The sequence below is a fragment of the Anas platyrhynchos genome, chromosome Z, assembly GCF_047663525.1.
Source record: "Anas platyrhynchos isolate ZD024472 breed Pekin duck chromosome Z, IASCAAS_PekinDuck_T2T, whole genome shotgun sequence".
Taxonomy (NCBI): domain Eukaryota; kingdom Metazoa; phylum Chordata; class Aves; order Anseriformes; family Anatidae; genus Anas; species Anas platyrhynchos.
In genome coordinates this window covers 25,940,808-26,084,986 of record NC_092621.1, presented here as the reverse complement: position 1 = coordinate 26,084,986, position 144,179 = coordinate 25,940,808, and the positions used below count along the sequence as shown (strand labels likewise).

The window sequence follows — 144,179 nt, the reverse complement described above, 5'->3', positions numbered from 1 at the left end:
TACTGATGAGATTCAACTTCCTAAGAGACTTCACCATCTTTATCACAAATTCTCAAAAAATGTCTAAATATTCTTTTCCTTACCAATTCTCATGGATTTCCTGTCATCCATATGTCTGTGTATTCTGCCTGGTGTAATGTGCCTTTATATCAAATCTTTCATGTAAGTGGCATTTATCTCTAAACAACATTTTTCTTGAACAGCCACAGTAAGTTAGTGGGGTTCCTCCAGATTAAAAAAAAAAAAAAAAAAAGACTTAAGAAGCACCTGATCTTGGGCTAAGGAGTACTTGAGTTTCAAAAAATTCACTGCAGGGTAGGCACAATCTATAAGTCAAAGTGCTGGAAGTGTTACTGTATGGATTTCTCTGAGATACTGTGCCAGAGGTAGGCATAAGAATGCAAGTGTAAAACTAAAGAAAAATCATACAATGCAATATAGAATTTACCTATGCCTATGCTAATTTTGCATTCAAGAGTAAATTTTCTCTCTGCTTTCTGAGAAGATGTTAAATTATGTCCTAATGAAGGTGCTAAACACATTAGTTAAAAGCGAAATCCACAGGGAAGTTCTAAAGTCCATATTCTGAAAATATAATCCACATTCAGGCAGACACCTTCAGTACAAAGAGCCAAGCTTCCTAAGCTAGCAAGCTTCAACAAAGTATTGGGCTATTTAGATAGAAGATACAGTCTGCCTCTCTTTACTCCTTTGTGAGATTAAAAGAAATGATGCACCTTTCCTCAGAAATATCTAACTGTGTATCATTCAAACAAACAAACAAAAAAATGTCTGATCAATCTGTAGGAAACCTGGCTTAGTTAGTTCAAGATGTAAAACATGAATACCATTCTCTCACTGATGGATAATTTTCTGCTATTGGTAAACAGCACACAAACTTTGATTCAATCAGTTATTCCTGAGCTTATTCTTATAACATGCCCAAGGGAGATGGAGGATTTCCTGTGGAATAGACTGCTTAATGTTCTTAATGCAGAGATGCATTCATTGTGCTGAAAAACTGTATCTCCCTTACCTCTGGAGCCCCATAAGGATTAATTTGCTCCCTGGCCCTATTAAACATTCATATACACAAAAAATACTGATTCAGCACGATAGAGTGTGCATTTGCATGCTACTTTCTGTCTTGCATAACACAGATGATACCACTTCACCAATATACCTCAATACTATGCCAAGAAAAAAAGGAGGGTCAAAAAAGACTATCAGAGTTTATTTTGGCCACAGGATTCTCCCTTCAAACTAGAAAGCCATGATCACATGATCAGCGTCTTGGTTTCCTGCTTACCAATCAACATTGTTCTGCTGACCTTAGTGTAGCATGACCTGTAAATAGTGAGTGGACTGCATCCTATCTTGAAAAATGACTAGTTAAATGATACATATAATTTTACTATTTCCTAGCTAAATTTTAGTAATATAGTAGAAAGTTCAAGGCCAGGTTGTATGCTTTGAGCAACCTCATCTAGTGGGAGGTGTCCCTGCCCATGGCAGGGGAGTTGGAATTAGATGATCTTTAAGGTCCCTTCCAACTCAAGCCATTCAGTGATTCTATGATTTTAAAGTTACCAGACCTTGTGACATGCACAGCAATAATTTCATTTTAACAGCTGCAGCATATCATATCTGACCTATGTTTTCCATGCTGATTCTTCACAGTATAATGAGAAATCACTTTAATGTTAAGTAAAAGCTTGTCCTTACCATTAAGACACTCCTTTATCTATTCTTTTGTGATATGTAGATTAGTAGGGTAATGAAGTGACAGAAATTGCTCTCCTTAGACATAATGGGATGGGCATCAGTATAGATAATGTCCCTGCATACAGAAATAGGAAAGTCTTCAGTGAGAATGTAGGAATGATTACAAAGATTTGCCTGCTCTTGCCTGAAGTATAAGCTGTTGTGCAGATGTGCAGCAAGCAAGAGAAACTATGAAAAGTTAGCAAAAGTTATCATTGGAAAATTTCTTATATCCTTGATCCTCACAATGCATTGTAACAAAAGGAAGAATTCTTCTCTATGCCATGGTGTATCTCTTGGGTATGTCAGCAGACAGTAATCTGAAAATCTTCCAGTCATCTATGCCACACTGCAGATAATGTTGGAATGGCATGTAAATACTGTGGTGGTCAGTGCATCCTAAAGAAATACTAGCCAAATGCTATTTGATTATTAGGGTATGCACAGTGAAGTTCAGGAAGCCACTGCTTCAAAAGACAGAGCCTTCCAGAAGCTGGAATTGGTTTACTTTGAAACCATTGATGCTCTATTTCTTGTGTAGTTTTGGTGGGCCTGATTTCTGGTGTGTCTGTGGCTTATCCTAGTGTATGCATCAGTTTTTATGTTAAATGAGGCAATTAAAGGATAATGGCAGAATGTGCTGAAGGAAGATTGAAAGCAAGGTGCAGATCTCTGATCAGTAATACCAGTTCAGTGACAAATTAGCAATTATAATCCCCGTCTGCTGTATTTTGCATAACATATATAAAACTAATTCATTTTCTGCTAACATGCTGTATTTTCAGACAAAAGCCAGGAAACTGGCTTTTTATTTTGATATTGATATTCATGAACAAGTAGAAAAAGCACAAGAACCTGAAAATGGAAAAGAGGATTAAAAAGGCCTCATAAATTTGTACATTCCTTAAATGTTGATTTTATTAAATACATATATATATATACATATATACATATATGAGTTCCATGAAGTTTGAGTTAGTCACTAGGAGAAAGAAGGTAATGGAGACATAGGCCATATCCTTGTGATTCATTGTGTTAACTTATTAAGTTTTCAGAGAGTTTTGGCAGACATAATGTCAAACTTTAGTAATCACAATAGGAATAAAATTAAGTTTCTGAAGAGGTACACTTCAGATTTCACTTAAGATTTGCTGCAGTCACTTATTTCTCAACATGTTGCTGATTACAGTCCTCTAATTCAGAGAGGACTTTTAGGTTTGGAAGACCTATGAACTCTGTTTCCATGGGAATTTTCCACGGTAAATGGGAAAAAAAAAAAAAAGTGATAAACAGGATGATGCACATTTTTTCCTTATTTTGAGTGTATGGAGAGAACATTTTTCCCAGCCCCCACAGGGGCTGTTTTTTAGATTAACATATTTATTATATATTTATGATGATTAAACCAAATCCGTGCAAAATCTAAGCTTTTTGAATGTGTATAAGAGAGATGTTGAAGGATTAATGCTAATAAAATAGGTACTGCCAATTTCAAACAGTGAATAGAATGCAGAATGTTGATTATATTTATAAATGTATTCTCTAATTAAAAAAAAAAAAGAAAGATAAAATACAGGTGATAACTAGAAAGTTAGTGAAAAATACCTTTTATTTGAAGGTATTACTGAAGCAATTTTTGCATTCATCATCAGACAGATATACTCTAAACCACTGGAGGAAGAGAATTTGGAATTAATTCCTTTTGCATTTTTTACAGCACTTGAATAGCTTGTGAAATAGCTCTGAAAAGATTAAATGTTTCTTGCGAGTAAACTCTAGCTATTTACATATATCATTGCTTTTTCTATTACCAAGCATCTACATAAAGGAGCAACTGGCAAAGATATAATGAAGCTAATTTCAATTTTGCTTTGTGCATGCTTGTTCAGAAAAGCACACTGGAAAATTCAATTTAGATTTTTTATTATATTCTTCTCAAAAATTCAAAGGTAGGGCAACAGTAGGGAAGTATAATGTCTCCTTCATTGTGACTTTCTTGGTTTTCCAACTCTGCTGTATTGGTATTAGCAACAAGACCTCCAGAGCTATGGTGATGAAGTAAATCATAATGACATACTGTAATATGCAATTGGGATGGAATGATCTTAGGAGCTATTCCCCACTTCCAGGTCTATACCCTCTTGCCTCCTGATGGAACACTGGGAGGAGACCTGGATGGGAGATGCCCTGTGCCTGCCTGATGTTTTCCACGGAAAAGCCTCAGACAAAGAACTTTTCTATGCTCAGACAGTACCTTCATTGTCTACCTCGGGGCCAGCAATGCTAAACGTAATTGCCTCACAATTTTCTCTTAACTTCATTTTTTTGTTGTTTTGTTTGTTTGTTTGGTTGTTTTTTATTAGCAATAAATGATGCAGCAGACAAGTGATAGCATTACTATCATTATTATTATTAATAATACTTACGTTGCCTGGCAACTTTAGTCAAGGATTAAGCAAGAATGCATTAGTAAGTATTTTGAGTCTTATTTTGAGATGTAGGGGATGAAGAACTTGATGTGTAAAACGTGAACTCTATTTGAAAGAGTGGGCTAATCTGACATAGGAGAAAAATCCAGGTAAACTGTCTTAAATAAATGGAAAACCAAAAAGAAAAGAAAAAAGAAAAAAAGCAAGTAGGGAAAAAACAAATAGGAGCTACAGTGAACAATGGCAGGTGGTAGGGGTAGTGGTATTCTTGTTTTCCGTAATGTGATAAGTCTTAGGATTATTAATGATAAAGTGAAATTTTGTGCTAAGATGGGTGTGATGACATTATGAGGAAGGAAAAAGTCAAAATATGAGTCGGAAAGTAATGCTGTTTTCTGTGTAAGTCCTTCCTGCATGCATGACACATATAAGTGCCTCTTTACAGTGCCACAAGAATTCCCAGTATGACCTCTTCTTCAAAAAACAGTTGGACAGATTTGAGAAGGAAACATCTCTCAAAGCAACCATCCGCAAAAAGGCAAAAAGGCAACCTCTAATTCAAGATGCCTAAACCACAGCTGGCTTAGAGTGGGAATTATCTTTAAAAAGGACATATAACCATACTTTTGTATATTGCTCCCCCACAGAATCACAGAATGGTTGAGGTCGGAAGGGACCTCTGGAGATCATCTGATCTAACCCCACTGCCCAAGCAGGGATACCCAGAGCAGGTTGCCCATAATCACATCCAGGTGGCTTTTGAAGTTCTCCAAGGAGTAAGACTCCACATCATCTCTGGGAAACCTATTCCCATACTCAGTCACCACACAATTTTTACTTAAAAAAATAAACAAAATTTCTAAAGTTCCCAAGAGTCCACTTCTAACCACTGCCCAAATTAGTGGGTTTAGATGCATCTTTGGTCTGACAATTACATATTCTGCTTTGTTATGTTTTGTGATAGATTTTTTCTTTGCAGTGTAAAGAAAAAATACAACGTGTTCAAAGAAAAAAAGAAATCTCTACAGAGTCTTCTAATCAAAGCTCTTCAGTACTCTAAAATTGATCCTCTTTTTCTCATACATCATGCTGCCCCCTAATCTTGAATGTCTCTGTGATATACTGTGTCCACCTTTTCTCTCTTGCGTGCGATTTACAGATCAAATACAGAACTGTTTGTTTGTTTATTTATTTATTTATTTATTTCAAACTCACTATTAGCTTATCAGAAATCACATTTTAGAGCAGCTTTTTGGAATAATATCAAATTGTGTTTAATACTGCAATAATCTGATACTGTGGAAAAAAATTGTCTAGACCAATAAAGCTGCAACTTCCATGTATAAATTGTGCATACAGTTATACGTACATAGAATATTGAGTTACTGTATCTGTGATAACTATGTAATACAATTTCACCAGTTAAAACTGATAAAAGAGGCTACAATTTCCTTTAGCTTCCTATAATCTTTTTCTCATAAATTATCATGACTGTAAACAAAACTATCAAATGCATGAATATAGCTTCAGTTTAATACTTCAATAAATCACAGTTCTAATAGTTCTCCAATGACATAAATGATAGTTCTGTTGTAAGCAAGTAGCAAGTTAGGAAGGTCTCTTAAGTGACCTACATCTTAGAGTTCAGAAACCAGCTTTTCTTCCTTATATTTCCAGCACTAACCCTCCCCACTTTGACAGTAAAAGATCATTAGCAAGTATGAATTTTTTCAGTTTCTGTCATTGTAGAAACCAATCAAAATTCTGTTCTTCACGACTCTAATCAGTGCTTACAGTTTAATAGTAAATACATGTGGCACTCTCTGATGGATAGCAACCCCATTTAATCAGTGCTCTTGTAATACTTTGGGTTAATGCGTTGTGACAGTACTGCCGTTGCCTAACACTTAAAAGCATAAAATCCAATTGAAGAGTGACTATGCAGAGTTGGCAGCTTCTTAGATCATCTAATCTGCCCCTTCTGTATATTCTGAGTTATAACTTCAGGCTTTAAATATTAAGATGTGTGTTCTTTCCTTTTTTTAACCCACTGAAAAGAACATAAATAACATCATTGGGCTTTGCATGGTTTTAGGTCTATCAAGAACATTAATGAAAGGCAAAAGAAGAGCAACTGTGTTGTGTAGCTGTGAATATTTCTGATGATGATAATACTGCTAGTGGGAAGACTACAATCTGCCTCAAGGGTTCAATATTTTTATAGCCAGCATTGTCTATGTATTATCTAGGCCTTTTTGTTTGATTCATAGAACATTTATTAAGGGCAATTAGAGGGATGCAAGAATGACCCCTTTGGTTTTTGATTATTGTACTGTTTTTGAAAGCCTGGTAAATTTCAAGTATACTGCAAAATTATTGCATGTTAAATGCAGGGCCCAGCAATAGTGTTTATACTCTAGTTCTGAAAGTCCAATGTCAATGACTTTTAGTGATTTCCCTAGAGTGCTTCACAGTACATCAGACTTCATTATAAATTTAAAAAGATCATGCTAAATGTTCTTTTCTGAGTTCTGCATCATTGTTATAATTATCATTCCTCTGCTTATGTATTACATTATATTATTTTTATTTTACTTCAGAATTATATTATTTCTTCCAGTATTTGTAATCTGGCATGGTGTTAGAGGTAAATACATTTTCACAATTACATAAAATATTTTTTAAAGCTGAATTGTTACAAAGTTTAAACTCTTTTTGTATGTGCTTCTGCAAGTGTTTATGCAAGTAACCTTTCTGGCCATAATGTTCTAGAAAGCAGCAAATATTAAGCAAATATTAGAAACTATTGGCAAAATGGTAATTCTGATTGTACGAATTCAGAAACCTTTACAGAAACACAACCCAGTGTACTTCAAGTCAGAAAACAGAAGTTTGTTGTGGTGCTTCCTCCCTGCATTTTGATTCGTGTTTTAAATGTCAGCTATAGGAAAATACTGGCAAAAAAAAAATTAAAATCAGCATTACTGGGAAATATTTGGGCATATCAGTGTAATTTCAAGTACTAGAAGGGAATGATAAGCTCAGTGCAGAATTCCTGCAGACAAAGAAAGACTTTAAACTGGGAAATTAGATTCATTGAAATCACTTTACCTATTTGTAAAACTAGTTGACCAGACCACAGCTTTAGGGCTTATACAAAATTGGTTTAAATATGTATAAATAAAAATATTTATGCATTTACATGTATATATGGGTATATTTGTATGAATTATAGAAATACAAGACACAAAGAACAACATCAAATTACATGTAATTAAAAGCAATATATTTGTAGCTACATCAAAACATGTCATTCTGAACCCAACACCTCATTTGTTCTTAGCCTTTCTCTAAGTTATATTTACCTAATTTTCTAGTTACTTTTGTATAGCATACCAGCTTGGGATGTATTTTAAGCAGATTTATTGTTTAATGGTAGGATAGTGAAGCCCTCCAGTAGCTTTTGTGGACAGTATGAGGGTCAATGATGGTCTTTATGAATAAAGTAGAATTAAGTGGATATTTCACTAATGAGATAGGTACAATTGATTCTGATCTATGGTAGGCAAGACTCTTGAGGATGCTTTCAGACCTCCTTTTCTAGATTTCCGAACTACTTTTTGAGTAAGCAACTCATCTCTGCTATCTCTGAGAAAAAGATTACGTTTCTATTTGTATTTAGTAACTTTGGTTCATTCAACAAATAAATAAATGACATTAAAAGACTATCAAAATGGGAGCTGTTAGACTCAGAAAATGTTATTTGTTGCAGAAAAAATAGTTTTTATGATTAGTTTATCATGAGCAACATTGACTGCTGTCTTCTGGAAAGCAGTATCAAATTTATTCAACTTTTAGTGAGAGCAAAATGAAGTGTGATGAAAATTTATCCTTGTAGTGTTCCTCAGCACACTGAAATTTCATATCAAAGAAAGTGCCATTGAAGCAGGCATGGGGGAGAACATGAAGTTTACTTCATTCTCAGTCTGTTCTAGCAGTTGTTAACCAAATTAAATGAATGTCACCTTGATTGTCTCTATATTTAGGCTCTTAAAATGCTTCCAGTGATTCTGCCCATTTTGAAAGTAAAAAACAAAACAAAACCCCAAAAAATAACAGTAATGTTTTATTGTTATATTCATATTAAGTAATGATATTATGTCAGTATCTTTCTGCTCTTCATTATGAGGAGCCTTAAAATGAACATACTCACTAAAGTTCCTACTAAAGCTACTTCTACTTCAAAGTATGGATGACAAGGTTTTTGAAATGTTTAATGATTTGGTTATGTCGATATTTTAACATTCAGCACTTTCTAAACACTGGTCCTATTTATGGTATTTCAATACACAGATATTTATACTCAGTATGTGGTAACTCTTTTGAATGCCATTATGTTCATCAAAGATGTTTTATGACAGGACAGAAACTTGGTGGTTACATGCAGTCATGTAAACATAAGCAGATTACCTTCAGCAAAGATTGAAGAACATGTACACACACCTGTTATATGTGTGCTCAGTGCTTGCAAAAAAAAAAAAAAAAAAATCTTAGACTGAGGAACATGATATTGATGACCTGGAAAAGTTGATGGAAACTTAATGGTTTCCTGCTAAGCCAATTTAAAAATATGATCTATAATTTTAATTGTTGTAGAATTATTATTTTCCAGACAGTCTGCAAATAATACATTGACATTTAAAATGTATGGCATTATTTTTACTGTTTTATTTTCTTTATAAATTTATGTTATTCAGAACCTTTTAGAAGACGTTCAAGGTGGGCAACGCTAGTTATGCTGATTCTGATTTTACAAAGAAGTCTCACTGCTTATTTTACAGTGGTTCACTATGTTTTCTTGAGAACAACAGTGTTACTGCATTCTTTTTGTTGTTTGTTTATTTTTGTTTGTTTCCAAGAGTGTGAGTATTTCTAATATTTTGGGACCAAACTTCACTTCAACTTAATGCATTAGACTGAGTTTCTGGAGGGCAAGAATTTGAAAAAGTATTGTGACAGTACTTTGATATGAACAATTCTATGCAAAAAACAGTGAATGATCATTGAAGGAATACCATAATGTTAAATTAGAGTGTGTTGATTTATTCTTGGTGTCATCTCAGGTATCTATCAGCTTCTAAGACAGACCAAATAAGTTATTGATATCTTTAGGAAAAGACGCCTACAGAATGAGCTTAATAAATTATGAAGAGCTGTTACACTTGTAATTAAGTTGTAATTAAGAGTCAAGTTACCAAGACCTTAGTAGTCCACAATGAACACATCTGTTTTGACCTAGTTGCCTGGTGACACAAAAATTTAACTACAGTTAAATCGAGATAACGTATACCTTGAATATCCAATGATGCTTGAGTTATGTAGATGATTCTGAGGAGATGAACACAGCATGTGTCTGGGCATAGGTAAGCTCACTGTTTTATAGTAGAATTACATTTTTTTATTTTTTATTTTTTAATGGATTTATAAATGTTCTGTTCTCCAGACATAAACATATTTAAATTATAGTATTTTCCATTGATGTACATGTAAGTATAGGTGTGCCCATTCTCCCATACACCACTTACTCTATATCCACAAACTCTGCAGCTTTTCTTTATGGATTTTACTAGATTGCTTTTACTGCAATAGATTATTTTTTTTTCTACAGATATGTATAAATATATAATATATATGTTGTATATATTTATATATATGCATATATATATATAAATATAAATATCTTTGTAAACATTACATAACATATTCAGTAGTTAATGTTTCTTTAAGAGTACCTCTGGATGATATGTTAATAGCTATTAAATCTGAGTAAATTTAGAAAAAAAAAAGTTTGTTATTCCAGCAAAAGTGTAAATTGGAAGGTGGGTTAATTTCTCTGCTGTGAAAAGTGCATGATCTTACCAAAAATAGGGTGAAGTATGAAAGATCCTCGGTCTATATTTGGCTTCATTTTTTTCTCAAAAAATTTTTCAATATTTTTTGTTCATAAATGTAAGGCATATGAAAATAGCAGTCTTCAGCATTACATAAGAATAAAAGATAAAGCTGCCAATAATACAAAAAATATGATTTTTTTTTTTTTCTCAGTACGGTGTCTCTAAATATTCCAAAATGAGAATAGGAGTTGACTATGCCTTTTATAATCCATCAAACATTGTTTCTTTCTGTGATGAAGGCACATACTTTGCATGTCCAAAGCTAGTAGATTTGTTAAAGCTGTACAAAACCATTAGAATCTGGTCTCGTATCTTCTGTCTTATACAGCTCATATTTTGTGGTATATGGGTGTCTCAGTCATTACAGCACCTATGCTTTTTCAAGTCTCTATTCTGGAGGCACAGAGTAGATAGGAAGACTTGTCAGGTACCACAGAGAATTTGTGGACAGGGTGATTTTTATTGTGTTTCTGAAACTGGATGACAAACCTCAATTCTGTAATCCATTCTTTTGCAGTGCCCCCAGGTCTCATCTCTTCCTTTTCCTTCTGCTGAAATCCTTCTCAAAGAAATGTTACTTCACATCCTGGTATTTGGGTTTCTCAGGGGTTTGCATGTATCCTTTCCACTAACTTACAATGGTCAGCTTCAAGGCTACTAACATTAAGATCTGAGTTAATGGAAAAAAAATTTCCCTTGGCTATCATAACCACTGTCCATCTGGCAAACGGTAAACAACAGAGACAGACACCACTGAGGCTGGAGAAATATAATTTAAAAAGATGTTTAGAAACATCAGAAATTCAGACAATTTACACATGTGAGACCTTACTGGCTATCTGTGAAACTGTGTGTGGTTGAATTCAGTGCTCTGAGCAGACATCCAGTTGGCTGTGTTTTTCTAAATTCTTCAAGAGACACTTTATGTTATTCTATTTTTAGTCTAGAAAACATGCTTGATGCCTTTTGTTATAAATAACATCTTTCACAGCCACTTCCAAGTCTTAGCCTTTGTCTTTCTTTCTTTGATTTCAACTTCATGAAGTTGAAAATGGCAGAAAAAAAATGTAACCAAAATTAAATTTTAATACGAGAGATTCTTTAAATACACATATTCATTTTAATTACATGTATTTCTGTCTGTCAAACTTTTGAATTCTATAACAGTTTGAAAGCCATTAGTAATGCTTTATTCTGTTTTTGTTTCTTCTTTCCAGTTTCTAAACAGAGTATGTTTAGGGAGAAAAGATCACTGTCACAAAGCAAATAGTTGTGATATTTTTGTCCGTGTTGAGCTAATGTTGTACTTACAATTATAACATGCCTACTCTTCTACAATGCCTTACTAATTACACTTAAAGGATAGCTTTCCTCTTTTCTGATGGTATATTGATCATTTCTTCACAACTCTATAGTTTTATGCCAGTACTGCCAGATGCTCCTTTAAGCTTCTACTTGCAAAGAACTCATATTTTCTGTGAAATGTCAAGAAATGCAATTAACCTTGCTTTGACCTTTCCTCCTGCTTAAGGATACTGCTTTGGATTCCATGTATAACAAAGGGTTGACTTCACACTGTAAAAACATTTAACAACTTTAAATATTGAGAATAAACCTCAACACAAATATGTGAGTTTACGGATGGATATGTATGTGCATGTATACATGTATGTGTACAGGTCTGAAAGTGCAACATATAAAAACATATATATTTATGTATTTATATTCATGTATATGTAATACATGTATAATGAACATAAAGATGATATCTATCACAGTTATAAAAACTGACAATATATTCTTAGTGTCTCTTACTAGAGGTAAGTGTGCTTCTGAAATGTCTTCCTAAATTGTCCATGTCTGTTGCTGTACACATCTTTTTTTTCACTCAAATGCATATCCTACAGTGATAAGGCCAGTAGATCATAAGTGTATTGGCAAGAGTTTAGTAGCAGGGGAGCTTCAGGGGTGGCCTCTGTGAGCAGAGCCCAGCAGCTGCCCCATGTCAGATCAGAGCCAGATCCAGACGCCTCCAAAAGGGACCCACTGCTGGCCAGAGCCGAGCCAGGGAGTGACGCTGGTTGGGCCTGTGGGAGAATTTAAGAAAAAGGAAAAAAATGTGCAACAGCAGCTGGGAGAGGGGAGTGAGCACCAGCCCTGCAGCCCCCAGGCCATTGCAGCAGGAGGGCAGGAGGTGCTGCAGGCAGGCAGCAGCAATTCCCCTGCGGGCTGTGCAGGCAGAGGCCCCTGGTGGAGCAGGCTGCCCCCCTGCAGCCCATGGGTCCCCCATGGAGCAGATCTCCACGCTGCAGCCCCCCCATGGGTGGAGGAGCCCCCGGTGGAGCAGGTGGATGTGGCCTGGAGGAGGCTGCAGCCCGTGGAGAGGAGCCCCCGCAGGAGCAGGGGGTCTGGGGGGAGCTGCCCCCACCCGTGGGGGACCCGTGCTGGAGCAGTTTGCTCCTGGGGGATGGATGGACCCCATGGTATGGAGCTATGTGGGAGCAGTGCTTGAAGAGCTGCTGCCTGTGGGCAGCCCCCACAGGTCAGTTTGTGAAGGACGGCATCCGTTGAAGCATTAGGGACTGACTGCGGCCCCTTCAGTTTCTCACTGTTGTAGCCTGCTTGTGATAGGCAATAAATGTTACTATTTCCCCTGTGCTGAGTCTGTTTTGCCCCTGAGAGTAACTTCTCAGTGATCTCCCTGTCCTTATCTCAACCCTCGAGCCCTTTCCATCATATTTTTTGCTGCTTTTCTTTCAAGGAGGGGGAGTGACGGAGTGGTTGTGATGGAGTTTGTCTGCCCAGCAGGGCAGCCTTACATTATAAAAGATGAAGGAATACACCGCGTGCGGTAGGTTACTATAAATCCCACTTTCCTGATATAGAAATTAGGTGCTAGGGACCTGAACACACCCTTCCTTCTGCAGGGCTTGGCTGCTTGGGCTCAGGGACAACTTTGATCATGCTGCTGCCTGGCCCTGCATCAGGAATCTGTATGGAAATTGCTATGTAAGAGAAAAGCTCTGAAAAGTGAGACTTGGACCCCAGAGTTTGGGAACTACTTTCAAGCTCAGGCTTCATCTCTGCTGTATCTACTGTGGAACTGTGCCCAAGCCTATCAGTGCCTTCCTGACCCCAGACCTGACCTGCTGACCTGTCTTCATCTCAGACCTGCTTATCTCTGTGGGCTTGTCTGGTTGTCACTGGGCTGTGGCTGATCTTGTTTTCTGTCTCCAAGTCTGGTCCTGCCACTGACTTGCTGACTCAGCTTCCTGGCTTGACCTTGGACCAGCATTATGGCTGTGGACTTATTTGAGTATTGGGACTCTTGGCTGAGCCTCATTACAATCAAAGAACCTGTTCTGCTCGCCTTGTTTTAGTGCTGTGTGCCTGTCCTGCTTGTCAGTGAGATCACTGCCCTTGCCTGCAATGCTGTGACACTTAGCTTCCTCACTAATCAGCCTGCTTCTGCTGGTTCCCCGGGAAGTAATAATTCATTATTATTATTATTATTATTATTATTGTTATTGTTATTGTTATTGTTATTATTACCATTATATCTGGAACTATACACAGACATAATTGACCTTAATTTGGATTTGTGGGTGCTTAGTCTGATGATCAGATTTCTGTAAGCATTTCAGTTTGGGTATCCAAACATGGGAAATCCCATTTAGACCAAGTTCTAGCCTTTAATATATCTGAAGACATATGTACTCAAACTTCTCAGATAAATTCATAGCAGGATATAAATCAGGTAGTTAGAGGCATCCTTTTATCTGTTAGTCATTTCATCCTCCTTTTCCACATTTTCCACATTTTCTTACAGTGGCAGTCTCTGCATACTCATGCAATGAGCTCTTGAACCCGTTCACAACATGTCTGCCAACATGCCCAATGTTGGTCAAAAGTCCCTTCACCTTTAAGTCTTAAAATTTTGAATGGAAACACAGAGGTGCTCTCTTTAGTACCTTGGGAATCAACATCTGGCATTAACTAAATACCGGTATTTTCTATCACTCTCTTCTCTGACATCATCCTATTTCCAGATAGGTTACTGGAAGATAACAACCTTTTGAATGATATTTCTGTGGGTTTTCTGGAATAAATTGTTGGCTTAGAAATATATGAGGGCAAAACTAGTACTGAGTACATGACTTGTAATAAATACATGTAGTAATAAGAAGATGGAGCTCTAGTAAATGAGGCAGCTAGGAGAATAGTTTGTACGCTGTTCCTAGCAACCCAATACTCAATTTGGAGGCTGTAATCATTACATGTATTCCGTAGAATATCATTAGGTGAAGAAACAAATCCTTTCATCTTATAAAAAGCAATGGAGAAGGACTCTTTACTCAGGTAGATAATGATAGGACACAGGGTGATAATCTTAAGGTAAAAGAGGATAGATATAGACCATCAAGAGGAAATTTTTCACTGTAAGGGTGGTGAGGCACTGGAACATGTTGCCCAGAGAAGCTGTGGATGCCCCAACACTGGAGGTGTTCAAGGCCAGGCCTTGGCCAACCTGATCTAGTGGGTGGCATCCCTGCCTATGGCAGGGGGTTTGGAGATAGATTAACTTTAAGGTCCATTCCAACCTGAGCCTCTCTATGATTCTGTAATTCCACTTGTTGCTCCTAACAACGCTGGAAGGCATGTCCTGTGAGCAGAAGCTGAGGACACTTGCGCTTTCTAGTCTAGAGAAAAGGAGGCTGAGAGGCAACCTCACTGCTCTCTGCAACTTCTTGAGGAGGAGACGTGGAGAGGGAGGTGCTGGTCTCTCCTCTCCGGTCTCCAATGATAGGACATGTGGGAACAGCATAAGTTTGCACCAGTGGAGATTCATACTGGATATTACGAAAAAATTCTTTACCATGAGGATGGTCAAACACTGTAACAGGCTTCCTAGACTAGCAGTTGATGCCCCATGCCTGTCAGTACTCAACAGGCATTTGGACAATCCCCTCAGCAATGCGCTTTAAATTTTGGTTAGCCCTGACAAGGTCAGATAGTTGGACTAGATGATCTTTGTAGGTTCCTTACAACTGAGCTGTTCTAACCTAATTTGATCTAATCTAAGCTAGTCTAGTCTAGTCTAGTCTAGTCCAGTCCAGTCCAATCCAATCCAACACAAATTTCTTCTTTACATCTCTTCCCTTGTATTCTGCTATATTTTATATATTTGATATAAGGCAAAATTAAAATTAGATCAATAACGTTTAAATTGGTAAGTAGAAGATAAGATGAAATACAGCTACAGTTCTTTGTAGAAACAGTGATTAATTTATATGAAAATATTTAATCACTTATACAACAGTGGAAGTCAGAAATCTTTCAGGAGAACATTTCCTATATGTCTATTTCTGTCCAAATTTTTATTATTTTGCACAAGTATTTTGATGTACTTTTTAAAAATAGAGACATCTGTAAAATTCTAGTGCTCCATTACAAGTTGATTAGTTTTGGTTCTTAAAGCTATGTCACCCTAATGGTAAAATAAATGTGGTTTCTGGCAGGTTTTTTATGCATGTTGTCTCATTCTGGGAACTAAGTATTCTTAATATTAAAAATAATATCAGAGAAAGAAAATGAATTGAAGACCTGGAAAGGACAATTGGAAAAAAATATTCAAAACAAACATAAAAGAAATGATATTGCCCAGAGAAGAGAATAATCTTTATGCACTTATTGTGAATATTGTGATAAAGTTAACAAACTGACATTGGAAAAGGTTTGCAGAGCATTTTTAGATTTGTTTTGCAAATTATTTGACTGGATATAGTTTTATAATATAGATACAACCAGACATCAGGCAGAATGAAAAACAAACATCCTTTGGAAAGCCTGTGTGAAGTATCTAGTCATGTTGGTGAGCTGTTAGTCATGTGAATATTTAATTACAGCCCCTTATGTGAATAACCAATCATTGGGAGGAACTGGGTGTTTTAAGTCTGGCCTTCAAAGATTACATGATAATTGTGGGCTTGTGAGTGTTTATAAATCACCAAGATAATATCCCTTTGTGCGTAGGTGTTAGGTATAGTTAATTCAAATACTAGGATAGGTGGGAAAAAAGCCAGAGTTAGACTTATGCCTTCTCCAGCTGTGGCCACATTTGCTTCATAACAGAGGTTATTTGAATGTTTTGGATTTATATTGGTGACTCATCTAGAATTTTGGATAAACCACTAGATCCCACCTTTTTCTATGAATCATAAGTAGCTTAATGGATGGACACTACAGGCACTTAGAACCTTACTCAATTTTGAAATGTTTAATAAGATTATATATTTTAAATAAGACAGTTTTTTGGAACATGTTATTTGCATACACAGCCATCCATACACTTTAGTAGATTTACAGCTCAAATCTATGCCTGCCAAAATGCAAAATCTCTGCTAGTTTCAGTGAAATCAAGATTTGGCTCCCTATCCTTAAGTATAAAGCAGCTCAAGGGTTGCTCTCCATTACACATAGCCTGCTCATAATTTAACAGCAAACTGATGTGCCCTTCTGGCTTGCTATAAAGTAGCTGGAGCAGGAGCTCATGACTGCACTTTGGATGTTTACAAAGTGGCTATAACATACCAAGTAAGAAGGATAGCACAAAATCTCCTACTGGGAAGGATGAAAATTGGATGCGATGACCCTTGCTTACAGCTTCATTGTGATTTCAGCCTTTACTTATATGCATAAACATTCATTGATAATTTGGCTGCTAGACTTGCATTAATTGCACTATTGTGTGCATTTTTTTTTAACTTCCTTTTGTACTGAGAAAATAAGAATGATTAAGGTCTATAAATACTGTCAGTTACAATGCAGAGTTAAATGTCTGTTTTAAGTAGTCACCTTAATCTTATATCTGGAGATCCTTAACAAAATCTTCCATTCTTTTCTGTATCTTTTGACTACTACAGTTTGTTCAAGTATTGCCATTAATTTCAGTGTGAAGAGCCATAAGATCTTAGCCTTCATGAAATTGCCTCCAGTTCCAGATGATAAATAGGTCTAAGGAGACCAAGTGATTTTTAGTTCTTTGGACGAAATGAAGAAAACCTTTTTTACAAAAGCAGTGTTCAAAGAAGATACAGTCCACTGCAGACACACTGATCCTAGTTTCTCCTTTGTGGACCAGTGTGAATCGGCTATTCCTCTGGTATCAATGGAGATACTCCAGAGGAAATTTAACTTAAATTTTTAAGAGCAAAAGATTTTCTGTGGTCCGTTGAGTGACCAGATGGCCCAGTCACAACATACTTGTGATACTCACTAACCTCATGAACTCTATTTTTGTTTTGTTGTTTCATAGAGTATCTTTTATTTTAAGTGTTAATGTTTTTAAGCTTATGAACAAGTAGAATATGTTCTCTTTATCAGTACTGTTTCTGACTCTTAAAAACATTGCAATATAATATATGCTTTCTCAGTGTTAGCCTTTGGTAAGAACAGAAGAGAGAAGAGGGAGAAGAGATTATTAATTCTTAAAGCATCAAATAATCATGAAATGATTTGCTTTCTGATTCACATTAGGTTGCCCTAATGAAAATACTTCCCAGAAGGAAGTAATATAAATAAGTAAGTAGATAAATAAATAAATAAACACACAAACAAATAAATGAAAATATCCAGGAACTACAATCTAGAACTTCGCTTCACTGAAGAAATAAAATAATAATAATAATAAAAAAGTACTAAAAAGACTTTATATATGATTTCTTGAAGGTTCAGAAAACATCCAGCTGGTGCTGGAGGTAGAAAATGAGCTGGGCTGTATTTTGAATTTTTTTATGCTTGGTGTTGAAAAATCAAGGAAAGTCTCCTAGAGTTTCTGAGGTGATTACAACAATTCCAGAAAGCAAACAAACAACAACAACAACAACAACAAAACATGTTCTTTAAATTAACTTAAGCCAGAATGAGAAATGCCTGTGTGAAGCATATTTGGCATATTTTCTGATTTTTTTTTCTTCCTTTACTTATAAAAAACCTTTATTGTATTCCACAGTTAGTCACCTACTTGCACTAATGTGTTTTTTAGTTCAGACCTACCTGTTAACACTCATTAGTTGGTGGAATCCCTTGGGAGGCGGTTCTGAAGGGCAGAGGGGTCCAGGAAGGCTGGGCGCTCTTCAAGAGGGAAATCCTAATGGCGCAGGAGCGGTCTGTTCCCATGTGCCCAAAGATGAGCCAGCGGGGAAGAAGACCAGCCTGGCTGAACAGAGAACTGTGGCTTGAGCTTAGGAGAAAAAAGAGGGCTTATAATCTTTGGAAAAGTGGGCAGGCCACTAGGGAGGACTATAAGGATGTAGCGAGACTGTGCAGGGACAAAATTAGGAAGGCCAAAGCTCATCTGGAGCTCAATCTGGCTACTGCCGTTAAAGATAACAAAAAACGCTTTTATAAATACATCAACACAAAAAGGAGGACAAAGGAGAATCTCCATCCTTTACTGGATGCGGGGGGAAACTTAGTTACAAGAGATGAGGAAAAGGCAGAGGTGCTCAATGCCTTCTTTGCCTCAGTCTTTAGCGGCAATACCGGTTGTTCTCTGGATACCCAGTACCCTGAGCTGCTGGAAGGGGATGGGGAGCAGGATGTGGCCCTCACCATCCACGAAGAACTGGTTGGTGACCTGCTACGGCACTTGGATGTGCACAAGTCGATGGGGCCGGATGGGATCCACCCAAGGGTACTGAGAGAACTGGCAGAGGTGCTGGCCAAACCACTATCCATCATTTATCAGCAGTCCTGGCTATCGGGGGAGGTCCCAGCTGACTGGCGGCTAGCGAATGTGACGCCCATCTACAAGAAGGGCCGGAGGGCTGACCCGGGGAACTACAGGCCTGTCAGTTTGACCTCAGTGCCAGGGAAGCTCATGGAGCAGATCCTCTTGGGAGTCATCACGCGGCACTTGAAGGGCAAGCAGGCGATCAGGCCCAGTCAGCATGGGTTTATGGAAGGCAGATCCTGCTTGATGAACCTGATCTCCTTCTATGACAAAGTGACGCGCTGGGTGGACGAGGGAAAGGCTGTGGATGTGGTCTACCTTGACTTCAGCAAGGCTTTTGACACCGTCTCCCACAGCATTCTCCTCAAGAATCTGGCTGCTCTTGGCTTGGACTGGCGCACGCTTCGTTGGGTTAAAAACTGGCTGGATAGCCGGGCCCAAAGAGTCGTGGTAAATGGAGTCAAGTCCAGTTGGAGGCCAGTCACTAGTGGCGTCCCCCAGGGCTCGGTGCTGGGGCCGGTCCTCTTCAACATCTTCATCGATGATCTGGACGAGGGCATTAAGTTTGCAGATGACACCAAGTTAGGTGCGTGTGTCGATCTGCTCGAGGGTAGGAAGGCTCTGCAGGAGGATCTGGATAGGCTACACCGATGGGCTGAGGTCAACCGCATGAAGTTTAACAAGGCCAAGTGCCGGGTCCTGCACCTGGGGCGCAATAACCCCAAGCAGAGCTACAGGCTGGGAGATGAGTGGTTGGAGAGCTGCCAGGCAGAGAAGGACCTGGGAGTGATGGTGGACAGTCGGCTGAATATGAGCCAGCAGTGTGCTCAGGTGGCCAAGAAGGCCAACGGCATCCTGGCTTGTATCAGAAACAGCGTGACCAGCAGGGCTAGGGAGGTGATCGTCCCCCTGTACTCGGCTCTGGTGAGGCCGCACCTCGAGTACTGTGTTCAGTTTTGGGCCCCTCGCTACAAGAAGGACATCGAGGTGCTTGAGCGGGTCCAAAGAAGGGTGACGAAGCTGGTGAGGGGCCTGGAGAACAAGTCCTACGAGGAGCGGCTGAGGGAGCTGGGCTTGTTCAGCCTGGAGAAGAGGAGGCTCAGGAGCGACCTTATCGCTCTCTACAGATACCTTAAAGGAGGCTGTAAAGAGGTGGGGGTTGGCCTGTTCTCCCACGTGCCTGGTGACAGGACGAGGGGGAACGGACTAAAGTTGCGCCAGGGGAGTTTTAGGTTGGATCTTAGGAAGAACTTCTTTACTGAAAGGGTTGTGAGGCATTGGAATGGGCTGCCCAGGGAGGTGGTGGAGTCACCATCCCTGGAAGTCTTTAAAAGACGTTTAGATGTAGAGCTTAGGGATATGGTTTAGTGGGGACTGTTAGTGTTAGGTTAGAGGTTGGACTCGATGATCTTGAGGTCTCTTCCAACCTAGAAATTCTGTGATTCTGTGATTCTGTGATTATTATTCTGTCTTCAGAATTTAAGTTTCTTATAGCTTGTTCTGATCCCTGATCAGATTATATACAGCTTCAAAGAATACAATATTTGTAACAAAAAGAACCGCAAAGTCTTCTGTGGAATTTTTATTGTTCTCAGGATTAATTTGTTTTCTTCCAGAAATTTGGTAGGACAAGCACACTTTTACTCTTGCTTGTTTTGAAAGATTTCAGAAAATAAATAATAAATAAACATCACTTCAAATATAACCCATTAAACTGGTTATTGTTCCACAATTCTTTGTGAAAGTAGTGTATCAGCTCACATTTCTTGTGTGATATGTTCCAGCTTTGTACCACAAACTATGCTTGTAAATCTCTTCAGGTGCTCAGACAGGACATAGGAAACTTTCAGTGATTTACAGAGTTTGTCATTATTCCTTCAATATATACACAAAGTTCAACACTCTGGGATATCAAATGTTATGTGGTTGTGATACCTTCAGGAGAGTTCTGATTGCATGACTGAATGATCAATTTATTCAAACAATTAATTTACAGATTTTCAGTTGTAAGAGATACTGCTGAGGATATCTTCATTTAAAAGGTATTCGTGGCATAATTTCATGTCCTTCTGTCATTTATCTAGTCTCAAACAACACACCTCAGAGACTGCAAGTACAAACGTGTAGCTACAGAAATATAGATTTGTTGCACATTCCCTAGACAATTCAGCACTGGCTGTCAGGGAAAAGAAACAGGCATGTTACAATTTTTCTTGAGATGGAAACATGGCATAGTTTACGTGCTATATCATAGCTGAAAGAACAGCTCTAAAACTGGCTTTCACCAGTCAGACATGTCACAACAGAAATTGCTTTGGTTTTGTTTTGTTTTGTTGTTGTTTTGTTTTGTTTTAAGGAAGCAGATATGTGTAAGAAACAAAGCTCTGATGTTCAGAATAGAATACTTAATGTAACATCCTAACAACATAAGTTACATTATAGTAATTATTGCTATTCTGGATCATATCACCATGCTCATAATAGATTATTATCCCAATATACACTAACTTGTATTTATCAACTTTTACACTCATGTGGCTTATTATCAGCCAATAACTGAAAGTTGAGCAATATACTGTATTTTTAACAGCTATCTTTCACTTTTTTGGTTTTGAATAACTCACCCTGCTCTGAATTAAGTCATATTGGAATTCTTTGGTCAGTAAATTTCCTTTCTAGTATCTGCATGTCATCTCCAATACTGGGGACAGTGCATTTCAGTATAGTTTGTACTTTAATATGGTTTGTGCTGTGGGACCCTAATAGAACAATCTTCTCCAAATGACAACATGGCAGCATCAGAAATCAGTTTAATGAGAGTAATCAAACTGATAAGTGATATGATGTTTGAATGAGAAGCAAATTTCAATTATGCTAAATTTGATTAAGAAGTCATCTCAGTATCAATGAACTAGAATATGTACATAAACATACAATGTATATATACATAAATCTATCTGGTTAGTAAAATAGTTTTATTTCTTTGTTGCTGTGAAGAACAATGGAATTTATCTTGTTGTATATTTAAGCCTGGATCCAGTAGAGATTTACAGCACCAGCTGGGACTGTTTTGTCTAAGAAACATTCCCCAGGGCTTCAACTGGAAATAGTGCTTAGTTAAGATCATGTAGTCATCCAGTAGAAATGTTCTTAGTATTAGTTTTAGCAACAGAGATGTATCAACTACAGTTCTAATTATTCATAGAATCATAGAATCATAGAATATCCTGAGTTGGAAGGGACCCTTAAGGATCATCAAGTCCAACTCTTGACACCGCACAGGTCTACCCAAAAGTTCAGACCATGTGACTAAGCGCACAGTCCAATCTCTTCTTAAATTCAGACAGGCTCGGTGCAGTGACCACTTCCCTGGGGAGCCTGTTCCAGTGTGCAACCACTCTCTCTGTGAAGAACCCCCTCCTGATGTCAAACCTAAACTTCCCCTGCCTCAGCTTAACCCCATTCCTGCGGGTCCTGTCGCTGGTGTTAATGGAGAAAAGGTCTCCTGCCTCTCGACACCCCCTTACGAGGAAGTTGTAGACTGCGATGAGGTCTCCCCTCAGCCTCCTCTTCTCCAGGCTGAACAGGCCCAGTGCCCTCAGACGTTCCTCGTACGTCTTCCCCTCCAGGCCTTTCACCATCTTCGTAGCCCTCCTCTGGACACTCTCCAACAGTTTCATGTCCTTTTTATACTGTGGTGCCCAGAACTGCACACAGTACTCGAGGTGAGGCCGCACCAGCGCAGAGTAGAGCGGGACAATCACCTCCCTCGACCTACTAGCGATGCCGTGCTTGATGCACCCCAGGACACGGTTGGCCCTCCTGGCTGCCAGGGCACACTGCTGGCTCATATTCAACTTGCTGTCTACCACGACCCCCAGATCCCTCTCTTCTAGGCTGCTCTCCAGCGTCTCATCACCCAGTCTGTACGTGCAGCCAGGGTTTCCCCGTCCCAGGTGCAGGACCCGGCACTTGCTCTTATTGAACTTCATGCGGTTGGCGATCGCCCAGCTCTCCAACCTATCCAGATCCCTCTGCAAGGCCTTTCCACCCTCATTCGAGTCCACAACTCCTCCAAGTTTGGTGTCATCAGCAAACTTGCTCAAAATACCTTCTATTCCTACATCCAGATCATTTATAAAAATATTGAAAAGTACCGGCCCTAAAATGGAGCCTTGAGGGACCCCACTGGTGACCGCCCGCCAGCCTGACGCAGCGCCATTCACCATAACCCTTTGGGCCCTGCCCGTTAGCCAATTGCTCACCCATCATATGATGTTTTTATTTAGCTGTATGGTGGAGATTTTGTCCAGTAGGATCCTATGGGAAACCGTGTCAAAAGCCTTGCTGAAGTCCAAAAAAATCACATCAGCTGGTTTCCCTTGGTCCACCATACGGGTGATCTTATCATAAAAGGAAATCAGGTTAGTTAGGCAGGACCTACCCTTCACAAACCCATGCTGGCTGGGACCAATGACTGCTTTGTCCCCCAGGTGCGCCTCAATAAGTTCGAGAACCATCTTCTCCATGATTTTACCAGGCACTGACTGTAGAACTATTAGTTCTACATGCTGTGTTACACCATCATTCTTCATGTCTAAGGATTTAACATCTAAGTAAACAAGACAGGCTAAGAAAAATAAAGAAAGCAGTGGCTTTAGGAGATGATCTGTTCAAGCCAATGTAGCAAGTCAGCAGAAGACCCTAAACTAGGATTTAGGAGAGCTGTGTTAAAGGTTTCCTTCTTGTCCAGGAAGCCACTCATTCCTGCCAATCAATTTTTGCAATTTAGACACCAGTGAGACAAAAGAATTCTATGACAAGGAGAGATGATGATGATCATGATGATGATTTTACTGAATCTGTATCATGACCAGAAGGATTCAGGTATTAGTTGTCTTGCTGTTGGTTATCAGCAGATTACGTTGCTCTTACTCACATAATGTGAAGATTTATTTAGTGACTCTTTATCTTTAATTCTAGCAGAGGTAAAAGATCTTTTGATGAATGGCAGCCTTTACCTGTCACAGGTTTTGTTTTATGAGGCCATAGGAAAGCATGGTCTGAGGTATTTTATGTGTATGAGTCAGTACCATACATGCTGATTTAAAAAGGGAGTTTTCATTTGTAAGAAAGAAGTGTCAGATTTTTCCCTTTCAGTGCAATATTCTTTTTATTTGTCTAACACTTCCAATTAGGTGAGGTTAAATATTATTATACACATTCTATAGGGTCAAATTCATAAAAGCATCTTGTGTATATTTGAAGAAAACCTAACTGGAAATAAAGAAAACATTCTTCTTTTTGTCTTTTTTTTTTTTTTTCTTCTTTTCCCTTCCTGTCTCTGTCACCTAAAACTATAGTGAATTCCTTTGGTATACTGAAGTGCAATTTTCCTCCTGTTACTTATCTGAAATGAAGGAGTGCCCAAATGTCTCACTCAGGACTGGGTCCTGCTGTGTTAGATCACTGTGCATGCATGTAGTCTCAACTGTTTATGCACTGCATACAGTAGAATACTGAAATGCTTCAGGGGCTGAAGTAGGCTGATTGCCAAAGCAGTTTGAAGATCCCAGTGGGTTCCTGACCTCTTGCTGAGAATTAGCTCATACAAATGTTAATTTCTATGCATTTTACATATATATTTTCTTCATTTCCCATAACCTGTCACATTTAAGTCAACAAAAATACTTGCAAGATTGATTCCATAATAAAGATAGAACTTGTACAGGAGGAGCACATAATAAAACCTCTATTCTATGAAACTTTTAACTTTGATTCCAAGAGAAATAACATAAATCTTTGCTGGTTGCTATTGTTAGTCATGGTTCAGTAGACATATGCAATTGCATTTGTATCCTGAAACAGAAAAGGTGAAAAAATTAAACTGATGTTTCACTGATGAATATTTAAAGTTCAAGTTAAAACAAAATCCAACCAAAAACAAAACAAAAAACACAACCAAACAACAACTGCAAAACAAAAAAGCAACAACAAAAACACCATCAAAACAAAAACAGACACCATCCTGCAATATTTTTTACAGGTTCACAGGCATTTATTTGCCTTTTACTTTTAAAACTAGAATAGAACAGGTAACTGGAAAGATTATAGGGTCTGCCTTTTTCAGTTCACTTATGAACTAATGTTTCTAATGTTTTGTTTGTTTTCCATCCTCCTAGAAACAATGTCTTTGCTTTGTGTCCAGTAGGCAGAGGAATGTAATGCATACATGGTAATATTCCAGGATCATTTGCTAGCAGAATACCTTGTGTTACTGGGTCTGTGTTAGCTGTAAATGAATCTGTCCAGACGTGTCATGTACTCACTGCAGGAAGCTGACAGAACAGCAGATGTCATGAGCTTAATTGAATATGTAGAAAGAGTAAATATTATGTATGATACAAAAGAGTACTCCTGAGGGCAAATTCAGGAAGCTCTAAGACATCAGATCCAGGAGCAAGGAAGACAGAGACTGTGTGAAATTCTCAGACTTGAGAGTTGTCATTTACATCAGAGATGCCTGAGTGCTGGCCATTAACTCAGGATGTCTTTCACGCTGGTGGGGATGTAGACCTGCTTCCTGCCAACCTGAAATGGGGACACATTGCTGATAGGAATTTTCTACTGTCATACAAAAAAAATACTCCTCATGCATAGAAAATAGACCAAAGAACCACTAAACGTTTTTTCTTAAATGGTGCCTCATGTTCCCACTAAAACCTTGCAAAACTCATCCAGTTATTCCCATACTCATGATGCTGCTTCAGGATCAGCTTAACCTGGTTTGAGACAACTGAATCAGTTACTGGTCCTACTGAAAACCCATCATGCTTTGGTGTACTTTACTTGGATTTCCAGGATTACTCTTGAGTCAGAGCAACTCACCAAGCCATCTTACACTGAAGCCACACAAATAATAAAGGGGATGCTAAGAAAGAGGCAGAGCATGCAGAAAAGTGGAAGAACTATTCCCCTTAATACAGCATCACTTCAGTATAATCCAGTTATGAAACTGCACAATCCATGTGGACAAGGGAATTGAGTGCACCTTCAGAAAGTTTGCAGACAACACCAACCTAGGAGGAAATGTCGATCTGATGGAGGGTAGAAAGACCCTGCAGAGGGACCTGGACAGGTTGGGTCGATGGGCAGAGGCCATTGGGAAGAGGTTCAACATGGCTAAGTGATGGGTTGTGCACTTTGGTCACAACAACCCCACACAGTGCTACAGATTTGGGGTGGAGTGGCTGGAAAGCTGTGCAGAAGAAAAGGATCTGGGGGAGCTGGTCGATGCTCACCTGAGCATGAGCTGGCAGTGTGCCCAGGTGGCCAAGAAGGCCAACGGCATCCTGGCTTGGATCAGGAATAGTGTAGCCAGCAGGAGCAGGGAGGTGATCATCCCTTTGTACTGTGGTGAGGTCACACCTTGAGTACTGTGTTCAGCTTTGGATCCCTCAGTACCAGAAGGACATCAAGGCCCTAGAATGTGTCCAGAGAAGGGCTACGAAGCTGGTGAAGGGTCTCGAATACAAATACTTTGAGGAGCAGCTGTGGGCACTAGGGTCTGGAGGAGACTCAGGGGAAACCTTATTGTTCTCTACAAGTACTTGAAATGAAGTTGTGGGGAGCTGGGGGTCGGCCTCTTCTTGCAGATAACTAGTGATAGGACTAGAGGGAATGGTCTCAAGTTGCACTGGGGGAGGTTCAGATTGGAAATCAGGAGACATTTCTTTTCAGAAAGAGTAGTCAGGCGTTGGAATGGGTTGCCCATGGTGGTGGTGACATCAGCGTCCCTGGGGATATTCAAAAAAAGGTTGGACATGGTGCTGAGGGACATGGTTTAGTGGGTGACATAGGGGTAAGGTGATGGTTGGACCAGATGATCTTGAAGGTCTTTTCCAACCTTAATGATTCTGTGATTCTATGTTCCAAATAAGCCCAGGTCCCTGCTCTTCTGCCTTGGTCATGTCATGACCAAGAGATTTTACTTCTGTAGACAAAAACCTTGTGTTTATTTTTTAGTCTACCAACCTGCCTGTTTCCTATGAAATGCCTCTAAACCTCTCCTGCAAACCTCCCTTTCTCTAATGCAGATGGTAAGGAAGAAGGTGGCTGCTCTAGTAGCTCTTTCTTGGTGGAATCTTAAGGTAAACTTAAAAATGTTCTTGAATCCATCCTTTGTGATTTAATTAAAATGATTTATTTTCTTTAGAATTGTAGTCCATCTGCTCAAAACCTGAATGTGACTGTTTTTTTTTTTTTTTGTTATTTGTTTGTTTTTCAGAATAAATTTGTGTTTTTACTCAAGAACTCACAAGGGACATGTTATCTTTCCTAATCAGTTCATTTCAATAAAATATAGTTGGGATACTTCAATGTGTACTTGTGTAGTGAAATGTTCCTATTTTAATTAGACAGTCAACATTAAATGGATTTTTTTAAAGAGACATTTTGCTATCATTCTTGCCTGGGTTGCACACATAGCCTTTTATTTTGTCATATGATAATTTTTTAATCTTTGTTTTCCATGTGTATTGTACACAGCCAGTTTAGTTTATTAGCAAGAAGGTGCTGTTTTCTAACACAGGATGCAATTTTCTAACACGAGGATTACTGAAAGGGACAGAAAAGTAATAGGTATTTCTTTTCTATTCTTCTGTTTGCGTTTCACACTTGACAGCACTCTATGCATAGTTCATTCTGGTTTTCCCCTGGGTCACTAATCAATAAGTCAGTTTCCCTTGCAGTTTGAATCTTTTACTGAACAACAGAGGAAAATAAAAGCATTTTAGAGTGTAGGAAAACATGTATATAAACTCACAAATATTAACAGGAAGACTTAAATGCAGGCAACCTGTCAGAAATCACTTACAACCCTGCAGAAGCCACACACTAGGCATGTGCAGAGTACAAGGCCAGGGATGGGGGCTGGCTATATCTGCTCGTTACCCCACTTCCTTCTATGCATGGGTAAAGTTTGTAGTTTAATGCATTTTGGAGAGATAAACCCAATTACGTTATTCATTAGTAGAACTGGTGGAATATTTGGTCATTTTGAAAAGTAATTTTAATACAAAGCCCTATCTACTGTCTTCACCTTCTCTCATGCCTTTGCTTTGGTAATACCACTGTATTTGTCACTTTGCACATGAGCTGCCAGTGGAATTGCTTGTAAATGTGTGAAGAAGTCATGAAGGAGGAGCTCTTAATGTTCTTTGTTCATTAGTGGGTATTAGCATCTAGTGCAGCAAAGTAATATCACTTATGGTCTTTGATGCCACAGCGTTAAAAGTGTTGGTGATAACAGTAATAAACATGGTAACCTGCTACTATTCATAGAATCTAAGTCCAAAGAAAGAGTTCAGAAGAATATCTAGTTTATCCATGTCTCCCAAGACAGAGCAATTGTCCTGAAACTGATTTTTTTCTTTTTTCTTAGAAGGAATCAATGCTGGGGATATTGCCATTGCCCAAGGCTGTCTATTCTGATGCTTCGCTGTTCTCATAGCCAGGTATTTTTGCGCTCCTGAAGGTGAGTCCCGCCTGTGAGACCCCCTGCACCCACTGTATTTTTTGCCACCTCGATACATCAACTTGCGGTCTCTGCATGCAGAGCGCACACAGCCTCGCACTGTTTTCGAGAAGTGCTCAGGGCACACGCTACGGGAGGACAGCAAGGAGCAAGGATGCCGTGGTCCTCGGGTGGCCACGGGGCCTGCTGCAACCCTTAAGAAACACACCATTTCGCGCATCCTCCCCTGTTGCCTCTCCCGAAACCCCATCTTCTGGAGCAAAGTGCGTGCGGGGGTGTCACTCCCTCCCTTTCCCCCTTCTACCGGCAAAATGGGGCTCGCCCCTACCTCCCTGCCACCTCGCCCGCGGTGTGGGGGGGATTCCCGTGCCACCCTCTCCCCCGGGCCAGCCTGCTGCCTGCAGGGGGGTCTCCCCCTCCCCGTCTCCCCCACGTCTTCCACCGCCGGCGGAGGCTGCCGCCCGCCGCGCCGCGCCTCCGCGCCGCTCCCCCTGCCGCCGGCACTGCAGCACAGGCTGCGCTGCAGCGCCCAGCTCCATTCCGCCCCTCCTCCGGCCCGTCACGCTCGGCGGCACCTGCGGGAGGCTCCTGGCTCCCCCCCTCCTTCCCTCCTTCCCTCCGTCCCTCCCGCAGCATCACACCGCCAGCGGGAGGCAGGAGGCGGCGGGCAGCGAGAGGAGCCACCGGGAAGAACCGGTGAGTGGTGGTGATGCTCCGGGCAGCGGGACCACTGCAGCTGCCGGGCAACTTTTCCTTCTCTATTTAATTTCATTTATTTTATTTTACTATTATTATTATTATTTTTCTTTTCGCACGCTTGCGGCAGGGGAGGACTTCAACTTTTCCACAGGACGTAAGAGGGGGTTTACTTGCCTGCAAACTGGGACTGGGGGGAGCTCTGCTTTGGGCAGGTCGGGTGTTAAAGGGAGTGCGGGGATTCCTGAGTCTTCCCGGCTGCCGCTCACTTCAGCTGTATCCAGAGCTCGCTTGTTTGTTTTTTTTTTTTTTTTTTTTTTTTTTTTAATTTTTTATTTATTTTTATTTTATTTTATTTTTGCACAGAGACCTGGTCGCACAGATGCGAGGCTGTGTGAGTATCTCATCTCGGCTTTTTGAAGCTGAGTAACATATTAAGGCTAACACAACTTTTACACACTAGGGGAGCAGAAACCAGGGAGGTTTAGGTTTGCAGATACTCCAGATACTTGAAGAAAACAAGCCTGCAAATGTCCTAGTGGTAAGGATGGCAAGAAAAATCAAAGATGCAGGAGGTGAATAGAGATTCCAGCTCCTTTGGAAGCCAACTCTTTCTAAGATGTGTTTAGGAGGGAAGCGGGATGGTTTCAGGCTATGCAACAGAAAGGAAAAAAAAAAAAAAAAGAAAAAAAAAAAGAAAAGAAATAGTTTGAGTGCTTTGGAAAACTATGTTCCTTTTTTTTACTGTAGGCTGCCTGTAAGGGTTGTGATTGACTACGCTGGGAAAACAGTTTAGCACTCAACACCCATAAGGGGAAAGGGGGAGGGCTCCCTTCCTTACAGCTTCAGGAAAGGAGTTTTCCAAAGCATACAAAGTTACTGCTTTTCTACCACTTTGGGGATTTAGATCCTGAGAGGTGTCCAGGCAGTACGCGCAAAAGAAGCATGGAGTTTGTTTCTTGGACAAAATCTATACTGAAGTGCAGGTCCTGGAGTTAGGACGACTGATGGGATAGTGAGGGCTTTTGAGGGGGACTGCAGGGAAGAAGAGCCTGAGAGATACAAACAAAAGAAGAGCTAGTCTGGCAGTCTGAGCAGTGACAGGACACTCCAGGGACCTCAGGGCGAGGAGACACAGGGGTAATTGAGCATGGAGGGCAATGATGAGTCTTAGGTGCCTAAACTTGTGAAGCACTGTGGGTGCACAGTACATGGGGGCGAGAGTGGGAGCTGAGTCATGGGGCTGGGGTGGCCACAGCACATCTGTGCAAAAAGGGGGGGGCGAGAAGAGAAGGAAGAAATGAGGAAGATGCATATAAAATAGGCAGGGAGGAGGAAGATTGTCTCATCAAAAGATGTTGAGATCATCCAGAGTCTCCTCAGTGATTCATAGTATCCTGCTCTCCTTCCCGTAAAGAGTTAGGAGGCTGCTGAGTGTGTATCTCTGATAGGGATGGGGGGATTGCAGAGGTTAGTGCAACACAAGGGAAACCTACACAGACAAACACAATTGATACTGCTGGTACTTGGGCTGCATTGCACTGCAGTGCAGGGAGCTCACAGCAGTTTCTGCCTTAGGAAAGAGGGGGAGAAGCTAAACTGATCTGTAGAGGTGGCACAAACCATGCCAAAGACTATTGAGAGAATTGTGGATAGTATTAGAAGATGAACCATAAGGAGATTTTGGAAGGAAGTTCCTGATGAATTTACAATTAACCACAAAGGATTTCAAGAAAAACAAACAAACAAAACTAAAACCAAATAAAGTTCTCCAGTTAGAAACATTGTGAATGGTATCCTTATGTTGGAAGTGTTTTTCTTATGAGTTCTCTAAGGGAAAGAGCCCTGGTTTACTATGCCATATGTCCTTCTGAATTACTGAAGTTTTACAATGGATTTTCATTTCATGGATTGAGGACCTTGCAGGAAGGAAAACTATCATTATGATGGTTTGTATAATATTCATAATTTTCTCTGTAACTAAGCATTTTTTTCAGTATTTTCATAAAGAAGAAGGAACCATAATAAAGCGGAGACTCCATTCCTTCCCCCTCACCTAGTCATTTTCTGTAATTTTACTGAATGATAGCTTGCCTTAAACCATTTCAGTGATTATTTTGCATGTGTTTTCCTTCCTTCTTTCTTTGCTTTTTTTTTTTTTTTTTTTCTCTTTCTTTGTTTCTTTCTTTAAACATCTGTTTTTGTAATGTGAGAACAGGAAACATTTCTTTTCTAAATTCCACAGGAATGTAGAATTCTCTAAAATATAGTCATAATATGTTCCAAGTGGACTTAAATGCATGTATTTGGAGGAAAGCTTTCCATAGGCCAACTACTGACAAAAAGACAGTCTGTCAATTAGTGTTATTGACATACATGGTGCCTCCAAACATCTTTAAATGATGTTAAAGAAAGAAAGAAAGAAAGAGAGAGAGAGAGAGAGAAAGAAAGAAACCACACACAATGGTTCAATGTCTATATTTCTGAAGCTGTATTCCTATTTTTAATTCAATAAAGATGGCCCTGAATATCAGCGACACAGACAAGACATAGGCTTTCTCTAATGGCAACTCGATGCAAAATCACATGTCATTGCATTCTGGAAGAATAGATTGTTATTTCCCCAAATGAGGTCAAGACAAGTGTTCACTGATTCTATGTTTCAGAACTCTAGTTAATTTTTAATAATAGTAAAAGACTAGTAAAACACAAGAGTGCTCTCTTTTTTTTTTTTTTTTTTTTTTTTTTTTTCTCCTCAGTTCCTAAGAGTATGCAAGAAAGATGTTTGCAACAAAGGAAGATCACATGAAGCATTCAGTTATATGTGTAAAATACAGTGTTATCAGTGTTATCATAGGTGGTAATGTGAAATTTGTAACTGAGATTTTATGTACCTGTTTATTTACATAAGATTGCGTAAGTTGCTTGCACTAATGCATGACGTCAAATTAATTTTTAAAATGATGTGTCCAAAGCACAGAGGACAAATGTTTATCCACAGTAGTCCTGATTCTCCTTGTTAAAATTAGCGTGAATCACGTAGTAGATTTCAGTTGGAAACCGAATGAATCCAGCTATATAATGATATAATATGTGTTGTATGAAAATAGTATTAATGCATTTTACATCCTCAGATATATAAAAGTTGTTTTAGCCTCAGTGACAGATCACCTGGGCTGCATGTTGCTGTGAATCTTTGCAACCCGTATGCGTCACAGGATGCATATCAATGTGTGCTTAAACAAAAGCTCATCAATTAGATTAAATGTGTTTGCAAACCTATGATAGGGAATCCACAGCTGCTGCCACCGCCCTTGTATTATGTAGTGCATAATATTTTCATCTTAGAATAGATCAGCATCTTTTTAAAAGTGATACAGAGGGTTGAAGGGCTGAATTTAGAGCTTGTTTTCTTTTAAATGTTTTTAAGCAGCTAAATGAAAAAAAAATAATTGAAAGTGTGCTCAAAGTATTGACACCAGTAAGAAAACAGATATTTAAATTTCACTTCAAAATTAGCAGTGTTTAAGTCTTGAATTAAATGTGATAGATTCTCTATTATCTGCATTACAAAACATGATTGGCCTTTTTTTTTTTTTTTTCTCATATTCTCATAGCTGCAAAAACAACTGTAACAGGCTTTTAATTTACCCTTGATTTTGTGTATCACTATGTTGTTCTTTCAGAGACATTCCAAACATGCAAAGTAACTATTCTCCTGTAAATACATAGGTTGTCAGCCTGTGATGCGCTAGTCAGGCTTGGTCTCAAAATACCATTTTTGTGTCAGTGAGAGATAAATATGTACACATTTAATACCATCAAAAGCTGATTTCTTTAGTATTATTGAAATGTTCAATTTCTAAAAAAAATTAAAAATTAAAAAAAAAACAGATAGGGTAAAGCAACATAAAACATGTAATTTCCTTTTCTGTGATTTGAACTCTCAGTCAACTTCCCCACCAAGAGAGGCTACTAAATGTTTAAACGCTGCAGGCATAAAAGTTGAGTTCCTTATGGCGTAATACAGTTTACTAATTAAGATATTGTAATACTGTTTCATTCCCAAGACTGGACCCTTACCTTCGTCTGCATTTCAGCAACGCATCTGCTGTCAACGAAGCCTTGATACTGGTCAATAAAACATCAGATTTTCATGATTAGATGGGCATTCCTTCCAACTGAACTAGAAATGCACAATAGCAAAAACATGAATAATACCTTACATATCATGTTGCCATTCTAGTACGCAGGGCATATAGCTCCATATTGATCTGAGATTCATGAAAAATATGGTGTTGCTGCAGCTTCATGTTAGTTTGCCAGAAGCAAGATATTTTTAAAATAAAGCATCATCCCTGTAGCTGGCTATCTCCTTATTAGCAGACTGTTTTTGTGGTCATGGATCTGTGGTCTAGTTAAGTGCTTTGCTCTAGGACAGGAGTCTGTGTCTCATAAGCACATGTAGGTTTTTGACTGAAAATACAAGTTACAATGAATGCAGTTGGTAGTAGCACTAAACCATCCTATACTCTTTTTTCCCCATTAATACCAATACAAGTTGTATGTAGGGAAGAGCTCTGGGAAACACATTGTGGAAGCTGATTATTTAGAAATACAGGTAACCATGAATCCCAGAGGTGACTTTGCTTGCAGCATGTTATATTGCCTCTGGGTCTTTAAGTGGCACCATTTTCATGCCATGTAAAGCTGGAGGACAAACTTTCCTTTCTGTAAGAGTAACAGTGCTCCCAAAGAGCTGTTTTTGGTGACTATATTTCCCCCATGTCAGCCAGACATTGCTGCAGCCTTATAAAATAAGTGGTCCTCCCAGCCACTCCTAAGGCAAAGAAATGGGTGTTTCCTTGGAACAACACTTCAAGCTGGAAGTCGCTGCTTTCTGACGTAGGTTTCTGTTGTTTCTTTTTTATCTAGATGGGTTCTTTTAATCCTGCTTCTTTGTCAACTGACTGTATGTCTCGGATCCCTGTTTGTAAAAACAGGACCAAATTCATATTTATTTTCATTAAGAAACAAGGCACTTGAAAATTCCATCACAAAATATATCCAAGCACTACTAACAATAAAGATAAGATCAACAGTATATTTTTTTGTTTCCTGATCATGTTAAAAGATCCCTGAAGGGCCTTTGTAATCTCTTTTTTGTATAGATGTGAAGGAAACAGATGCTATTTTGATTTTTGCTTTTTAACACTCATCCAAAGTAATTTGTTTGGTACAGATTATAGAAGATCCGATAGCACAGGCTTGTTAGCTCTCTTTGAGGGGATTTATGGATCTCTGAATGATTGGGGTGCTTCTTTGCAAGGCAGACTTTGTTGGTCCTGAAAAGGAAAGGTAAGATGAAGTATTGCAATGGTCTCCTGTGGATATAGAAAATGCATGTACTTTACTTTACAGAGCAAAGTTCTCTCTCTCTCTCTCCATGTTTTTTGTTTTGTTTTGTTTTTTCCCTGTTTTTAACCAACATATTAAATTCTAAATGCAGTGGGTAAATGCACCTAAAGTCAATGTTAAAGTCACATGTCCTGGCCGTCTACTTATCGTATCAGCATATAGATATGCAAGTGATGATGACTTTTGCTTTTGGACAATATCGTGGGTGTCTAGACATCAGCTCTCATGACCTGGACTCACTGTCTTTCTTGAAGTGTAGCTGGTGCACAGGCTGCTGCTAACACCAGATTCACTTATCTTTATAGCATTCATTCTCAGTGCATGAGCAACATCTGATTTTCAAGTAACTTAGCAGTTATTTCCTTTCAGTTTTCTTAAAAAAAAAATAAGCTCTGATGATAGGGAGAGCATCAAAGAAAACTGCACATAATGATGTCAGACAAATGACCAATACTCTCATTACTGGGTCTGGAAATCTTGTAACTGTGATCTGTTCAGGATAAAACAACAACATTAACAAAGAAGGAGTATTAAGGCTTATGAAAGCCTCTGCTATGTATATGGAGCCTGTCTTTCTTTCCATCAGTATGGCTTCTCATCACTGGCTGCAGAATACTATAAATGAAACAAAGATGTTTACAATAGCTGGTTTCTGTTGCAGTCTAGTACATCAGTATGATGCTCTGAATGAATCACAAACATGACTGAGATCATCGTACATTGTGGACTGGGATGCAGGTAGATTACCCTTCATTCAAACCTATTTTAACATTTGCAAGAGATATTCTGCACAGTACTACTACAAACAAACAATGGAGTAATTCACATCTGAAGGGACTCCTTGTGGTCATTTTGTCCAGCCTACTTCTAAAAGCAGCGGCAACTTTTATAGTTAGATAAAGTTTCTCAGGGCATGTCCAGTCAAGTTTGTGTATCTCCTGGAATGAGAAACCCAGAGCTTTCTGTGCAGCTGTTCCAATTCTTTACCACCTTCACTGTGGATTTCATTTCTATTACAAAGTGGCAGTGGTGAGAGAAGCATAATTTTCTGTACTAATATTGATGTAATTTTAAAGCAGAAGGGAATAATTATTGCTGGTGAAGCTGTTGATAATACATCCTGGAGCATTGTTATCCTTCATCACCATAAGGTTCACAATAGCAGTCTAAGTTAAACTCGGGTCCATTTTGTCATAATACCGGCATTGGCAAAGAGAGACCTTTAATTTTTCTTCTAGAAAACATTTTCTCTCTTACAAAGATGTTATTGTGCTTGATTTTTGGAGTGTATTAATCCATGCAAAATATTTTGGGACATAAAATACTGAATGCCTATAAACAGCATGAAGAGAAGTGTGCTAACAAGTGTGTATAAGGGCTCAGTGTCAGTTTCCAAAGATGTCCTCTACAGCTGTTTGCATCTCAGTTGTGAGAGGAGGAAAACAATATGAAGTTATTACAATTCTATGTACATACATTTATTCACTAACTTAAGCCCCGACATACACCTCAGAAATTCCAACAAGCTGAACAAAATGACATTCTGTGTGAGTTTGGCTCAGAATCTGTCAGTATAGAGATTTTGTTGGATAAAAAGAGCTGTATAAATTAGTGATACTTTTTCTCTGGTAATTATTTTCTCTTTGATCCTAAATAATGTCTTAACTACTTTGAGAATTAATCATTTGACCAGAAAATGTATATCCTCCTAATATTCCATACACTAAGAGATACTTAAAACTTGCATTTAAACAGAATTTACATGGTTAGCCATTGCAGATATTGTCATGTTCGTAGTCACAGAAAAACTCAGATGGGTGTGTTTCTCAGTACAATAAATAATAAATAATAAAAAACCACATTGTGTCTATGGGTCTGTATTATAAAAACTTATAAAAGTTATTGCAGCTTTAAAGAGGAAACAATATGCTTTCTATATGTCCCTTTTTATCCTTTTGTATCTGTTTATTACATCTAAAGAATAAAGTTGAAAATGACCAAAAGAAGAATGAACTTTAGAGGAACTAAAAACCTTTTCCTGTATATTTTATTATTTGTGCACTATTCATATATAGCTATTTTCACAGAAATCTTGTAATTTAGAAACATTCTGCATTCACAAAGATCTGAAGTAAATGTAGGAGAAAAGCATTAAAAAAAAAAAGTGATATATTGGCAATCACTTTCAAATGTTTTTAAAAACAGAATCATAGAATCATAGAATATTGTTCCATAGAATCATAGAATATTGTTCTCATGGACGACATACCTTTTGTCCCATTTGCCATGATAGTCTCATGTGGCCTTATTAGAATTTATGAGGTGTTACTCCTTTTGCTTGCATAATATGACTATTTCTAGGTACACTTTTTACACTTTTCCATATAGCATAATCACTACACAGATTGAGTAGTGGAAAGAATAAAAGTTTTGTACCATAACAGTCATTTTTTAAATTTAAGAATACACAATGTAAAGAAGGAATTTCATTTGATTTGTACATTTTTATATGTCGTTACTGTGTAAAAAAAAAAAAAAAAAAAAAAAAAAAAAAGAAAATATCAAGTCAAATCACTCTGACTTAAGAATATGCAGCTTTTGTAAGTGCACAACATTCAAATTTTTAAATGAGTTGAGATATCCACATTTGCATACAAAGGGAATGGTTCCTATGGTTGACAACAAGTGAAACTTATTCATTCATAATACATTCTTTGTGTTCTAAACTATCAAATGAGTTTCTGATTAAGATACCAGTACTTGAACATCTTAAACCAAACGATAGCAAATACACAGAGATTAAAAGACAATTGCATCGGCGTTGTTCTCTGTGTTTGCTCGGATAAAGTACAAGGCCAGAAAAAATAAATATACCAATCATCCAAACATAGTTTAGGAACCAATATAAAATAACATGGGTGTTAATCAGCTAAAATGAGTCCTTGTGAAAGAACATTATTTATCTGGCCCTATGTGGAAACAGAATAAAACATGCTTCTACCTTGAGAAACTTAATCACTAAAATCAAAATCAACAAAGCATAAACATCTCCTACATTATTTGCTGCAGTTACAGCTTGGCTATTGGCTCTCTGGCCATGCAGCTGTCTGTTCATGGAGAAAACCACTGTTCAAGATGTGTTCAATGTGCTATTTAATATTAGACTATAAACAACCCTAACACTAGGGTATTGGACAGCTCACATCTTTCCCTGGTTTTGGCTGGGATAGAGTAAATTTTCTTCCTTGTATCTGTACAACACTGTGCTTAGGATGAGAATAATGCTGCTAACATGCTGATGTTTCAGTTGTTGCTGAGAAGTCAAGGACTTCTCAGCTTCTCATGCCCTGCCAGTGACGAGGCTGGGGATATACAAATTGCTGGGAGGGAGACACAGCCAGGACAGCTGGCCCAAACCATATGGCATCACTCTGTAGCATAAAATAGAGGGAATTGGCTGGGGAGGCTTCTGTTGCTTGCGGACCAGCTGAGCATCGTCAGCTGGTGGTAAGCTGATGGTATTCTGCATCTCTAATTTTTCCTCCCCTTCTTTAAACTGTCTTTATCTCGGAGATTAAAGGATAATGACATGTATCCTTTCTCTTTCTCTTTCTCTTTCCTTTCTTTCTCTTTCTCTTTCTCTTTCTTTTCTCTTTCTCTTTCTCTTCTCTTTCTCTTCTTCTCTTTCTCTTCTCTCTCTCTCTCTTCTCTTCTCTCTTCTCTCTTCTCTCTCTCTCTTCTCTCTTCTCTCTTCTCTCTTCTCTCTTCTCTCTTCTCTCTTCTCTCTTCTCTCTTCTCTCTTCTCTCTTCTCTCTTCTCTCTCTTTTTTTTTTTCTTCTTCAATTCTATCCCCTATCCCACTGCAGGAATGAGGGGTGAGCCTTTGTAGTGCTTAGCTTCTCACTGGGTTAAACCACAATACCCCTTCCAGGAAGTTTTATTTGGAGTGCTGATTTATTTTGGACTGACTAACTTTGTAGAAATAGTGAAACTCCCCAGAAATTCTCTGGTTCACGTTTGTTTAGCATTTAAAATTGCACATTGCACTTTAATTCTGTTGTAAAACAGCGTTATAATCTAGATTAGAAAATGGAAGAACTTTAACAATTTTCTGAGACATCTTTTAAATGAAGTGACTAAGGAGCAATTCAATAATAACCCATGTTGGTGCCTTTTATTGTACTAAAGCCTTTCTTTGGCTTATCAGTCACTTTAGAAAATATTAAGGTAGTCATACCTTTGACTTTTCAGTATTAGTGTAATTTCAGGAAATCTTGCTCAAATCCCTTTCTGGGACTGCAATTCATAAAAAACAACAACAACAACAACAAAAACTCTGAGTAATTGTTATTTCTCATATTTGTTTCTCTATTTTGCTGAATTCTATTCTCTTTATAAGGAGAACTGAATTGCCACTTGTGTGATGCTCCTTTTCTGACATGGAAAACTTTCTATGACTTTGTAATAACTTACAAATGATACATATAGTCTATAAAGTACTTGGACAATCTTACCATCTGAGATACAGTGAAGATTGTTGTAGTGTTACTAACTATCAGTATTACTAACATAAATATGAGTAATACTGATGACAAACTTTGCACCTAGTAGGGTTTCTGTTTAACCTCCACTCCTCCCTCCCTCCCTCCCTCCCTCCCTCCCTCCCTCCCTCCCTGTCTTTCTTTCTTTCTTTCTTTCTTTCTTTCTTTCTTTCTTTCTTTCTTTCTTTCTTTCTTTCTTTCTTTCTTTCTTTCTTTCTTTCTTTCTTTCTTTCTTTCTTTCTTTCTTTCTTTCTTTCTTTCTTTCTTTCTTTCTTTCTTTCTTTCTTTCTTTCTTTCTTTCTTTCTTTCTTTCTTTCTTTCTTTCTTTCTTTCTTTCTTTCTTTCTTTCTTTCTTTCTTTCTTTCTTTCTTTCTTTCTTTCTTTCTTTCTTTCTTTCTTTCTTTCTTTCTTTCTTTCTTTCTTTCTTTCTTTCTTTCTTTCTTTCTTTCTTTCTTTCTTTCTTTCTTTCTTTCTTTCTTTCTTTCTTTCTTTCTTTCTTTCTTTCTTTCTTTCTTTCTTTCTTTCTTTCTTTCTTTCTTTCTTTCTTTCTTTCTTTCTTTCTTTCTTTCTTTCTTTCTTTCTTTCTTTCTTTCTTTCTTTCTTTCTTTCTTTCTTTCTTTCTTTCTTTCTTTCTTTCTTTCTTTCTTTCTTTCTTTCTTTCTTTCTTTCTTTCTTTCTTTCTTTCTTTCTTTCTTTCTTTCTTTCTTTCTTTCTTTCTTTCTTTCTTTCTTTCTTTCTTTCTTTCTTTCTTTCTTTCTTTCTTTCTTTCTTTCTTTCTTTCTTTCTTTCTTTCTTTCTTTCTTTCTTTCCTTTCTTTCTTTCTTTCTTTCTTTCTTTCTTTCTTTCTTTCTTTCTTTCTTTCTTTCTTTCTTTCTTTCTTTCTTTCTTTCTTTCTTTCTTTCTTTCTTTTTCTTTCTTTCTTTCTTTCTTTCTTTCTTTCTTTCTTTCTTTCTTTCTTTCTTTCTTTCTTTCTTTCTTTCTTTCTTTCTTTCTTTCTTTCTTTCTTTCTTTCTTTCTTTCTTTCTTTCTTTCTTTCTTTCTTTCTTTCTTTCTTTCTTTCTTTCTTTCTTTCTTTCTTTCTTTCTTTCTTTCTTTCTTTCTTTCTTTCTTTCTTTCTTTCTTTCTTTCTTTCTTTCTTTCTTTCTTTCTTTCTTTCTTTCTTTCTTTCTTTCTTTCTTTCTTTCTTTCTTTCTTTCTTTCTTTCTTTCTTTCTTTCTTTCTTTCTTTCTTTCTTTCTTTCTTTCTTTCTTTCTTTCTTTCTTTCTTTCTTTCTTTCTTTCTTTCTTTCTTTCTTTCTTTCTTTCTTTCTTTCTTTCTTTCTTTCTTTCTTTCTTTCTTTCTTTCTTTCTTTCTTTCTTTCTTTCTTTCTTTCTTTCTTTCTTTCTTTCTTTCTTTCTTTCTTTCTTTCTTTCTTTCTCATTTATCCTTCATATGTTCTTGCAGCATAATATAGAAATTTCCTTGTTGTGACCAGCTGTACAAAGTAATTAAGTAGAATGGCACTCTGTATAGAGAAACTATTTCTTCCAGGGGAATTAGGCATCTCTGAGAAGAACAAATGCTTGCTAATTTTTGTATTTATAGTAACAAATGGGTTTGGTGAATCCCTGCTCTATAGTCCAGAGGAAGCAAAGCTATTTCCATTATTTGAGAAACTGTTGTACAAAGTCTTTCAAACTGTCAGTGTTGTGACTTCTCTCAAAGTAAATGTTCCTTATAGAAATCACCAAAATAATTTTACTCAGTATATTTGCTGACACATGAATAGCTTAATGGCGTGAGCTGATAAGTATTAATATCCCACTTAATGTTTTAAGGGATATGTGTTATTTTGGTAGGATAGGAATAAAATGTTTGCTGACTGTTCTAGGCTCTTCTAGAGCTTAGTCCATCTTGGTCTTTCAGAAAAGAACTGCAATGTCCACACAATGAAGAAACACGCTGACAGAAACACACATTTGTTTAAGTATGAAACTCAATTTTATTTAATAATCTGAAACAGTTGAACTAAAAAATCTGTGTTGCCATTGATCTTCAATACTTTAGTAATGTGTATTTTTAATTAGGAAACCTTTTAGTTCACTAGAACTTTCCAAGAATTTGTGCGGCATAACTGGAGTATGGTGGATGCAATGGGAACTGTGGATGTACTTCATAACAGCTTTGTAAATATCAAGAATTGTTTTTTTAAAGATCCAGGCAAGTGTCAAAAGCACAATTAAAAAACACTCTTACCTGTTGGTTTAGTAGTTCTGTAACAACACAGAGTGGAAGGGTTATATACTATGGCTGTGAATTTTGCTGTTGAGTGGAGGTCAAGACGTAAAGTGTACATGCAGTGGGCAGAAAAAGTATGTTGATTCAAATTCCTGTAAAATTTTGAATTAAATTAAAAGCTGCCTTTCCTTTACAGGAATGCCCCTTGTTCTCAGGGTGCAAGCACAGAGTATTGACCCAGCATTACTATTTGCATTAGTATATAATTATTTTTTTTCAGTGGAGGCTAATACACATGCATTCAAGGAGCTGAGCACTTAATCAATGTGATGTATATCCTGAGGCCACCGAAATGTGATGCTTTTAAAAGCTAATTGTAGGCTATAATCAAGAACTAATTGGGTGATGAAGCAAGATTTTTTTTTTTTAATTTCTTTGCTTATTAAATTTAAACATTTATGACATATGATTGCTTTTTGTATGTGGTTTATTGTTTTTGTTGTTGCTTTCTGAAAAGGAAAAATTACTTTTAGAGCTTGGTTGCTGCGTTTCAGTGGGACTTAATTTGTTTATTTTGCCTAAATTAAAGTTATGCATCTATACAAACACAGGTGAATTGTTTGTTCTTATACTCTCTACAGAATATTGAGTATATGCTCCTCCAGCCATGGAGTAGGTAAGAGTACTGCTTGCAGCAGGAAACCAATTTCCATTATTAGTCAGCTGGCACTGGTAGTGTATGAAACATTTTCTGTCTTTGAATCCAAAAAATTGATATGAGTCATCTAGGTGCCCTCTTGTGGGTGAGTGAGGGAGTCTTAATGTCTCTTTGGAATACAAAAAGTGATAATAATAGACCAAGCCTGAAAAGAAGAAAGATGGAAATACATTGGTATTAGTAATGTGGAGCATTTAAGTACTTTGCAGCCCAAGTGCTAGAGAAGACATCAGATGAGCCTGCCAAGTGTGACTAGTGGTACTTCAGTGTACTTTGAGAGTGTGTGTAATTGAGGTGTTGATAAGGAGATGGTCCACCTTATCTGTGGCATTCAGGAGACATTATTGATGTGGCACTGTTTCCTTGATTTACTGATACTAGCAATGTCTTTAGTTACACTGAAAGCACAAGTGAGCATGGTACCACTAGGCAGTCCTATATTTGAGTAACAGCTTGAGTCAGTATTGGTTTCATTCAAGGGCAATATCAGTAAAAAGCCGAGGTGCAAAACAGGGATAGCAATTAATTGAGTTGGAGACAGAAACTCAAAGTAAATGTCTTCAGACTGCAGCTCAGCCAGGATGGTGGGTGCTTTACATTTTAGGTGTCAGAGAGCAAGAACATTGTGGCTATAAATCTAGCACAGATAAAAATAACTTGGTGAAAACCTTAGAGAAATTTGGGGAATGCATATGTTTTAGGGATTGAACCACTCTGAGGATGGATTTCAGGAAATTACCAGATAGTTTTTATTTTGTAACATGTATTCTGGGCACATGACAGGCACATTAGGTGCTCAAAATACTACTGATACTCCATTAAAAATAAAAAATAATAAAAAAAATGGAGGTAACATGAAAAAGCAAACAAGCCTGCTGTGTACTCTCTCTCCTAAATGTTTGTTTTATCTAATTATACTGAACCTTGCAGATTAGAAGGGAATCATTAAAATGACTGTCTACATCTCTGTCTACCTAAGGTACTCCAGTGCACATTGCTATAATAATGATTCAACCAATTGAAGATTTATGACATCACCCCTTCCTGCCCTTGCTTTATATGTGATAGAATATCGTATGCTTTGATAATATTTCTAATAAGTTAGTTGAGTGGCAGCACAGGATATCAAACCCATAGTCCCCAAGTGCACCAGCTTCCCAGAGTTATTGTTCATTCAGCCTTCTGTTCTTTCAAGAGTTTCCTTTCAATTATGTTTTTCTCCTTATGTATTCACTTATAATTTAAAAAGGATGAATGTTTACAAATTCATAATCCCAGTTAATATTAAAGGTTATGCAGATTTTTTTTTCTTTTTTTTTTTTTCTTACATGTTTTTAACATGTGCTCCTAGTAAATATTAAAGATATTAGTTCTATAAAAGGCGGTACATACTCTGTATAAATCCCAATGGTTTCATTGAGAGCATTTTAATTAGTTCTAATCCAGTCCCAAATGTTCACCATTATCATTCCTTGCAAACAGCCTTTTCAGACTTGAGGAGTGTGTTGCTGCTTTATGTGGCGGAAGAATGAGATCACAGACAGATAATAGAAGCTTGATGCTAAAACTGGCAGTTTGGCAGCAAAAATTGCAACGTGTGTTCCCCATGTCTCGCCAGAAAGGAGAACTAAGGCAAAGTCTGTTTATAGACTAAATTTGCTACATATGCCAAAAGTGAGCTTTCTACTAGCCGTTCTGATAAGAACTATAATCAGCAATTACTAATGAAAAATATTGTCCTATTATCCAATGTTTGCCTTTATCTAGTTGTTACTGGAGATTTTGTGGATGGTCATTTTGGTCACAAGAAACTTCAGACATCATATATTTGAATATAAATTTCTGTATGTATATGGTACTTTTCAATCTTCTGGGGTTTAGAGAGGCCTACAGATTTTCCCAGGGAGATAGGGAACCCCTTGTTGAGAATTTGTGCCTGGAGGCAGTAGTATTAATACTTGCTCTTAGTGAACTTTGACTGTATAAAGTGTGGTCTGCAAGTCAGGAACATACTCTGAGTCTCTGTGAGGACCCTGAGTGCCCCAGTAGACTTTGTTTGCCCTCCCATGTCTCACCCAGACAGCTCACTGAGGCAACGTCTGCTTAATCATCCCAGAGCTCCATTTAAACTCAGGCTTCAGTGTTTGTGACATCTACCAAGGTGCAGGAACCATGACGCTGCTCCAGGAATAAGGAGGAGGCATAAGCCAGGGGGACCACAGGTCAGGCTGGGCAGCACCATGACTGATGGGATATGGTGCCTGAGCAGGGTGAGGAGAGGTGGTGAGAACAAGTTTCCCATCAACAGGCTGGTGCCTACCAGACAAGGTGAAGTTGTGTTACATCCAAGATCTGCCAAAGATGTCCAGTCTGCAATTCAGGATCAGCAGGGGCAGAAGAAAGGTAACGTCCCCTGTAGCTCAGGCACAGTTGGGGTGCCCAGGTCTGAGATCTCCTGAGCACATGTCAGAGGTTGTGAAATGAGTGTGTGGGGAGTCCCAGGTGAGGCTGTTCAGGGTCACTAAGGCCTATTGGGGCACTCAGGACTCTGCCAATTTATATGACCTAGTCAATTAAAACTCTCAGTCAGAAGAAGGAAAACCAATTACAAAGTAGAGAAACTGCAGGAAGATGGTCAGCTTTAGTTTTGGGTATCGAGTCTTTCAAGAACCAGACTAAGAATTAGGAAAAGAATAAATGAGAATATTGAAGATCTCAGTGATCAGAAGTGCTGCGCATGCCTTTAAAGCACACACAGAAAAATGTCAGGTGTCATTGTGCTTTAAAATGAAATAAAAATGGTTCCACATGGCAAAATTTATTTCTGAGATGCTTCAGCTCACCACGCCTTGTTGTTGTGAGTAGTTAAACACAAGGAACAGAAAATTTTTCAGGTTGGCAACCAGTCTACTTTCCAAATAACCTGAAGGAAACTTAATGAAATTAAAAATATATATATCTACCAGCTCTCCTATCTTTATTTTCTGCCTACTCTATGCTTTAAGTGACAGAGCACTGTGTTTGTTCAGTTGTGCTGTCCACCTCTACATATACCACCCAAGGGGAGAAAGCCACACTGAGGTAGAGTTCTGATTACATAATACACTCTAAGATGCAGATAGATCTTGTTTTAACAGGGGTATAGGTTGCAGAATCTGGAAAGCTAGGGACTACTGCCTTCCCAGTATAGAGTGTGTTCCTCGGTCCTTTATTTTACTCTTCCTGTGCTCACTTCTGGCCCATAATCAAGACTACAAAATAAAGGCTTATGATGTTTAGTGAACCAGGTAGGGATATAAAGTATAAGCTCTAAAATATTAAATCTGCAAGTTAATGGAAGCTATACATCTACAAACAGCTAGATTAACTATTTACTTTAGGACTTAATTTTTCCTGTAGTTGATGAAAAATTGCATGTGCTATATGGCACATGTGTACTGTGCAACTTGCAATAATAGTGTGGTTCAGGTTAACTAACTGAACAGACCTAATTAAACATGTTCTTAGAAGATGATCCATTTTCAATATGGGTAAAATCTGAGTTTATCAGAATCTTTAGGAAGTCTTTATTTTCCACAGTGGACTGCAAAAGTGTAAACAATTTGTATAATTACAAATCAGTGAAGCTTAAAATTATGTGAATAGATTTTTAGTAGCAACACTTTTTTGTCAGCGTTATAGAGAACTTGTTATTTCTTGTCTGAAGGTTAAGACCAGGAAGCCAATGAGTCAGACTTAATTGTAAAAGATTTTCCACCTGAAACTGTTAAATTTTCCCCCAGGGAGAGGTAAAATTTTATGACTGTATGAAATCACTTTTTTTCAATGCAATGGTACTACTACACTATTTAGATAGCACTTTCCATAATCTTTAATGTCTGAGGTACATCTGAAGCATCTCTGATGTACCTTACTGCAATCATGGGCTTTTAATACACAATTTACTGGTTTTCATTAGCTCACAGGCTAAAGGTAACTTTTTGAAAAATGTTCTTTTTGAAAAATGTTCTTTTCATTTTCTTTGATGAAAACGTTCTTTTCATCACAAAGGTTTTCTGATAATGACCTTAGAAAGAAACATCCTAAGTCTCAGTCTGATCTTTGGAAGTATCTTTAAAGGCTTTTTATTTACAATGTTCTGTGTTTACCTTTAAAAATAAAGTGTTGAAGGAACAGGAAGCTAACTGTTGGTTTGCCTGGAGAGGGCTTAATTTACTCAAACAGAAAAACAATGGATGCATCTTCTGCTTTGTGTTGATTTACTTTCATCGGGTTTCCTTTCTTACATATATTTTTTTATGTTTATTACACATATAGTCACTTCCCAGAAAGACTACTGATATGTATTATGCTGTCAATAGTGAGAATTAAACATTTTGGGGAACAATATGATTTCTTGTTAGTTTATGCTTGCAATACTTGTGTCATTTATGGTAATTTACAAATGTTTTCCTACCACAGCAATTAAATCCTTTATGCAGAGATTTGCTGACAGTACAAGTAATACAGACAGTTTGCAGACATTGGAATCAAATTTTAAAATGACTGATGCTTTTATATTTTACTTTACATTATGAAACAAACTAATCACATACGGTAATGTTGCCATTATTTGTCTTGAATTGTAGCATTTGCTTTGGGAATAATATTGTTAACTCCTTCCAGTCAGTCTGCTGGTTAATTTCTTTCTGTGTTTGTTTGACATACATCAATGATATTTTCTGTGTCATTTTTTATTTTTTGCCATTTGAATATCAGCTTAAGATGTTACAGTAAAAACAGTGCATATGACAGAGTAGCCAGCTGAAATACAGGAAACAGTCCTAGGAAAACCCTGAAATGAACAAGATGAAATATGAGAGGTTACTGTACATTATTTAGAATATGTACAGTTTAGGTTTTTCAACCAAAGAATTTACAAAGTATCTTATTATTTAAAAGAAACAGAGGAAAACTAAGGTGGGTGTGAAACCAAATTACTTTGCAGAAGAAATTTAGCAGTCTTGCTTGTACTTGCAAAAAAATGTTTGGGAAGAACTTAGGCATGCAAGCTATTTTTAAAATAAAATAATCTGTTCAGTAACCTCCTTCCTTTCTTTCAGGTATATTTGCTGTTTTAGACCTAAGAGTCTAGCAAGTAAGATAACAATCTGTAATGCTCCCATCAACATGTTAGAATTACTATTAGAAATGGTATGAAAATGATGAATAAGATGACATTTTAAGACATTATCAACTTTTAATTATTTCAGATTTTAAATCAAGTTAAAAGTATACAAGCTTTGAAATTGAATTCATACTGAAATATACAGGAAAAAAAAAATGCTATTTACAAATGTATTTTTAAAGCACTAAAAATGCATTTTGCCAAGGTACCTGTTAGCTGTATATTATCAGACTTTTTTTTTTGTTCATTGCAATCCTCTATGAATGTTCTTCATGTCATTCCTGATCATAGCTGATTTCCCATATTGATGAATCACCATGTCACAGGCTCTGAAAGTCATTGTTACTTTTTATGTGCAAGTACACTTCTTACCAACTGTGCTTTTTTTTTTTTTTTTTTTCATAATGATCTGTGCCTGATGTTTTCAGATTTTTCCTCCATAGGTAGGTAGTTTACTGTTTTAATTTTGATTTGGAATTGTATGCCATCAGCAAGTGTGCAGAATAACACAAAGAAGAAATAATCTACTATTCAAAGAGAAATGGGGGACACTACCAGATATTCATTTTAAGACATTTTGATACCCACCCATGTCAAGTAGAGCAAGTGACCCAACTTTTCTGTCTCTTCTCTCAGTTTTCACTACTTCAAAGCAAGAAAGAGAAAATAAATGATTAAATATTCTGTATTTGATTAATTAGTTTGTCTAAGGTATTCATCTAAAAGTAAATTCTTTTGTTTCTTAACATTTATAGTCTAAAGCATTTGTTACATACTATATACCATATTGTATATCCTAATCCATTTTCAACAGCTATGCTTACTAGCTAGCTTACTAGAGGCTATATGCCATCTAATTTTGCTTTTGGAAACAGAGCTAAAGTAGTAGGTATGTTCAACCAAACTGAAATCACCAGAGATCAATCTTTTGAACTACAGCAAAATCATAATAATGTTGCTAGTCAAAGGCATGTGGCAGGGGAGTAGCAAATACCTGATACATATTTAATTACTCTTCAGATCTGATATCATTTCCAAATGCTTCTCCAAGACCAAATTAGTATAAAAACTGAAGATTGTTTTCATTTTCTTATAAAGACAATGATTGTTTAAGCAGTTTTAGCTAATCCTTTAGGCTTTGTGACCTCTTGGTATGTATGTGCTACCTACACATAATATATATATAATATGTATTTATTCAGAGAAATATACATATCTATACATATGTATGTATGAAGGCTTTTTTTTTTTTTTTTTCCCCTAGATTCACTGTAGCATTTCATTCTCTCCATCCAGGCTCATTTAATTTTACTATACAGCGGGAAATCTTCCTCTTTTTCCCTCTCATTATTTAGGTCAAATTGATGAATGCTCAGTTTCTCCTCAGATTCCCACAGCTGAAGCAGTAAAGCAGTATCCCACCAGAAAAGCATAGTATTTCATTCTTGCTTTTATTACTGGTCTGTTTTTAAGAGATATTTTGGCAAGAATACTGGATGAATACCAATAAAGAAATGGGCTTTCAATCACAGAAAACTATATAGAGAGCTTATCACTTTTTAAAAAAATACTATTATTATTATTTTCCCAGGCAGAGACAATGCAAACACCTTTCATTCAAGGAGGAGCAGGTTAATGTGCACAGCCAGGACTCTGGGGTTCGTTGGACCCAATGATCTTTCAAGGTCCCTTCCAACCCCTACAGTTCTGTGATTCTGTGATCAGTCTGAAGTTGAGCTTGGGAAAGAGAAATAAAATTAAAGTAGTGAGTTCAGTAACTTCCATGATGAAAATATGGCAAAATAAAATGTTCAAGAAATGAGAATTATGAAATCATAAAAAGGATTTTACATGTATTTCCCAACTTTTTATATTCTTTTACAAACTATAAAAAGTAACATACAATAATAAAGATGAAAAAGAATATGCACATTGAGAGAGTTGCAAAATATCTGGAAGGGTTAGAAAAACAAGGTGTTAAAATATTAATTAACATTATGCCAAGGATGCATTACCCTCTTATTATGGTGTAGTGGCAGCAACAGCTGATTCCCAAGGAGGACAATATGAGGGCAAGCAACAGAGATGGATGGAACTGACAGATAGTGTTAACTCAGAAGTGAGGGCAGTCTGGGAGCTCAGATGTGTCCATCTCAGGGGCTATGCGCCCCTGCAGAGGGACACACAAGGCTAAGTCTTTTCAAAATGTTTTTCGCAGTGGAACTGAGACTGTGACCTTGTATTTTCTCCTGAAATGTAAAGAACTGTTCCAGGGCCAATCCCAGAACTCAGTTGGTATACTAGCTTTCTGCTATTTCCTCTCCATTCTCTACTGAAATGCAGGGTGATTGTTTTCACTTAGTTCTGACACCTGAAAATGACAAAAATTATGGCTTGTGCATGCACTAATTAAGAAAATGAGTTTTCAAGAGAGGTATGAGGAGGAAGATAACTCTTGGCTCAAATAGGAAATACAATTTTCTTTAACTGCAGAAGTCTGAGAAGTGCAAAATTATATTTAAATATGCTTGGTTAAAATAAAAAGTTTGAAAATAGTGAAACACCACTTTTCCCTAGGTTTGAATAATCATTTCAAGTACTATGGTACAATGTGCAACTTCATCACTGAAGAAACTTGGTGAACTGAACTAATTGTTTTAAGGAGTTAAATGGCTTGGTATTACAATGAAAGAGCAGATAAAATATTCCTTTGCTGTCAATAATGAAGAAAATAGTTCTATGTGAAAAGTGAGAACAAAAACAGCTTAATGAGTGAGGGTGGACCATAGATGAATCCTAAATCCACCCTCTTACCTTAGATGGAAATGTTGAGCAGAGGGGATTAGAAGCCTGAGTATATTTAATGACAGCCAGCTGAATTACACATAGTTATATTATTTCTTTAAATGATGATGATGCTCATAAAAACTGTTTTCCACATTCTGTCATTGTTCAGGATATTCTCTGAAACATGTTTAGAACATTGAAATAATGTAGGGAGGAGTACTCAGAGCAAGTATAAAATGAAGAGTGAGCCACCTCCTAAACTGGTCCCAGCTTTTGATATTGGATGTAGCACAATAAGTACCAACTGGTAACCATACCACTTAATCAATATAATAGAATGAAAATAGAATGAAAAAAAAAATAGAGCAACCAAATAATTTGTTTTGTTTGTATATGTATCTTTGAATGTTTTGAAAAAAAAATATTTGCTAGTATTACTTGAAACCACTGTTTTCCTAAGAAACATTATCATTATTATTAGAATTAAAGGAATTGAATTGGAATGTTGTCTTCAGTTAAACCATGCTGGCTTTTTAGGTAAGATAGTGCATACTAACAAGACTGTCTAGGCTCTCAGATATGCTTTAGCTGCTTAATGCTATCAGATAGTTGTTAATCCTCACTCTTTCAGACTTTCCAGATGCTTATTTGTAATCAATCAGTCTGACATAATTAAAAGGGTGGGGAGCTATCATGCACGATCTATAAATAATTTCTCTATATACTTCTCACCCTTAGGACAGGGATTTCAGTTCATTGAGAAAGCGAAGTTCTTTAAAAGAGCAGTGTTCCAACAAGATATGCTGCTTGGAAAGTTGGAACGATAAAATAGAAATTTTGATTTTTACACTCAGTCTGTCTTTTCTGTCTGGCTAGGTAGAAATTTGACTTAGTCTATGTATAGATTTTTTTAGCTGGCAGAGTTAGGCTGTTAATGAGTTTGAACAGGTATAAATTCTTATTGACATACCTGCTCAATTGTAAACTACAGAATAAGCTCAATTACTTTTGAAGATTTGTGTTTTCAGAGTGTAGTCTGCTGAACTCATGAGGTCGGTGTACTGTACAAGCGCAATCACTGTTTTGCCAGTTTTGGCATTTGCACTTTACTTCTATTGTAAACTTAAACTGTTTTACCTCCATAGACAGACTCTACGGTAAAATTGAATTTGACAATATCAATATCAGCTGAAAATCTTTAAAAGAAGGCTGTAACTGCTGAAAAAATAAAAATCTAAGAATCAGAGTTGTTCAGAGTTTACGTTAAATATACTACACCTGTACAACCTAAAATAATCTAAAATGACCAAAAATAATCCAAAATAACCAAAACAATCTAGTAACACTTTGTAATCATTCACACTCAGAAGAATACCTATTAGGAACTCATTAAATTCTTGGTGGTATCTGTGGGAGTCTACAGTAGACTCAGTGAATGTTTTTATGCATTGAATGTTCAATAACACCTAGTAGATACTGCAGTCCACACATAGGATGAGATGTCTAATTCAATACTGACTGTGACATCTGAGGAGCACCTTGAAAACTGAAAAGCTGCAATTAGAGAAATTGCCTTAGCATAGACAATTCAGTGAGATGACCTACTTAGAAGGATCATCATGTACCTAAAAGCAGGCTACAGTTTTCAGTTGTGAATATTACATAGTGTTTTTTTCTTTAAGGCTGCATTTCTTTCCCAGTAAATGTTCCAGTTTGCTTTGAAAAATTGAATAGTACCACCACACCTGATTTCTTTGACAAACATTCAGGCTGTTTGAAATTAATCTAGAGGAAGAAACTGAAAAGAAAAACATTATCTAATATAGATGAATTTCTACAGTCATTGTTAAACAAACAAGCAATCAAAAAAGCTAGGGAAATATCTTCTGGCTTCTTAAAATATGTTACCTGCATGTTTGTGTGATGTTTCAGTTTGGTTTTCTTCTAACAAAAGGACACCACACTCTTAGTTTATGTGATGCAGTATGTAATTCTGATCTCTCAAAACAATATTAGTCTGAAAACTGATGTCTGAAATATACTTCTGGGGACAATGTTTTCAACTGAATGAAAGCTTCTCAAGGCTCCCATGGAGCTCACAGGACAGATCCACAATACCTCAGGAGGAACAGGATTTTCTTCAGAAATCTGCAGCCATTTATTCTTACTCCTGTTTTACATCCCACTGCCTATTTACTATTACAACTGCATCTTTTTCTGAGGTTATGTTGGAAAATGGATCATTAAAATTATCATAGTTAAAAATAACCCCTTCACCAAGCTGGAACCAGACAATGTTTTTCTGGAACCACTGATACAGAAATTTATGCCTGCTTTTTCCCAGAGGTGAGGCTTCTGCAGCCCTGTTGCAGTGCCCAGATTCATCCTCCCCTTCCCTCAAACACATGAATAATGGTACAGTTCTGTAATCAATTTCAGCTGTTCTAACTATGGACCTTTGCCAAAGAAGGAGTCTGTATTTCTTTCGTACCTCTGCTTGCACACTGCCACTATTTCTTTCTACTACCCTTAGCAATTGTGCAGTCCCCTAGTGATTGTACAGATGTGTGATGAGCCAAATTGCCTTGCTGATATGCCTGAGGTCTGAGCAGAAAAAAGGAAATGGTTATGTCTTCAGTCAAGTAAGGAGGATGCTTCTGTAGCTGCAGGATCACAAATGCTGACACAGAGGAAGAGATGGAAAGCTACAGCGGGGGAGCAGGAAGGGTGGCCAGGATGAAACATCCCGGTGCTTTCACACGGGTAGATTGGCATGAGCTCATACTGGACTAACACTGTTGGGTGTATTAGCTGAGGATATACATGTATAATTGCTCCAAACTGCCTCTCACTATGGACACGGGAGAGTGGGATGTATCAGCCATGATTTAGGGACTGGAAATTGCCGAAGTGTGAAAAAGCCAACACTTAAATGTACCTATCTCCTTGTATCTCCCTTACTGTAGTGTGAGGTTATACCAATAACATTGTTAAGTATTGCTCAGTGTAATGTATTAGCCACGTTCAATCAACTTTGGGATGCTGGGTGTATTTCTGAGACTTAATAGCAACTCACTGAGAGAAAAGATGATATTTTTAGCCTTTTATTATATAGCAGTGAGCTCAAATGAAGAAGAACAGTGGAGACAGAGTCAATGTGAAGTATGGCTCGTGAAATTGCTTGTTTTCATTCAGGACAAAACCCAGTGTCCACTGAAAAACTAAAATGTAATAAATCTTATTCTGAAAACATGTAGGTATGTTAGATTTTTCTTTAGAGTATCTTCCTTGTAACATGGTATATTTGTATGTTTTTGTACTATGTTTTTGTATGGTTTTGTACTGAAGTATGGTGTCCAGTGTGAGAAGAAAATGAAAAGAGGCTAAGTATAAACTTTTTTTCTTTTTTGTCTCATATTTTTCAGGTTGTATATTACAGCTTCACATTTTCTGCTGATGTCCAGTGCACAATAGATTTTCTGAACAGTGTTTGACAGGTGCTTCTCCAGTAGAACAGCAGTCTTTCTTTGAGACAAGATGGAGGAATCATACAAAGATAGGACTTCTTTAGTGAAAGGGGCAAAAGATATTGCTAAAGAGGTGAAGAGGCAAGCAGTGAAAAAAATGAATAAAGCTGTTGACAAAGCTCAGGACGGCTACACACAGAGGTCATACAACCGATTCCAGGACGAGGAAGATGATGATGATTATTATGTTCAAGGAGGAAATTATGGCACAGAAGCTAATGATGATGAAGGGTCAAGTGAAGCAACCGAAGGGCATGATGAAGATGATGAAATTTATGAAGGGGAATATCAAGGAATCCCCAATATGGGGCAGGGCAAGGATGGCATGGTGGCCTTAGGGCAGTCTATGCATGATGAATATAAGGATCGTCGTGAACTGGAAACAGAGAGGAAAGCTGATGAAGAAGAGCTAGCACAGCAGTATGAACTGATAATACAAGAATGTGGCCATGGTCGATTTCAGTGGGCACTCTTCTTTGTTTTGGGAATGGCCCTAATGGCTGATGGGGTCGAAGTTTTTGTGGTTGGATTTGTGTTACCCAGTGCTGAAACAGACATGTGCATACCCAATTCTGGATCAGGATGGCTTGGTGAGTGAAACCTTTGCTCTGTGTTTGTGCTATTAAAACTGTCACTTACAGTATGCCTAAATATGAATTATATTAATGTAAATGCTTATATACAGATATTTTGTATTGAATATAAATCAGTATATCACATTAATAGCTAATACAGATAATATGAAGCTTATAATTTTATTTTTTAAACAGTCATTTTCTTCTTCAGTAAGTACATATAAATAAATCAATGAGGCAGAAGACTGCACAATAAAATTTAAGAGCAGAAGGGTGTGGTATTTTTTTTCTTGTTTACAAGAGTAGTTATCCAGATGTATTATATTAAAAACAAAACAAAACAGAAAACACAAACTGTGAATTACTAGAGTTCTTCAAGATTTGTGCAGGTGTAATAGAGAATAGATTACACACAACTGTGTGGGAGCGTTCCCAATGGTGAGGTGGTATACAATATAGGGAATGCAGGAAATCCAAGGAAAATGCTGTCTAGATTTTTTTCTCCCTTTTGTCTCATTTTTTTTTTCCTTTTCTCCTAATGACTGTCCTCTAGCCCTCCAAAAAGTATAAGATTTATTTTGAATCATGGAGACAGAAGCCAGAGGGACGAATGGCTGAAGCTGCACATAGGTTATGCATTTTGTGTCTGGTTGGTTGGTGGGGAAGGGCTGCATCTCACCCTGTTGCCTCTTCCCCTCGGGAGGCATAATGAAGAAGCAAGCTGATCCAGCCTTGTGGACCTTGGTGAGAGCAACAGCAATGCAAGTCAGTCTCTACTTGTGCTTCCTGATTATGCCTCAGTACAGCAGATAAAGCTAAGTTTTCATAGGGCAGAGCACTGAAGAGACAAAGTAGAAGTGTTTACCCTAGGAAAATGGGAGGTAATACCGTAGGGGTTGTGACATGGCAGAAAATAAAATATATGTATCATACAAGGGATTTGGATCTGAAAAGGCCCAGGCTATTGCAGAACAGATGATCTTCATCTAAAATTTTTAAGAACCTTTGTCTTATAGCAGGTATACTGTTCATTTCTGGTAGTTTTACAGTTCATGGTTCTTTCACAACACTGTCATTTTAACTTAAGCTTCACTTTTCTCCTCTTGGCTCACAATCAATTGTAAGGACCCTAAGATGTCAACTGTGAAAAAAAGCAGATTCGGAACTTTAAATAACACAAACTGGCAGAAACGTTCCTGGTAGGCAATTAAGCCCATGTCAGATTGGACTCCTGACATATTTGCAATTTGGTCCTATCGGTTTAAATAAAGTTGATTGTATTAGAATCATAGAATAGTTTGGGTTGGAAAGGACCTTAAAGATCATCTAAATCCATCTAATAACCCCTCTGCTGTGGGCAGGTACACCTCCCACTACACCAGGTTGCTCAAATCCTCATCTGCTAAAGTCATTATAAATTATCCCTGGAGCCTTCTCTTCTCCAGGTTGAATAACTCCAACTCCTTCAGTCTGTCTTCCTAGGAGTAGTGCTCTACCCGCTTGACCATTTTCATGGCCCTCCTCTAGACTCATTCTAATACATCCATGTCCTTCTTGTGCTGTGGGTCCCAGAGCTGGGTGCAGGACTCTAGGTCAGGTCTCATGAGAGCAGAGGGTGAGAATCACCTCCCTCACCCTGCTGGCCATACTTCTTTTGATTCAGCCCAGGATACCATTGGCTTTCTAGGCTGCAAGTGCACATTGCTGGCTCATGATGAGCTTCTCACCCACCAGTACCCCCATGTCCTTCTCCTCAGGGCAGCTCTCAATCCATTTGATTGAGATGCTTGATTGACATTCTCCACCCAGCCTGTATTGGTGCTTGGAATTACCCTGGCCCAGATGCAGGAGCTTGCACTTGGCCATGTTGAACCTCATGAGGTTTGCAGTGGCCAACCTCTCAGGCCTGTCCATATCCCTCCGGATGGTATCCCTTCCCTCCAGCATGTTGACACAGCTTGATATCATTGGCAAACTTGCTGAGGGTGCACTCGGTTTCACTGTCCACATCACCAACAAAGATGTTAAACAGTGCTGGTCCCAAAACAAACCCTCGAGGAACACCACTCATTACTGATTTCCACCTGGACATTGAACCATTGACCACAACTCTTTGAGTTTGGCCATCCAGCAAATTTCTCAGCCACTGATTGATTCATCTTTTTTATCTATGTCTCTGCAACTTAGAGACAAGGATATCATGGGGGACAGTATCAAGTGCTTTGCACAAGTCCAGGTAGATGATGTCAGTTGCTCTCCCCATATCCACCAATGCTGTAGCCCCATTGTAGAAGGCCACCAGATTTGTTAGGCATGATATGCTCTTAGTGAAGCCATGCTGGCTGTCGCCAATCACCTCCTTTTTTTCCATGTGCCTTAGCACACTTTCCAGGAGGATCTGCTCCATGATTTTGCTGGGCACAGAGGTGAGACTGACTGGCCTGTAGTTCTCCGGTCTTCCTTCTTTCCCTTTTTAAAAATGGGGGTACTGTTTCTCCTCTTCCAGTCAGTGGAAAAAATTACTCGTCATTTATATTTCTAAAACCTCCTCCATGTCAGAAGGTCATGAGTGGAAATAAGTGCTGAGTTCTCACCTGTCTGGATGCTTCAAGAAATTCCTTGCCGTTTGATAATTTCTTGTTAAAAACAAACTGTTCCAGTTATCTGTACAATGCAGTGATTGAAATTCCACTAAAAGAAATTAAATTATCTAAGTTGTTATGGCTAAAGAGGCTGCATGCAAATAATTTGTTTGGTACTGCTTGTTTACACAAACTCATAAACATTACATTTGTCATGCTTGGACCTGTGGGTTTTCAGATCTACTTTTTACAGAAAGAAGGTGCATAAGCTTGTCTATTTACATATATATATTATATATAATATATATTATATACATATATATTTATATATATATATATATATATATTTTTTTTTTTTTTTTGAGCTCTATAAACAATTCAAAGAGAGAAAGAAGAGAAATGAAAACAAACCAAAAAAGTAATTACAGATAAATGTTACTCTGTCGGTGCAGATTATAACACAGAATACAGAATATGGTGGGAGAAACATTTTCTAAAAATTGCATTTTATTTAAACAGTTGCTGTAAGAATGGTGAGATGTCTGTGACTGAGAATGGTGAGTATTGTCCCATGAGTAGCAGGTAGCCATGAGGGTTTTCCGATGTTTGTTAAGATGTGACTTAAGAGTAGAGGATTCCAAAATCACTAGACTTCTTATGATGTTGTCTTGAAACATATTGGAATGAATTCACCAGTGATTAAATGAAATTCAGTACAGAAGCTGTTAAATCCCTCATGTTATATATATGTATATGCAAATATTTTACTTGCTGACGAAATTAAGGAAACAACTCTGGAAGCCTTAGGTATGCAAGCAATGTCTCCTCATAACTGAAATATGGAAACTGTGATAGTTATCCCCATTTCTTATTTTTATAATAGCAGAACACTAGCCTCTGTGTTAGGATATTAACAAAGATATAATTCTACAATAAAAGATTAAAATACAAAACTAGGAAAAAAACAGAGCTAATCAGTCTTTTTTTTCCGATAGTGTATTGAAGGCATGAAAAAATGGTCGTTTTATCAACAGTTTAACAAAAATGATATTATTTGCCCATTGCTGATAGAAACTATAATTTGAAATCCTTCTGTACGGTGATGACTATAATACTTATAACTAATATAGATATGTAGCCCTTGCAGATACATAACCATAATTCCAGTGATACAAAATATTCATCAGGATGGTGAATGTTTATTGAAAGCATTTTAATATGATCATAACTAGGTCCACACAGTCATGCATTTCAATTACTTTGCTGTTGTGATTTCACATCATAATTACATCCTGACTGGGGTCTTCTAGACAGGCATATTTTTTTCATTATTATAATTCCATGATCTAGAGGGCTTTAATGTTGTTAAAATACAAAAATCATGAGACCAGTGCTAGGATTTATAAGGTGGAATTGGTACACATATGTAATATTTATTTTTAAGGTATTTTTCTAGACTATTAAGAAACAACCTAAAAGCACCCTAATTTGTCATTGATAAAGAACTCACTGGCTCAACAATTAATTGTAAAAAATTATTTCCCATACCTCATGCCACAATGGCTTTACAGGAAATATGAGCTGATTAAAAGCATGTGGCAATATCCATAAAACCACCTTGTTGCATTTTTTTTTGTTTGTTTTAACATGCAACATGGCAATTTTCCAAATTCCCTCCATATCAATCGTTGTATGAGCTTGAGATTTCGATTCGTTGATCGTTGTCAGCACTTCACAGCCTGTAAGATTACACGACGGAAGTTCTGACCAGAATCATGATTCATTTTCTTGATGTCTTTGGTCTAACTGCTTTTTTTTTTTTTTTTTTTTTTTTTTTTTTTTTTTTTTTTTGTGGTTGTTCTTCAAATAGATGTTTCCTTAAAAACAAGAATGTGGACTTGCTTAAACTCTTGCAAGATTATAGTGACTTGTCATTAAGTGTGAGAATATGTTTCCAAATATGTATCTTTGTGTCTTGTATATATCTTTGAGTATGTATCTTTGGCCCAGAACTGAATACAGTATTCCAGGTATGGCCTCACCAGTACTGAGTAGACACTGCTGACTCACGCTCAAATTAATGTCCACCAGGACTCACAGTCTCTTTTCTGCAAAGCTGCTTTTCAGCTGGGTGTACGGGATAGCACAGTAACAAAAACAGAAATAATCTTTATTTGTAAAACGTGTTTTTAGTCGGTTAACCATACAGACATGGTTTCCGCTATCCAAAAAACTCAAGTATCATGTTATGTCACTGGGCTGATATTTCAGGTATTTTGAATATGAATAGCAATAGACAACTTACTTTAGGATTCAAAGGATTTCCTGACAGTCTACATGTTTAGTGTCATTTATTGCCTAGATGTATTTTTTTCGCAGATATTGTCATAATGTAATAATTATATTATGAATAATATTTGCAGGAAGAAGGGCGTCAGAGGTTTTAACTCAGTGTACTGAAGTAGTTTTCAGTTTAGGACAACAGGCATGTACCTAACACTTCTGCATTGATTACCAGTTTGCATATTAGGCAGTTTGGAGAAATGTTTTATGCCTCCTGTATATCTACTAAAACCTACTCAACATAATCTAACACTGTTTCAGACAGTTATTCCTCTTACATGGGAGGAAGTGCCCCCAGAGCGCTCAGTAGTTGGTGTGAAGTGCTTATAAGCTTTGTTAAACAATACTAGATTATTATTGAAAATTGTTTCCTCATAATTTAAGAGTATTGGTCTTGCTAAGTCTTTGCTACTTAGTAATACACTCTAATTTCATTGTCTGATTTTTGTTTTTGTTTTTGTTTTCACTTCTCTTTTGGAACAACTTATATATACATATATGTATATATATTCACCAACAAATACATTCTCTAGAATTTATTAATGGCAAATACAAGTCCTACACCTCAGACAGAATGACCCAGTGACTGGTACTGACATGCTAGGTACCTCTAAAGAAAAGGGGCTTTTCCTAGCAGAAAACAAATGGGACATGAATCAGCAGTGCCTTGCAGTGATGAAGGCTAACTGCCTTCTGGACTGCATTGGCAAGACTGTAGAAGAGGTAATAAAGGGAAATGGTTTTCTCTTCCCAACACTGACGAGACTTCACATGGGTACTGTGTCCAGCTGTGGGACAGCTTCTACCACCTGGTAGAAGAGAAAAACACATGTAAAGCAAGTAGAGTAATGCACCACTAGGGTGTTTAGAGGGCTTGAATACATAGCGTAAAAGAAGCAGCTAAGGTAACTGGTCTTGCCTAGCTCAGAGAAGAGAGGTCTAAGAGGCAAACTGACTGGAGTATTCAGTTATGTAATGGAGGGAGGGCATAGAGAAGGTGGAGTCAAACTTTCCTTGGGAGAAACACAGGTCACAAGTTGCAACCAGGAAACTTCTGATCATATATAATAAAGAAAGTTCATGTGTGGTCAACCCCTGGGAGAAATTGCCCAGGGAAGCTGCAGGATCTACTAGAGATTTTCAAAGAATTGACTGTAAATGGCCCTGAGCAATGTAATCTAGATATGGAGGTAGCCCTGATTTTGGCAGAAGTGTGGACTAGAGACCTTCAAAGGTCCCTTTCAACCTAATTTTTTTATGATTCTAAAAAACATAACTGCCTGTAAATGCATCATTACTTACAACACTTTTATCTGTCTATAATAAAAGAGATATTGCAGTTGTTACATTTGACTAAAAAATTAAAGGGAAGGTGGTTCTGAATTCACGGGTTGTGCACAGACTTGCTAGTTTATACGAAAAGTAGAGCCTAAGTTCATTTGGACAAGACCATATACCTTGAGAAAATTATTTTCTTGCTGAGCCTGTATGGGTTTTCTCTGGTTTTGGCAGAAATCTGAAGTGTACAACTGTGAATCATAAATAAAGGCCTGCAGGAGCCGGGTCTGAAAGGACCATTTTCTAAATATTCATGCATCTACATGCCAGGTGGATTTCTCCAAAGTGTCTAGGCATCTCACTAAATCCATTGACACCCTGTAAATATCCTTAGAAGAATAAATACATGTATATGTACAGATCTGGAATGGTATAGTTATTCTCAGACTGTAGTTATTCTCAGACTGTAGTTACTCTTTAAAAGGTTTGGGTAGCTTTTCTTCATGTAACTTGTTGCTGAATGAGCAAGCCTCTGTTTTACAGATGTTTCTCGTGCTGTGGAGATTAGACTAAAATGCACTTAAACAGAAATTTACATCGAGTATTCTTTGATCTTCAGTGCTCGTGGTATTCTTTTGTCTTCCCAATCTGTAGTAGCAGCTACATACACCCTGTGTTGGCCAGATACCTGGTGACATTGTGATTTGTAATTTAGTATGGAAACTAAAAATATTGACTTTGCTAGATGACAGTTAAGTAAGCGTTTTATCACAAGATTTTTCTTTTTTGTCAATTATACATAAATAATTTTTAAAGCTTGAAAAAAAAAAAAGTGCATGAAAATTGAATGTATTGATCTTAGTGATCTGATATTACTCCTGTCTGTTAATTCATTAAAACTGTTTTTACCAGCCTTGTTTATTCTAGGTTATGTTACATGTGTTACTTAACTGAAATTCTGTCTTCAGGGCCAAGTCCAGAATTCAATGACCAAACATTATGGAAGTGTAATACTGATTACCTGATTTTGTGTTTTCCATTTCTTAAAATTCAGACATACGGTTTTTCTGGCTGAATATGAGAGGACAAATCTTTACTGTGAGGGTGACAGATCACTGAAGGAGGTTGCCCAGAAAGATTGTGGAGTCTCCTTCCCTGGAGATGTTCAAATCCCTGTTGAATGCCATCCTGCACAATGTGCTCTAGATGATCCTGCTCAGCAGAGAGGTTGGACCAGATGATCTCCAGAGGTCCCTTCCAACCTTGGCAGTTGAGGTTGCCAGAGGTCCCTTCTGTGATTCTTGGGATTCTTGGCCATCCAGTGATTCTGTGATAACGATATATTTCAAAAAACATCTTCTTCAAGTATCATGGTTTTCTCTTGTCTACTCAGTTCTATTCCAGTGCCAGTTTTGACAACATTATTTCTCCATGTGAAAGACAGGAAGGCTCATTTGATGTTTATTTATTAAAGAGCCTGGATTTTCCTTACAGAGCAGTTAGTAAAATTCATTCCTGCTGCTCTAAGTAGGAAACTGCATATAGTACTGTTCTCTCTTATTGTTAAATATTGTTATAGGTTAGTATATACAGGTGAGAGTTATTTTGTGTTCCTGCACAGAACACAGTAGGAGAAGGTAAGTGAGCATCTTCTGGTTATGTATAAGTTTGTAGCAGGTTATTATTGATATAATACCAGATGATATAACAGACTGCAAGTGATGTAAAGGAAAACCAGGCTCTGCTACTCTATATTTTACTGTTGTGTGCAGGTACTAGATATGTTCCTATTTAGTTGAAACTTACAGGGGAATTCATTTAGTTTTATTATGGAGAACATGTTAAAAATATTGTTATAATTTAAAAAATAATAATTTTTAGGCTTCAGGGATAAAGGAAGAGATTCAGTTCTATGATTATTGTTATTATTATTATTACTACTTACTGTGGACTCTTTGCCATGGTATAAATTTTACTGAAGGTCACACTGGTGTCAAAATCTTAGGTATTTATAAGTGGTTCCAAAAATTGCTGCACTCACAAGAAATGCATCTAGGTTAAGAATAGTTATTGTAACCATTGTAGATCTTTGAGCATGAGAAATCTCATTGAAATAACAGCGAGAGTCCATTGCACTTACAGTTAATAGTAGTGATAAATCTTTACAGCAATATAAATATTTGAAAATAGACCTGCAGTCATTGAAATGTGCACTAAATATTCCAGAGGAAGGCAAAAACTGGCTTGTAGGATTAATGCCTTATTTCTTCAGAAGAAGATGTGAGAAATACAAATGCCATCATGCATGTTGTTCACATGCAAGTTCAGTTCCCTTACAATGTCATTGTTGAAGTACTCCTATTGCCACACTTATTCTGCTTGCCTTCCAAACACAATTGTTTGAGGGTGGAAAATTAAGAGACTCATTCTTATCTGTTATAACCAGCTATACTATTTGGACTACTGTAGATGGTGTTTCTGTATGTTTTGCTTTTCTGAGCAGAAGGCAGTTACAGTGGAAAGTATGCTGTGTGATTTTTGTCTGTTAGGTACTAGGCTAAATGCATATTAAATGGAATATCACGAGCTGGTCACAAGACAGGCGAGGGAATGCAGGTTTGAAACATTAATGAAATGCAGCATATTCGGTTCTTAGAGTGGTTGCAGGCTCCTGCTACACACCAGCAATTTAAGTGGGTCACAGCTGCCCTCCTTTTCTGAGTGTGATTATCTCATCCCCAGACCACCCTGTTGAAGACCATGCTAACAGGGAGAACAGCACCATGTCAGCCATTTTTAAAACTGCATGCAGATTTACCAAGGACTACAAACTGCTGGATAACATCAATTTACATGTGCACTCTTAGCTTTTAAGAGGTTCTCCATTTAGGAGGGGGTTAAATGCATTATATTATTGGCTCAATAGTCAGTTTCAGTTATGCAGATTCAACTTGAGCAACAAATCCAATAAAAGCAAACTTAAAATTACTGCATTGCAGAGCTGTTGTACAATGCATTTCAGTACAGCCAAATGCTGTTTCAACTGACTTGTCTTTTAAGAGCTCTATAAGTAAAATAGTACTATTTTTTTTTTTTTTAAATAAATTAAAAGGACATAACTATTCTTACATAACTTGGAATAGTGCCAAAGAGATAAACCACTGTACTTACAGCTAGCAAAGTAGAAGGCCACGTTTTGAGCCATAAATTTGTGGCAATACTATAGCATTTCTTTAAGGTTTAAACTGTGCTTGCTTCATCTGAATCAAATGAGCACAGTCAATATTGGAAAACTTTCTTTTATTTAAATGATGAAAATAACAGCCTGCAATTCGGATATTTTATGTACTTGTGAAGATTGTATGACTAGCAATTAAAATATTTCTGTATTTAATTGATCTGTTATAAACATGCTTCAGCAACATGTGCAAATATGCCTATTTTCACATATAAATAAAGCTAAATAATGATGTGCTTGCAGTTATCTTGAAACATTTGTCTGAACAATTGATTGTGTCTAAAATAGTTATAAATTACTGGACTGCTTTTTTGGGATGCCGCAGGTTATTTTCTGGCACTGCCTGTCCAATCACAGATCTGTGACGTTACCATTCATATCACACACAGATTTATAATCATACAAAAATTTCCAAAAGAAGGACATTTTCCTCCCAAAGGAAAAGCCTGAAGGCCATGGTGATTCTGCACATTTAATTTAACTGTCATCACCACTTTTTCTTCCCTCCCTCAACTGCTCTACCATCTCTGGGTGATTACACATCACTTCTTAAATCAATGTGTCAAATACAGTCTTTTAATTAAACTGAACATTTTAAGTATGTTGGTGTTCTTTCTTCGAGGTTCCTGTTTGGTTAAATCTGCAGCATAAGTAAGTTATGACCCACAAGCTTTCATTTATTGAGATGTATAATCATCTGTGTATTTGTAGCTCTGAATTTCACATCTTGTATAAAATTTTAAGCTGTGAAGTGAAGAGGACATATTTCTTCTTGCTGAGGAGCTCCTATTTTCACAAATAACTTGTTAATGAACTTCATTAAGATATAGAACAAATATAATCTAATGACTTAAAGGTTGTATTTTGTGCTTAGGGACATGGTTTAGTGGGTGATACTGGTGGTTGGACCAGATAGATGATCTTGGAGGTCTTTTCCAACCCTAATGATTCTATGGCTCTGTCACAGCTGGCTAAATTTCTTCCAATGCATTTTATCCATGCATTTAATCACTGAAGGATTTTAGAACCTTTCCAAAATTCTTACTGGGCATTTTATGTTATATTATCAGTATTGAAAACTATTGGAAGCCACTTGTATAATGAGATGTATAAGATTTGAAGTAACTACTTATCCCAGAGCTTTAGCGTGTTTATGTGAATGTCACTGATGAAAAGTACTGGATGCAGTTAACCTTTTCATCTACTGTGGCTGAATTTTACTGCAGACATAATACTTTCCCTGTGGGTACATCTGTTCTCACTGTCTGCACCTGTGTCCCCTGCTTGAAAGAGTAGTTGGCTTTGTTTTAAATATCTGGAATATCACCACTTTCATAGCCATTTGCAACAATAAAACTCTTCTCCTCTTTCATGCCACTAACCATACAATGCTCATTGAATTGTTCACCAGTTCTCTTAAACTGATGACCCTTTTAACCAACATCCACTGGTCTTTGTTCCAGTTAGTGAGAAATAAATTTAAGAGTTTTAAATGGCACATTATATCGATTAAGTTTTTTTTTTTTTTTTTAACAAGAAATCTTTTCTTAAGATAAATATGTGATGAAATTTAGTTTATGAGGCTGACAGATATTTTTATCTATCCATTGTGCTGATGCATCTCCCACAGCATCTGACAACAGACATGGTCTTTATCTCTCAATCAACATTATGTGATTGAAAAAGGAAATTTCCTTGACTAACAGTCCCACTTCTTTCTTTCCAATTTTGCATGGCATTTGTCAGACCTACTCATTTTAATGGTGCGCAAATATTTTCCTAATCTACTAGAATTCAGTGAAATTCAAGGTTAGTTTTGAAGTTGCCATGAGCAAGTATTTTTAAGTAGAGATTATGAACTGATAGATACAATCAACTTAAACAATTTTCCATTTAAACAGTATAACTCTGCTTACTGGCCTTTTCAGCATCACTGCAGGTATATTGGCATTCCACAGAGGATTATTCTGATCTATTATTTGTCATTCTGACATTGGATTAATTAATCTATTTCATTGACTGTACATGAGAAGGCAAAAAGTGGTTTAATCATGAGCAAAAGGAATTCCCTTTTTCGCTAATATGTTGGTTGTATTCTAGCTGAAGGAGATTTTGTCCCTTGTCAGATGCTCTGGGAGACGTTTCAGATGCTTGCTAATTTAGTAACAGTGAGTTTAAACTTAATCCAAGTTCCTGATCATTTTAAGATTAATCCAGTGTCTTTTGTTGTTTGTTTGTTTTGTTGGTTTGGATTTTTTTTTGTCAAGCCCGTGTAAATCAGATATTTTGAATGAATGAATGAGGGTTGGTGTTTTTTGGTTTGGTTTGGTTTGGGTTTTGGTTGGTTTGTTTTATTTAGTTTTTGTTTGTTTTGGGTTTGTTTCTGTTTTTGTTTTTCAGCTTCTTTTTCTTCCCTCCGATGTTTTCACTTCATTGGAAAAAAAAGGTGCTAACAGCTGCTGCATAGGTGAAGAGAAATAAAAAAGATATTTACTCCCATTTACAAGGAAAATATTTTGCATAGGGCTGGAATATAGTTGCAATAAGGAGCGTTAATGGCTGATTAGACACTGAAGAAATATCTGACAATTAGGTTTAATGTTGTACATATACTTTCACTAGGAGCATAGTCTTACTGATCAGTTGTTAGTATCATGTATATTGATTTGTTGTGTTGAATTGATCGGTTATTAATATGGATATATATACTTTGGGCTTTTTGTTTTTAGTTCACCACTAATTATCAATTAGTGGTATTCATGGACTCCTCTCTGTTTTGAGTCAGAAGCAGGATTAGGCAAATAAGAAATTAACATTCAGGCAATAAGACTTGTAGCCGAAATGAAGTTTTGATACAAAATAAGATAATGTAGTTGATTGTGAGGGCAATTTAAACTTTAGTGTAATTTTTTTTTTCTTTGAAATTTAATTAATCAGATTGGCAGATTGTGCAGTGAGTGCAATGCACCATTCAGACATAAGAAGCATTTACAATCATTCTGATTCTCACGATTGCCATGGAATTGTGTTTCAAATTGCACAGTGACAGTAATTTCTAGTGTGGCAGTGTCAATTCAGAGCTGGGTGAAGAGAGCGTTGAAGTTAGAATCTAAATCAGAGCAAAATCTGGAGGAACCTCCACTGTTGCAATGGAAGACAACCAGGAATTAGGGGTATTAGAACAGCTTAAATAGGTGTGTTTTATCTGAGCCTTGTCTGTTAAGATTTTCTCCCTAATGCCACAGGGGACTATTGGATCAAAGAAGAAGGTAGCATAAAAATCATATGTTCACCTAGGAGATCTGTCAACAGCTTAATGTCATCACCAGGGTTTTTGAAAAAACTTTGTATATTGCATATTGGTAATAGCTGTCTTTTAAAAATGCTCCATATATGGGAAGAAAAATGCCACATATTGGCTGGTTTTTATACTTGCTGTGTTGCTAAATGTAAGTGCTGATCAATTATTTCTGTTGTGAGTATCAGGAAAAGAGTGCATTGTTTTTTTAATCTATAATGCATTATTGATTTAGCTAGCCAGGTAATAGTAGCATAAAATAGCAGTGTGCTGTGTTTTGCTGCAATAACCACTACCAGTACTCAGTTTGTAAATGGTCCTAGTGAAGAAAATGGAATAGCTCTGATCTGCTTTCTATTATGAGAAATCTGTTACAGAATTAATGAAGTTATATTACCACCTCATAGTAGTTTGTATTTTTTTAAGAATCATTGGCACAATAACATCCATAAACAGAAGTTAACAATTAATACATGTATCATAATGAAATTTGTGCAAATTTGTTTTGTACATTTGATTTACATGAGTGATATTTCTGGTATAGCACTGGAAAAGCTTTAGTAAAATCTTTCCAGCTATGAATTTTCATCTCTGTAATCCCCAAGGTGAATACATGCTAGAGTAGATTCATGATTTGGAAATGTATACAAGTTGTTTTCCTGGGCAAACTGTGTGTGTGTGTGTGTGTCTGTGTGTCTGTGTGTGTATGTATATATGTGTGTTTGTACGTATGTATGTAATTGTCCTCACTTCTCTCTTCCTCCCAAGGAAAATAATTTTTTTTCCGGTCTCAGCCTTGAACTTTGTAAGCACACACTTGGGTGATGAATTTGGGTAGCCATACTGCAAGACCTGGCAGCATATTTTAGTTTCTGTGTTTAGAATAGAAAACACAACACAACACATTACAACACATTACAGTACAATACAGCACAATACAATGCAATAGTTCAGTTTGAAGGGGACTTCAAAAGTCATCTAGTCGATCTACCTGGCATCTTCAAAGAAAACCAAAAGTTAAAGCATATTATTGAAGCTGCAGTCCAAATGTCTCATGAACACTGACAGACGTCAGTGCCTGTCTGGGAAGCACGTTCATGTTTTACCAAAACCATTTAGCAAAAACTTAGGTTTTTGGTCTAAAATTTTATATCATCAAATTTTGTCTTGTATTATGTTCTTTCTGTCCTATGACTATACCTTGAGACATATTCACTTATATCTGGTTGCCTTCCATATATTTGGAGGTTCCCTAGTGTGTTCTACATCTACTTCCTTTTCTGAATTCAGTTCTCTGGCAAATTTGAACTTGATCATTTTGGAAACCACACTATTTTTTGTTTTGTTTTGTTTTGTTTGTTTGTTATAATTACCATTTAATATTTTATGTATTTTCACTGTTTTATTTGTGTTCTATTTGTTTTACTGTTCAAGCATTCATGATATTTCTCTTATTCTCTCTTTAAAGGTACAGTACTTGGGTACCTCATGACAGTTTTCCTCTGATTATTTCAATAATCAATTTCAATCATCAGTTTATGCCTGTCACAGCATTATGTGTGCTTTGAGTTTTCTGGTTTTCTGATTTTTTTTTTTTTCATAACACCTTAGAGACTGCAAACAACTGAATTTAGAACTGATTAGAACTGTACTGTTACTTGTTCTTTCAGTTTCCCACCAGCACTGATTAACTGGCTGTGATCTTTCTTTTGCTTAGCTTTGCCTTCAGTCCTATTTTCCTGACTTTCATGGCTGACTTCCTCTATCAAATACTGCAGATCATCGATATTGTCTGAGAGCAGGATCATTTTGTCTGTGAACCAAATATGGATCACTTGTTTTCTATTTATGTGAAGTTTCTGGTTTGGTACCAGACTGAGTGTCTTCAGATGTTTTGTAGGTATCTTTAAAAGTTGTGTAAGGAGGTAGTCTGTGCTTGTTTTCTTCTTTCTATTGATGCAGTAGATGGACTATTTGTTGTATTTGTTGTACGATTGGATAGACTATGAAATACATACTACTTCTTTTTCATAGCCTATATATAAGAGCATTTCTCTGAGCTGTTTTCCTGTGTAAATACTAGGAAAACAGGCTTTTAGAAGTTAATAGTTATAGAAATTGGTTTAGATTGAAATAATGGTTCTTAGTTATCTTCTTCAAAGAAAACATTGACATTTCTCTATTACTCAGAATGTTTCAGATGAGGAGATGAGGTTGTCCTTTTTTATTTTTATTTTTTTGATGTCCCTGGCATTCAGCATTTTCCTTCCTCTCAGTGAGTGTAAAATTCCTTTAATTGTCACAGAGATAAATTGTCCTTTTTTATTGACTGAGAAGGATATCCATATTGTCTTATTTAAAAAAAAAAAAAAAAAAAAAAAAAAGAAAGGGGAGGGGGGAAGAAAAGAGCTAAATGATCTGTCTTGTATGACTTTTCACTTAGGAAGTAATTATTACTATTAGAGTAATAATCATACAGGTCACTCAATTGCAAATCCCACTCCTAATCCAAGAATCACTAAACTGTGATTGGCACTATGTAAACTTTTGTATTGAAACTGAAGAGCTTCAATGTTCATTTTACATTCATCTTTATATTTTTCATAAGTTTAAACAGACAAATCCTGTTACTATGATCATTATTAAAATAATTCTAATAATTTAATGGTAAGAAAGAACTGACTGTTGCAGACATGTAGTAAAAAGAATAACAAAAATATTCAAAATGAAATTGTAATTGAGCATCTTCACTACACACTACGAAACTGCAGATTGAAGTCTGTCTGCAGGTGTCTGGAGAGGAAATGCAGAAGGAGTGGATTAGTCTGCAGAGCAGTAACAAACCAAGAGCCTGATATCACAGAATCACAGCATGGTTGAGATTGGAAAGGACCTCTGAAAATCATCTAGTCCAACCCCACTGCCAAACAAGGTCACCTACAGCACGTTGCACAGGATGGCATCCAGTCAGGTTTTGGATATCTCCAGAGGAGGAGACTACAACCTCTCTGGGCAACCTGTTCCAGTGATCTGTCACCCTCACAGTAAAGAAGTGCCCTCTCAGTATGTTCTGGCATATGGAGATTTTCATATATTGCATACTGTTAGGTTAAAAAAAATAATCGTCTAGCATCTGAAGTTAGGACACAAACTAGCTTTTGGATAAAGGAAATCATGTCTGTAGAAGTTCTGAACTTGCAAAGGCTTGTGCAAATTTTTCATTTTATTTAATGTGGTCTGCTAGCTCATTTATTTGAAAGAAGTGCCTATCATCTTCTCCAGATGGCCTAACAGTTAATGTTTTGCTACTTTAATCATTTAGATCTAAACCTTATAAAAGTACCAGTCCATATACATATACCTTGCTATTCCACTACTTCAAGCATTGGTTATATAAAAGAAGAATTTATTGTTATTCTTATGTTGGATCTTCCTTAGGTTGACATTTATAATATTTTCCAAAGTATGAAAAAATTCTTTAATCTTATTTTTGCAGTTATTCAGTTATTTTTTCACTACTTTTTCTATTTCCATGAAATGTATTCCTCACTCAGACAAATGACTTAAACAACAAACTAGAAAAACAAGCAAACAAAACAAAACAAAACAAAACAAAAACCTTCTTCAGACTAGTTAGATATCTACTTGTCCTGGTTTCAGTCAGAACAGAGTTAATTTTCTTCCTAGTGGCTGGTAGAATGCTATGTTTTGGCTTAGGATGAGAAGAGTGCTGATAACACCCCGATGTTTTAATTGTTGCAGAGCAGTGCTTATACTAAGCCAAGGATGTCTCAGCTTCTTGTTCTGTCCTGCCAATGGGCAGGCTGGGGGTGCAGCAAGAGCTGGGAGGGGACAGACCCAGGACAGGTGACCCAAACTAGCCAAAGGGGTATTCCATACCATCTGACATCATGCTAAACAATATATAGGGGTAGCTAGCTGGGGGAGGAGGGCCAGACTGCTCGGGGTTAGGCTGGGCATCAGTCAGCGGGTGGTGAGCATTTGCATTGTGCATCACTTGTTTGTACACATTATTATTAGTAGTACTATTATCATCATTGTTATTATTATTATTATTATTATTGTTATTGTTATTATTATTTTTCCTGTCTTATTAAATTGTCTTTATCTCAACTCATGGGCTTCACTTTCTGTTTCTCTCCCCTATCCCAGAGAGGGAGGGGGGAGGGTGAGCGAACGGCTGCATGGTGTTTAGCTGCTGGCCGAGTTAAACTACGACACTGCTTTACCACAGGTGTGTTAATGCAAAAGATGAACACCATTGAGTCCCATAGCTTGAGTCTTTTTATTGCAAGGAAGTCTTACTTTATTTTTATTGGTTTCCTTTTCCCAAATGAAGGATATGTACAGACTCCTTTTTTTCAGAACAGTTTGCCTACCATTTAAATACTAGAATATGAACTACAACAGGTCATTCCAGTGTTGTGACAATACAAGGAGTAAAATACTGTTTAACAGCTGAATATTGGTGACTGGCCATGCTTGGATTCCAGGCCCATTGCTTTAAATTCACCATAGCTAGAGGCTGGACACTGAGGGATTTGTGGGTTGGCTGCTTTGTTAGTTTTAACTGTTGACAGAAACTTGTTGACAGAAAGATGCTGTGTGCACAACCTTTTATGAAAATTCTAGCCACCTTGTAGCCAAAATTTGTACAAGGTGTCAACCAATTCCACTCTCAAGTCCTGTCAGCTGTCATAAGCAAAATGAATGATCATACTAAGTAATTTCTTTTAATAGATGCTTGCTTCGTTGTCCTTTCTAACAACCAGTGTCCTAGAATAAAAATTGAAATATTTTTAGAAAAGTTTATGCTTGGGCAGTTAGCTGTTATGTTGAAAGACAGCTCCTCATCTGAAGAGGAAACACTTGTGCATTGTGTACATTTGTACAATGGAAAAAATCATTGAAGTATGTAGAAGCTATATTGTGGAAGGAAGACACAGGATTTTACAACTTGGTAAAAGAACAATAGAGAATATACAGTTTAGAATGGGATAAGTTTCTTTTCAGCCAAATAGCTGTTCTCAGCAGCTTTCCATCAAATGATGGAGTTTGCTGAGATTACTCATTGCTCATGGGGGAAATCAAAGATACCTGTTACAGATAGCATGTGTCTCTGTATTTTAAATTAAACTTTTTTTATTTCTTTTTTTTTTTTTTTGAATGTTTCTGTGATCATGCTGGATCTGAAAATACTGTGTGTGCCTTGTGATGTGTGAGTTAATTTCTTTAGACACACCTTTATTTTAGTATGGTTTATTTAAAAGAAAAATAAAAGCAGCTGGTTTTGTAATCAGTAGTAGTTGCTGAAAAAGGGATGAGCACCCTCAAGCTGACATGTCACATTAATATCTATGTTTGTGTATGTATATCCATACAATTACTGTTTTAATCACCAGTGATAAAGGTAATGAGAAAGGAAACAAGGTGTGCCAACAAGAGGCTGTTTAAATTTATGTATTTAGAATTGGTATTTTTGAAATGTGCAAAATACAGTATGTGATTTATGAAAGGCTAACTAATTAATTAACTTATTAATAACATTTTCCTTATGCGATTTATGTTCTAATTAGTGACATGGCATGATAAGAGCTACAAAGTTTGGTAAGGAGGGGATGATGAAAGGTAGATGAAGGGACTTTGATATCATGGGTTACTTTCATTTTTTGAGTGGCTATTCATTATTTCAACTGTTTACATTTCTCCTTTTCCATTTGTCATTTTTATGGTTTATTGTGAATATTGATGGGGAAAAAAATGGTCTTAAGTAATAACTAAAATGTTGAGAGTAGGGGAAGTATATTTATAGGCATTGAATAGAGGTAAGTTCTGTATAAAGAGAGACAGAAGAGAGGAAATGGAAGAATGATGGGAAAATACACTGAAACAGGTACATTTAGTAGCTGCAGAAGTTTCAAGATGGAAAGAGGTTATACATCCTTAGTGAGGGAGAGGAACTGTGGAGGATCTGCAAGACAATTAGGAGAAAAATTCAAAGATAATATTATGGGAAAGTATGAGCTTATGGTAGAGAAGGTTCAGGTTCATTATTTGGAAAAGATGCTTCATCAAGAGGGTGGTCTGGCACTAGAACAGGCTCCCCAGGGCAGTGGTCACAGCACTGAGCCTGCCGGAGTTCCAAGAGTGTCTGGACAATGCTCTCAGGGAAAAGGTCTGATTTTTGGGTGGTCCTGTATGAAGCCAGTAGTTGTACTTGATGATCCTTGTGAGTCCCTTACAAATCAGGATATTCTTTGGTTCTGTGGTTCTATGTTTGATAGGAAACAAATATTATTTATTAACTGCTATATTTTGAATGTTATTCAGGAGAATTATGTAGGTATAAGAGAAGCCAAAGCACAGTACAACGACCAAAAGACTTCTAATCACAAAGAAAGGTTAATATTTTTAAACCCTCAAGATTTAGAAACTTTTTTAATTGCTCAGAGTGTTTTCATATTTCTATACATCATGAGGAATGTAGGTACTTGGTAAATTAAGGTTCTGTGTATAAAGTATTTCAGAGATATCAATGTATAGAAATATCAATACATTTTTTTGGTCGTTGGTGAGTATTTCTAAAATTAGATTTTTGACTGGGAGAGCCCAATGGCTTTTATGTAGGTCATGTTCATTTTAAGATTTTGTATCAGCCATTTCATTTGTCTTTCTGAGATTGATCTGCTGTCACTGCAGCTATTGAACTATTTCTGCTAAGTTCTTTCAACTAATATTGACAAGTGCCAGATCTGCTGGGTATAATTTCAAAACTGCTTGTGAGTACTGGCCAACCTGAAGTGTGGTACAGTGGTCCTGCCCACAGGAGAAATTTACAGCAGTTGAGTCGTTATGTCAAAAATGACTAAGCTTTGTATCTTTAGGACTGGAAAATGTACAAAATGCATGTACTGTAATAACCCAAGTACTGTATTTAAAATTTATAATCAGAATAAAGCAACTATCTGATAAAGGTCTGCTGCAAAACACCATTAAACTAAAGAGAATATTGTAGTGTCTTTGTCCTTCAGGCACTGAACTGTAAGATGAAAGACAACAAAAACATTGTAGGACTTCTGCAAATTCTAAATTTACCCACATTCTCATCCATATGAGAATGGAGTTTCTAAAGGAGCTTTTAGGTCTTGCTTAGATAAAGAGATGCTCCTATGATGAGAAACAATGAATCTGTCATCTAGTCCTTAGGAAATCATGGAAAAGACAGTCTAGAAATATCCTGTTCTGATTCTGTATTAACTAAGAAAATAGCTAAAGAAAAAAAAATTATTTTCTGGTATTGGTTTCAACTGATGGCTATCGGAATAGTTGTCTTCCAATTACCCACATTGATGAGTGACATATATTCATATATTCAGATATTAGTCCAGCCAACTGAAGCATGTGGAATTCATTATTTGAATGAGAGACTTTCATAGGTGTTTTGTTTGTTTGTTTGTTTGTTTTGTTTTAATAAAGAAGTTGACAACAGACCTATGAAAATAATCTGCTCTGGCTATTGCTTCTGTATATGAAGTTTATACATACATACATAAAAGTATGTGGGATTACATTTTACATGGTGGAAATACTGCTCTCTCATTTCAGAAGATATCTGAATCATGCAGAGAATGAAAAAATACAAATGATAGAAATTTGGCTTTTTCTTTTAAGTATTTTTTTCTGTTAATTTTGAGATACACTGTAGATGTTTCATGCTCATTCATATTTCTAAATTACTATGCCTACCTGCTTCTCAGAAGAGGAGAATATTCCATATAGTTTTTGACTAGATAGGCTGCACATACCTTTTACAGATCACATGTAAAAGAGTTTTCTCCATATGGTTGTACAAATCTTTCTCAGTAACTGACAGTTCAAAATGTAAAATTAATACTCAGAGACAACATCAGAGACAACCATCAGTCAGGTTACTGTGTAGGGACCTTGAATTTACAAGAAATTAATGGATGTGGATCATCTTTTTACTATTGTTTTCTGTGTAATAACTGAAATATAAATACCAACATTTTTTATTTCAAAAATCTTAAAACATAAGAAAGCCTTCAGGGAGTGTAGTCCAACATTTGTATATCACTGAAATATCACTGAAATATCCAATGTGAAACTACACACAGGAATTTAGTTGTGATAAATGTGCTAAAATAAATATGATAAATAAATGATAAATGAAATAGTATACTTGCCTAGCTGAAGTATAACTCTGCTAATATATATTTATTTTAATGTGTGTTGTATCAAGTGTTTTAACATGGTGTCTCATAAGGAAACAGCACAGTGGAAACTATTTGTACAGAACCTTAGAGAGTACAGGGGGACATTTTGTGATGCATGAGACAGGTGTTAGTACTTCAGACATTGATATGTGGAATTGCAAGCAAGGAAATAGTGATGAATGACCTCTTTGTTCAGTTAACAAAGGCCAGGCATTTTATTTATTTTTCTCAGTTTTACTTACCTTCTGCAAGGCAGAGGTGAATCTTCTTGAGATCATAAACAGAGCAGCTGGGGAAGCTGTCAGTTCTTATGGCTGATAGAAAAGGGTCACACGACAAGGGCTCACTCATATTTTAGCTGTTTCCAACTGCCTTATACTTAAATCCTTCTTAGTAGTAGTAGACTTACAAGACTTAGCATTAATTAAATTAAAACTCATCTGGGAAGCTCAGAAAGAAAGTGGGTAGAAGAAGAAACAGGAACTGTGTGAAACAAAATATAAATCTGGTTGGACCTGCCCAAAGCTTGGGAACTACTCCTGCTTCTGACAGTCTGCTCAGTGTGTTGTGTTTCCTCATGCATTGTCCCATGGAAGAGTTGTCCCTGGAAAAGAAATAACATATAATACGCTAAGAAATTAATGGTTAAATTGTTAATTATTCTGGATTAACTTTCCATTGGAAAGTATTTCACTTTTAAAACATTAACTTTAGAGAAATCACCTCAAAATAATATGTCCTCATCTCATTCTAATGTATGATGTATTGTAATGTATGATTAATGTAAAGCTAAACTGTCATGTCTGTGTTAAAAATTCTTTGTAAATAAAACTATTTTTTAGTGTTGTATTTGTTGTTGTTTATTTACTTATTTATTTTGTATATGGGACAACACTATTTAAAATAAAACTATACAGTGAAGCAGAAACAGGAGGAAGAAAAAAGACAAAGCTGGACACCTTCAGTTCTGTAGATCTCAAATGGAAATTGTCCGTTGTTTCATAATCAGTTTCTTTTAGACTTAACACATCTTACTCCCAGTGATTAATCCCCTACAGGATTGCTTATATTCTTGTAATGTTCAGACTATTTCTCTCTGTAAGGAAAGTTTTAATTTTTTGCAGTATTTAACCTGAATGTAGTCCTGTTGCTGGGGAAATGGTGACATTATTTCTCTTATTCAGTCTTATTTGCTTGTATTTTAATTGTTTTAGCTAGAGGCATCTCATTTAATAGTTATATTAAGCTTCAGTGTTTCTGCTAGCAGATGACACAGAAACAATAGGAAATCTTTCTCCCTAGGTACTTTTGCAAAGCTATGCATGCAAATTCTACTCACTGAAAAAGGATAAATTAATCTGTATATTACTTATTTTGGAAAGAGAGATGATGGCTGAAACCAAATCATTTAAATACATACAACTATTTTTGGCGTGGTCAATTGTGGTCAGTCTTGTAGCTCACAAAACAATATCTTTTTTTTCTTTTCTTTCTTTCCTTTTTTTTTTTTTTTTTTTTCTTTTGTGTGTATTGCAGGTAGCATAGTGTACCTTGGGATGATGGTGGGGGCATTCTTCTGGGGAGGCTTGGCAGACAAGGTGGGAAGGAGACAGTCACTCCTGATATGCATGTCTGTCAATGGATTCTTTGCCTTCCTTTCATCATTTGTCCAGGGGTATGGCTTCTTCCTCTTCTGTCGATTGTTTTCTGGATTTGGGTAAGCTCCTCTGGTTTTGTTCATTTCTACAATTGTGTGTGCTTTTATTAAGTCTTTTATTTGCAAAAGTTCATTATTTAATGCAGGAATATAGCCTGTGTCAGGGGTGAGGAAATTAATCAATGCAGCTACTAAAATTGTAAACAAAAACTAGGAGGAGAAGAAGAATGACCTTAGGAGAAAGATGCAGACTGAAAAGTGTGAAATTGAGATCTGTTCTCATTCTGCAACAGACTTGCTTTGGGAATTTGCTTAACTTGCTTAACTGTGTTATATCAACTGTTTTATATCTCAGCTTCTCTATGTATTGTCTGTTGATTAAGCAGTATAATACTCCCCTCATGGGTGTAAGATTTCAGTAATATTTATAAATTTTCTATTGCCTTTGTGTGTCAAATATTTATAACACCACTGTAGTCAAGACTGTCAAATTTAAAATTGGGCCTTATATCTTGCCAAATGTTAATGCTCCTTCCATAAGGAGAAGGTTTGTGGCCCTGTGGCTTTACTTGTCTTTTAATTTAAATAACTTCTTACTTGGTGAAAATGTTTAAGATATTGGTCATGGTTCATTAAGTTTGTAATTTTAAACTTAAGCTGAGATTGAGATGCCCAAGCTAATTAACATGACATACCTTAATTGTACCTTTATTGCACTCTGGGATAATGAAGAGTTTTGTTCTGGAGTAGTTTAGCACTTCTGGTGTTTACATGATTCAGATCAAAAACTCTCATTTATGATTCCATTGCTGGCCACTTTCATTCTTTAGAATGCTCAATGTGAAACAGCTAGGAAGAGCACAGAACACTGTACGGTAAAACCGTGCATATGAAGTCCATTTTTTGTATGGTTTGTTGGCTCTGGTTTATGTAACCATAGTGCAAAAACACTGTCGTATGGTGTTTGCAGTTTCAAAAACCACAAATGGTCTGAAGCAGGGTAGATCTAGACAATGACACCAAAATACAATTGCTATAGCACTAAGTACTGTTAAACTGGTTCAAGAAAGAGCCTAAAAGGGGGAGAGGATTGAGGGAAGGGATGTGGGGCGTCCTCTTGCCAGGAGAGTCTAACACCAAACTTTTAGATGTGACTCTTCTTAGAGTCATGAGGATTCTACTTATTTTAAAAGAATAATAACAATCCCATCCAGCTTCCCTACCTGTTTTTCCTTTTATAGGTCACTATCACTTCTAGATTTTATGTTATGACTACCCAAAGTTCTGCATTTTCATCAAAACCCTGACACTTTTTACAAAGAATAAATTTTCACTACAGTAAGATGTTCCTTGTTCCTATATCTCTGTAGCTGATTAAAGGACCTTTGTTCTGAAAAAACAACCTTTGACCTTGTTGAATGACACTTTCTCTCTTTCACGATCCTTTCAACGTCCAGAAGATTGTTGTATTCCTGCTTAGTCTGCCTAGTTCATGAAGTCAGCACTTGACCTTTGTTGTCCATACTGGACAACTTCTGATAATGAAAAGTCAATTAAATATTAAGAGCTATTCATGAGATATGAAATCATGAGATGTAAGGTGAAGGGATTTTAAACTGCTCTTCTATCTTCTAGAAAATACAAAGATATATATAAATATATGAATAAGCATGAACAATAAAATCAGTATCTGATATAATAATTTATTTATAGAAAATAATATAAAACAGATTATCCTCAGATTCTCTTGTAGACAAAACATACTTACAGAAGTAAACTGATCAGGAAAAACAATCAAACAACAGCAACAGCAGCAAACAGTCCACCTTCTGATCATGTTTTTGCATCTGAAAAACTTGAAACTATTAAAAGTTTTGCATCTCCCCCCTCCTCCCAAGAAGAAGAATTATTTGGAATAAGAACAGTGTAAATAATATTAAGATACTGCTTGGTACAAGGTGTTGAGGGATATGAAAGTCTCAACGGTAAACTTAAGCTGGTGAAAAGACTAAAGAAATGTTGGGTAGTCTGCAACATCATTTCCGTTTGTGGAAAAAATATCATAACTGTGATTCCTCCATTGATTAATCCAAAATCTAAAATCAAAAGGAAATTGAATCCCAAAGTCAGATAAAGGTCTAGCAGGGCTTTTGACATGGTTTCCTACAATGTAGAAACAGCTAGACAGGAAGCTGTGAGCTGTATTCATCATTAGTCAGTGGAGAGAAGGGGAGGAAAGGGGGAAATGTGCTAAAATTATCATCAAAAAGCACCTTGTTAGATCTATCTTTGAAACTGTCAAAGTAAATTTTCTCTAATACCAGATTATGACTCATAATATCACTACTACGTTGAATGGAAAGGGAGCTGTTGCCTATCCAACACTGGCACAGTGAAATACTAATCTCAACTAGAGAATTTTATCTAATGTCTATTACAGAAAGTTATATTTTTTTATTGATTTTATTTTTTGGGGCGGGGGGGAGGGGGAGAGGGGGTGCTTTTAGGTAATTTTAGATAGAGTTTTCCATGTACAACAACTTAGTTTAGAATAACATGCTTAAAAGTACTCTATACTTTTGTATTAGCCCAGCAAATTTCATTTAGGTTGCCTTGAAGTAAACAGAGATATGATACATTTTCCCAAACTGTATTATACTTATATAGCCCAAATGCTGCTTCTAAAAGTAATCAAAGTTTTCATGTTGTATAAAGGTAACTGAAATAAATATATATCCTGAGGCCAACTACAATTTAAAAATTATTCAACCAACACTGAAATGATTCTATTTCATGAGGGAACTATGAAAGGTTAAACAAACATGTCATAATTTACAAACCAAGCATTATGTCCAGAATATAGAGATTTCTTTTAATTTGCTATAAACACTAGTTTGACCAAATGTCTTCTTAAGATCCACAGAAATATTAGTAAACTTGGCTTAGATGTGGTGAATTTATATAACCGAAAGCCAATAAAAAGCCCGTCATACCCTGTGAGTCTTTCTCAATATTTACTATCATATAGTATATATGTTCCACAAGATGTTAGACTAGACTCACCTTCAGACAGCCTTTTTATCCCTTTCTCAGAAAATCTCTCTGCAAAGCCACCTGCAGTAGTCCTTCTACATTACTGGGATCTAACATATAAAGAACTGGTGTCAATGCAGTAGCATTAAACTCATCATTTAGATCTTGCTAGAATCCCTCACATCTTTGTAGGGATCAACAGTTATCAAAAATTCAGATCTGTAGATGAGATTTCTTGTAACTAGCAATTTTTGAGGTCACCAAGCTGACATTTACTACCATTTTTGCATGTTGTGTGTAGCAGCAAATAACTCCTACATTTATACCATTTATACTGCCCTTCTCTAAATGACCAAGACAGGAAGGACAGCTAGTGGTCTGTATGCATAGCAACTTTCAAAAGATTCCAGCAGAGATATGGGCCATGTGAACACAGCACAGTTGCACAACACTACTATGCAAGCAGTTGCTGTCAAGGACTTCAGATCTTGACCAACAGGCAGCTTTTATAATTATATGCCATTAGTATTCATTATTATGCTGTACTTATCTTTTACCTCTTTACGCTTATTTGCTCTATTTCTTTCTCGTGTGTCTTCTTACCCTGAAAGGGTTGTAATCCTTCTGACTTTAATTCCTCTGCAAACTCCAGCTGCCTCCCACCCATGGCTATCCGTAGTTGTACACTGAGAGCTAATGAATAGCTCTGCAGGTGACTGGCTTCAAAGCTGATAGTGTATGCCAAAAAGGCCAATATGTTTCTCAGGCAAGCCAAGGAAGCAGTTGGCAAGGTATGAGCTTTCCAAATAGCTTTGATTCCAGGCCTTTCTTCCTCTTCTGTGGTTAAAGGTTGACTGACGTAAACCTGACACAGCTGGGAGAAAAATGGTCTATCTTAAGACTGTGAAGACAAGAGGACAATATTTTAATGGGAAAGGAAGCTTATATGAAAGAGAAAGACTAGAAAAGTGAAACACAGAAATAAGGTAGAGCCTATACAACAGAAAACTCAAAAGAGAAAGTAAAAACTTGAAAAGAGAAATGAAAAAGAGGAAGGAAGAGATCTGCAAAAGACCAAGAATTCATAAACAATCATAGAATTGAACAACCCAGGCTGGAATGGACTTTGAAAGATCATGTCCAACCTTAATGGGAAAAGGGAGATTAGATGAAATGATCTGGCACCCTGCCCGTTCATATCTTGAAAGCCACTGATGAAGGGGATTCTATCATACCTCTGGAGAGGTTGTTCCAGTGACTGATTGTTTTCACTGTAACAAATTACTTTCTTACATGAAGATGAAATCTCTTCCAGTGCAGTTTGTACCCATTATCCCTTTTCTTCTCCATGTGGATCCTTGTGAAAAAGATCCTTCCTCTTTGTAGTCACACATTAAGTACTGTCTGCCCTTCCAATACTGGAGCACTGTGATAAGATCTGCCCTGAGCCTTCTTTTCTTCAGTGTGAAAAAATCTAACTCTTCAGCCTTTCCTCATAAGACAGGTTCTCCAGACCTCTGATTATATTTGTGGCCCTCCTTTGGACACTCTTCAGTCTGTGTCTTTTTGAACTCTGGGAACCAGAACCGGACACAGTGCACCAGGTGTGATCTGACAAATGCTGAGTAGAGTGTGATGATCACACCTGTATCTCTGCTAGTAATGTCCCTGTAGATGCAGAAATGATTCTGTGCTTGCCAGTGCTGGCACATCTGAAAGCAGCTTATCTGGCATACCTAACTGCATAAGTACGACAAACAAATTCTTTGCAATTATATGCTTGTATTTGACATAAAATTTGACTTGTCTTTTTTTTTTTTTTTTTTTTTTTTTTTTTTTTTTTAGTAGTGTTGGAAAAATTTGTGGACTTAATTATTTACTCATCAGTTTCCTTCAGAGCTAACAGTATTTTAGAGTTCTGTAAATAATCATACATGAGTCTATCACAGGGAGTCTCACTATTGGTAGCATACAAGTCATGTGTGTACCTAGAAGACAATTTCTCTAGCTTGCATAATCCAATCAGGCACTTGGATTTAAAAATAGGTGGAATGATCAGCAATGCATAGCCTACAGCATGCTGCTGTTTTGTAGGGCTTATCCCAGCAGTTTGCAAGGTGAACAAGTTGATCTGGGTACTTGCTTTTGCATATCTTGCCAATCTAGAGGAAGTTCTGGGAGGAAAATAACAAAGATGTTTTTAATCAGACTTTTGGAAGTGAAAGAAGAAACTGTTTAAGAAGAAGAGGAAAAAGTAGATGCAAGTGGACAAAAGAAGGTGGGCTACTTCCAAATCTCATGAGCATAGCAGTGAATCTGTGTTTAGAACTCTGATACTTAACAAATCACCAGTAAAAAACTTGCAAATGTCAACGCACAAACGCAATCTTTACTCTGAGTCTAGATCTCATCCATATTTGTAAAAGAAGAAGACAAGATATTTCAGAACAACATTCTGCCTTGTACAGTTAGTATTCTATATGGTGGTGTGGGTTTTTACATCCCCCCTTCCTTTCCACTCCATTGTGTCTCTTCCTTATATACTTTTGCTTTTCAAGACACTTTGCTTAGTGTATCTGCCAATAAGCAAAGGCTCTCTGAAGCCAGAGGCTCCAGGATGCTTTTTATTTATTTATTTTCCATCTGTCACACTGTGCAGTTACCAAAATCTGTTTTGACAAATCATGGCTTCTAGGGTAGATTTGCAGGGATTTGTTTGTGACAATATAAGTGCAAATATACTGTAGTTTATTTTATTTTATTTTTTTTTTTGTAGTTTCATTAAAATTCTGTTCTCCTAGGGTGCATCGTTTAAATCTCTTTTTGATTTTCCTCTCCCAATAAGTTCACAGAACAAATTTGTATAGAAAGTGTACAGAAATACATGTAACACTATAAAAGCATGGCCTGAGCCCTGGAGGGTAAGAAATAATTGCTGTAAGCCACTTAAACCTTGGGAACTGGAGAGCCTACAGGTTCTATAGCACCACTAAGCTAGTAGGCCTTCTTCATTGCAGCAAAATGAGCTGTGATTCCACCCTCAGCCATGCCTCTCCCACTGTTTCTCATCCTGGGCCTCCAGGACAACCTCTCAGGACAATCTCCCTCATTGTGAGAGAGCAATACCCTGGTGAAACTTTTTAGAGTTTTTACCCATGAGAACACAAGATACAGTCCTCACATGGGAACTCTATCCGTACACCTAACAAGAAATCACAGAGGTGCGAATCTCTGCAGAACTTGCAGAGAATGTTAGCAACCTTAGCTATGGCAAACATTAATTTTAAAGGTAACAGTTGACTGGCGGTACTTTGTGTAGAGTTGTGTAGAAGGAAATGACAGAATAGCAGTCCCCTAAACAAATTAACTTTTCAATGCAGTGTTTCATTGCAATACCTGAGGATACCTTGAAGTAAACAATATTGCATTGACATGGCACTGATTTCTCCTAGCACTGAAATACCATTTCTGTATTCATCTTTTACTTTCTATATTTGTTTTAATCTGTTCTAAATTCCTTCTTTTTGCTCCCAGTTTGGCAGTCACTGAAACAGCAGCATAAATACACATTTATCTTTAAAGCTGAGTTAAAAATTTCAACCATGAAAGTCATTACTTCTTTAAAGGATTTAATCTTGTGTATCTGAAGATCTGTTCAAACTTCACAGGTATTTTCTTCAGCAGGAAATTAAAGCCCACAAAGACTTAATCTGTTGTGGAACATTTGACAGTTTGCATTGGTAGTGAAGAGTTAAAGACACTAAAAGATTATTTGAAACCTAGTACTGACAATGATACAAAATTTGAGTTATAATAAATTTTGCAAAACCAAGTTGAAGTTTTTTGTTCAATTCTTTTTAAAAATTATTTATTTATTTTACTCTGTGAAGATCTGTGGATATTTTATGAATGCATAGGCTCTCCCATAAAAAATTTAAGCCCATCATGGGCTTAGCAAATCACATGGTGCAAATGAATATAACATATTTTTAAAATATGCATGAAATAAAATATATTAACAACATACTTGGAATTTTGTCCATTCCTGTTTAAGCACTGAAACACTGGAGTTTAAACTTAGAGAAATATCTATTATTCTTTGGGAAAATTGCTAATATTTTCAGTTAAATTGAATGTATTTTGACATTTGTCATTAGATTGCTATGATTACAGGATTTTTGTTGTGGTGAAAGTCAATGCATTGTGTTGGTTTCTGTTTCAGCAGCCAGCACATTGACAATCCATTTGAATCACTGAATAAGTTGAATTGTATATAGAGTTTTCAATGAAATTTTTGACAAAAATTGCATCCAAACCGGTGACAGTTTTCTAAATAGCTCTTCAGTACCTCGTGCTATTTGTGAAAAAAACAGTCTTGCTAGGAAAGCTGCTTGTAGTTTGGGTTTTAAAAGACCTTATCCAAACTTTAAATAGTTGTTACTTTCTCCCTTAATGTATGGTGTATATTTCATTTTAGGATTGGTGGAGCTGTGCCAATAGTTTTCTCCTATTTTTCGGAAGTTCTTGCTCGGGAGAAACGAGGTGAACATCTGAGTTGGCTCTGTATGTTTTGGATGATTGGCGGTATCTATGCATCTGCAATGGCTTGGGCAATAATTCCTCATTATGGTAAGAAAAACAACTTGCATTTTTTCATTCTTGTACTGTGAAAGTAAAGCTCTTCAATTAGAGTTTAAACATGGTGCTATATGTCTGTTCTCAAAATGTTAACCCTGATATTGAGAAAAAATGATTCCTTTGTGGGAAGTTAAGTGAACTGATCATACCCTAAATAAAAACATATTAAGAAATTAATATATTAATACAAAAATTACCTAATACCCTTGCTTAGTCAGATTCTATAAATTTACTAGAAACATGGACAAATAGAAGTATGAGTAACTTGGGAGAGTGGAATGTATCCCTGCCTATGATGGGTGTGTGTGTGTGTGCAAAATTAGATGACCTTTAAGGTCTGTTCTAACCCAAACCTTTCTATGATCCTGTAACTCTATGATTCTATGGTTACTGGTATTTTTTTGAAACTGGAGAAAATAAGTGACATGGATAAATTAAAGAAATTAAAGAGGATAGTTTTTAAAATGTTGAGTATAAAAGTTCTGCAGCTTTTTTGTTTGTTTATTTGAAACAGAAATTAATTGTCAACTATACACTTGAGAAAAAAGTGTAAGGATCATCTTAATGTTTGTGGTGGCACTTCTAAATATAAATACATATTGAATGTTCTTAGTGGATCTTTTTAATGATGTAGGAATACAGAAATCAATAAAGTGCACATAATAAATACTGTAGGGATGAATGAAGGCAAATAAGACAAAAAGCTTACAGTGATTGAAATTATATGAACATGCAATATATACTGCTTTGCAAAAGAACTCTTTACTGCCCTGACATAGTCAAACATACAGAGATACAGGTTTGAATCAGTCTCCCGGGCTTGTGTTTTGAAGAGTTAAGTGCTCATGGGTCTCCAGGGTGGCTGAGACTGCTCAGTGTTTTTTAAAAATCAGGCTCTGTAAGCACTTGTTGGTGGCATTCTTCAAAACAAATAGAGCAACGTCATGAGTTAGCTAGCATGCAGAGCAGTATTCTTAAGCTAGGCATTGATATTTATTGAAGTTGGATTATGCAAAAGAGGAAAAATTCAGAAGGTTTGCCCAAAGTGATTGGAACATTTAACAGACAGTAAGACCCAGAAATAAATTCTAACCATGCACACTAATCAAATATCTAGACTGTAGCATGAAAACTAATTTTAGACTGGACATACAGCCTGAATCTCTGTCTTTAACCTTGCCTTTTGGCTTTGAATTCCTGAAATCAGAGAGGAATCTTTGCTGGCAAGGCATGATGTGGAGATATATATATATTTGATTAGTCGGTTGTTCTAGATGCCTTTTTTTTTCTTTCCTTTATATTTCTTTTCTTTATATTTCAGGGGAAAATACAAACATTATGACAGATTGATTTGAATAATTTGACCGTAGATTTCATAAATAACTCTACAGCCTTTAATGAGGTGCTTTCAAAAATGTCACATGGCAATATATCTCAATGAATAACAATACACAGCTTTACATTAAAGTAGTGACACTGGAGGGAATAATTTTCTTCTTTCTTTAGAAGTGGACAAGTATCAGCAAAAAAACAAAACAAAACAAAACAAAAAAACATGCTGTGCTGTTTTGGTTTTGTGTGTGTGTGTTCCTGCAAAAGTATCTAGGAAATCACTTCAGACAGAATAACACAAAAAACAACTTTAAAAGACTGTATTCTTCATCTTTAGCAATATAAATCACTCTCCTTGCAGTATATGAAAAAAAAAAAAAAAAAAAAAAAAAATAGCCAAAGGGAGGGCTAAAAAAGGAAGCTATAAACAGCAGACACAATTCTTTCCCACAGGAAAAGAAATAAGCTTACACATGAATTTGGAAAAATTAATCAGAATATATTTATGGGTTTGAACGAGGTCTTTCATAATTATTTTTCCTTTAAATTAGACCTCTTCTTTATGTTGTCAAGGTTAAAGTCTGTGTCTTACTGCCTGGTACAAGTGTGGGATTGTTCTGCTCAGGACCAGTCATAAACTGCTTCATTTTCATGATTGCTTGCTGAGTTTCCAGGCACTGCCAAGTGTTCCCAGGGCAAATGCTGCTCTGGAACTGGGGAGGATACATTAACACAATACTGTACCCTTCTGCAAACATTCCAGGAGAGGTTAATGCAGGCTCTGGTCATTTCACCATTTGTATCAAGTGCATTCATGAGGACTCCTTTAAGACCATTTTCTCCTTTAGAAATTCTACATGGTTTCCACATGATTATTTTGCCAAAATTATGCAAAGAGGTATCTTTTTCTCCAAACCACTTTCAGTCCTTCTCATCATTCATATCTCCACTGGCCAGGAAGTAAAACATAATTATAAACAAAGCATCCACTTATTTCTAAGGTTCATAGTGCATAGGAAATTCTGATGTCTCCACTTCTCACTTGAGGAGCAAACAAGAGTTCGATTTCCCTAGCAGAACACTGAAATTACTCAAAGACAATAAACGAAGTTGTATCTATTGAAGAGCAATAAGCTGCCATTGAGCATAGTGGAATTATTGTAAATGAATGGAAAAGTACCAGATCAGCGGTATAGAATCATTTTTTATTTTTTTGTTTCCTCTCTCTGTTAACGTAATTTAAAAAGTCCCAGATTTGCAGCTGATATACATTACATGTATCTAGCTCCAAGGCAGGCAGTGAAGCTATACTATTTCACCTGTTGAAGATTTATTTTTATTTATATATATATATATATATATATATATATATATAGTTATTATTATTATTATTGTGAGAAAATGAAGTCTACATTCCCTACATGTTACAGTTTATCTGTTTCTATTCAAACAACATGGGAGTGACTGAAGCCTGAGAAGAATCAGGATGATGTAGTGCTGCAGTGACTACATACTGGAAGATTAGTTTTATTTGGAAGGCAAGCACGTTTCAGAGCTTCTTTAAGTCTATGGCTGTTGGCTTCTGTTTAAACATTGAAAATGGATGCAGACTTGCTCAGGGTTCTTGAAAGAAGAGTTGAGGTCATAGAGAATCTATTAGAAGAAACATCTGCAGAGAAACACTTCTAATTGCAGCCAATTAACAAAGTCCCAGACTAGGCTGCTGCAAATAGATGGCTTTATGCACAACGTAGGTCAGGCTTGATAGGAAGGATAATTACCATGTTATAAACCATTTTGCAAGTGCAACTTTAAATTTAGCATAACGCTTCAAAGTGGATTACTTCCAAGACTGTCAAATGCATCAAATACATTATTACAATGTTTTTTAAAATACTCATTTTCCAAACAATGAAAAATCTTAACAGTGAGAGATCATATTTCAGTGTAAAATCCCAATAGTGATATATTACCCCTTCATTACACTTTTTGTTTCTTCATTCAAGCATAGGAACCAAGGATTCATCCAAGTTTTCCTAGCCAATTTTATCCTGTCATTGAAAAAAAATAATTATTTATATATATATATATAAATATATATATATAAAATATATATATTATTTATATATATAATTATATATATAATTATATATATATTATTTTATATATATAATATATATATAATAATTATATATATATATAATTACATATATATATTATATATGTAATTATATATTATAATATATATATATATTACATATATATATATATATATATATATATATATATATATATGTAATTATCAGTTCTCTGAAAAAGTATGTTGCCTACCATACATGATGTTATTTTTTTTAAAAAAAAAAAGGTCAGTATTTTGTTGTGTCATATCTCCAAAATAAAACCAGGGGATGTTGGGTAAAGCTTTCAGTTTATTTATGCTGTTAGTTTTGCTATTCTGTGCAGTTTTATGTTTGGCATATATGAGGATCCTTTTCTGACTTTATAAACACCAGAAAAATTCCCTATATTTTTTATTTATTTATTTTTTGCTTAGCAACAGACAACTGTTGACTTCACTGAGTTATAGATCTTACTACTGAATAAGAGAGCAAACACATGACCTAGATTGGAAGGAAGAGAAGTGGAGATGATGGGGTATCTGACCAGGATGGTGCAGGTATCAAGGTTGCTGCACATAAACAGCAGTTTACATTTCAAGCTCAGGAGCCAAGGGATTATGTGACAGCAATTAGAAGGAAGCAGCAGCATGTATAAATGAGTTGTTTTTTCCTTTTTTTTTTTTTTTTTTTTTTAATAGCATTTGTAAAATAATGTTATTTGCTTTTGCTGTTTTAAACATCAGCAAAGCTAATCAAATATTCATAATATTTTGAGTACATTTCTAAATTATGGGAAGGGGCCTTCATTAACATTAATTGTTACTAGTTTTTACTTAGTAAAAGCAAGTAAATCTAATTACTAGTTGCATTTTACAGCTTGACAGAAATGTCTACAACCAGTTAGCTAGGAGCTAGATTTGCAAGCATATATGTGCAAGAGCAACAGTATTCACCACTTGATTAATTTGTAAATTCAACCCTCTGTAGTGGAGAACCTGGATTACTCTACTGACTAAGGTCATAAAGTCCTAATAAAAGCAGGATTTGAGACACATGGGATTTTTCATTTGCAGAGTAAACAACTATTAAAACCTCATGCTGGTCTAAGGGCCCAATACCAACATGGGTCTAATTACTGTCATAAGTCCTTAGCCCCAAAAACTCTCTTTACAGTTGTCTTTCTAAATAGTCTTTCTATGTATTTGGGATGAGTTCAGGATATGCTTTCTCACACACTAGCCACTCACTTCTGGTGTTTACCGGGGAGAGAGGAGACAACAATATCAAGCAGTTTTCATGTATGACCTGAGAGAGATATCAGTCAAATTCCAATTAAATTAGTGTAAATTATCCACTAAAAGACTATGAAATTACTCTATTAATAATACAGAATCAAGAAAATAGGAAACAACTTTCTAACACTCAGTGCAAAAACTCAGATATAATTCTTTAGATTATACATTTTATTTAGATCAGTGTCTAAATACCTAACATCTGACCATTAATTTTTCATAAGTAGAATCTTTTTTTTTTTCTTTTTTCTTTTTTTTTTTTTTTTTTCACTTCACGAGGATCAGCCACTTGTGTTTGTAAGAAAGGTATTTAGCACCATTGTGGAAATACAAATTTGAAGGAGAAAGAAGTGACACAAGAAATCTAAGAAATAAGAATTTAAGTTCAGAATGTAAGATTTCTTTTCTAATTGTAATGTTTCTCCTTAGGTGTAAGCAGGAAAAAAAAATAAAGTGTTCAGCAAATATTTCCGTTGCATCTGTAAGGAACGGATAACCTGTCCTGTGAATAAAAGAGAATAAGTATCTCTACTCCATTTGCTAGATTTTTATTAAATTCAGAGAGCAAATTTTTGCAGAATACTTGATATATATAATCAAGCATATTAAAAATATACAATAAATATAAATGCTATAAGCATAGCAATTTATATATATTATATATAAAGATACATATTTAATTTTTAGAGAATCACTGTTTTACAGTAACATAGATCTAAAAAATGCATACACAGAAGTCTTCAAATTAGGGACTCAAACATAAGACTTGTAGAACATTGAATTCAGAAGTTTAACTGTAACTTCTATACATAAAATAATTATCTCTCATACTGAAAAAAAAAATGTTTTCTTTTCCTATATTATAAAATACATTTGCTCCTACTTTACTCTGAAGATCTTTGCCTTTTACTTTTCTTCTGTCAATATATTTAAATTAGTTTAAATGGCAGGAACTGGGATTTAGTTTAGATAGGAAAAAAGTTAAGTCTCAGAAGTTAAGTGTAATAAAATTCTAACATCTACTGTCTCATGGCTGGAGACCTGTTGAACATTCATAGCTGTACTGATACTGAAAAGTCTTTTCATGGGCACGGGAGTCCATAAATAGCATTTATTTCAAGTTGAATGTAATTGTTACTATACTGGACACATCTATTTTGTTTTGAGTCAATGGCTTGTGAAGTGGTCTGAAAAATATCTTTGTTCATAGCAAGGATTGTGGAGGTGAAGCAGATCTCCTCACCTGAGGAGATTAACATTACTGACAATTGAAAAGATATTTTATCATCTTTTTGATAGGTGTATTACAGTAACTTCTATAATATTTTCTACTGTCGTACTTGCTTTGTTCTTCTGTCATCCAGGTGGAGTTAAAAATGGTGAGCACACACTTAAAACTACAATAAACACCCCTTATGTATGAAGCTGTTGTGAACAATATTGTAATAAAACAGACTAGAAGGTAGGCAGAACTGGATGCTACTACAGTGTGGATGATCTAAAGTCTCAATGTGCAGCTCACAGCATGCACAACACCAGGCAGTGGTAATGGAAGAATCAACCTGCCAGCATGAAACTAAACTGAGGATATGATGGACTAAAATTATTCATTGGCAATGAAGAAAGAAAATCTTTTGACTCCCTTCTTCAATCTTTCTAGGGGATTAAGCGTTAGTCAGTGACATATGGCAGCAGTGGTATTGGGACAAAAAAACAATTCCAGTGTTATATAGCCCCCATGGAATTATAGGGCATGCAAATGCTTGAATAGCAATAAAAGCAAAAAGATCTTAGTGACCATGCAGGTTCTTGCACTTCTGATGAACAGCCCTGGATCCTTCTGAGAAGTGGCAACTGCAATAATGGATGTGCAGAGATTTCAGTCTAGCCTGCTGGACTCCTCGCTTTAAGAGAAGACAAATGTCAGTGCATGTGGTTCAAATTATACCTATTACCCCTTGTCCTATATCACTAATGACCACTGAGAAGAGTTTGGCCGCATCCTCTTTACATTGTCCCCTCACTTATTTATAGAGATTGATAAGATCCCCTCTTATCAATCTCCTCTTCTCTAGGCTAAACAGGCCTGGCTTGCTTGGTCTCTCCTCAAAAGACAGATTCTCCAATCATCTTCATGGCTCTATGCTGGACCCTCTCTAGAAGTTCTACATCCCTCTTGTACTGGTAAGCCCACAACTGCACAGAGTTTTCCAGATGTGGCATCACCAGAGCTAATTAGAGAAGGAGAATCACCTCTCTTGACCTGCTCTCCACACTTCTAATGCAAGCTAGGATCCCATTGGCCTTCTTGGCTACAAGGGCACAGTGCTGGCTCATGGTCAGCCTGCTGTCCACCATGTCTCCCAGGTCCCTCTCTACAGAGCTGCTCAGAAGGTCAGCCCCCAGCCTCTACTGGTGCTTGGAGTTATTCTTCCCTAGGTGCAGGACCCTGCACTGGCACTCATTGAACCTCATGAAGTTCTTCTCTGCCCAGCTCTCCAGCCTGTCCAGATCCCACTGAATGGCCACACAGGCCTCTGGTGTCTCAGCCAATATGCCAAGCTTTGTATCGTCAGCAAACTTGCTGAGGTTGCACTCTGTCCCTTCATCCAAGTCACTGATGAATAAGTTGAAACTCTTCTGTTGTAATATTTATTCCAAGGTGAATTCCAAGATTGTTATCCAGTATTGAAATGTTATATGGTATGTACTTTAGATAATATAAGAAAAAACAGAGATGTTCCTTCTTTTCAGCATTTATTTCCAAGGGAATGGAAATGCTGGGGGGAATCTTACCAAGCCACCTTTTTTGCTAGGTAACTTGTATGGGCTACATTTTCTTTTTCTTCAAAAATAACCCATGAATTTGGGTATTCTTTGGGTTCATTTCCAATTAAGTATTTGGGACTATGCCTGGATGAGTACAGCAAATTATTGACTACTTTGAAAAAATTAAAGTTTAACTTCATTGTTACTTGTCTGTACACACACACATGCACACACACAAAAAAAAAAAAAAAAAAACCACAAAAAAACTGTTATTTGCCACATTGAGATTAATACCTGTAAAACAACTTTGTCTGTTGAAATCTATAAACTTCAATGTGTCAAAGCTAATGATTGTGCTGTAAATAAGTGGCCCTTACTTTATAGATATTGCTGCTTTTCAGATATTTATTGTAGCATTTCTGAATTCCAAAATATGCATTAGATGTGGGTCTGAACATTAGAGAAACAGCTTGGTTTCTCTCATACCTGTTTCATCAGCGTTTTCTTCAGCTCCCAGCATTTTATCAGGAGCAAGTTGCAGAGAACGTTGTAAATGTATTATAAAATCATGGTTTTGTCTTCAACAAAGGATCTTCCAATAAAGGAGGAAGTTTCTTCTTTCACCTTTCCTCTGTTGTAGTCCGCAAAGGGGAACTTGACCATCTCTGATGCAGTGCACCTGTCCAATCAAAAAATAGAATGTACTTGCATGATTTATAACAAAATGAGCCACGCTTGACTGATTTCATATTGCTGCATTACTGCAGTGACTGCAGCCAAAACAGCTAGGGAGAAAAATATACTCTGTAGTCACATCTACAGAGATGATTTACTGTAGTCCATTGTACATCAACATCTGATTAATGTGAACTGGAAATAGGAAAAATAGTTACGTTTGTTCAAAGCTGGAACGTGCTGAAATAGGATGTCATAGCTGATTTAGACATGCAAGAGGTGTATCAGTGATGTCTTCTCTAATCTTGCAGAAGGCAAATAGGAGAAAACATGATTAGCTGCAAAGGGAAAAAGGAATGAATGACTCATAGGTGATAAGACAAAAAGTAATGAGCTGAAATTTCTTTAAAGGAGAGGTAGTATAAAAAACAAAACCAGCTTTCTAGTGGTCTGTTAATAAAGTATCTGACTGAAACTCCTGTGGAATATTAAAATCTCAGTCACTCTAAGTGTTTAAGAAAAGACTTTAAGAAAGTATCAGTGAAATGTATTCTGACAATATTGTAGGAGCCATCATTTTTTCTAATCTGGCGTAAACGGATACTCTAAATATCCCCCTCAAGGTACCATCCACCCCTGTTTTCATAGGACAATTAAATGGATACTGTTGATCCAGAGGGTATGGAAGAAGGAAAATGAAGAAAACAACGAAAAAAAAAAAAGGAAAGAACCTCAGAAATTAAATGCAATAAAAGAGATTTGTTTATTTATTTACTTACTAATAAAAGAGCAACATTTGATATTCCAACACAAGTAGGGAACTGCCTGTTTACCAAATTTTTTAACTGGTGGCTCCAAAAGAGAATGAGGATTTTTCTGCTGAATAAATCTTGAATAAACCTCCACTGACTGAAAGATACGTGAAAAAGTCCATCATTTTCTATATTAAAAATCCTGGACACTTAGTTAAAAGAAAAAAAATAATCTTCTCAAACCTTTCCCTCTTACTCTACCTTTTCATGATAGGTCAGAAAAAAACCAAGCCATAGCAGCAGCTGTTCTGGAAAAAGCTGATACCAAGACTCCTTTCTCTGTTATGCAGTAGTTTCCGTTCTTTGCATAGGATCTCTTCTCTGCAGAAGATCTCTGACTTTTATTAGTAGTCTAAAAAAAGAGATGCCAAAGCAGATGGCTTGGAGAATAGGTTCCTGTGTCTTTTCTCAGTAGTAGAAAGTCTGTGAATGCAATAATGCATCTGCAGAATTTTAAATCAATATATAAGCATTTTTGTTTGTTTGTTTGTTTGTTTAACTCAGAAAAAAATCCAAATTTTAAAACAAAGAGCATCTCTTCAATTTTACCTTCTTCATACAACTGACTTTGTGATACAAATTCTGTCTTAAGAATCTGTGAATCTATTTCCACCTTAGCCAGTGGAAAACACTTCTGAGTTTTAAAAGATGCTGGAGCTTTGCTAATTTTGAATCTGCATTTGCTATGAGACTGTAATGCTGCACAAATGGAATAGATCAGACATAAAAGCATGTAGTATATAATGCAACATCTGTTGATCTGCTTAGTATTCCACTAGAGTCAAAATGATCCCCAATGTGCTGTACTTCCCCCATACTTAGTGCGTTTCCATTAATTTTGTATCCTGCAGGCTGAAACTATATCTATACTTCTAAAATCTAAGTTAATTAAAGTGGGTACAAGGCAGTTTTAATGTTAACTTGATTTATCAGCTCCTACTTATGAATAGCTCTCAGTTTGAAAAAATCCTATGAAATTAGATTATACTAAATGCATATACTGAAAAAAAATCTTAATCTCTAAAAGCAACAAGAATGGCATAACACAGCAGAATTTGGAACAGCTGCTTATGGAAATCCAGCTAGGAAAGCAAAACAAATCACTTTGTTTATCAGTTTGCTATTTTCTGTGCCCTAATGCAGGGTTTGATACGGTCATTTAAATGTTTATATTCACAAGTGTTAGAAGCTTAAGTAGCTTTTAGCACATCTACTTAATGAGCACTAAGGATTCTCATTAGTGAGCTTCAAATATAACGTTTTGCTGGGCTGTTTAGGTTGTCTGTGAAAGAGAAAATTTGTTTATCTGGAGGTTCAGTAAGAAAACTAACAAGATGTTTTGTGAGCTGGAAAGTTACAAAGCCTAGTTTCCTAGTAGTTTCTGCCCATGTTTCAGTTAAATTGGTTAGCTCCTTTCTCTCCACTACTCCCCTATATCCTTTACAAGAGATATCACAGAATCACAGAATGGGTTAGGCTGGAAATAACCTATGGGGTTCATCTGGTCGAACGCCCTGTTCAAGCAGGGACACTCAGAGCATGCTGCCCGTGACTATGTTCAGACAGTTTTTAAAGATGTCTAAGGAGATGCTCCACAACCTCTCTGGGCAGCCTGTTCCTGCACTCAGTCATCTGCACAAGTACTTCATCAGTGTTCAGGACAGAACTTCTTGCGTTCCAGTTTGTGCCCATTACCTGGGCACTGGGCACCACTGAAAAGAGCCTGGTTCTATCCTCTTCCGCTCTCCCTTCAGATATTTATAGATGTAGATAAGATCCCGCCCCAAGCCTCCTCTTCTCCAGGCTGAACAATCCCATCTCTTCTCCAGGCTGAACAATCCCATCTCTCTCAGCCTCTCCTTATCGGGTAGGTGTTCAAGTTCCTTCAGCATCTTCGTTGCCTTATATTGGACTGACTCTTTCCAGTATGGCCATATTGTACTGGGGAGTTGGGGGGTGGGGGGTGGAGAGGGGGAAGGCAGAACTGGACACAGAACTCCAGGTGTGGCCTCACCAATGCTGAATAGAGTTGCAACTTTCCATGCACTCACCATGTTCACCTCTGTGTTCACCTCTTTGGCTTAGCTGCCCTTAGGAAGGAGGTAGCACCTTTGGGCTCAGGTCAGACTTGTGTTAGTGCCAGAGCTGGTGGTGTGGCAACAGTGCAGTCATGGCATTCAGTGTGTGTGGACTACTGACTTGAGCCTTTTTCTCCCTGCACTGACAGGGTCCGTCCTTGCTGCCTGGCAGCATATTTCATGCAGCATTGGGGAATGCAGTCATTTTTGAGCCTATTTCTTCCTGTCAAATTTAAAGAAAGTAGGTTAATGGCTTTAAACATTTTTGCTGGAAGAACTAGCAGACAGATGAACAAACCTCATCCATTAACATCACTATCTGTGCCATAAACATCATTTTCCAAAGAAGCCGTAGTTGCAGTCAGTCATTCTTAAGAAAATAAAACAACAGCATCTTCTCAGCCTAGATTTTGCTAAAACTTATTTCATATAATGAATTGGCCTTGATTACAAATTAAGAAAGATGACTTGAAATTAATGAAACTGCCCTAAAAGTCTGACCAGTAACTATAGTAGTATAGAAATGTCTATCGTATTAGACGTAATCCTTGCTTTTCCTTTTGCGAAATTAATGAGGTGCTAGCTCTGATAAGATTTCTATTGTTCAATTTATTTATTTTTATATGATAAAGACAAACAGCTTTCGTTGTTGTTTCTGCAAATTGGATGCATAACATATCAGTCTACAACAGAAGAAAAATTCACATAATTTGTACAAATGGGCAAAAGAAGTGATTGTTGGTTTTGCTCTATGATTATTCAGGTTCTTAAATATATTCATTTTGTCTTTAACACAATACAGCAGTACAAATTTGTTCACCATACTTCCTTATTATTTGTCTGTCTCAGAGAACTGTTTGCTCTGATGAGGTTAGTGATTGTCCTTTTAGCAACAGTTCCTTTTCTCTTCAATAATATATTCTGTCTGTGGGTTTTATATGCAACTGGAAGATCATTTTTCAATTTACAGTGAAGTTTCATTTATTAATAATATAATCAACTGCAGAAAGGCATTTCAATTCATTTTCAGGAATTACGTTTATATATTTTTCAAAGAAAAATACTAAATACTGTTTTTGGAAATCACAACTACTTCACTGAAAATAATGCCATCAAGGGGCATTTGTGAATATATGAATACCTGAATAGAGCATCTAATTCTATTCTTTCTGCTCATATTTTTATGGTAGGGATCCATACAAAAATAAGGGAATAAAACCTTCTCTGTTTCCCACATAGCATTTGTGGGAGTCCTAACAAACATGTATTTTTATGTTTTCCAAGTATGCCATCAGAAAATACTACAAAATTATCAAAGAGAAACAGCAAGATTTGGTAGTGAGGACTGTCAGCTCACTACCTCAACTCCTCAGCATTGGTACTGACTGAGGTGAGAAGATTTTTACCTCCCTTGATTCCTCTCTTGTTTTTTGAGTCTGTATTACCTTGTTCCCTTTCTAGAGTACAAGACCTACTTGTTTTGGGGAATTAAATGTTTTCTCCACCATCCAGCTCTTTTGTAAGGTAGTAGTACCATATAAGAAAAAAGACAGGAATCACAGCTAAAGAGATCAAAGTAAGGCTGTTAAATTCCACCCTCACCCTGTCAGGCAGAGAGGAATCTTGTGCATTTCAGTCTGACATAATCTGAAAACATCTGACTTTTTCATGATCTCTGAGAATTCTAGACTTTGTAAGGAAGTCATAGAGTTTTATAAAACAAACAAAAAAAAATGCAATACAATGCTCTGATTTTTAATATATTATATTTTCCTTGATTCTGTTGATAACCATATTTTAAATATTTCAGCTGGCTCTCATAGGCAAAAATCTCCTCTTGACTTTTGACATCTGGGCTAGACTATAATTGGACATCATTACTATTTAATTTATGAGGACAAATAATATTTGTGTAGAAGTATCAGATCAAAGTTTGAATGTAGGTCTTACATTGTTCATAGTAGGTACAGAAAGACTCCATGTAGTCAGTAATTAACTGTTTAATTGGTTGCTGTCAGATTAGAAGAAAATTCCTAAAATGCACATCGGATCGCATTATTAGATGACATAAGTTGCCTCTCTCTTAGTAATAAGACATTGTTCCTTTTTTATTTGTTTGTAATTAAAAAAATAAAAGGTAATAAAACATACATTAAATAGAAAAATAGGAAATGTGAATGACTGCAATCACAGCACTGAAGTGCCCTTGAAAAACAAAGATTTTTCTTGCCAAAACTTCATAGGCAAACATAATAGGGTTATATTTTGAAAGAGTTTTTTGAATTTTGTGGATGCTGTGTTTTTACACTGCAGCAGAATACAAGAGGTGTAATGCATGTCACTGGTAAGTGATCCTTCCCCTCTTCAGAAAATGTTCCAGCCTTTCAATGATTGCTTTGTCTGTAAAAGTTAGACTAGATAAATAAGACCCATTGTCTTTTCATAAACTGCAGTCTTTTATTGTCTTTTTTTTTTTTCTGATTGTCTTATTTGATTAATTACTTCTCTTTTCTTGCTCACCATGAGCCCATTGTTTAAATATCCTTAGTCCTGATGCACATAAATCACTGGAAGTCCCAGACCAGGACTGGAGCACTTACATTTTAAATTAGCGCCCACATTTAACAGCTGCTGTTAACAGTGTCTGCAACAACTTCTCACACTAAATATAATGTTTAACTTAATGACAGTTTTTACAACTCTACAGTAAAGTAACGCCAAGTTTTGAATAATGTTTTTCTCAGTGATTGCACACACCAACCAAAGGCATATTTGAAACATTTTTTTGAGCTTAGACCTATTGACTGGGTATGGATGGCACTATGCAAAAACATGGAGAGATTATTAGAACTGTTTTACATATTGGCCACCATTGGTCATATTGGTCAAAAAGTCACCATTCAGCTACATTGTCTGTCACAGGCAAAAATCTCAGACTCAGTTCATAATGATGACTTCACAAGGCATTTAACAATTTTACATTGTCAACTTATAAAACCACATCTTCTGTTGATTTGATTTTACAATACTTACTAGCACTGGCCAAACAGATGTTTCAAACCTCTTATGCAATCCATTTATCAATTATTATTAGGTGTAGCAAAATAAAATAGTGGAAAAATCTAAGTATGTGCTGAAGATTAGAGAGAGGTATCTTAACAAGAAATCAAAAATGAGGTCATACAAACAAAATTTGAAACACTTTCTATTGCCTTTTGATTGAATAGTCTCAGAATGTATAATGAACACTGTATTTTTAAGCTCTGACAGCAGCTTCTTTTAAATGTGCTGACCCCCTTTTCTTTTTAACATTAGTTGAATCTGCTTGATCTGTGGTCTCTGGAAAGCCTGATATGGCCTTTTCTTCTTAGAAAGACAAGATTCTAAGCTACAAGAGAGGTTCAATATTGAAGTTGCCCAGGCTGTTTTCAGAGACATGTGTAGCAGATTTTACCTCTTTGTCTGTTCTGCGGGTTGTAAAGTGCCTGCACAGAGCCACACTCAAGTACTCATAGAGGGTTGTAAAGTGAGCAGCTGCACAGAGCCACACTCAAGCAAGGACTTCACAGAACAACGTGAGTATATAAATCTCTGGGGTCACAGAGTCAGTCAGCCAAATAGCCAGATCAATTATGTGCCACAGTGCTTGTAATGAGATTTTTGGTGGTATCAGCACAATATTAACCCTTGGTGGTCCATTCTGTTTTGTCTGCTTTGTTTTGTTTTAACATCTGCCTAATTAGAGCATCATCTTTCCAGTTACTCAGCCTCCATTCTGATTTGAACCATAAGGTAAATGCAGCGTAACCGTTGACTAGATCTTACTCATATTAGAAAAATATACTTCAATTTTTATATTCGCTGTTTGTCTGGTTGTTAAGCTAAGAAAATTCTTAGATCATTTAGTTTTCTTTCCACATTCTGTCAGCTATAGCTGTGCTTTTCAATAACGGGCAGTTCATAGACAGCTTCTAGGTGATATGCCTGTTAAAATAGTTAAGACAAATACATAAAATTAAGACAAATAAATACAGTTATATAGAGAACTCTGCACATCCATTTGAAAAATTCATGAAGGTTGAAAACCACTCATCTACTGCATCCCAGCTATATTTTTTGTTTTATTTTTTGTCTTGTTTTGTTTTGTTCTTTTGTTGTTGTTGTTGTTGTTTTGTTCTTGTTTTCTTTTTCTTTTATTTTCTTTATTTTTTTACTCCATAGTACTAACAGAACATTGGGAGGATTGCAAACCCCAACACTATGTATGGAAGAATCTTAGATTAAAGCAGTCATAGCAAGGATTGGTTTCCACATGACTGAAGAGGGTACCACATGAATGCTACTATCTCTACTTTTAAGTAGATGTAGCTCTACATAAAAGCTTAAATTGAAAGGACATTATCCAAAGCCAATTTAAATACAGAAATCTGATAAAAACAATAATTTACAGGAATGTATAGGAAAATTCAACACTTGTCCTTTTGATTATGCGTCACAGCTCTTTTCATGCTTTGTATCTGAACTGTGAGCAAAATTTGACCTGTGTCGATCTACATTAATTTCTAGTATTTTCAAGCACTTTTCTCTGAATAGGGGAAATAAGTGCACATAAGGGACGTACACGCACATTATAACCTGGAAAATGCATACTTACTTACTTAATGATTTCAAGAGATAAATAGTATTTCTCATTTTAAATTTCAGAAACATGCAATTAACAGGTTTTAAGAGAATTACTAGTGATTTGAAAGTTTTAGAAACATCTGATTTACGATCTAAGCAGAAAATTACAGGTTCCCCTAGAATATTTTCAAAACCTAGTTTTATTATCCACAGACTGTAATCAGTGAGTACACATGCTCTTTCCAAGGACCATAATGATATTTGCTTTCAGAATGAAGACTTAACAGAAATTATTCAAGCTTGATTCCTGATAACAGAATCATTGAGTGGGTTGGGTTGGAAGGGACTTTAAATATTTAATAGTTAAATAGTTCCAACACCCCTACCATGGGCAGGGACACGTCCCACCAGACCAGATTGCTCAAAACCCCATGCTACGTGGCCTTGAATGCTTAAGCATCCAAAGTCTGGCAGGATGACTCAGGACAGAGCCAACACTATTAGTGGTGACCAAAGTCTAATCACTTCACTTCTGTATAGAAATGCTTTGAGACTGAATAAATTCTATCCCTATAAGGTGGTTTGTATTCACACTTGTTAAGATGCAAAACAGAGTCTTCCATGATGGTGGCCAGGTAGAGAAATTTACTGCAGTGCAACTTTGGAACGCGTATTTCCATTATTTCTCTGTAATATGGAAAGAGAAAATTCTAAGCAACCAAAGATGAACAAAGAGAAGTAGGGAACTTCAAGGTTCTCTCCACTGCTTAGCTGGGGTATCCTTTTTTCCTTTTCCTGAAGTATCGTCTTGATGGGTGGGACGAGATGAGTAACTTAAATTAAGTTATCTATCTAGAAAAGCTCTGTGTGATGATCTCACTTTAGCTGAGAAACTTTCTGGGACCAAACAGATAAGATGAAACAACCCTAAACCCCTTTTGAAGGAAGTGCAAATATATCAAGAAACAGTGTGGGCTGTTTTGTGCAAAATTAATGTTTATATTTTTCTTTCTTCTTGCCATAAAACCATAGAATCATAGAGTCATTTAAGTTGGAAAAGACTCAGAAGATCATCAAGTCCAACCATCACCTAATACTACAAAGTTCACCAATAAACTATGTCCTTAAGTGTACAAGTCTTTTAAATACCTCTGTGGATGGTGACACCATCACTTCCCTGGGAAGCCTGTTTCAATGCCTTTGCATGAAGAAATTCTTCCTAACATCTAATCTGAACATCACCTGGTGCAATGCAAGTCCATTTCCTTATCTTATCACTTCTCACTTGAGAAAAGAGACCAACACCCTCCTTGCTGCAACCTCCTATCAGGTAGTTGTAGACAGCACTGAGGTCTCCCCTCAGCCTCCTTTACTTCAGGCTAAACAGCTGCAGTTCCCTCAGCAACTCCTCATTAACTCTTCTTTTCTAGTCCCTTCACCATTTTCATTGCTATTCTCTGAATGCATTCCAGCAACTTGATGTCTTCCCTGTGGTGAGGGGCCCCAGATGTGCTCAAGGTATGGCCTCACCAGAGCTGAGTACAGAGAGAGGATCACTTCCCTGTTCTTACTGGCCGCACAATTTCTGATGTAGGCTAAGATGCCATTGACCTTCCTGGTCCCCTGGGCACACAGCTGGCTCATGTTCAGATGGCTGTTGACCAGCACTATGAGGTCTTTTTCTGCCAGACAACTTTCCAGCCAGTCCTCCCCAAGCATATATCATTCCTTTGGGTTGTTACAACCCAAATTTAGTACCTGGCATTTATTCCCTGTGGAATATCATACTACTGTACGTTGCCCATTGACCTAGGTTATTCAGTCCTTCTGCACAATCTTCTACCTTCAAGTAAGCTAACCTTTCCATGCAACTCAGTGTCATCTGCATACTTACTGAGGGTTAACTCAATTCTTTCATCAAGAGCATTGATAAATATGTTAAATAAAACTAGTGCCAATACCGAGCTTTGGAGAATACCACTTGTGACCAGTGAGATTTAATTCCATTGATAATGTTCCTTTGGTCCTGGCCATCCATCCAGATTTTTAACGAGAGAGTCATCCACCTGTCCAAGCTAGAATCAGTTGGTTTCTCCAGGAGAATGCTGCGTGAAACAACACCAAATGCCTTGCTAAAGTCCCAGTAAACAACATCCATAGCCTTTTCCTCATCCAATAAGTGGGACACACTTTCACAGAAGAAGACTCTGTTAGTCAGGCAGGACCTACCTTTCAGAAACCCACTTTGACTGGGCCTGGTCACTTGGTTGTCTTGTATGTGCCATGTGATAGTACTCAAGATTATCTGCTCCATGACATTTTCTGGCGTCGACTGTCAGACTGACAGGCCTGGAATTCCCCAGATCTTCTTTCCTGCCCTTCTTATAGCTGGGCACCACATTCACTAGAGACCCAGGAGTACTGATAAATTATTGCAAGTGACTTGCTGAGCAGTTCTGCCAGCTCCTTCAGTACCCTTGGGTAGATCCTACATGGGATAAAGGCCCTGCATCCCATAGCCATGTCTTTCTTTCTGAATTTGGACAGTACAGTCTTCTACCAACCTAAGTATATTTTGGCTCTGATATTTTTCGTCTTGTTTTTGTGCTTCTTCAGTTTTCCTGAGAGTTTCCAGCACTGAGTTAGTATTTAACCTGTGTAAATGCTACTGTTTCTGTTTTATATAGGACAATGTTGAAGCATATAAATAGACATACAAAAACACAATAAAACTCTACAGATTGCCAATAATTTGTCATGTAATTGGATGATGTTAGGAAGAGTGGAGTGTTCGAGATTAACTGAAGTGAGTAAACAAAGTTGTATGTTTCTGTATAAAACAATGTAAGGTCAGAAATCTTCATCTCACGTCAGCTGGTTTGCTATCAGTTAACTCTTACAGCTGCCATTAAATCCAGAATGTTCCCTGTAAAGTACAGTTACTCAAGGTATTTTTTTCCCTCTCTTCAACAAGTTTTTTTTGTTTTGTACAGATAACCATTAAAATCTATTTGTTGCAGCACTGCTTTATATGAAGAAAAGGTTAATTTGTCCATCTCTGAAAAGTGCACAGAGTGCACTACTTTTCTCACTTATTAAGTACAGAAGAGGCAAAACTAATTCCCTTTTCAGAGATGAATTTCTTGTCTTTATTTTTTCCTGTGAGTCACAGCACCTTGATCCACTTGGGACAAGGGAAATTTAGATTTCAGACAGACCGTTGCAATCCACATGTGCAGTGCTTCCTTTGGATCCTTGTCCATCTCCACCGCCACCACCCTTGCTCTCCCCTCCCTCCCTCCCCCCTTGTTAGATATTCTGACTAAAAAGTGTTTTTGTTTGTGCTTTGTTTTCAAGTGTTTAAATGTTTATTGTGTCAGGTATGCTATCATTTCCATAGCAGAGAAACAGAAAATTAGTCCATTCATAGGTCCATGTTCTGCACACACACACATATATAAGACTGACATATGTAGGGTACCTACAGAAAAGCTGGGGAGAGACTCTTTGTCAGGGATTGTAGGGATAAGACAAAGAGATATGACTCTAAACTAAAAGAGAGTAGGTTTAGAGTAGATATAAGAAGGAAATTCTTTACCATGGTGAGGCACTGGAACAGGTTTCCCAAAGAAGCTGTGGGTGCCCTATCCCTGGAAGTGTTCAAGCCCCAGGTTGGATGGAGCTTTGAGCAACTTGATCTAGTAGGAGGTGTCCACACCCATGGCAGGGGGTTGGCATTAGATGATATTTAAGGTCTTTTTCACCCAAACTATTCTGTGATTTCTATGATTCTGTAGAGGCCTACAGTACCATACAGTGGATAGAGAACTTGTGTCTTTTGTTATTGGACAGCAGATGATTTTCTAGGTGAGGTCAGCACTGCTTGTAGCTGACCTGGGGCTTGCCTAAATGCAGATAATGTTACCAGAGAGATTGGAGGCCTGATAATCTCAGGTTTTCTGACGCTAGCACAGGCAAGTGAAGAGTGTCATTGCTTGACAGTCTCATCCTCTGTGGAAATGTGTCTTTAGAAAATGCCTTCTTCCTTTTAATCACAGTCTTAAGTGACAGCAGTCCAAGTCTAAGTTTAATATGTCGTAAAATACATTTGTTTAACAACATTACTTTCTTTTTTTCATTGAACTGTTGATCCTTATGGATCTCAAGGACTAATAGCATTGACAGGAGAGCCAGGCAGATGTGGATGAGAATTAAACAGTCTTCTAGATGCATCTCTGTCAAGGTAACTCAATCATGGCCTGACACACTTTAGTTACTTTACTTTCAGAATTCTTCTGCCAAAATTATTTGCTGAGCCAGTGGATTTAAAGAATATCTATCCATACAGACTAAAAATATGCCTTTCCCATGTTATATTAATAATCTAATCAAATGAAAGGCAAGAGTTCTATTTTATATTGCCAGAATTTCACATCAATATACTTACAGAATAATTTTGAGAGAGTTATTTCTGTTTTTATTAGAAAGCATATATTTCACCCAGGTTCCTAAAAGTGTCTAACTGAGATTCCTAAGATGTATAACTTACCTGAACTTGCTTTCTTCAGTTTTGGTGATGTTTTACCATTATTCCAATCAGTACCGCGAAGATACATGGATTCAATCCTAGATGTCATTCGCAGTTAAACGTAGTAATGTCAGGACATACTAAATGTAAATTCAGTAACAGTGCATTTCAGTTCTGCCAGCTGCAAAAAATTCTAGTTCACCTTATAATTTTGATTTGGCTTAGAAGTTGTAAATACTCAACAAAGAAAAACAAACAACAGCAAACAAAACAAAATAAACAAACAACAGCAACAAAAGCAAACATTTAATAAGATCACTATTTGTGCAGATTTTTTAAGTGATTATTGTACTAGGTGCTGTAGCAGTGCCACCAAGTGGCATGCTAAATCAATCACACATTTACTGGAAATGGCTCAAATTCAAAAGATAAAAAAATGAGGCAATAGAACTGAGAGGTGATCAGTGAACAGAAATAATATTATAAAGTCATAGAAAGGATTCTGCAGAAGAATCTATGTAGAATATGAATTCCTGTAAATTCCTTGTCTATGTTTCTCCTCTAGCCCTAGTTTTAGGGATGTTCTTGCTTTACTCCTCTGTACCAAAAGTGAAGAGTTTATGCAAACTTGGCTTTTGATGATTTCTGTCATTGTCATCAAATTTCTCTAACTCCTACCTTCTGACTAATGAAAATTAGTATTATGACTGATCAGACTTTAGCTAACCATGACATAAAATCCCTATATTAATTTAGGATTTCTTTGCCCATATAAGTATCTTTGAAAGATGCTCCACAACTTTATTTTTCTCATATTTAGGAAACTTCTCCTTGCATGTCAGTATTTGTACAGATACTGTAAGCATCTGCCCTTCTGCTCTCCTCCTCCCCCCCCCCCCCTTTTTTTTTTCATTGCCTACATTGCACTTTATTGATCTGTAGAGAACTAAGTTCCCTTTCAGCTCTCATTTTGAAAAGTTAAGCAAACTATATCCCTTAGTCTGCTCTCATAAGGTGGACTCAATCATCACCTAACCACTGTAAATGGTATGGTATGTGGCCTTGAAAATACCTGCTGTTTCTTAGGTAACATACATTGATAAAATTCAGCTTAATGTGCACAGGTTTACTTCTATGTATATTCAGAAAGTCTATTAGAAAGTTGTTCTTTCTTTAGTTTGGAGCAAGAATCTATTTGTAATATCCTTTTCACTTATTATGACAATGGAGTAGAAGAAATTCTTTGTTGGGAGGAAGATATTGTTGACATTGAACTTAACACATTAATTGGTGGTTGTATATAGATAGCATCTTGGCACATTTTGCTTTTGCTCTGCTACATGCTGCTGTGGCTCTGTAATCAGTAATTGCCATGTCTGTGATTAGCTTGGTCTCTTCAAGTAATCAGTACGGTGAGAAGGTAATATTCAGCAAGAAGGCTGCTGCAGTGGCTTTGTATTATTGCAGATTTCATGTCACTCTACAGTGAATTGTTCCCAAGATGCATTTGGGCCAAGTGTTTCAGCAATTCATAAAACATTGGAGCTTGGCACTGTTTTCAAAATTAATACTCTAATCAAATGAAAGGCAAGAGTTCAATTTCAAAATTAATACCTATGGAATAAAGCATAGCCAGGGAACAAGGGTGAAGCTGAGCTCTGGGCTCAGAGCTCAAGGGCTGCTGTGCAGTGCACTGAATGCGTCTGAGTACTGAGTAGAGTTCCTCCATCTTTGCTATTGTGTCATAAATCAGGGAAAGGAGAGGCAAACAGCCAAGAACACACTTCCATCTGGTTTCAAGACTTACAAATAGTGGGAATGAGAGCCACTTTAAGAGCTAAATTCAGAACTACTCTAATGTGTCCATTTTCTAGATTAGCTCATGATCTAGGAGAGTGGGATGGTAAACATAAGAATAAATATAAACTTACTCTGCATTTAAAATATATGTTTGTTTTGCTGATCATGGGGTGGTGGAACAGAGAGGAAAGCAAGCTTAAGAAAGCTGTGTTACAGCTGGTACTTCTACAAATTCTTGTAATTCTCATAATCACTGTTATCATTAATTCAGCAAACACAATAAATTGTGAGATTAATTGCATCAGCTAATACAGTGTTAAAAGATGTAATAAGAGCAACAGAAACCATAACGAACATTTCACTTAACAAGCTCTCGGACATTTTGAGGAATAAAAAAAGATATTTGCAGGTTGTGAGGATGACAGCAGGATGAACAGTGCAGTTACTGTTTTTAATTAAGGGTAGTATGGTTCACTTACATTAATAAATCACACTTTAAAATAAATTATTACCATAATTTTTTCTGGCTACAAAGCACAAGATATTGCTGTTGTTTTACAACAGGTATAAAGCCAGCTTAAAATCATTTAACACAGAAGTAATATTTGAGCAGTTAAATCACACAAAACACAAGCCATAGTGATAAAAGGCAGATTGTGTAAATATAGTTATGCCTGTGTTTATTTTTGGGACAGTCTCAAATGACAAGAGCTGCCAGTATTCTGACTGTCTTGTTCTAAAAGATGAAATCATGTTTTCTTTATCTCATTTCTGGTGAAATTAGCTGGTGGAACTGCTCTCTGATTGGTCTGACTGAAAGTTAACCAAAATAAAAGGAAATAGTTTTGAAAATTCTATATCAGGTGGTTTTGTATTATACTTTAAAATATATAATGAAGAGTATATTTCTAATTATTATGATGCAATGTGTACACAAAACCCAAAACACAGTTATATTTTCTAATGGCCTCATTATCTCACCCTAAGTTTTTCCTAATTTATTTCCTTCCTTTTCCCACTGTGGATGAAAAGTATGCCTGTACTATTTAAGTTATGAAATTCTATAGGATTGGAAGTTTTTGTAAGTCAGTACTTTTTAAATGCACTTTTACACCTTTTCAGGTTTTGTTTTGTTTTTAGTCTTGATTTGTCATTCATATTTCTATTTTGGAATAAAAATTAACATCAAATTTAGCTTAAAATTGTAGACATCTTTTTGCTGAAGGCAATTTCCAAGGGGGGAAGTATAGTTATCTGGAACCTTATAAAAAAATAACGTCATTCAAAAATTATTCCCAATACTGCCACCAATTTTACCCCTGTCTCTCTGGGATAAAGATCTCAGGGCTAAATGGGTCCATAAAGCAAGCTGACATTACTTCTGAAATACAGAAAATTTGAAGGAAATGAGAAAAGAGGTTCCCAATTCTACAACTCATTTTCACAGAGCTGTTGATGTAGGGCAAAAATACATCATGAGTTTTCATATTGTAACATATAAGTACTTTAATAGCAGAATGCATATGTATGTATGTATGTATGTATGTATTTATAACTTTTATTTATAATCCATGGCTTGAGATATTTAAATTCCAAAATGTACTGAGTGTTTAAAAGATTAATACCTCATTTGAAGAAATTTTTAATAGGATGTTTGGTGCTATGTCCTATCAGTTGTTTAGTGAAATGTAGAAATATTTGATTTCATGTGTATTTTATCCAGAAAAATCAGGTAACAAAGAATTATTTCACATGAATCCAGCATCAGGATTTTCATTAGCCAGGTTTTAATTTTCTTCTGATAACCACTTAAATTATTATTGTTACTATTAACTACTACTCTGCTTTTAATGATCTTTTCTTCAAAATGTTGCTTGAAATATTTTGCTGTATTGAAGCCAGAATGACAGGCCAAATAACTACCCAAATCATATTTTACTTTTTCTTAAGATTTTTTTGTTTGTTTGTTTTCTTAAAATTCTACAATTTCAATAGTCCCATCATAACAACACCCAGTCAGATATTTTATTTAAAAGCTGAACTACCAACCCTGCATTTTAACATAAGTTTTTTCCAGTTATGCAATGAGGGTTGAGGGCAATTTACATTCAACAGACTTGACTGGTATAGTACCGTGGAACAAGATGAAAATAAAAGTTAGGCACTGTAAATGTCTTATATGTTGTACTATATTACAAGACACTGTTATGAAGAGTACAGAAATTAACTCCTTATAGAAAAAGCTAATAATAAGGACAGAATTGCAAACCTTGAAATTCTACTTGTTGTATCTTGTAATGTAATAGATAACTAATTAATATTCCTACAATATTCATTTTTATGAAATAGCACAGTGAATACCCAAACAAAAACAACTCTCAAAACTCTGAAATACCAATCATCCACGCATTAAGGAAACAATGACCTCAACAATAAACACAACTAATAGAATGCAAACTCTAATTCAGAAACATCTTGACAAAAATAAAAATAAAAAATAAATAAAAAAATAGGTCAGATGTAAATCATATGCCAGTACTTCAGTGCTGTGTTACAGGATGCTTATCTAAAGAAGGTCCAAGAGCATGTAGATTATGAGGTATTCTTGTTTTAGTTTTTCCCCTACTAGCAGTCTAAAAGCATGCTGCTGTAGACTTGACTGCATTGTTGCCTGAATGCTTTTCTCACATTTTTGTTTCTTCTTTTCCTGTTGATTTTTAATGATTTGAGATGAGAATTCAATACCCAGTATTCATTAATACTTAAAATAGATTCTAAGAGAAAGACTTGAAGAAGCCACTTACATTTTGATTTTGTCAGTGTTGGTGAAAGGTGACAGATTTTTTCATGGATTTTTTAGTCTTCCATTTAACAGACACACTGATGCAGCATTTGCAGAGTTGTAAAATTCCATAAAGTAGATCTTCTTAGTATTTATAAGAGACTTTAAATTCTCCCTTCTTCCAGTATTCAAACAAAACTATTCCTATGTTTAGTGTTATGTGTGATGGTGGTGTCCATGTTTGGTTCATGTAATTATCTTTATACAGGTGTTGCCAAGAAGCTAGACAAATATTTTCATGATGCATACTACAAACATTTTCCAGAATGAGTACTCATATGCAAGAGTACTCAAATTCAGTTTTCAAATTCAAAGCATAAGACTCTTTCTGAAATCATTGATATTTGTGGGAATACACCATTTCTTGAATTTCTTCTTTCATAGGATGGAGTTTCAGCATGGGATCTGCTTATCAGTTTCACAGTTGGCGAGTATTTGTGATCGTCTGTGCACTGCCCTGTGTCTCTTCTGTGGTAGCCCTCACCTTTATGCCAGAAAGTCCACGTTTTTTGTTGGAGGTATAACTTTCAAAAAAATTTTTTTTCTTTTTTTTTTGGGGGGGGGGGGGGAGGGAGAAGATGTTAAAATTATTTAAAATTACTAAATAATTTTAATTATTTACTTAATATTATACATCATGACATCTGTATAAGATCATTACATCTGTTTTAAAATTGTTCAGTAACTATCTGAATATATGTTTTGTTTAAATACTTTCATCCAACTTTTAGGTTGGAAAACATGATGAAGCTTGGATGATACTCAAGCAAATTCATGACACAAACATGCGAGCTCGGGGTCAGCCTGAGAAAGTCTTCACAGTGAGTATTACTCTTAAAGCTTAGCACACTTAGCACATCAGCTGCATTGCTGACTGGTGAGATCTTGAGCACTTAAACAGTCATTATTATTACTCCGCATGACAAAACAAATCATTTGCACTATAAATAAAAGAACCAAAATCCTACTGAAATTGCTATATATTGAGCAAATTTTAAGATATTTTTTGAAATATGCTTTTTTTGCATATTTTTGAATATGCTTTGACCAGCATATTCAAGCTTTGGCCATCATATCCTTGAGCATACAAACCCATAGTGTGATAATTTTCTCTGTTGCATGGAGATAATTAATAGACTCCAGCTCTATTTTTTAAGTTTACTTCACCCTGAAGGTTTTGTCTTCAAAGCTTTTGAAATTATCATAAAAAATACAAAAAAATAATGATCCAATAATCATTAAAATGATAATTTTAATAATTTATTTTAATTTAAGCTAAATATTAATTTTACATACATTTAATTTTCTCACAATATCTTGCAAGCTAAACTGCATCTTCTTGTTAACTTGCAGTTCAAAAGATAAGACCATATTATACTGATGGATTGTTTCTATTTGGAAGAGAAATTTTGTGTTCAGCTGAGACTTTTTCTTGTATTTACTTGTATTTCTTGTATTTATTTACTATTTATATTATTTATTTATTATGTATATATTATCATTTATAAAGAATATACAATTTTTTTTTTTTGGTTTTGAAATCTTGTTTCCCTTTCCAGTTTGTGCTGTGCCATGGGAATGCTGGTACTCTGTTACGTCTCAGAACCATATGTGGGATTTTATTCCTCTTCCTTGGATTTTTTTTTTTTTTGCACTAATACATATATAACTCAATTAAATATCTTCTTATAGGTTCCACATTTGCAGGCAGTCTAAGGAATATCTGACCATATAATTTTATTCCATTGAGAACTGCAACTTATTGTTTGAGATGTAGTTTCCATTGCCTATGTTTATTTATTTATTATTTTTAACATTCTTTGTTAAACCAGCCTTCCTTCAGGCTGAATTTTGTAGTTCTTGATCTTCTTGCTACAAAATTCAGCCTGAAGGAAGGCTGGTTAGCACTTAGAGCTTAATTTACTGGTACACCAGTAACATAACCCTAATAATATACAACAATAATAATATTATTTAGGTTATCAACCCCCACTCCTTTGCCCTCGTGAGACCCCACCTGGAGTATTGCATTCAGTTCTGGGGCTCCCAACACAAGAAGGACATGGAAGTGTTAGAATGAGCCCAGAGGAGGACCAAAAAGAGAATAAGGGTCTGGAGCACCCCACTTATGAAGACAGGCTGAGAGAGTTGGGTTTGATCACTTTGGAGAAGAAAAGGCACCAGGGAGACCTTAGAGCACCTTCCAGTACTTAAAGGGGGCCTACAGGAAAGCAGGGGAGGGACTCTTGTCAGGCAGCGTAGGGCTAGGACAAGGGGGAATGACTTTAAAATAAAAGAGGGTAGGTTTATAGTAGATATAAGGAGGAAATTATTCACTCAGAGGGTGCTGAGTCACAGGAGCAGGTTGCCCAGAGAAGCTGTGGATGCCCCATCCCTGGGAGTGTTCGAAGCCAGGTTGGATGGGGCTTTGGGCAACCTGGTCTAGTGGGAGGTGTCCCTGTGTATGGCAGGGGGGTAAAGTTACATGATCCTTAAGGTCCCTTTGAACCCAAACCATTCTATGATTCTATGATTTCATTTTATTTATTTATTTATTTTAATTTCATTTATAAGTAAAGGGATTTGCCTTTACTCATATTGTACAATTACAGTGTAATTTCACAGTTGACTCATGCTGATCTGAGCTGCTGTCCGAAGTACTGCTGCTCCCTGTCACCTTTTGGTTTTCTTCTGCCAGTGTGGATTTTCATTGATTTATTGGACAGTTAGCTATAGCATAGTTTCTGTCCACCTATGACATTAGTTTAGGCACTGGGAAGACAGAAATGTGCTAGGATTACAGATATGAGAAATGATTTACTGTAGTCTCACATCAGCTTGACATATTCACATCCAAATGCAGCCACAAAGAAGAAAACAGTGATCTAACAAGTCTTTGTCTCTGTGGTTGTTAAAAGGTAGCACTGAACCATGTTAAACTCAGTGGTTTATTTATAGCTATTTTTGTTAAATTTTCACCCATGAATAAAGCATGACAGAACTGTTTGGTGATTTTTGCCAGCTTCTGCCATGAACATTGAGCAAACATGACACCTAAAGGATTAGAAATAGTGCATTGTATGTCAAGGTTACACGTAGATAGAAGTCCCTATGCTCCCTAATGTAAAATTGTGGTAATATAATTGCAAATACATTGGACAATATTAACACTTTATCTTACTAAGTCCACAGTGTAAAAAAAAAAAAAAAAAAGAAGAAGAAAAAGAAAAAGAAAATCAATCAATCAAACAAACAAACAAAAACACTTTTGCATATTCTGTTTAGGACACACTCCTCCCCTCCTCTCATTTAAGCCATTTAAGTTAGAAATGGATGTTGTGACTTTTGTCCCAGTAATTTACTCACTTAGCTCTTCTGTGCCCTACGGCTTCAGCTGGTGTCTGCCAGTAACATTCTGTCATTTAAGTGTTAATAATTTCCTCTGCTTTGTGTTACTAGTTACATCAAACAGATATACTTTGATAGTATTCTTTCTGCTTCTACAGCTGATGTAACTTTTTCTCTGTTATTAGTATAGTTTCAGTGTACTTTTATTTGATATATTTTCCTAATTATATTGATATAATCTTACCCTAGAAGCTTTCTTTCCAAGTCAAATTTATTCTTATTAGTCATTTTATTGAGGATTTTATATTCAAAACTATCGAATAGAAAATAAAACAATTGATGAATCATTGGTTTAAGAGTTAGAAACTCCAAACTGTATGTATTCTAGTGACAGAATTGTGGAGGTGATTGCTCTTAATACTTCTGAATATATCTTCTGAAAGCAGTGGCAGTAACAGAGTTAATGTAAAATGATAGTATCTTCTACTATGGGACTACTCATGTTGAACATTTATGTACATGGTTAATTACCTTTCTGTGTCCTTAAACTATATACATTCATTTGATCTATTAGTTTAAATGTTAAAGTTAAAAAAAAACAAAAAAGAAAAAAAGAAAAAAAATAAGAAATTACACATAAAACCAAAATTCTGTCCACTTTCATTGCTATGTACTAAATATATTTTTTTTCTGCAAATGTTTTCTTTCACATGCCTTGATTTTGTAAAACCTTAGATATCACATATTTCTAGCCATTGCTACTAAGCAGAAATTAAAGAGAAGTTCCCTTTTCATTTAAATACTTTTTTTTTTTTTTTTTTTTTTTTTTCATATATTGACAGCTAAATTTGCATGGTCCAGATGGACCATTGTCCTGGTTCAATAGGACCTTTTTTATGTTAAAGGTCTATCAAAGCCATGGGCTTTTTGTCCCCAGTCACATGCAGTGGTCCTGGACATATGTGATTGCCCAACCTCCACAGCTCCAAACAAGCCAGGTGGCCAAGACAATTAAAAGGTTGCAGCTCAAAAGGTTGCAGCTCAGGCAACAAGAGTGGTGCCTGCTCACACAACATGATTCAAAAAGTATGTCCTTTATGCTCAAAGGTGTGGCATATGTGAGGTTGTCTGTAAGTACAAGGTTTTAAATAATCTTGGAGGACTCAGCTGGAAATCTCAATCATCTTTTGCAGAACACATTTCATTAAAAAATAAATAAATAAATAAATAAATAAGAAAAGTGTAAAATCAAATGATGTAAACAGGGTTGTGCTGTTGGAAGAGGCATTATAAGGTTACAGGCTTTTGATACATTTTCTCAAGACAGTAAGCTTTAGTATTTAAAAAAATGAAGGCAGTCAGATAAAACTTTATTAAAATTTAGTGGGCTTTTCTCTTTTTTTTTTTTTTTTTTTTTTTCTGTTAATGTGATGCAGCTGCTGGTCTTCCATAAACAGGATATATTTGTAAAAGCAGTGGGCTGAAAACTAGACTTTGTCATCAACGGTACTATTGCCTATTTCCCTGTAGTCCACTCTGATACATATATGAATAGTGGTGTGCTCAGTTTGTTACGAAAAAACAGGAGCTATTGCTACTTTCAGAAACAGCAGCAGCCAAACATTGAAGGCATGGACTGTTCCTTCTTTATGTGTCAGTCCCGTTCTCCATTTTACTTATTACCTTTTCATTCTCTTTCTATTTGTCATCTTTTTAAATAAACTGTGGATGAATACACTGCCTTTTGCTATAATTCAGGGAGAGGAAACCAAAAGCATACAGTGGTATGTTTATCAGGTCCTGAAGGAGCTAAGAAGACCATACAGCACATTCTTGTTCTGCCACACACTATTGCGCAAGTGATAACTTGCAAGATAGACAACATCACCCTCTCCGTCACTGGTATTTCCATATTTTTCCTTTATATCTGTTTATCTCATTTCACTTTAGATGAAGTAGATGATCATTCATAACAGCAATAATGTGTTGTAGTTCCAGACCATTTCACCTATTTTTTTTCCCTCCTCATTAGAAAAGATAGTTTAAATCTACATCCAAAACACAAGGAGATTCCCTGTCTATTGCTACAAGAAAGAAGAAGAAAAATGTTATTTAGCTATTAATTCTTGACATTTCAAATGCTTCTATTGTCATTATTGTATTTTTAATCAATAGTCTGTCAATAATGTGGTGATAGGAAGTCAGAAAAGAAAGGAAGAGAGAAAGGAAGAGAGAAAGAAAAAGAGAGAAAGAGAGAGGAAGAAAGAGAGAAAGAGAGAGAAGGAAGGACGGAAGGAAGGAAGGAAGGAAGGAAGGAAGGAAGGAAGGAAGGAAGGAAGGAAGGAAGGAAGGAAGGAAGGAAGGAAGGAAGGAAGGAAGGAAGGAAGGAAGGAAGGAAGGAAATTCTGGACATGCTTAACTAAGGTTTTAAATAATGTTTTATCTTTTGTGGCATTAGAGGTGAGTACAGCAGCATTTGAGCAAAACCTGCCAGTATCAGCTTGTTTTGTGCATAAGAAATGGATTTCCCACATGATTTGAAACTAGAGTTTTTTCAATACAGTTGCCTCCATAATGAACTTTGTTATTAAAGTGTTTATATTCCTTCAGATATAAAACGTTCATAATTTAGACAGAGGTTTAATATCTGTTCATTTTTAGTTATTGTATTTATTAAAAGATTCTAATATGTCATAATATGCAGCTGAATGCTTCAAGAAAGTGCAATTATTTGCTGTTTTGTTTTTATTTCTAGGTTAACAGAATCAAAACTCCAAAGCAGATAGATGAGCTCATAGAAATAGAGAGCGATACAGGAACTTGGTACAGAAGGTGTTTAGTTAGAATTCGCACAGAGCTATATGGTGTAAGTAAAAACATCTCTGTTCTGCAATTACTTTTTTTTAATAAGCATTCAAAAACGGGATGGATTTATTGATCTCACGATGGCGATAATTGCAATGCTACTTGGCTATGCAACTGGAAGATTCAAGAACCAGTGTAAGATTCTAGTTTTTGAGCAAAAGAGGTGCAGGTGAATCACAGACAGTTGGTTTCAGCTTCTGAGGAGAAAAATGTTGCATTAGCATTTACACAAGTAATGGTTTACAGTTATACAGCCATATGCCCAAGCACCACAATGCAGTCTGTACTGAGAATACATATTGATATCTACCAGTGTAAAGAGGTGACACATGCAGAGTTTAAAAATTATCACCAGAAACCTGAGGTGACCACTTTACCCACAAATCATAAAGTAGTGAATAACATATGTAAATGAATGTCAGTATAACCTTTACAAGGCATTGAATCTGCATGTCTTGTCATTAGATGTCAAATGTTTTACTGCAAAACTACTTTAGAGATATTTTAAAGGGATTAAGACAAGTTCACTGGGACTTTGCTCCACATCTTTTTTTTTTTTTTTTTTTTTTTTTTACTTTTTTTGTAAAATCAAAAATTATGCAGTACCTTCAAGCTGTTCAATGAAAATTGAGCTAAAGCTTATTCATGATGAAAAACAAACAAAAAACCTCACCAACACTAAACATGTCAAAAGAAGGTTTTCACGACTGTTAAAAATCTGGCAAACAAGCAAACAAAAAAAAACAGGAACAACAAACAACAAATAAAACTGTGTTGTAAAGTAAGTTTTGCCACATATTTCCAATCAAAATTGATTTTCTTGGAAAAATGTTCTCTTTGTTATGAAAGATAAAACAAAAGTGGAAGTGTCTACTTTTAAACTTATTTGTTCAAAAATGGAGAAGCTGAATATGGAAATGTTAAGTTTTGGCTTTGTTACTATGGCAGCTTTAAAGGAAGCACAACTTGGTTGTTTCACATCCTTGTTATTACACTGGACTAGCCACTGGGCCAGAGTCTCCCTGTTGCATGATGTATGCTAAAATTTCCTAGGACATATGGTCTCTTGTCTTCAGTGTGTGGGAAAGGGGTGAGGGTGGGGAGATACCATTCTCGGCCAGCTCTGTTGTAGCATCTCTGACCTGAGGGTAGTCCCAGCTTTTCCTCATAAAGTACCAATTTCTGCCCATTATAGATTATGATGGCTTATACTGCACAACTCCCTGTTGAATTGTGGAATAAGATCCATCTAAACTCAAGGCTGTGTAATACTGGGAAGAGAGAAGGAAACACTTCTAGGAAAGCCTTCAGCTGGTTTATCTGAGAGAGTGAAATGATGTTGCCTAGAGAAGATGAAATTTTTATGTAGTCAGAGTACATATTAATTAATGGACACAGTGAAAAGAAACAAGGAAGGTAAAGAATGTGCACAACCTGGTTATAGTCAAAGGCTAACAGACTTGTATAAAAAATACAGCTATTAGGTCTATATCAAGGAGATGGCCTGCTCTCTCTCTCTCTCTGATTCCCTCAAGAAGCAAGCAAATCAGAATCAAAAACCTTGTATCATTTGGCAAAACTTTTCAAAATACAATTTAAAATAAATTTATTTCCTAACAATTTTCAGATTTGGTTGACTTTCATGAGATGTTTCAACTACCCAGTGAAGGATAATACCATCAAACTTACAGCTGTGTGGTTCACCCTGTCTTTTGGGTAAGATTTCTTGAGATCCTAAACCATTTTTGATGGACTTGACAGAGAGAAGAATCATCTGCATGCAAATCTCTTTCAATATGATTACCATTTCTCTTTGGAAAAGTTTTATTCAGTATACTTACACACAAGTATAGTATTTATCACTTAGTCTATTCTTGGCTACAAGCGTCACTCAGAAATAACTGGTTCAGAATACCAGCATCTTCTGGTGTTGGTGTCTTCTAGTATTTTTATACCAGCAACTGGGAAATAGAGAGAAAGTGTTCTTGCCTCACCATATTAAAAATATGAACTTGGTGCTCTATTTGCCTTAACTTGAACAGAAGCTCATATTCTGGAAGTCTTCAAATTAGACTTAACTTATTCTCTGTTTAGAATGTGTTAGTCTACCTGTCTGCATTTAAAAACAAAGTTTAAAGCAGGCATTAGAAAAGATTTCTTTGCAGCTCCCGCAGTCTGCCATCTAGGAAGAGATCCATTCTTCATGCCTGGGTGCCACAGGTCTTCCTTGCATCCCTCAGGGCAGGGCCTGGCATCTGGGCCTGTACCAGCACCCCAGCCAGGAGCAGGGCAAATAAGGGCACCACCCTTTGGGACAGGGATGCCAATGGGGGACAGGGACAGGGACAGGCCTAGACATCAAGCCCATGGCTAGGCAGGGCAAGGCTGTGGGGAGCTGGAGACTGGTACTGCTATGGCCTTGCTGTGACAAGCCCCATGAAGTGACTGTGCATTTTCTGTTTTTCACAGCTACTACGGCTTATCTGTCTGGTTTCCTGATGTCATTAAGCATCTGCAGTCAGATGACTACGCGTCCCGAGTGAAACATTTCCGCAATGAGGAGGTTTCGCATTTCGTCTTCAACTTCACATTGGAAAATCAAATTCACAGCAATGGAGAATACATCAATGACAGGTTTAGAGATGTACTAATATCCTGATGGTGCTGAAATAAATAAATGCATGTGTTCAAGCAAGTCCTAATAATCTAATATTTTCCCCTATTAACTATTAATGGATAAGTGTTGATTTGTTAGTTTGTTTGGTTTTGTGCCTTTCTTTCTTTTTCTTTTTCCCCATGGTAATTTGTTTCTATCCTCAGTTCGTCATGACTCAATGTTGAATTGTGCCCTGCAGAAGTGGACTTATATATGCCCTGGTGGCCTCAGTGCTAAATTCCTTATGCAAACACTACTTCCCTCCTGAAAAAAAGATCTAAAAGTCCAAAATAATGATCCTTCTTTCCACAGTGGGATACAAACAGACTCAGTGTGTGCCATAACATTGCAGGGGGTTGAGGAAGGATGGACTTTCATCTATGTGTTCTTTTTTTTTTTTTTTTTTTTTCCTTCTTTGTATTTATTTAATTATTTAATACACTTCAATAAAAATGTGAGACATTGAAAGGACAGGGTCACGGAAATATAAAAGTGAAATGCTACTGTGAGTCAACAAAAAGCACAAAGAGCTCTAAAAAAAGAAAACAACACCTTGGCAATATCAATCATGTTTTTTAATGAATGCAGATATATTAAGTTCCTAGCTAGAATTTTACAGATAAATAGATAACTAAAGGAAAAACTAAGAACTGCTTTGGGTGTCTGGTTTCTCTTAAGAGATATTGAGAACAACCGTCTGAATTGTCTCCTGAATAACATTGTGATAATTTATTATTATTTCCATATGAATACATATATCTAAGTGAACAAAATCAATGATTTTGGTAATACAGGTCTCTTGCATGTGAACATTGCTTGGTTAGGCATTGGAACAGGTTGCCTGGGGAGGTGGTGGAGTCACTGTCCCTGAAGGTGTTTAAGAAAAGGTTGGATTTGGTACTAAGCCACACGGTTTAGTGGGTAATACTGGTGGTTGGGGGACAGTTGGACCAGATGATCTTGGAGGTCTTTTCCAACCTTAATGACTCTATGATTCTATGAACTTGAGCTTGACACAGTTTATGTATTGACAAAAAAAAATGAGCAGTTTTGTCATTTTTAAACTAGCTATTGCTTCCCAGGTAAATTTATTTTCAGGAGACAGATGTTCTCCTAAAAGCAAAGAACCACTTACTGTCAATAAGTTTTAGATGTTTTATATTCTGTCAACCAAGATTTTATCAAAGTGAACTGAAAATTACTGCAAAACACTAAGTCTAACACTAATATACTCTAAAATACTTTCAAATATGCAAATTTGATAGGCCTCTAGGAGTTATTTGAGATTCACAAAATTCTGTAGTAATATCAACTCTTTTGATATTCTTCTTTGACAAATGTTTCAATACTTCACTCACCCCTAGTTTCACTGTTTCCTTCATGTTTTTTCTTAACCGGAAGATACATCAATACTTCACTTTATGCTTCATTACATTTCTGTTGGGTTTAAATTCAAATCACTGCAATACCATTTTTAATCTAGTCACAACATATTTCCTGTTCAAAGGTGAAAAGTGCATCAGGAGAGTTTAGTACATATAGTCTGCCTTTTCTATTACAACTGACTAATCCAATTGCTAAATGTTCTTTGCTCTCCTCTGAAATTGAAGTACTTTTTAAAATGGGGAGTCTTATATGAAAAATGATAATGAGTTGACACAGAACACCAGCCTGATTTTAATCAGAGACTGTCAGAAATGAGAAATGATATAGTAACTAAAACTAATAGACTGAGGACACCATTTTATTATTATTATTATCATTATTATTATTATTATTGCCAATACAGGAAAAGAATTCATTAGCTAGTAATTCTTTTCTTATGATAAATATAATTAGCATTTGTTCTACTTTCTCATAAAGATGTGATTCTATCAACTGTGTTGCTGAGAGAATAATTTCTACTATTTGAAATATAGCATATTTTTGTGTGTTTCTATTCCTACTAACAGTCTTGTATAAGAAAAATAAGCAGCTAAACATATCAGGTTTGATTAGAGTAGAGCCAATCCGTGTTTGGAAGGCTTTGCCATTTTTATAGTACTTATTGGCATGTAGCAATTAAAGCACTACTTTCCAAAGAGTTATTCCTTTTGTATGCAGTCTGCCAGCAAAACTGCCCTTCTTTAGTAACAGCTTTTTCCATACCCTTATGTGAAATCTCAAATGGTGTAACATCACAAAATTGCTGTTTTATTAATTTTATTTTTATAGATTTTAAATTTCATTTATTCATTGTTTTGGTTATATTTGTTTATTTATTTATTTAAATTTATTATTTAAATGTGTCTTTTTCTTGTTGTTGTTGTTAGCATAATGATATCTGTGTTAAGAGCACAGTGGAAAGAGTTTACAATATTGCTTTAGCCTAGTAATGTTGAGGTAGAAAATTACTGCTAGTAATATACTTTGTCCTTAACTTTTTCTATGAATGACTTCATTAACAGCCATGATCTAAGACCTAGGAATTAAATAAAAGTCAGTAGGAATAAAGATGTTCAGAAATAAGAAAAGTTAATGACAATTCATTTGCGCACATTTTATGTACGCAGTATTTGCAATTGCATCCACAAACACAGGGCTAGAAAAAAAACATTCTTCTTGTTTGATACCTATCTGTATAACTGCCAATGTAAGTGTTGTGATAATGGTAAAAACAACTAAAAAATCATTTTTAAAATCTTCAAGCAGTTTCTTTTGAATTTGAGCCTGACACAGTGCCCAGTGTGTTTTCATATGGACAAATAAACATTCTTTGAAAAATTCTTTCTTTCCAGCTTGTTGGTACCAGCAGGTGATTGTTTGTTCCAAGAGACTGGGTTCCTGGAGTCTGAGCTCTCAATTTATGACTGTAATGTCAAATTATGAGTTCTGGTCATTTTACAAGGCTATTCCATGGATGTTATGACGTTGTTTTTGGTTGATGATTAAAGACAAGTAATAACTGAAATATTACCACAGAAATGGTATCATTGGTTATGGCCAGCAGGTATGTGTCTTATTAATGCTTTTTCTGAAAGAGTATTCCAGAATCAGCTAATCATTAATCATGTCTCTGGAATGTCCTTAAGTGATCACTGTTTCTGTGGTTGAGGTTCTTCAGCATACCAAATAAAACTATAAAGATTTATCAGCTTGACCTGTTGCTGTTTCTAACCTGTGAAAGTAGAGTTACAGAAATTATTTGTATTTTACAGGTTTATTATGATGAAGTTTAAATCAGTAACCTTTGAAGATTCCCTTTTTAAGAATTGTGTGTTTGAAGACATTACTTCACTGAACACATACTTCAGGAACTGCACTTTTGTGAATACCACCTTCTACAACACAGGTATTACATGAAAATTCCTGAGTACCAATTTTGCATCTGCATGTTATCATCTGACTGTTGTCAACTGATTATAGATTCTGAATTTCTAATGAAGCATACAGGAAGCCTTCTTCAAAGGAACACAAAGCTATAAAATCAACAACGTAATACCAGAGAAGAGAAAGGATCACTTTTCCATTTGAGATACTGCAGGCCTAGTATTAACTCAGATAATAAATGTTTCTTTCATTTAAACCATCCCTTAAGATATTCAGTCTTGAGATGAGAAATTGGTTGCTTTAATTAGGTGTATTTTAATTTGGTCTAAATGGGACTATTCTATTCTTCTTACAAAGACATAGGAGGTAAGTTCAAGATTCATGCTTCCTCATCTATAATCATTCCCAATCTACTAAGTATTTTACCAGAAATAGGAATTTGTGCTTTCCCATGTTTAAGCAGAAGACCTGATTTGTTTATGTCATTGTTATTGTTTTTTGTTTGTTTGTTTATTTTCTTTCATTTTAAAACAATGTAAACTAAGATTGTGTCCAGAGAGATGCAGCTCTTTTTACTTCTTTCCTGTAAATGAAATAATCATATTAGTTACAGAGTTAGGCTATACCTAACAAGCAATGTCCAGCTTTCAATATTTCTGAGAAATGACTTTAAGGCTGATGGAAGGAACAGAAATAAAGGGGAAACTATAAGGAGAGATCTCTAAAATGTTATTTGAAATAGAATGGTCTGGACTGTTACATATAGTAATTCATCTGCATCCCTTTTTAATAATGAATGCATGAAAATGTCACCATTGTCAAGATACGTTGGTGCCAATATCATACCAGATCCTAGCAAGATCTGACTGATAATTTTCAAAATGATTAGATGCATAATTATAAAAAATGGAAGATATATCTGTGATTATTTGTGCTTTAATGATAAATATTAAAACAGACACTGAGTTTGCAGAACTCACAATTGGTGAAAAAGTTTAGAAAAAAAAAGCATTTTTTTTTTCATTCAAATTTAATGAAAAAAAATAAAATTGCATTTCTAAACACTGGGTCAGATACATTTCTTAGTATATTTTTTCAGACTTGTACTGAGCTGAAGACTGCTTGCAGTCTGCTCAGAAATGAAAATAAATTAATCTGAATTCTGAATTCTGTGTGAACATTTCCCTTTAAAGGAAGTCAAACTGAGCATGATCAATAGTCTCATCTGAAAGGCTCTCTGGTATGGAAATAACTAAAAACAAGTCAAAAAAAAAAAAAAGTCTAACACTGAGCAAGACATAGGAACCATAGGAACAACAGCAATGCTGGCTGATAAAAACTTGCAGAAATCCTGTGCACAACAAGCCTGGTATGAGAGGTTTGAACCAAATAGGATCCAAATAGAGCTGAAATACATTAATATAATCTGCTTTATTTAATGTCTTAGTTGCTCTTTATTATAGCCTTCACATATTTTTCTCTTAAGATAAAAGGCTATCAGAAGTAAAAGCAATAAGTAGTGCCATTTATGAAGCAGTAAAAGCTCCTAGTTGTCATCAAGATTGCATAAACTTCAAAAGTTTTTAATCAAAACCTGCACATGGAGTCAACTGTTAGCTGAAATCTTACTTTTTCTTCTTTCCACAGATCTCGAGCAATATAAATTTGTTGACAGTGATTTTATAAATTGCACATTTTTCCACATCAGGACAGGATGCCAAATTTCTTTTGATGATGACTACAGTGCCTACTGGATTTATTTCGTTAATTTTCTGGGAACTTTGGCAGTGTTACCAGGGAACATTGTGTCTGCTCTTCTGATGGATAGAATTGGACGTTTAACAATGTTAGGTATGGACTTCACTTTAAAACAGAAAAAAAAAAAGAGAGAGAGAAAAAAAATTCTTTCTTTCTTTTTTCTTTCTTTCTTTTTCTTCCTTTCTTTCTTCTTTCTTTCTTCTTTCTTTCTTTCTTTCTTTCTTTCTTTCTTTCTTTCTTTCTTTCTTTCTTTCTTTCTTTCTTTCTTTCTTTCTTTCTTTCTTTCTTTCTTTCTTTCTTTCTTTCTTTTTTCTCTCTCTCTCTCTCTCTCTTCCTCTCTTTCTATAAAAAAAAAAAAAAAAAAAGAAAGTGGGACGTGTGCAGGCGATCCTCAGCTACTAGAGTATCTCCTAGGAAAAGTTAGCAGTCCTTTGCCTGCTATCTATTTTGCAAGGTAACACAGCTGAAAGACACCTACTGTGGATTATCAGCAAAGACAGATAGGTTTTTGTTTTACTTAAGTAGCTAAATATAGTCCATTATATTCATTTTCTACAAAACTGTATATAAATACATTTCCTACTCCATGTTCTTATTACCACATTATATGAATGAGTTTCATGTAATTCAGATGTTGAGGAAGAACAGGGATAGTTTTCCTTGCAGTTTCTTTTGGGAGTTCAGAAAGGGTTCTAGCTTAATACTTTATGGTATATCCACAAAGAATATAAAGGAATTACATTTTTTCCTCAATACCCTTCTAACATTTGTCTGCCTGAATGGTCTACTGGCAAAGGATGTCTCTTCATTTTTTAGCTCAAGTATATGGGTCACTTATTTTGCTTCACTGTGTGAATAGAAATGTTAGACAAAACAAACAGTAATCATTCTTTTAAATTCAGCCTCACTTAGCACTCATTTTGTCTGACTCTTGCATAGGTGGTTCCATGGTTCTTTCTGGCATAAGCTGTTTTTTCCTGTGGTTTGGGACCAGTGAATCCATGATGATAGGTATGCTGTGCCTCTACAACGGTCTCACCATCTCAGCTTGGAACTCTCTTGATGTCATTACTGTGGAGTTGTATCCTACAGACAGAAGGTATGTGCAGATACATCTCTGTTAATTTTTTTGACTCCATCTCTCTGTACCACCAGATAGAAATAGTTAATGCTGTATTGTTTACAGAAATAGTGAAGTTTTAGGTGAGCTGTACTCACAGTTTGTCTTAAGAATAGCAAGGAAAAAAAAAAAAAAAGAGAGATTTTTTAAGCTCTTGGGTTTATCTTTCTTGCCAAATATCACCTAATCAGGAAAATAACACAAATGTAGTTTCATATGAAAAGAAAAAAAAAAAAAAGTTATAACTGTTGCTCTTATTTAAAACAATGAAAATAATCAATTTTTCTGAAACTAGTTGAAAATAGTAATAGAATATTTTGGGGTTTCCCCTAGTGCAGCTAGCTATTAACTATGAATTTGGTCCAAAAATAGAAACATTGTTACATTTGTCTTTTGTTCATGGAATGGTAGAGATGATAATAAAAATCACTCTCTGGAGCTCAACAGCATCTGCTATAAGAGATTTAGGGCTTGAACCACACTGAGCTGTTATTCAGCCTGCAGCAAGTTTGTATTCAGGGGCACTAGGAGTCTGTACATACAGACTAGTATCATACATAGACTAGTATCTACATTAAACAGATACATAAGTGTCTCAGGCATTGCTCCTGACCCTTTCTGCAAAGATGCTCTGGACAGCTTTGATGTCCTGCAAGCACTGCTGCTAGAAGACATTTTTCCTCTAATGTTAAGATACTCTCCCATGATGACTTTATGCCACTGAATTAACAGAAGGAAGAAGTGTAGTTCAACAGCAATATGTCAGAGGTAAAATCATAAAAGCCACAACCTATTGAATAGACTTGTATCTTCTTTTTTTTTTTCCTTCCTTCCTTCCTTCCTTCCTTCCTTCCTTCCTTCCTTCCTTCCTTCCTTCCTTCCTTCCTTCCTTCCTTCCTTCCTTCCTTCCTTCCTTCCCTCTTTCCCTCTTTCCCTCTTTCTCTCTAAAAAAAAAAACAGTAAAACTGCCCTGTTCTCTGCTAAGGTATGGAGTGTCTCTTCTCTATCACAGTGCTATTTCTTATGCCACTCAGTGGAATCTTCAAATACAGTGAAAAAAAAAAAAAAAAAAAAAAAGGGTCCAGAATTTTATAAATGTCTGATGACTGGCTGTAAAGTCTTAGTTTTTGGACACAGATTCAACTAAATTTGGTACTGTCCATTAAGACAGAAAGACAGTAGACTGGTTGAATATGCTTTCTTTTCATATTTTTTTTTAAATAAGTGCTTCTTTACAGAGTAAACTGTTACAGTTATATCCATTGTTGTGGTTATATCAACATAACCATACTAAGCTACTCATGAATCTAAAGCACTAAGGTTTAAGCACTACAGTTTTTATTACACCTCAGAAATCTTCTGGCAAATATTATTCCGTCAATCAAATGCTATTATATAATTCTAATAAATGTCCTTTATAAGTAGTTATTCTATTGACATTCCTGAATGTACTAGTCACTGTTTTTGGTTTTTTGTTATTGTTATTTTTATTGTTTTTTTGTTTGTTTTGTTTTTTTTAATGAAAAAAATAATTGGAAAACCCATCGGTGTTAATGAAAAAAAAAATCATCACTAGGAATGATTAAATTATCAGTATGCTACTGATATCTGTTTTAGGGTATCCATATTTTCAGCTAATATTTTTTTTAGTAGTTTCTGCTAACTATGCGATTGTAGAAAATTTTTCTTTTTTTCTTAAAAAAAAAATAATATGCATGCAATAATCACTATGGAACCAAATTACAAAAATGAACTTGCAGCTGAATTTTTGGGGTATTTTTGCAACAACTCAGATAGAGAACTTGTTATTTCATATTATCTATGTAAACAGCCTGATTGGTCAAGTCATCTTAGTTCAGGACAAACATTGCTGGCATATACTAAAGATGAGTTTTCCAAAAGTTCTGGTTCCATCATAGCCACTTTTTGCCTTTTGGGATTATAATTCTGGAAGTTTGTTCCTTCCCATAATTTTTAAGGTTGAGGCAAAGGTGCATCATTCTTTTATTATTCCAATAAATAGTTTTTGCTTACTCACCAGTGAAATGACCACAAATAGAAGTGAAATGAGTGAAATGAGCAGCAAATAGAAGCTAGAGTCTGGGCTGAAAGAAATGTGTGTGTAAGGAGGCCGGTTCATACTAACATGCACAAGAGATCAGGCCGGGCAGCCCCTCCTTTTCCTACCACAAAACTCCCCTTGGAATCTAGCCAATAGCCAAACTGCTGGGGCTTTGACAGTAATTTGCAGGGTAATACAGAAAGTGTTTCATAAGTCGTACCCCAGGTTATTTTTGGAAAATCATACTGGCTTTCTGTCAGGTAGGGGTGTGGTGAGAAACTTGGAAATGCATGGTGTATGTGATACACAGGACACATTCTGGTTTCCTCTTCATTAGCTGCCCACAGGGCAGAAGTAAGGTTGCTTCAAAATCTTAACAGATTTGGGCTTCAAATGCATTCAAAATCGCCTCATTATTTATAAATTTTATAAATTTATTTAACAATCTAATATCTGTATTTGAAGTAATTCTGTAGCTTGTCCTAAATTCTTGATAAGTAGAAAGCTGATAATGGGACTAAAACCAAGACTTACAAGGAGTATCTCAGGGAATTGGAATTGCTTTGTCTAGAGAAAAGGAAACTGATGGGAGACAGCTCTGTCTACAACTACCTGAAAGGAAGTTGCAGTGAGGAGGGTGTTGTTGCAGCAACGAGAACGTTCATCTCTTTTTCTTGGGTGACAAGTGATAGGTTGCAGGGAAATCACCTCATGTTGCATCAGGAGAGGTTTAGATTGGACATTAGGAATAAGTTGTTGAAAAAGGTTTCCCAGGAAGTCATGGAGTCCCCATCCCTGGAGGTGTTTAAGAGACATGTAGACATGATACTGAGAGACATAGTTTAGTGGTGGGACTTGCTAAGTCATATGTGTTTTCCAACCTGGATAATTCTAGAATTCTATATTTTATGCCATTGTCATTTGTTGTTGTTTTGTTTTGTTTTGTTTGTTTATTTGTTTTGTTTTGTTTTATCTAAATGTTCTTTAGAAAACCTGAGTTGATCTGTGGAACTAATAAAATAAGACATGTTGGAGACTGTATACATGTCAAGTGGTTTTCAGGGAGAGGAAGTTGCATTAGAAAGTAGAAAATACATTACAAATCCTGGTTATAGGTATGTTTCAGTCTTTCACATAAAACATTTAGTAATGAACAATCATTGTAAAACAGTATTTAATTTATTACTTACTTTTCAATACAAAGATTTTAAAGGACACTGGTGATGAGCAGTTATAAGTAAGCTCATTTCTAATAAACCAGTAATTTAATCCTGTTCTATAATAATAATAATAATAATAATAATAATAATAATAATAATAATAATAATAATAATAATAATAATAAATACTAGTATTATCTCATCTTTTGTCCTTACCCTTTATCTTGGCTTTTGTCTATCTTCTTAATGACTTGTGTGATTCTGGAATGCTCAACAGTCAGCAGGTTCTGAGAAGTTTTTGTGGCCCTCTTGAGAACCAAACCAAATTATTTCATGTATTCGAAAGCTCTCCTCTAAAGAAGAATTATTAATAATCTTGTGAACATTTTTGAGTGTTTGTAGAGTGATTTTCTACTCTCATAAACTTTCTGTATTTTCAGAGCTGTTCTATTGAGGGAGGTGATGCAGGAATTAAGGCACTGAGGAAAATGATAATGTTGTCAAAAATGATGTTAGGTGCCTGATTTAGTTCATGTCGGACCTGGAATCCCAATCACTGAGAATTTCAGAAGAGGGAATGGGCTAAAAATATAAATTCCACTGCTCAACACTTCAATGACACAAACCTGAAGGTGCTAAGCTGAGCAGACATAAAATGTGAATTACATACTTCATGACTATTTAGTTAGCTTAAATGACTTGCTAGCATCATATAGAAATTCTGTGATGGGAATGGGGTCTGTAACTGTTCTTCTGACAGCATTCAACTAGCTTAATCATGAGACTCTGCTTTTTCATCTTGCAGTCCCAATCCCATCTGTGTACCTTCCAAATTCTGCAACATATGAGGGAAAACAAGTTTCCTTCACTACATCGTGCTTTATCCCTCAAGCTGTCTTTGTTCTGTGCATTGGCAGAGTAATGTGGAAAAAAATATATTGTATGATGATGTAATTACAGATTGTGTTGTAATTTTTGTGCCAAAGGGACTTGAAACAACATTGCATAATTTTCTAGCTATGCCTGTAATACAAATACGAATAGAAGAGAGTTAAAATTCTCTGAAAAAAAAAAAAAAAAAAAAAAAAAGTAACAATAGATTTTTATGACATTTAAATGGAATTTTTACATTTCTATAAGTATTAAGTGTCTTTTTGTGAGCTAACTTGGGAAGAACTGACTTTATAAGCCAAGACTCTTGTCAAACAATGGTTACAACAAATAAGCCAAATAAGCAGAAAGTGGAATCCTTGTATCTCCCGCAGAGTAAATCAAAATCAGATTACATCAGATAACCAACAATTCTTCAGTTTTGCTAAGGCTGCCAGGCACCAAGGTTTGAAACATGGCCAGGAATATTTAGAATTCAAGGTGTGCTATAAAATGATTTCATTCTGTTTTGCCTTTTTTCATACCTTTGAAAGAAGTTCATAAAGGTTTGGTCATAATTAAGAATTAAGTCACCTATCTTCAGTTCATTATATTTATCTTCTCCTCCTCTTTCTGAGTCCCCAGAGTAATAAAACCTATTCATAGGTATCTTAAATCCAAGTTTTTATTGTTGTGGCTGTCAGAAGAGAAGTATTCTAGTCGTTTGAGTCATGACAGCAGTCATCAACTTATAGTAGACTTTCTGGCAGCTATTTTCTACTGCCATCCTGTGGATGCAGTTCAACTGCACTTTGCTGAAATTGCATGCTGGTGTTTTAAAGGCATGAAATACCACACCTATGAAGTTTCTCAAGCAAGTCTAAGGCAGGAAGGCACATTCTCTGATTTTACTTGCACATTATATGGTGTAATTGGCAAGACTATGACCTGTGTATTTATTTTTGAAAAGGAGGATTAGAAAAATTAATCCTCAGGCGATTAGAAAATTATCCATAGCACATTCAGAAACTTACTGTTTTCATAGGATTTGCAAGTCATCAAAACCCACAAAAATTTTACTCAGAGTCTTTTGTAAAGTGCTGCTAGTTTAGCACTAGGTCTAGCAAGAGGGATATCAAATGACTGTGTTACACATTCAGTAGAACTCTACAGCATGAAAATGAAGTTATGAGGTGCTCCATAAGCAACACAAAAGTGGACCCGAACTACTTTATTTAAGAATACAAGCACCTGGTCTAAGAAGGAGCATATTTGGCAACTAGGAAACAAGCGCATTTAATCTAAAGGCTTGGATAATCCCTTTATTTTTAACTATTTGGATTCTTGCCATTTGTTATGTGAGACTTGGGTGAAAGGAAGCTCAGTATTTCTCTTTGTCACAGGTTTCCTAGCACCAGTAGTAAAATACTGGGAAAATTCTTTTTCTTTAACACTCAGCTTTCAGTGAGACCTGGCACTTTTATAGGACTTCAATATTTTTTCCTATTAATACTAAATTCTATAGCTTTTTCTATTTTGTTTTGTTTTGTTTTGTCTTTAAGGCAAGCCCACAGTGATTCACCAGGACTGTCTTACTGATTTGCCCAAAGGGTTTATTGACATCCTCTAAAAGAACAAGGGGTTCTTTCTACTGACTTTCTTGCCAATTATTGCCAAAGATTTTTGACAGTCAGAAAGATATTCTTATGCCAGTGTTTTGCCCAGTAACTGATGAACTTAGCGTAGATCAGTGTATTTAGTAATGGCCTTGCACTTCTGTGTTTTTTTCACTTAACTCATTTGTGATCCTGAGATGGCACATTCTAAGTCCTTGATCATTTGCAGACTTCCAGTACACTAGCACTTTCCCAAAAACTGTAGCAAAGGTTTTATTAGTGTTGTAAGAGAAGACTCTGCTCTCATGTTTGCGTATTGCAACGTATATATTGCATGGCTATGCATCAGTCTTCCCTGTCAGGACCTTTTTCACATTCTGGTCAGTTTTTTACAGGTACACTTCTGATGCTCAGCTTAGTCTGCCTGGTAGTACAAATCTGTCTGTGGTAGACACTTGACCACAGACTTTGAAAGATTACTCCAGTAGGATGGCTCTTTGCTACTTCCTTCAGTACATTTCTCAGTCCTTCTTTGGCTGGATTTCTCCGAATGTCTTCCTAAAAGTTAATCAGTCCTCTTCTGAGGAAACATTTTCAAGGAATTACTGCAAATGTTTCCCTGACAGGAAGGCTTTCAAGAAACTCTTCCAAAGGTCCCTCCTCTGGTGCTCTCAGTAGTGCATTCTCAGACAGACCTCACTGGTCTGCATCATCAGGCAGCAGAGCATGTCGTTTTGAAGATATTCACCTTCATGTGCAAGTTTACCTTTTCAGGCCCTGAGTATTACGTAAGTAATGCAGGTTTAATCAAACATAGAAAAAAAAAGTAGCCATTTGACCATTTAGGACGCATATTAGAGACCCTTTTGCTATTTTTTTTTCCCCAGCTCATTTCCTGGATAGTTTCTTCTCTGCTATCCCAGTGACCTGCCTCTCCTTCCCTAGATATTAATAATGTTTCTTTTCATGCAGTATCTGCATGGGTACAACATATTGCACAAAGAGGAATTATGTTTACTCAAAAAATAAAAATTACTTTATACCATTACTTCAAATGATTCTGAAGTTGACCCTGTTGATTAACTAGATTTCAGCATCTAAGAACAAACCAGAGCCAGAAATATACGGAAATAGACCAGAAGGGTACCAATCCACCTTCATTATTCCTTTGGTGCAGCATCCTCAAATATAACAGGACCAGTACAATTCTGAAGTACAGCATAGCACATAAATAAATGTTTGCACCCTCAGTAAGTTTGCAGATGACACCAAGCTAGGTGCGTGTGTCGATCTGCTCAAGGGTAGGAAGGATCTGGATAGGCTGCACCGATGGGCTGAGGTAAACTGCCTGAAGTTCAACAAGGCCAAGTGCCAGGTCCTCCACCTGGGGTGCAATAACCCCAAGCAGAGCTACAGGCTGGGAGATGAGTGGTTGGAGAGCTGCCAGGCAGAGAAGGACCTGGGAGTGATGGTTGATAGTTGGCTGAATATGAACCAGCAGTGTGCTCAGGTGGCCAAGAAGGCCAGAATCACAGAATCACGGAATTTCTAGGTTGGAAGAGACCTCAAGATCATCGAGTCCAACCTCTGACCTAACGCTAACAGTCCCCACTAAACCATATCCCTAAGCTCTACATCTAAATGTCTTTTAAAGACCTCCCGGGATGGTGACTCCACCACCTCCCTGGGCAGCCTGTTCCAATGTCTAACAACCCTTTCAGTAAAGAAGTTCTTCCTAAGATCCAACCTAAAACTCCCCTGGCGCAACTTAAGCCCATTCCCCCTCATCCTGTCACCAGGCACGTGGGAGAACAGACTAACCCCCACCTCGCTACAGCCTCCTTTAAGGTACCTGTAGAGAGCAATAAGGTCGCCCCTGAGCCTCCTTTTCTCCAGGCTGAACAAGCCCAGCTCCCTCAGCCGCTCCTCGTAGGACTTGTTCTCCAGGCCCCTCACCAGCTTCGTCGCCCTTCTCTGGACCCGCTCAAGCACCTCGATGTCCATCTTGTAGCGAGGGGCCCAAAACTGAACACAGTACTCGAGGTGTGGCCTCACCAGAGCCGAGTACAGGGGGACGATCACCTCCCTAGCCCTGCTGGTCACACTGTTTCTGATACAAGCCAGGATGCTGTTGGCCTTCTTGGCCACCTGAGCACACTGCTGGTTCATATTCAGCCGACTGTCCACCATCACTCCCAGGTCCTTCTCTGCCTGGCAGCTCTCCAACCACTCATCTCCCAGCCTGTAGCTCTGCTTGGGGTTATTGTGCCCCAGGTGCAGGACCCGGCACTTGGCCTTGTTAAACTTCATGCAGTTGACCTCAGCCCATCGGTGCAGCCTATCCAGATCCTCCTGCAAAGCTTTCCTACCCTTGAGCAGATTGACACACGCACCTAGCTTGGTGTCATCTGCAAACTTAGTGAGGGTGCACTCAATGCCCTCATCCAGATCATCGATAAAGATATTAAAGAGGACTGCCAACAGCGGTCTGTTCTATTTTTGTGAGGCCCCACTTGGAGAGGTGTATCCAGGGGCTCCCAGCACAAGGAGGATGTGGGTTTATTAGAATGGGTTCAGAGGAGAGCTATGAAGTTAATCAGAGGGCTGGAGCACCTCTCCTATTGAAAGAAAGAAAGGCTGAGAGGGCTCGGGCCTGAAAAGAAGGCTCCAGGGCCATCTTATTGCAGTTTTATATACTTAAATAGGGCTTATAAAAAAGACGGACAGCAACTTTTTGCTCAGTCAGACAAGGTGGAATGGAGATTTAGGTTAGAGATTAGGAGGAAATTCTTTACTCAGAGGGTGGTGTGTCACAGGAAGAGGTTGCCCAGAGAAGCTGTGGATGCCCTATCCCTGGAAATGTTCAAAAACAGGTTGGATGAGGCCCAGGACTACCTGATCACCTGGGTGGCATCCCTCCAAGTGACAGGGAAGTTGGAACTAGGTGATCTTTAAGGTCCATTCAACTCAAACAATTCTATAATTCTATGAGCTACAGTAGCAGAAGTTCATCATAGTTACTTTTGAGTACAGACTGTATATGAGTATAGGACCTTCCATTCCTTTACATAGAATTTCACTACAATAACTAAGTAACCTCTTAGTCACCCAGTCCATTAGTTTCTCTGTCAATTCTTTCTGTTTGGAGTGGGGAACTTTTTCCTTCTAATGGCAATAATTAATATTAACAATAAAAAAATTGTTTGTTCTGAAAAGAAGTTTATATCATTGTGATTCTTTTTATTTTGTCCCAGTGAGCTTCAAACAGTTATTCTCCCTTTCACTTCCTAGAGATTTGGGAAATGTTAAAGACTTTGCCATTTTACAGATGATTTTGTTAGGACGCTTTTGTTAGGACAATTATTTTTCTTTCAATTATGAATCATACTGTCACGTCAAAACACATTTAATTGAAAGGGTAGCAGTTTGCATAGTACATCTATGTGCTCGCTACCAAAAATAATACCTCTAAAATAATACCTCCACAGAGCATAAGCACCTCTGAGTTGCTCGTATTGTGTTTTCTGTTGGCAATCCCTTTTGTCTGAAGTTTCTTAGTTATCTCTTCTGCACCAAGCAGGGTCTTTTTTGTTTTTTGTTTTTAAAGCCTCATTCTCTTTGTCCCTAAGAGACAGACATTTGTAATTATTAAAGGTCTTATAACCCTTTTGAGAAAGCATTGAACATGCATACCATCTGTAAGAAAACAATTTTTATTCAGTACCCCATGATGCTCATCCTTATATTTTGGTGACCTCCTGATATCACTATGTAGCTCTTGAAAGATTTCTCACCTCCTCTCTACTGATCCACCATTTTAAATGTTATTGAATTTCTGTTTGTAGGTCCTTTGTTGTTGTGTGAAAGTACAAACTTGCCTGTTCACTTATTCATTTCATACTTTTGTCCCCAAGTTAGCAGAATTAATTTGTCTCAATAAAATGCTGTTACAGTAGAGTTTTGATTTCACTTTATAAAGACCAAGTACAGAATCCTTGTAATAAATTCTCTTTAAGATAGAGGACTATACTGATTTATTCCCACTGAGGATTTGTTTCAAAGGTTTTTACTCTTACATTCATTTTAACTTTATTCTGTTTTTTCTTCTAGGGCAACAGGCTTTGGCTTTTTGAATGCGCTATGCAAAGCAGCAGCTGTACTTGGAAACTTAATATTTGGTTCCCTTGTTGGTATCACCAAAGCAATCCCTATTCTCCTTGCTTCTACTGTTCTAGTATGTGGAGGTCTGGTAGGACTTCGGCTTCCTGACACGAGAACACAGGTGTTGATGTAACTGGAAAAAGCCATTTACTGTTTATTTATTTACTTGTAAAATGTGAGCTCTACTGTTTGATGGTGCAAAGGCTTCAGATTCTCAATGCTTATCAGAGTGCTCTGATGACAGAAATCAAACATGGAAAAAGAGTGGCAGAGATTTAGAAAATACTGTATGAAAGTTTTAGATTTCACTTTCATTTGCTTGCATACTTTGCTATTTAAAACCACTTCACTTAACTTCAAACTGCAAAGCTACCTCTTAAAACACTTCCAGTGACATGTCCAGGAAGACAAAAATCATACTGATAATTAGATATTTAAAATGCAAGTGGTCATGTTATTAAAAAAAAAAAAAAAAGTTCAATTTGGTCATGGCATTATGAGCTTTTGTAACAGTGCAGACATACAAGTCAAATACTTAGCAGTATTGGTGCAAGAAATATTGTTCTTATATGTATCAATGCATGCAGCATTAATCAGGAAACTGTATAGACTGCATCAGTACTCTTTGTTGCTGGTCCTCAAAAAAAAAAAAAAAAAAAAAAAGTTTTCTTCTCCTTTGTGGCATCTGGAATATTTTTGCCATTTTAAAACTGTGAATGTGTCTTGTTCCAGGTGTAGATCAATACAAACCAGTGTTTATGTTATTGTAAGTATGAATAAGGGAAGAATCAAGCCAGTAGACTCTATGAAAAGTAAAATGCTGTCAGAGAAGCTTGTTTGGTACATTTTTGTTTGGTATTTACAATTCTAATACATATTTCTCTGTCACAGAATGCCACCTATTGAATTTAGTCAGGTCATAACTTCAACATAGAGTATAGTGTAATTAAAATCTCTCAAAACGTTTTCTAAACAATATCAAAACAAAGAAAAGCAATAATAAAAACCTGAATTATTTTCATAGTTTATACATTCCTTCATACAACCATTTACTCACCTGATTTTTAATATCATAGAAATATCTCACCATTTTCACCATTTAACACTTTCAAACAGCTCTTGGAAAAGCCATTAAGAAACCATGCCAAGGCTGTAGGCAGTGGTCATATCTTTATGAGACCAAGTGTAAAGATGGAGAGTAAATGTTAGTATATATGTTCCTTCTAAGCCATATGCTATGAATTGTCATGGATTGCAATAAAGACATCCCCACCTGTCCTACTGCCCTGTAAAAATGTTATTAGATCTCTTTAAAGTGTTAGCATTAAAAGTTAAATGTAGATACATCTATAAAATTATTAGACAAAAGGGACAGATCTGCTGATTACAGAAACTGGCTTTGCTTTCACTGAAGCTAAGACAGTCTCTATCAGCTGATGATAGAGTTTCAAGTTTTAAAGAAAAAAAAAAAACTTTTATTAGGTGGCTGAATTATTACCAAAGAAATTAGGCTTTCAGATAAAGTCAATGTATATAGTAAGATAGATTTTTTCACTTTTGTTTTCTCTTTCTCATATGTAAGAACTACTTACTTTTGGGTAGTAATATCTATCTCTGCATTATGTCAGTTGTCATTTTAGTTGTGTTGAAAGAGTCAGTAAAAGACAGTCTATACAAGATGATTTATTACATTTAAGGTTCACTATTTATTTACTAAATGTGGAAGTTACGTTTTTTGATTTTGAACAAATGCCTGTGCTATATATTGTAGCATAAAAAATTAACCCAGGGTGTGGTTTCTAGTATTAACAAATGAGAAAACGGGCTAAATTTAAAAAAGCATAAATATTGAAAATTACTAGGCATTTTTTGATGTTGATAAATAAAATATGGTAAAGAAACAGAAACAAAAACAAAAACAATTAAAAAAAAGAACGTTTAAGAAGTATGTTTATTTTACAACATAAACAGTCAAAATGTCTGGCATAAAATATTGTATATCCAACCATGATTTAAAAGATGTATTTTAAATTTCTAAATGATATTTAAAAAAGGGGAGGAAAAATTATTTTTCGCCAGGTTCCAGGTTAAGAATAAAACATGGGCCTTACTTTTGCACCTGTCGCTTTTGTCCACTAGTCAGCATCTTATTATTTCAAGGCTGTTTTCCCTAGTAAGAACCGTATTTGTCTTTGGCCCCACTTCTCTGTGCCATTCATTAGTTGTATATGTCCACCTCCTTGTGTTTACTTTACATCTTATTTTGAAATCTGAAGCCTCTGTACGTATCCTGAGTGAAAATCAACAGCAATGGTAATATTACATTGTCTTGCTGTGTGCACTGTCCACTTCAAGTAGCATAGTCTGTCCAACTCTGTATATAATATTGAAGAACATCCAGATCCAATGCATTGTGCCACCTGATCAGTGTGGAGGTGGTCCACAGAACAATAAGACTCAACTCTTGAAGGTTCTAGTTCAAGGTTAATGCACTAAAATCTCATTACTTGTAAAATCATGCTGTTTGCAATGCTGGTTCTTATCCTAATTCCTGGCCACATCGTAAGTATATGATTAAGTCTGTATATAGTGAAGTGAGCAGCCTGAAAACCTGCATTGTACTTGGAATATAGCAACAGAGGAGATTAGTAAAGACAAAGTGCCCAGCAATGTGGACCTTGCATGGTCCAGGATTAGAGGGAATGTTCTAAGGTAGGAAAATGGATTAAAGAGAATACTGGTTAGGAAAGAGGAGAAAAAGTAAACAGAAGAGAACAAAATGAAAAAATCCACAAATATTTCCACCATATTAAAACTAAAACTAGAATCTCAATAATTGATTAGCCAGTTGGCTCAACACATTTGAACTGATGTGTGAGCCAGCATGAAAGCTGTTTGAACAATCAAGTGGTTTGGGCTTGAATGCAATTAAGATTTATCCCATAAAGACAAAAGAGTGAATGTGATTTCAAGTTATAAATACTTGGTAAGATGCTTGTACTCCACAGTCTGAAACAGAAAAATGTGATCCCTGGAGATCTGGATGCAAATGTTATGTAAATTATAAGCAGAAGTGAGCTGTCTGGTCTTAAGGGAATGCATCTTTTTTGCAGCTTCTGAAGTGATCTCAGGTAATACACATTGGACAGTAGGAATTTCACTTCCTTTCTATGTCTGTTCATTTATATCTCACACAAAAAGTCACTTAGTGGCCTATACATACCCTTGATGCACCTATAATTAAGAGGTCATTTGCATATACCTTCAAAAGAGAATACCATATACTGCCTTATATGGCAACATAACTGTGTTACATACACACAGAGAACTGAACTTGATGGTATTTGTGTATCAGAGCTAACAACCACACATAATTGACTGACCTCTAACAGGAAAATTAGTTCAGTCTAAATTGAAGTCAGACACAGGGTCCAATGCCCTTCTCCTGTAAATCTGAAATAACTCATGCCTGTGACAGCAATGAAAAAAAGTACAATATACCCTAATGACAAAGAAACTGGATAGCATTTATAATGATACTTACTATGATGGTCAGCTGTTTTAAAACTGACAGCAAAACAGACCATATGTTTTGATTTTTGCCAGATTTTATTTTTATTATTTTTACTCGAGACAGGTTGATAGAAAATCTTCACTTACCAGACTTCTTTTTTTCCCTTTTTTTTTCTTTTTTTTTTTTTCTTGAAAGCATGTTATTTGTTGTGTTTGCACCCTTTAACAAGGTTGGCTATAGTCGTGTTAGTACCTTGTCAGTTAGGAGCCTGCACTACAACACTTGGCATGCATTGCATTGATTGCTGAGTACAGATTCCTAAAAAGGGAACCAGGAGTTTCATGGTTTCTGGAGTGCTCAAAGGAATTGCTAATGGATGATATATGGGGAAGCCTTCTTCTTTTGTGTTTGATTTTAGCTGGTGCCCTTCTAAAGGCATGTACCACAACACTAGCTACAGATGAAAAATCATTAGACTTCCTTCCTGATGGATCCTCTAGTAATCCTCTCAGAAGAGTTGGGCAGCCATGGCTGCTAAGTCAATCTTTGCTACCTTTCTTCTCTTGCCATTCCATTCCTTTTATCTGAAACTGCATTTCTTACCCAAAGGCCAACTACAAATAGTTAAAGTTCAATGCTCATGCTCTTGCTTCTAGCTTCATAGTAACATTCAGCAATAAGATTTGACACTCACCATTAGGATTTGGTAATCTCTTTTAAAAAAAAAAAGTGGAAAACAAACTCCTTCAGGCAATTATACATATATATATATTTTGTTTGTTTGTTTGTTTGTTTGTTTTGAGGGAATGAGACTCCACATTTCCCTACATATCCAGAAGGCTGAACTAATACATGTAGGAGGAATCTCCTCTCAGAATGGTCCTTTTTTGGCTCCTTCAGCTGTTTCAGTTCAGTGAGTAGAAGTATGGAGGAATTTTCTTGTTTGTGAACTTAGCTCAGCTCCATTTGAAGGAAATATTATTCTCTGCTCTTTTCTTTTTCTACAACATAGCCTTAACTTCACATAACTCCCTGGGCCTACTCTTGGAACATTACTGCTAATTCCAATTCTTAGCAGTATAGTATAGTCATCAGCACCTCGAACAAACAGACTCTGTGTGCTAGATTTATATTCTCTTCCTTACTGTGAGTTTTAAAATGATCGTCATAAGTCAGGAAGTGATGTTTACATCCAGTCACACCTCTTTACCTAAAAAAGATGATATCATTCTAATATAGCTACAAGCCATGTTTCCTGTTTAGTAACCTGGAAATGCAATTGAAATTTCAATCAGAAGGTTAAAAATGAATCCTTGCACTCAGGGGGTTAAAGATACAAGAAGTGAAAACAGAAATGCTCCACTTCCTCCAGAGTCTTGAAAGAAAACACATGTTCAGTAACCATATTCCAGAAGAAAGCTAGTCTGAAAGACTGTTTTTACTCTGCATTCCCTGCACTCTTGTTCATTAAACTCACTGTAAAATATTAAGTATTTGCCTGAATTAGTACTTTCCAAGGCTGTTAGTTTTGGAAAAAGAGTATGAAAAGACAGACTTCTGTATGTAGATTGGCAAGACAGGGATCAAGCAGTGATGTGGAATTAGCAAAGACATATTAGTGAATCTGGAACTTAGCTCAGGACCTCAATTAAACAGAAAACACCAATTTATAATGCTACCCACAGATCTCTTTTACCTTCACTTACCTTCATTGAATCACACCATACGATGAAATCAGCCTCACTTGCTTTCTTCTACTCTTATTCTAGTATTCCTTATATATATATATATATACCTTACTCACATGAACTAGGTGATACAAATTTATTTTCTTTTTCAATTGTTATCTGCCTTTGTTGCCATGGTGAATACCTTATTTCTTCATGCAAAGGAAAGATGCTTCAATATTTAATCATACTCTAAAGCTGTAAGATTATCCGATAGACCGTTGTGCACATTCAGGGCCTTTCTTAGAACTTCATGTGCATTCAGGACCTTTCTTTGATGCAGTGATTTAGTATGTCAGAAACAAGAAAAGGACTAACTGAACATGAAAAATATTTTTTTTTGATATGTTGTTAGGTTGAGTCATCTCCAAAGATGTTGGTCTGTAATAGATAGCCATGCTCCCTAGGCCATGGAGTACATCCTCTATAAATAAAAATGAATAAAACATTAATTATTAGCAGTCTACTCTCACAACACACACAAGAAACGTGAGTAGAATGAAAGTACTCCCCAGAATGGGAAAAAATACAGGTGTAATTGCTGTCTGTGTTTACAGTGTTAATGACGCTCTTTGCCTGACAAAGACCTAAACCATATTGTTTGCTCCTTACCTATGCACAGTCCAAAAACCAAAACAAAGAAAGAGGCTACTTACCAATGAAGTTATTTGCCTTACACAAAATAATATTGTCCCTTCCACTGAGAATATTCATGAATACACATTTTAATGCCACATAACTGAGAGGATCTGCAGAGATCTCACTCATATGCTGGATCTCAACACCTTCATCTGTCTGCAAGTGAGAGAGAAAAATTTCTGGCAGTCTGTGTTTCATCACTCTTGCCACAGTCCATGTTTTTCTCACTGTCTTACTGTTCAATTCTGGACATCTACCACCTGCCACTCAGTTTTTACCAATAGTTCTGTCCAAGCAAGTTGAAGGTACCTGCTGCTAACGGACAGCACTCATAACTCATTGCAAGCGTAAGAGTTCAGTATCTTACATATTGTCCGAGTTTCATGTTGTCTACAGCTAGATTCATCACCTTGCATTTATCTCTGATAATACCGCATGTATTCTAACCTATAAAGCATGCCCTATATCCTCTGAATATCTGTCTTGTAAATATATGCCTGTCCCCCACTGTCTATGTGGCAAAAGTCATTTGTGCATCTTCTGTAGGACCTGTTTTACACGTTTAAAATGTGGTCTTTCAAAAGAAGAGGGTGGGGAAAATAATGAAAGGGAATCAAATTGCTAATAGTAATATTTCAAGGTGTAGTGTTCCATTATTTTTTATTTTGGGAAGCTGTTTTCTTTAAGTCCTACCCTGCAGCTCTGTAATACTGTAGACTGTAAACAAGAAGTATTACATCATTAGAGGTGAATACATATGTGGACACACAAGTTTGTGTATGTATACATGCATGCACACACACACACAGACAAAGACAGGTTGATGTAAGATTTATAAACCATATTCTCATCTCATTCTTGATCTAAGTGTTACTTTCTGCATTATGTGTTATTCTTTGAACACAAATAACATTCTGTTCATTTCCTTGTGCAAAACACTTTACTTCCTCATGCATAAAAGTCTTGAGACGCCAAAATTCATCTTAGCTGTCAATTAGCTTTCTAGCATTGGAAAAGAACAGGTGAAATGATCTGAAAAATAAAATTTGACTTAGCTGTAGCCTTCCTGCAGACACACTTTTCAAAACAGTGAGACAGTACAATTTGCTGTGAGGGTGACAGAGCACTGGAACAGGTTGCCCACAGAAACTGTAGAGTTTCCTTCTCTGGAAATCCTCAAAACTTGCCTGGACATGATCCTGGTCACCTTGCTTAGCAGGGGAGTTGGACTGGATGACCTCCAGAGGTCCCTTCCAACCTCGGCCATTCTGTTCGTCTGTGATACTGATGAACTCTTTTTGTCCCAGTGACTAAGAGAAACAGCACTCTCAGATATTTTAAATCCTGAAAAGCTAGAGTTTTGTCTTATTCAAATAGAAATCCTTTAAAAAGGTCCAAGTGGATCTCAACATGTTAGCTTCTGTGTAACGTATGAGAAAATGTCTGTGCCTTCCTGTAGCATATGCTTTCCATTGTTTCTGCATACATGGCTGCCGTTCTAGTAATGTGGTTATTCAATTGTTTACTGCTGCTCTTATCAGCAATCTTTGACCAGCCTGAAACAGAGCCATGTCCAGGGTGTCTTTTAGTTAATGATTAACATCCCCAAGGATCTACTACAGTAGTTAGTGCATTATAAATTAATTCCAGTTATAATTCAAGTTAATCCAGGGTGAAAATAGCAGCACATGCACACCCATGTGCTCACAGAGCAGTGAGGGTAGACAGAGTTCTTTCAAAAGCTCTGGCATCCACTACATTACTCCTTCCTTGTTTTAAGGACACTCACTCGTCCACATATGCTTCCCCTGGCAGGTATGTGCACACATCCTACAGAACTAAGAAATCACTAGAAGAAAAGGCATATTGATTTCAGAGGAGCTAACAGTGTATATTTCCTATAGGAAAACTAACTGCTTTATAGTAAGATAAATAAACAAATAGTAGGATAAAACAAAACAAAGCAACAACAAACAAACAAACAAAAGAAAAAAAGAAAAAAAAAGCCATGAAGCAAGCAATTGGTGGTGGTGATGATGGTGATGGTGGGTTTGATTGGTTGTTTTTTTTAGTGTGTTCTCTGAGTTAATAAACTAAGCACCAGCCTATATCAAACCTTCAGAAAGGGTATGTGTGAAAGGTGGCAATAGTCACCTAATAAGACTTTTATAAAGTACTGGGTCTTTCCAGAAGCAAAACCTGTATTTAATGAGTAATACTGCAGCATGTGGCTTCTAATAGGCATCGTGAATAGACTGTTTCAAGCAGAAATTTGCTGTCCATATTTAACATAGCAGCAGGTGATAGTACATCATTCTGGAAATTTATACACATTGATTAAAACTAATAGTTTATAAAGAAAAAGAGAAAAAGAAAGATTTGGAGAGAGATCTTACAAAAGTAAAAAAAAAAAAAAAAAAAAAAAGGCAAAACAAAATAAAAAAGCCAGCCTCCATTCATCTTTTGTGTCCAAACCTTGAAGGTCTTTCCAGTTTCTTTGTGCCCCTTCTAATATGCCCACTGATTCATTAGTGCTTCACTAGTCATAATCAAAGTTTTTACTGACAGTTGAAACAAAAAGGAGAGCTGGTACAAAATTAGAGCTGCAGGAAAGCCAGCTCATTTATAAAGAGAAAAATAAATGCACCAAGCTGCTAGTGACTGCGTTTATTGTCTTCCTTGTGTTTTATGATATTACAAACTGTTACATGAATCTAGTGATGTGTGTGTAAGCTGATCCATGTTTAAATCAATATTGTAACTTGCAAGATGGGGATATTAGCTTTCTTAGCTTTTTTCATCAAAAAGTGAATGTATTAAATACATGATTGTGTATACTGGCATGTGGAAATTTATGTTGTGAGAGAAATATGTTAATTTATCTCATTTTTTCAACATGAATAAAGCTATTCGTGTTTAAAAACCCTGGCTTTTCCCTATGAGTGTAACATTTCCCAACCAATAAAAGGATTTTTAACAGCATCCAATGCTATAAGCCTAATGAGTCAATTGACAGCTTATTTTAGCTATTTGCTATAGAATGGTATATTAAAAAATAAAAATGAAGTCTTTCCAAAAATAGCTGTTTTACCCCCAACTGCATAACAGTGACAACTAAACTGTATCTTTTACTTGGCCTCAAAAATATGTCATTTTACTGTACCTAAGCAGATCCTTTTTAAAGTGGGCAGTTTCTTTCACAGTGTAATAACATACAGAAGTCAGTCTACTGAGAGTAGAGTTCTTCTTCTTCAGTGTAATTTATTGGCAGTGTCAGGTTAATGATTTTCTTAAAAATTTTTAGCATATCCTAATGCTGAGCAACAGAAGGAAAAAGTGCGTCATCTCCTAGTTTTTCATGAGCTATTTTCTGCTCCCAGTTTCTCCTACTAACCTTCCACTGAAATTTCCAACTGGTCTAGGCCAACTGGGAGTATAGTTTTTCAAACTGTCTTTAGTGTACAAAAGTGTAGGTGTGCTAGTGTGCACGTGTTGTCAAGAAATTCATAACCACTTCTGACATTCTCTATTTCTTCATGTGAGAAAACATGTACATATTTTTTTCTACAGTAATGAGATATTTTGAATTCCCATTTATAGATGTTTACTTTCAGAATCTGCAGCAAGATCTTGGCAATGGTCCTTGCCTCTCTGTTTTTTGGTTGTTGTTTTTTATTAAATTCTTATTATTTGTTTTTCTTTCCTCCTGTGTGTGATCTCCTGTAATGCAGGTTACAGTCATCAATATTTGTATATGTGTTTGCATGCAGGTACATTGATAATTTCTCTTTTTTTTTGGAGTTCCAAATTTTTCATTTTACGTCCCTCTGGTACACTTATGAACTCATCTTTCCAGTATACTCCTCTGTGTCAAATTGTCAACTACCAAAATGTTTGACCAAGTGTTTTAATTAAGTCCCCTGAGGAAAGCTGTCTGTATACTTGTGAAAGGGCATGCTCTGTGTAGGATGACTGTGTACAGTATAAATCTATAAAACATGGAAGTGTTTATAAATATATCTGCCAATTATTTATCATCCATATTACAAATGAAAAATTATTTAGTATACATCAGATTAATAAAAGGGCATTTTTTGCTCTGCTATATTAAAATAAAGA

The 144,179-nt window shown here is 36.4% G+C and overlaps 1 protein-coding gene across 1 annotated transcript; it reads left to right on the top strand.

Moving 5' to 3' along the window:
• Window positions 1-28,944: 28,944 nt before the first annotated feature.
• SV2C (synaptic vesicle glycoprotein 2C) lies at window positions 28,945-143,042 on the top strand. Its single transcript, XM_027446670.3, has 13 exons — window positions 28,945-29,112; window positions 53,386-54,077; window positions 76,593-76,773; window positions 84,224-84,375; window positions 109,640-109,773; window positions 109,987-110,076; window positions 115,359-115,469; window positions 117,096-117,184; window positions 117,938-118,102; window positions 121,322-121,455; window positions 123,081-123,284; window positions 124,131-124,290; window positions 134,130-143,042. The coding sequence occupies exons 2-13, from the start codon at window positions 53,498-53,500 to the stop codon at window positions 134,311-134,313; spliced, it is 2,184 nt and encodes a 727-aa protein (XP_027302471.2). The 5' UTR covers window positions 28,945-29,112; window positions 53,386-53,497; the 3' UTR covers window positions 134,314-143,042.
• The last annotated feature ends 1,137 nt before the right edge of the window (window positions 143,043-144,179 follow it).

Bases quoted from the DNA above. Each gene is read 5' to 3' on its own strand.
- SV2C (XM_027446670.3), top strand. From the start codon at position 53,498: ATGGAGGAATCATACAAAGATAGGACTTCTTTAGTGAAAGGGGCAAAA. The intron at 76,774-84,223 runs GTAAGCTCCTCT...ATTTCATTTTAG, and splicing joins CGATTGTTTTCTGGATTTGG to GATTGGTGGAGCTGTGCCAA. The intron at 121,456-123,080 runs GTATTACATGAA...TTCTTTCCACAG, and splicing joins TACCACCTTCTACAACACAG to ATCTCGAGCAATATAAATTT.